The sequence below is a fragment of the Schistocerca nitens genome, chromosome 3, assembly GCF_023898315.1.
Source record: "Schistocerca nitens isolate TAMUIC-IGC-003100 chromosome 3, iqSchNite1.1, whole genome shotgun sequence".
In the NCBI taxonomy this organism is placed as follows: domain Eukaryota; kingdom Metazoa; phylum Arthropoda; class Insecta; order Orthoptera; family Acrididae; genus Schistocerca; species Schistocerca nitens.
Genome location: NC_064616.1, coordinates 183,344,098 through 183,486,370, shown reverse-complemented (window position 1 = coordinate 183,486,370; position 142,273 = coordinate 183,344,098). Strand labels below are relative to the sequence as shown.

General features: G+C 41.7%; 1 protein-coding gene and 1 pseudogene across 1 annotated transcript; both read left to right on the top strand.

Annotated features, from left to right (window-relative positions):
- Positions 1 to 52,116: 52,116 nt before the first annotated feature.
- LOC126249136 (uncharacterized) lies at positions 52,117 to 110,700 on the top strand. Its single transcript, XM_049950789.1, has 3 exons — positions 52,117 to 52,249; positions 88,412 to 88,524; positions 110,404 to 110,700. Exons 1-3 carry the CDS (start codon positions 52,117 to 52,119, stop codon positions 110,575 to 110,577), a joined length of 420 nt encoding a protein of 139 aa, XP_049806746.1. The 3' UTR covers positions 110,578 to 110,700.
- Positions 83,099 to 83,216, top strand: LOC126250282 (5S ribosomal RNA; annotated as a pseudogene).
- Positions 110,701 to 142,273: the final 31,573 nt, after the last annotated feature.

Here is a 142,273-nt window from a genome sequence, read left to right as displayed (position 1 = left end):
AGGGAGTGCCCATGCTCACAGCTGTGTCCAAAGTTCAAGCAACTCCCTTCACCAATTGAGCCCTCCTGCAATGCTGTGGCCATATTTTCTACTGAAGTCAGATCAATTGTTTTCCTCACTCTGCCACACTGTACTATAGAAGAATACCTGTCTTTTTGAATTTCATAATCATTTTCTCCAGACCCTTAGTAGCCTTTGGACCAACACCTTTTTTTCATATGCTTAAGTGTCCAGAGCTTCTGCAGAGCTACAGGTGTTAGTCACCATTCTTGTAAAAGAGCTTTACCAGCTTTGTGTTAAGATATTCATGCTGAGCATCTCAACACAAACTGAGGAACAGTACCCTGTGTCTTATTTTGCATACACTCCTGCTTTCAGTTCCATCTTGTGGTAAAATATGTGTTAATTTTTTTCATAATCTTTCCCCCTTCTTCAATAATATTGCATTTAAATTTCATGTCATTCTGAGGAGTAGTTCTTTTTTTACAGTGTTTTGAAAGTGGAACTTTAATTATGATCACCCTGTACTTTGACTGGTTCGTGACTAGGCCCAGTCCACCAATATAAAAAAGAAAGGCCACCACAACATTTAGCATTGTTGCATGGAATAAAATTTTATGAGGTGCCACACATGGTCACTGCCTGAAATATTAATTTGAATCAGCTGGGGCCAGGGCCTGGTGTGCTTAGGTGTACCTTTGCAGTATGACTTTGATGTAAATGCTTACATTACTTGACCTCAAAATGTTGACATTCCCATTTGGAATGTAAGAAAAAACAATGTGGGTACCTTATAAAGAAAGTTTATGACTGAGACTGACACCTGGTGTTAGCCCAGAATTGTGGTGGATGCAGCTGTATATCACTGATGAACAGAACTTTTTTTACGATTGGGCAATCTTTGATGTTAACTTTTCACTGCACTGTACCACTATGGCTCTGGGTCACATTTGAAATGACAAATTCTGCTAGAAACATTTGTTGTGTCCCTTGCAACATTTCAGGTGTTCATGAAATTCCTAGCATTTCAGCCAGCGAGAGGTCAGACTGTCTTAAGGTTAGCATCTGGACATCCTTATCCAGGGCCAAGCAAATCATTACATCAGATATTGAACTTTCTAAGTGTGATCTTCCACATTCACACTCAGAGATTCATTGGAAGAATCATAAGGAAATGCAGTCCAAAAACAAAGGAAGTAGGTTACTGTACTCTTGTTCACCCACTGCATGAATACTGCTGACCGGTGTGGGATCCGTACCAGATAGGGTTGATAGAGGAGATAGAGAAGATCCAACGGAGAGCAGCGTGATTCGTTACAGGATCATTTAGTAATTGCAAAAGCGTTACGAAGATGATAGATAAACTCCAGTAGAAGACTTTGCAAGAGAGACGCTCAGTAGCTCGGTCGGGCTTTTGTTGAAGTTTCAAGAACATACCTTCACCAAGGAGTTAAGCAGTACATTGCTCCCTGATATGCCTGCTGAACCCGCTGGGCAGAACAGGTCATTAGGATTGTGGAAAGGGCCAAGTAGATTGGAGGTTGTAATTTATTATAATTTTGTATTTTAATTTATTGGAATTTAATAACACTTTTACAATCAAAGCGGCTCATAGCCGGACCATTACCGAATGCAACTCTTTCACAAATGAAGGCCCCCAAGCAAGAATTGTAACAAGATAAAAATCCAACTAAGATAGCAATAAAATAATTTAAAAAAAGCAAAACATCACAGCAAAATAGATAGAACAAACATATGCAAGGTGCAATACCAAAGGTTGAAGGCCACAATTAAGTTTCAAAATTTTAAAATATATTACCATAGACTTTCAAAGGCAGAAGGCCACAATGTTTAAAATAAGAAATCTTAAAAATCAACAAGATAAAAATTCAATTAAAAGGCAAATAAAATAAATAAAGAACATATGACGGCTAAGTGGAAAGCCTCGAGGCAAAGCAGATAGAACAACATGTTAGGTGCAATACCAATGGCTGAAGGCCACAAATAAGTTTCAAAATTTTAAAATATATTACCATAATCTTTTAAAGGCAGAAGGCCCCAATGCTTAAGCTTGAAAGATAAATTTAAGAATTAATTTTGCAAAATTTTTAAGAAAACAGAAAAATAACCATAAGCCTTAAATTTCAAGTAGCTCAAAACAGATAATTAAACACCGGTGGTGCTCAGAAGCATCCAGGGAGGTCGGTCTGCCCTCATTCACTTAGGCGAGACAGGTGGTGAGCCCAACTACATTTAATCCATCAGAACCCAACCAGGGGACAGCCACGGACCAACCAACAAACAACTTGCTTGCCACCAATCAGTACATGAGAATTCAAACACAAAATAGTTACAAACGTGATAATACACAATGGAGTATGTATTAGCTGTCAGAATTACACACCATGTTGGACAGCAACAACAGGTGAGGAAAGAACGCTGCTGGAATTATGTTAGTGGCCAGGCCAGGTAACCGGAACATTAATGTCCACTAGGCAGAAAATTCCACTGGTGCACTCGAATTGTAGTCAACCAAAATAGTTAGTTGCACAGCATGGCGGGTAAATTTCAGCTGTAGATACACTTGGTGTTGCTCACAGGAAAAACTCCCCAACGGCAAACCATCAAAACGAACCACCACAACATGAATAGACGTGGCTGGGGTAGATGAAACCGCTACTTAACTTTGACGTCCTGGATTGGTGAACCACGAAGCTTGTAGCAATCGGACAGCTACATCTATGCTCTGACACTGGGCACGGGCTGCCAGTGGACACAGCTGAGTGCACGGCATGGAGATAACTTCCCTCATTTGCAACAACCGACCGACTGCCTGCTGGTCCATCACGACTGCTGCTCCATCGTGACTGCACTGCTGGTGCATCTCCCACTCACTTCCAGACACACGACGGTGGAAATGCTGGCTCAGACGCAACCATGCAGAGGAAACACGCCCACTGGCTAAATGACATCCCTGCACCAGGGAAGGGCCAACCCACGTTTTACAAGATGGTAATTGAAGGGGCCCAGAAGCACTCTGAGAACCGGTTACACATTGCTCAATGAGACAAACAACCTCTCAGAGGCAGTACGCTGACAACATTTAAGATAACTTTTCAAGGAAATAACGCCAACTACACACACAACCTGACAAACGCTTACACAAAGACTTGAACGATACCCAACAGTAACTAAGCACGCACGAAGACAAATCTGCAAGCCAAAACGCGTCCTCCAGTAGGGTGACCGACTGACGATCCACCAAGACCGTGGCCTGGCTCAAGCGATGCATGGCAGCAATGGTCAGGCGAGCCATGTTGATGCAAAGCTCACTGCTGCTCCAACCCGAGTACACTAGTGCCGCACTGCAACTCCCGGACTGGCAGGTCTGGATTGCGCTCCACACGCATTCCCACTAACTGGCAGACCACTCGCAACCCGAACTGCAACCAACTCACTTCCAACAGACAATGAGAGGGAAGTAATAGCAGTCAAGCAAAGATACTACAAGAGGGGATATATCAATAATACATGCTGCTAACATCAGTCATGGTCAGGCATAGCAGCAACTCAGTGATGGTAGTAATTTAAATTAACTTAGTGATGGCTCACTCCCTCCTACGTATATCTCGTGAAGAGACTATGAGGGTAAAATCAGAGAGATTAGAGCCCACACAGAGGCATACCAACAATCTTTCTTTCGACGAACAATACGAGACTGGAATAGAAGGGAGAACCGATAGAGGTACTCAAGGTACCCTCTGCCACACACCGTCAGGTGGCTTGCGGAGTATGGATGTAGATGTAGATGTAGATGAATTTACATGTTTGACTCAACCCCTGCAAATCTGTAATGTGAAGTGCGTAACTTATAGTGTTTAACTTATGGTATTGTTAGAATTCAAGCCTTGCAGCTACCATGTGTATTTTGTTGGAAAAGTGACTGGATAATAAAGAGAATATTCAAGATACAAATAAAACAGATGCGTTGAACATTGGGGATAGCCTTTGAACCAATAATGCAACTGTGGATTCGTAGACAACAGAAAGGCCCTTGGCAACCCGGACATGTGATATCACTAACCTTGAAGTGTTGCATGAGGCATTTTTGATATATGTCCTATTCCTCTTGAGCCTTGTTAAGTGGCTGAAATGTCAGCACGGCTGGCAATGCCTGTGACTGAAGTCACATTGAATTAGTGCCTGACCAGTTCCTGGTCCTAATTTAGTTGCTGCTACCATAGCTTAACAAATTTTGCGTCCATGGGGGTGCTTGGTGAGCCAAATTTTGACTTCCTCATAGAAATATTGTATATCTCACTTTAGGGCCAACAGTGTTTAGTGAACACAAATAAACTTTTATAATGACAAATTAAAATTGTCTCTTAATCACTGAAACCAAACAGTAATAGTTTTGGGAGGAACTTAATATAAGTCAAAATAGAACCCAATTTGAGACAGTTTCTGTAAAAGGCCAAGCAATACTACACATGTATTCAGAATGTCTGACATTAAACAATGTTCCATTAATCCTACCAGTGTTGGAAACCACACATTCATAATTCATATCACCATGCACACAGATTTGGATTGGTACAGGTAAAGAGTCACAGTGGTTGGAGTCCGTTGGTAAAGTAAGTTGGAATACAGCAACTGAGGAAGAAACTGCTGCCAAGTGACCTTATGTTTTCCCACTCCAGAAATTCATGTTACTGGCTGTTATCGGCAGTGCTGCTGCTGCAGACACCCTTGCTGGATGTGGGTGACTATGCATATCAGTGCATCTACATTTTCCATTTCTACATCTGGTGGGATTAGTGATGATTTGGTGTTTCCTCTTACAACAAAATCCCTAACAATATACTTGGATGTAAATAATGTATATGAAATTTCTCCTGAGGAAGGTTTATACTCACGGGTCCACACACTATGATGTACCATCTACTAATCAAATAAGAATGTTTATATTTTAAATAAATCAGTGATGAACTTTCAAACAAGTATTTGTCACTACAAGCAATTTTTAGTTGGCTGGAATATCCATCTCATGTTTGGAAATACTCCAAGTAGAAACCAAGGTAGATTCTGTTTGCAGCCTGAGTGAGCATAATTTATGAGATCAAAGTTTTCAAAAAATTAACACCACTTTATACCTTCTTGGTGTGAATTTCCTCCACTACACCAAAAGCAGTAACAAAACTCACAACTACAACTAAATTCTCTCCCTTACTGCCTCTGCAGCTTGGGTATATATGTCATTTTAAAAATCATGTAAACAAACAGTAATTATTGAAGTTGCCAGATACATGAATTACAGTTAAAAAAGTGAATTACAAAAGTTCCTGCTGTAGTAGTTTTGGGTGAAATAAATTGGCAGATTGATACGTAGTGGTTGTAATTGTCAATTTTTTAATTTACTGTGTAGAATAATCTTTCATATCTGATCCAATAATGCAAAATATAAAATATTGATTTCCTTCATAATTACAAATTGTCATTTGTGGACAACATTTCATGAATTCCAGACATATTACTTGATACCCTCATTAATCTGGTTTTTTTTTTTTTTTTTTTTTTTTTTTTTTTTTTTTTTTTAACAGATTTTGGCAAAATATGAAAGTATTATAACTCCTTTAAAATACATTTTGTAAGCTTGTAATTAAAAAGTCAATTACGTAAGTTTGTATTACTGTAGTGTTACATGGAATAAATTAACAAATTAAGACATAATATTGATTATCTTCCATTTCATGAGTTTCTGTAGAAAATAGTATTTTGTGTCAAATACAATAGTGCAAAAGATATGATGTTGAGTTTCTTCTTAATTACAATTCATATTTTGTAGTTTACATTTCCTTAAGCTCAAAATATACTGATCAGGAAAAACATTATGACCACTGTCCACTACAACTTTGGATGTCACCTGGTGGTGTTTTGGGCATACAACACAGTAACAAAAGTATGTAAGTGGAGCAGACATGGACAGGGGATCATCCTAGCAAAGACATAGGCTACAAATGGGGAAATCCATCGAGATAAGTGACTTTGACAAATGGCAGATTATTATTATGCACAGCCTGTGAATGAGTATCTCAAAAATGACAAAGCTGTTCACATTTTCACATGCTACTGTCATGAGCATCTATATAAAAAGGTAGAAGGACATAGAAACTACCACTAGGCAGTAAATGGTTGGATGTCCACGACTCTTCACAGAACATGGGGTTCAGAAGCTTGTCTCCTCTGTAAAGTGGGATAGATGGTGATCTGTGGCGTCTATGCCAAAAAGAGCACAATGCTGGTGCATGCACAAGGCGTTTTAGAGCACACTGTTGAGTGTACATTGTTGAACATGAAGTTCTGCAGCAGACCACCCCTACGTGTTCACACATTGACCCATCAACATCATCAACTACGATTGCAGTGGGCACAGCATCATTGGGATTTGACCATCGATCAATGGAAACATATCGGCTCTTCGGGTGAATCACATTTTTGCTACACCAGGTTGATGGTCATCTCCACAAATGCCATCATCATGGTGAATGGCAGCACACCACTGATGCAGGCCAGTGGGAGTAGTGTTATGCTATGGGAGATATTCTCCTGCGCTTGTAAGGGACCTATGGTAGAATCAAAGACACACTGACAGCTGCGAACCACCTGCATCCCTTCATGCTTGATGTATTTCCCGACAGTGATATCATCTTTCAGCAGTATAATTGTCCATGTCCCAGAGCCAGAACTGTGCTATGGTAGTTTGAGGAGCATTATAATGAACTCATGTTGATGTCTCTGTGACCAAATTCACCTGATGTAAATCCTATGGAACCCATCTGGGTTGCTATCGGGCACCATCACTGCGTACACAAATCAGCATCCTGTTATTTATGCAAATCACATGACATGTGCATAGACATATAATGCCACATATCTCCTCAAACCTACCAAGAAACTGTCGGATCCTTGATATGCAGAATCAGTGATGTATTTCACTCCAAAGACAGACAAAAACAGGCTATTAAGCAAGTGGTCATAATGTTTTGGCTCATCAGTCTTTTATGAAATGTATATGTTTTATCAAAATGTGAAAATGTACTGTTTGTATACAGTTCATTTTGAGAAATTACTTTGGAAATACTACTCTGTTACTTGATCAGCTACTCAAAGATTTACAGGTATCATTAACATTGCATCCCACCATATAGTTTGTGCAATACATGTATTTTAAAATATATAGAGATGTGAGATGTTTGATATTGGGTTGTATGCTAATATGTGGTGCTGTAATATTCAGTTGATCTATGCGGTTTGTTCCATTACAACACTCATGCTTTACTGAGTCCATTCAGTTGATTCATTTTGATAGTAAATATATTTATGATGCATTGTGTCTGCACTACAACTTCATATACATAGTGTTATGTGACATATCATATTCAGTTTGGTTTCTGGGGAAAAAAAGAAAAGATTGTCTCTTTGTGACCAAATACAGCTGAGTTTCCAGTACTCTCAGACATCAGGTTTTAATGCATTTTGTCAGAAAAAACTTTTCTATTGGATGTGGAATTAATGAAGCATTTCCATATTGCATGTCTTTATGTCATCACATTTTGCCCTCAATGTGATTTGATAAATAATGCCAGACTCACTGCTCAACATATCTACTATAGCCACGTTCTTCTTTAGTCTGTGTCACACACCCTAATTTTTAGCTTCTCCTTAATTTCTTTCCCCTTACTGCTGCTTCCATCAGTGAACTACTTCACCCTGGATGACATGGAACATATCATGAAATCTTCCTCTTCTTGTGATACAATACTATGTTCCAGGAAATGTAGTGACCATTTACAACAACAAAAAGTATACACAATTTGAAAATAAAAGATCCTTGAGGGATAGCTATATGATGAAGAGATTTAACATAAAGAATTTCATGGTGGAAGGTTGTGAAAATATGAAGGCAGTGGGTCTGGATAGAATTTTATCCAGAGAGGAGAAAGGTGTGATCCTCCTTTAATGGACCCAGTGTTCTGTAGAGTGTTGGCATACACTGTAGTAATTAAAGTCTGTGTAAAAATATAAAAAGTGAGACACCATCCTGATGTTGTGCAACTATTATTTTTTTAATCAAAAACCTGTTTTAAGCTTCTTAGGTCGTTACTAGATACACTGTCCAGTCACATTAATGTAACCACATTTCAAAAGCCTGAACAAGCACATTTTACAGCATGGACAGCTGCAAGAAGTGCAGGGAGGAAGTCAGTGAGGTTCTGGAAGGTACTGACAGGGATGTAGAGCCATGCTGACTCCAGTGTCATGGCCAGTTGCACTAGATTTCTCAGTTGAGGATCCATTGCATGAACAATTCAGTTGAGGTGGTTCCACAGATTCTCAGTTGGGTTTAAACCTGGGGAATATGGTGGGCAAGGAAGTCCAGTGAACTCATCCTGGTGCTCCTCAAACCACATGCATAAACTGTGAGCTGTGTGACACATTACATTGTACAGCTGGTAGATGCCATCATGCCAAGGAAAAATGAACTGCATGGAAGGGTGGACATGGTCGCCAGGGATAATGCATACTTGTGTTGATCTGTTGTGCATTTAGAATGATGAGATCACCCAGGGAATGCCACAAAAACATTCTGCAGAGCATAATGCTCTCTCCTCTGGCCTGGACTCTTCTGATGATTACTGCATGGTGTTTGCTTTCAGTCTGATGGAGCATAAAATGTGGTTCAGTTGAAAATGCCATCTGTTGCCACTCTGTAGATGTCCAGCTGCAATACTGTTGTGCAAATCCCAGCCTTCATCTCTGATGAACAGAAGTCAGTATGGTTACATTAACCAGGCACATGCTGTGAAGGCCTATATGCAGCAATGTTTGTTGAACAGACATTGAGGAGACATTGCTGGTAGCCGCTTGGTTTATCTGGATGGTCAGTTGCTCAACAGTTGCACAACTATTCACTTGTACACATTATCACAGCCGTTGTTCACCCATGTAATCTATGGGCTGTGGCACTACAGTTGCTTCAGCACCAGTTTTGGATAGTGCCATTTTGCCATCTGCAGTATATTTTAATCACAGCAGCACACAAAAATTTTTGAACTTAGCTGTTTCAGAAATGCTTCTACCCTTGTCCTGAAAGCCAACGACCATACCCTTTTGGACATGAGATAAATCACTCCATTCCACAATATATGAGTGGCTGCACTGTTTTCCATCCCTCCCCCGTCCCCTGACTCACTTTATGTATCCTCCACTGCTAGTCATGCCACCTGCCATCTGTGAGTGGTTAATGCACACTGACATCATGTGTAAATAAGTGTCACAACCCCATATAAAAATAGATGTGTTTTACAGAGATATTATTGATACACATCCAGAGTGTTTTACAAAGGAAATATTATAAGCTTACTGGATAAATAAATAGTCATCCACAGAGAAATCATTACAAGCATAATTTAATACCAAGTAATTTCACCTCTGGACTTGATAACATCATGGATTCAGTCCACAAGATTTTACAGGTATATCACATCCAAGTTAAGCCACTCATTGAGGATTTGATTGCAAAATTCTAGCAGATTGCAGAGATGCTGATCCACTGTTCCAACATGTCCCACAGATTTTCTATGGAGTTCAAGTCAGGTGATTTCTGCATGCCAATCGAGATGTAATAGCATGGGTGAGTGTTCAGAAAACCAGTCACATATTCTTCCAGTCTAATGAACTTTGCTTTTGCCATCTTTATGAACCTGTGTAAACAATGACCTCTTGCAGGGTGACCAATTCAGAACGTTCATTGCATGCAGTTCCCATCACAATTTTCTCTCACTAACAGGTTGATATGGACCTTCGTTCACTGCCTGCAACAATTCCTGTCAGGTTTGGATGCGATTTTGATTCCATGAAACACATCTTTGGACCCTTTCAGTCAGGCTACTTTTCTGACCACAATTCTAATGTTGCATTTTGTGGCCCGTTTCTTGCACCACTGCTTTAGACATGCTGAACAGTCTGCTGCAATACACCAAAAACTCCAGCAACTTCACACACCATTTGGCCAAGGGCATGGCCAAACACCATTTCCCCTTTTTGCCACTCTGTCACATCCTTACATTTACCAATGTTTCTGTTTGCTTGAAACATAAATGTTTCACTGAGCAATAATGCCTTATGATCACGGAGAGGCAGTGCACACACTTTGAGCATGTGACCTGATTGTTGTGCCCTCTGTAAGGGCTTAACAATTCATCTGTGCATGCACACTGGGATGACTAATTTTTTGTCCAATGAGCTTATATATCAAAAAAATAGCACAAGAGAGTGAGAGAGAGAGTGAGAGAGAGTGAGAGTGTGTGTGTGTGTGTGAGAGAGAGAGAGAGACAGAGAGAGAGAATGTTCTCCAGAACGAGATTTTCACTCTGCAGCGGAGTGTGCGCTGATATGAAACTTCCTGGCAGATTAAAACTGTGTGCCCGACCGAGACTCGAACTCGTGACCTTTGCCTTTTGCGGGCAAGTGCTCTACCAACTGAGCTACCGAAGCACGACTCACGCCCGGTACTCACAGCTTTACTTCTGCCAGTACCTCGTCTCCTACCTTCCAAACTTTACAGAAGCTCTCCTGTGAACCTTGCAGAACTAGCACTCCTGAAAGAAAGGATATTGCGGAGACATGACTTAGCCACAGCCTGGGGGATGTTTCCAGAATGAGAATTTCACTCTGCAGCGGAGTGTGCGCTGATATGAAACTTCCTGGCAGATTAAAACTGTGTGCCCGACCGAGACTCGAACTCGGGACCTTTGCCTTTCGCGGGCAAGTGCTCTACCAACTGAGCTACCGAAGCACGACTCACGCCCGGTACTCACAGCTTTACTTCTGCCAGTACCTCGTCTCCTACCTTCCAAACTTTACAGAAGCTCTCCTGCGACCCTTGCAGAACTAGCACTCCTGAAAGAAAGGATATTGCGGAGACATGGCTTAGCCACAGCCTGGGGGATGTTTTCAGAATGAGAATTTCACTCTGCAGCAGAGTGTGCGCTGATATGAAACTTCCTGGCAGATTAAAACTGTGTGCTCGACCGAGACTCGAACTCGGGACCTTTGCCTTTCGCGGGCAAGTGCTCTACCAACTTTTTTTTTTCTTCGTTTTTTTTTATTATTTTTTTTCTTCTCCTGCTTACATGGCAGGCGCTCTATCCATCTTTTTTTTAATACTCTACCCCTCTTTTTTCTTTTTTTTCATTTTTTAAAATTTTAAAACCCTTTAATAAAATGGAACTAAAAAAAACCAAGTGCCACCGCCACTTTTCATCCTATAACAAAAAAATCTGGTCCACTTCAGGCGTTGGCTCTTGACCAAACCTACCCCAGAATGCTGCCTATAGACCAGGGGAAATATGGAAAATCAAGGTTAGGGCTATCCTTACAAACAAAACAAAATCTTCCTTTTTCTGAATATTATTTTTATTGTTTTTATGTTATTTTATTTTATTTTATTTATTTATTATTTTTTTTGTTTAGTTTTGTTGTGTAATTGATCAGAGGCCTTCTGTGCCCCACTGGTAATATGTTGAGTCACGTCTTCTCGAAATTGATGTGTTCCGTTCAATTGTTCAGAAATGATCATTGGTTCAAACAGGAAACCTTCTTCTCTCTTGGCTTAACACATTCCAGCTGCGAGGCGGCTCGTGGAAAGCACTCCCAAGGAAGTTGGAGAAAAATTGTCTGTATTTTGGGTGACGGACAACGACATAATGACGGTCATTGAGGTATGTCCAAAAGTCGAGTACAGAGTTTACAGTTTGTCCAAATAAGTAGTGAATGGCATGTCCGCGAATCCAATTCACAGCATTGGTCTTTGTCCAAGGAAAATAGTCACGTTCCGTAAATAATAATGAAAGGGGAGTAATCCGATCCGGAATGTCCCGCGTTAGAAAAGCCACAATACGTCGAACCAAGTGCCAAACCTCCGCCGCTGGTCCGCAAACAAACCGATGTTCATCGTTGTCTGGCACTCCACACGTGGAACATAGAGGTGACTGGGCGAGGTGGATACGATGAAGGCGTAATTGGTTGATTTCCTTACCATTGACAGTTAGGTACCAGACAGATTGAACATTCGTGTCAAGGTAACAGGCGAACACCGCGCGCCATACATGACGCCAATCAACCTGGGGGAACTTTTGTTCAATCGGGTTAGGTGGACGACCTAATTGGAGGACATTGTATACTGCCTTTGTCTTGAGTAAAAGCTGTCTTGGTAAGGTGAGGCGTAGATAACTGAGTTCCAGAAAGAAGTATCGTATATAATGGAACTGGGCCGGAACATCCGAGATCATCACTGGGGCTGACAGTGAGACCGGCGAATATGCCGACAGGAGGAGACCAGTGAGGCTCGTTGGGCAACGTGTCCATACCGTCATCTGGGAGCTGACAAACAGGGCGCGAGCTCTATCCGGCACGTGAAACAGACCTATCCCACCTTGTTCACGCGGAAGAGTAAGGGTTGCATAGTTAACTTTGAACAACAGCCCAGAGCTGACGAAAGATGCCATCGCTGCCAACATGCGACGTGCCACAGTAAGCGGGAAAGGTATAACTTGTGCTACATGGGGAACTCAGGATGCGATATATATATTGACATATCGAGCTCGTTGGAGAATATCTAGGGATCGAAGGCGATGGTCCATAAGACCTGCTCTGATCATTAAAAGGAGGCGTCGGCAGTTGATGCTGGCTGAACACCGGAGATCAGATGAAAAATCGATTCCCAAACAACGAATGGTATCAACGGTTGTGAGAGGTGTAAAGCACCCCACGGGAAGTCCCATGCCAATGAACATAACTTGTGACTTACGTATGTTTAAAGAGCTACCCGACACCTCACCATAAGTCGCTACCCACGTCAAAACAGCTCGAACCTCGTCGGCGTTACGTAAACAGATGACTACATCGTCAGCATAGGCCGTGCAACAGAATCGGTAGCGATCTATGGACAACCCTACCAAACGTTGTCTTAGTCCACATAGCAAGGATTCCAAGGAATAGGCGTACAAAATTGCTGATAGAGGGCAACCTTGACGTACGGATTGACCTATTTTTATCGGTGGAGTGAGTCTGCCATTGTACATAATCCTTGATGAGGCACCCCGCAGAAGGCGCATCACTACCGTGATAACGGCGACTGGGAAACCCATATGGTGGAGAACAGTCGTAAGGAACGAATGGTCAACCCTATCGAAAGCTTGACTAAAGTCCAAAGACGCAAGTGCCCCAGAGAGGCGTTGTGCCTGGGTAACGGCGATCATATCCCTGTAGCGGCATAAAGCTGTTCGGATATTATTATCCCCTCCCAAAGATGCTTGGTCTGGCGACACAACATATCGGGCAACATTTTTAAGTCGTGCTGCCAAAAGGCGAGTGAAGATTTTCATATCACTGTTAAGGAGGGTGAGGGGCCGATAATCACTGATATTGTTGCCACCATGCGGTTTATGTACAGGAATAATAATTCCTTCCATGAAAGCGTCCGGCACAGGTACTTCCGGAGACATCAGTTCCCGACAGATGGAGGTGAAGGTGGACTCTAACAAATCACGGAAGGTGCGATAAAATTCGAGGGGAAGACCGTCGGGTCCTGGGGAGCGATTGATGGTTCCTGCCCGGATCGCATCACGGACTTCCTCATCAGTCACCTCTGACATCAAGTCAATCGCCGCATCTCCTGGGATACCACCGAAGTTGAGCTGTGTGACTTCCTCGATCAACTCTGGGGAATGTGGAATTGCGGCGTATAGCTGCTGGTAGTGGGCGTGAAGCACATTCCCTATTGCAGATTGGGTTACGTAGCGACGCCCTTCTTGATCTGTTAGGACGTGAATCAATTTTTGGCGTCGATTTTGGCGTTCTTGGATGATATGGTACATCGACGGATGTTCATGAGGCATGCGATCAGCAGTACGAGATCGTACTATCGCTCCTTCCAAATGCCTTCGCATGAGATTGGAGAGTTGGGCCTTAGCATGGTTCATCCTTGTATGGCGCTCCGGTGAGGCTGGCATCGTGGAGCATTCTCGTAGGATCCTGTAGTAAAAGTCCATAGTGCTCTTCCTCCAGGCGACAACATCTTTGCCATACCGGATTAAAGTTTTTCGAAGTGCAGGTTTTGCACACTGGATCCACCAGGATATGGTAGACGGATACGTGGGTCGGCGTCTATTACATGTGATCCAAGTGTCTTCTATTAGACGTCGACAGTCAGGTGAATTAAGAAGTGCCGTGTTCAGTTTCCATAAACCACGTCCGTGCCATACTGCCTGTCTTGTGAGAACAACATCACAGAAGTAAGCCTCATGATCTGAGAAAGCAACAGGCCAGATTTCAGCCTGTCGAGTGTGTTGAATTAGGGATCGCGAGATGTAGATGCGATCCAGTCGGCTAGAGGAGTGCGCAGTGTAGTACGTAAAGCCCAAAAGATCACCGTGAACATGTCTCCACGTGTCGACAAATTGTAGCCGCGTGACTACTGTTTCGAGAGCTGTGCATGGTGAGTGACATGGCAATTGATCCTGAGGTCGCTGGGTGCAGTTGAAGTCTCCACCCATGACCCAGTCATCGTGTGGTCCCATAAAAAGGGGTGTAACTTCATTCGCGAAGAAGGCATTGCGTTCACAACGGTAGCTGGAGCCCGACGGCGCATAAATGTTGACGATGCGTACACCAAAGAGAGTAAGGGCCATACCTCTGCCGTTGGGGAGGTATAGGACATCTTTGGCAGGAAGACCTTCGCGTAAGATGATGGCAACACCACTACCGGTGTCTGAAGCGGGAGAAAGATGCGCCGTGAAGCCATGTGGTGGTGAAAAATCGGCGACATGCACTTCCTGAAAAAGCGCAATATCTATGTCCGCATCATAGATCATATCGCGGAGCAGCGCTAACTTGTGGGGTGCACGAATTGTCGCGAGGTTAATCGTTGCGACACGATAATTCTGGTGTTGGAGTCCCACAGGCACAGGTCGTCGATCTTGCCGGTCCGCCGAAGAGGCTGCTATTGTGGAGAGTTTGCGGGCACGGGCGCAACCGATGGGGGCGCCCCATCATCAGCACCGTCCACCCCAGTCCCTTCGAACGTCGTCTGCCCAGGAGACTGATACTGCGGTAGGGCATCGGCTGTGCACATCATCCACGCGGAGAGGAGACGTAGTTTTCGTCTCATCGGATAGGCTCTCTTCAACGTCGACCTGTGGGGGCGACGGCGCCAGTAAGGAGGGGTGAAATTCTCATTCTGGAAACATCCCCCAGGCTGTGGCTAAGCCATGTCTCCGCAATATCCTTTCTTTCAGGAGTGCTAGTTCTGCAAGGTTCGCAGGAGAGCTTCTGTAAAGTTTGGAAGGTAGGAGACGAGGTACTGGCAGAAGAAAAGCTGTGAGTACCAGGCGTGAGTCGTGCTTTGGTAGCTCAGTTGGTAGAGCACTTGCCCGCGAAAGGCAAAGGTTCCGATTTCGAGTCTCGGTCGGGCACACAGTTTTAATCTGCCAGGAAGTTTCATATCAGCGCACACTCCGCTGCAGAGTGAAATTCTCATTCTGGAAACATCCCCCAGGCTGTGGCTAAGCCATGTCTCCGCAATATCCTTTCTTTCAGGAGTGCTAGTTCTGCAAGGTTCGCAGGAGAGCTTCTGTAAAGTTTGGAAGGTAGGAGACAAGGTACTGGCAGAAGTAAAGCTGTGAGTACCGGGCATGAGTCGTGCTTCGGTAGCTCAGCTGGTAGAGCACTTGCCCGCGAAAGGCAAAGGTCCCGAGTTCGAGTCTCGGTCGGGCACACAGTTTTAATCTGCCAGGAAGTTTCATATCAGCGCACACTACGCTGCAGAGTGAAATTCTCATTCTGGAAACATCCCCCAGGCTGTGGCTAAGCCATGTCTCCGCAATATCCTTTCTTTCAGGAGTGCTAGTTCTGCAAGGTTCACAGGAGAGCTTCTGTAAAGTTTGGAAGGTAGGAGACGAGGTACTGGCAGAAGTAAAGCTGTGAGTACTGGGCATGAGTCGTGCTTCGGTAGCTCAGTTGGTAGAGCACTTGCCCGCGAAAGGCAAAGGTCCCGAGTTCGAGTCTCGGTCGGGCACACAGTTTTAATCTGCCATTACGTTTCAGAGAATGTTCTGTCGGCATGTTCCACTTCATAACATTTATTGTGAATATTATTTATGGAACAAGTAATTAACTAACTCATATTAGTCACGAGCTACCACTAGTCAGGGACAGTTTGGTTTATAGGAGAAATAGCCCTAAAATATTACTACAATTGTCACAAATAAGTTGTAGAATGAACAAGGCAAGAAGCCTTCTCATTAGACATTTACCCATTTTACTTGTATTCCAGATGGCTTTTACTGTGACTTATTTTGACTTATTTGCATACACTAGCCGAACATGGCACTCTGTGTGTAGTCTTGTTAGTCTGATATCATAAATACTGAATTTCTAGCAGTATGCTTTCTATACATATTTCTATTTACATTAGTTTCACGCAGATGACTGCTTCTTCTGTTTCCATTAGATTCATCATCTTTCTTAGCGGTGTGGGTTTCTACAGCTCCCTTTTTCACTTTCATAGGCAACTACTTCTCCTTTTTATCCTTCTCACAATGCCTTTCAGTGGTTTGTCTCAGGTTCTTTTCTATCTAATTATGTTCTGTATCCAGCAAATACTTTTGGCTTCTCCAATTTTCTTCAATAATATTCAATTCCTATTAATAAGTAGGGAAAAATTTATTTTTTTAATTGATTCTTACACATGATTCATGGCTGCTATTAATTGATATTTAATTGAGAAGTCTTGACTTTTCTGTGTGAGTGCTTAAAAATGTACCATCCAACAGAGGAAACTGAACTCAATGCTTCTTTGAAAAGTAACGTGTTACACTTTTTGTAGCTCTCTGATGCTGGTTGGATTACATTTGTGGGCCATTCACAGGTATTTTTCTTTAAAAACCACTATTTTTATTCAAGAAGTCTTGTATGGTATAAAAGGGGCTGTTAAGAAGAATATCTTTAATCTACATTTGAAACCACTTCTACTATTTTATTTCCATGGACAGATTGTCAAAGAGTTATAGAGCTGTATCTTTCACCCCTTTCTATGCTAAAGTTAGATTCATTAAAGTATAATGCACATCAATTTTCCTTCTAGTGCTGTAATTCTTAATATCTCTGTTGCTCTCAAACTCACAAAAAATTGTTGATAACAAATTTCACAAGTGAATGACTGTACTGTAAGTCTGTGGTTAATAAACTCAGCTGGTTAAAGAGATGCATGGAAGATGTAATTGTGTGAACTCCATGCATAATTCCAGTTACTTTCATATGTGCAATGAACACTTTTGTGTAAGTGAGGATTTCCTATAACTCTGTAAATCATACCTGCATATGTGCTGCGGCAATACGCCACCAATGTGCGACACTCAAATACTTCGCCAATGGCATCTGTGTGGACTGGCCACCAAAGGCCACCCACAACCTGTGCACATGGCGTGGCACGCATCGCACCATCTACCAGAGCTGTCTACAGAAGAACAGCATGGCAAGATCTTGTCCTCAGATTGTGTTCTACTGCTTATTGCATGATACCATTTCTATATTTGTTGTTTACTTGAATGTGGATAAATAAACTGTTGTTCCTTGTGGCTGTACTATTGTTTGTGTCTAGCATTAGAACACATTTGGCAAAGAGTGTGTTGTTCATTTCTGTGTGCTCAGTCTATTTGGTTGTTCCATTGGTCTGACGTCCATGGAGGCAGTGCTCAAATCTCTCCTTGAGCAGCAGCAACAGCAGAAGGCTCTTATGGTTAATATCACAAATTTGTCAGCCACATTGACTATGCACACTTCTGTGCTGTTGGCATATCCACCACCATTTCCCCATTATGATAATGCAGCTGGAGACTTGAAGGCTCATGAGAAACAGCTTCAACAACACTTCCTCACTTCTAGTGTCACTGATGCAAACATGTGCAAGGGATTTGTTCTTTTCTTGGATTTCCCCTCAGATTTACCAGCTGCTGTGCAATATAGCCTTGATCCAGGAGCCAGCATTGTTTTCATTTTATGAAATATGTAAGTTGTTTCAGGTTATCACCATAAGTTTATGCATGTCATTTCAGCTCTTGGCAAGTTCTATCGTTGCCATAAACAGCCCTGCCAGGCTGGGCTCAAGCGGCTGCATTCCACAGCCTCAGGCGCAAATGGGTGGCTGAAGTCCACAGCCTCAGTCACAAATGTCAGTTTGTTATGGATGTCCATTGGGATCTCTATGCTGATTCTATGGTCTGTGACATAATCATTCAGTTGGCTCCAGAAAATGAGGTGCATCAATGTGTACTACAGTGCGAGAATCCGTCTTTGGCTGAAGCGTTAAATACTGTTCAGTCTTTCGAGGTATGCTGGCAATCAGACTAAGGCTTGTTGTGATGTTGCTGTGGTGGCTCCTGTTCCTCATCATCAGACATCAGTTAGTTCTTCGCGGGGGGGGGGGGGGGGGGGTGACAACATGACTTCTGTGCCATGCTGGACTGGACAGTGACATGCCAAACAACAATCACAGCAGCAGCAGTGCTCAGCGCTCCCATCTTGCCCATACTGTTTCATGCAGCACCATAGGACCATGTAACCTAAGTGCTGGGTGACTTTCAACAACTGTAGGAAAAAGGACATATAGAATCTCTGTGTCATTACCAGCCCCCTCATTCAGATATCAATGTGGATGTCAATTGTGCACCTCCAGAAACTACGAATAACAACAAACTGTTTACTGAAGTGCAAGACGTGGACAAAGAGCTCAGGCTATGAGTGCGCACAGGTGCAGCTGTGACTTGGCTGAACTCACAAACCTATGTGAACTGATGATCTCCAGCATTGTCTTTGATTACTTGACATTTGGTGAGTTACAACAAGCAGCATATTCCAATTTTGGGGCAATTTATGGCTCCCACTGCATATAAATTGTGGTTCGTGCGTAAACTCTTCCGATAGTGAATGATGCTGGTGCCAACAATTTGTTGGGTCTTGATGCTTTCAATGCTTTTGGTTTTTCCATTGCAGATGTGGTGCACCTCATTCCCAACAAGGTTCCTTAGCAGCTTTTAGGTTCTCTGTGTTCTGAGTTTTTGTCTCTCTCAAGTGAAATCAGAAATGGACAGGCTGACATCATTGGGGGTCATACATCCTATTACATCAAATGAGTGGTCTATCTCTTGTGATTGTTAAAAACCAAAGGGCCAGGTTTGCCTCTGTCACAACTTTAAAGCTTCCATTAATGCTCAGCCTATCATTGACACCTACCCTCTGATTTGTCAGGACAAGTTGTTGGCCAAACTTGTAGGGGCCAGTTTTTCTCTAAAACTGATTTATCTGAAGCCTGTTTACTGGTTCTGTGGATTGGAGTTTGTAGATTCTCGAGATGGTGTAAAGCCTTTACATCATTTTGTTGCTGCTGTCACAGCTCTGCTTCACTCTTCCAGTGTCAAAGAACTCCAGGCATTTTAGGGAAAATTGCCTACTGTCACAAATTCAATCCGGGTGTGGCCATGTTGGCCCATCCTCTCCGCAAATTGCACCACAAGAAAGTTCCTTTTCAGTGGAGGACTTCACTGCAAGCACATGTTCACGCTATTGAAATCTAAATTATATTCTGCTAATTGTTTGGCTATCTTCCATCCTGGTCACCACCTGGTCTTAGCTACAAACGCCTCTCAGTATAGCCACAGGGCCATTCTTACACATCACTATGAGGATGTTTCCAAATGTCCTATAACTTATACATCAAAAAAGCTCTACTTTGTTCAGCAGTGCTACTCTCAAGTTGAAAAGGAAGTGTTTGCTATCATCTATGCCTTCAAAAAAGCTCATATGTTTCTGTATATGTCTAAGTTCCACCTCGTTACTCACCATCAGCCCTGGGTTTCATTGTATAAGCCTTCTGCTTCATTGCTCAGCAAAGCAGCATATAGCCTACAGTGATGGGCTTTGTTTCTGTCTTGCTACAATTATGAAATACATTTTCGACCTGCAACACAGCATGCCAACACCAATGCACTGCCCTGACTTCCAATGGTGCTGGATATTACTTTTTGATTAGAATGAGCTCATTTGTTTTCACTTATATGTTAAGATGCAATCTACAGTTGGAAGAGTTTACTATTACGGGCTCCTGAATCACAGCTGCTTTTGCTGCTGATCTAATTTTGCACCTTGTTCAACTCGCTCAGTATGGTTGGTCAGATAGGCCTCCAGGCCACACTTCTGATCCTTTATGTAACTATTTTGCACTCTGTCACTGACTTTTGGTGTTTCATAGTGTTGTTCTCTTAGCTACAGACAGGCTGTCACCCAGGGTTCTGATCTCAGCCGCCCTACAGTGAGATGTGGTTTCAGCTTCTACATCTTGGACTTGGAGAGGTCTCTTGTACCAAGTCATTGGCCTGTCAGCATGTGTTCTGGCCTGGTATCAATGGTGACATTGTGCATCTTGCCACGACCTGCTCTCACAGTACTACACAACAGGTGGCACCACAGGCAGTGCTCTCTCTGTGGTCCACTCCACAGTGTTCATTGGAATACGTCCATGCTAATTTCACAGGTCAGTTCCTACATTCTTACTGGTTGTTGGTTGTCAATGCTTTCTTGAAATTTTTGTATCTTATCTGCTGTTGTTCCATGTCAGCCACAGGTACAGTTCAGGTACTCTACAATTTTTTTTCCATTTAAGGTTTGCCTTATATGCTTGTGGTGGATTATGGTGCACAATTCATGTCTTGGACCTCTATGATTTCTGTGCCTGTCATGGCATTCTCCACGAGACTCCCCTACCTATTTAATGGCAAGATGGAATGGCTCATCCATACATTGAAGGTTCAAATGAAGAAGTATGTCCCAGATTCTTCCACAGATGACACCTTGATGTGCCTCTTGAGTTCTTACAGATTTGCACCAGTGGAGGATTGGAGTATGGCTGAGAGACTCCATGGCTGGCTGCCACATTCCTTCCTGCATCTGCTCATTCTGCCCCACCAATATCTGTTGCCACAGCCTCATCATGTTTCACTCCAGGCTCCGCAGTCTGGGCTCAAGGGTTCAGTCTCCGACCAAAGTGGATTCTGGCCATGGTCTACAGCTGCCATAGCCACCCCCTCTGTGTAGTGTGCCCTAGCGAAAGGCTGGTGGCATGCCATCATGATTAACTGCAACATCAAGCCATGATGAGGTCCATTGGTCTGCTGCTGCTGCTTTTGCCTCCTCTTCAGCACCTGTCAGAACTTGTGGGATGTTCCTGCTGCAGTGGCTGACATCCTTGTGGATGTCACAACCTCCTGTGTATGTCACAAAACATGCTGCCAGCTCATCCCATGTTCTTCACTGCTACCAACACTTCCTCCAATGGCTGGGCTGAAGCTATCAGGTCCCTCACCACCGGCGTCCCCAGCAACCCCACCCAAGTGGCTAGCACCTTCACTGTTGTCACAGTTCCACCACATCAAGGGACCTTGATGTCAAGATGCTTTTATTTATTTATTTATTGTTCTGTGGGACCAAATTAAGGAGAAGTCCCCATGTCATGGAACGAGTCAATACATGAAATTATAACACGATAGTAGAAACAGATAAAATGAAATACAAGAAACGTATTCAGATGACAATTCATAAGTTTAAATAAAGAAAATCAACAATGTAACACTGGAATTTGCTTAGTTTTTCAGCTCTTCCAGGAGCTCCTCGACAGAATAGAAGGAGTGAGCCATGAGGAAACTCTTCAGTTTAGACTTAAAAGCGTTTGGGCTACTGCTAAAATTTTTGAGTACTTGTGGTAGCTTATTGAAAATGGATGCAGCAGAATAGGGCACTCCTTTCTGCACAAGAGTCAAGGAAGTGCATTCCACATGCAGATTTGATTTCTGCCTAGTATTAACTGAGTGAAAGCTGCTAACTCCTGGGAATAAGCTAATATTGCTAACAACAAACGACATTAAAGAAAATATACACTGTGAGGGCAATGTCAGAATTCCCAGGCTATTGAATAGGGGTCGACAAGAGGTTCTCGAACTTACACCAAATATAGCTCGAACAGCCTGTTTTTGAGCCAAAAATACCCTTTCTGAATCAGAAGAATTACCCCAAAAAATAATACCATATGACATAAGCATATGAAAATATGCAAAGTAGACTACTTTTCGTGTTGAACTGTCACTTATTTCAGATACTGTTCTAATGGTAATAAAGCAGCATTTAGTTTCTGAACAAGATCCTGAACATGGGCTTTCCACAACAGCTTACTGTCTATCTGAACACCTAGGAACTTGAACTGTTCTGTCTCGCTTATAATATGCCCATTCTGTCTGATCAAGGTATCAGTTCTTGTTGAATTGTGAGTTAGAAACTGTAAAAACTGAATCTTACTGTGATTTAACATTAAATTATTTTCCACAAGCCACGAACTTATTCCATGGACTTCATTATTTGATAATGTTTCAATATTACACACAAGATCCTTCACTACCAAGCTGGTGTCATCAGCAAACAGAAATATTTTTGAATCACCTGTAATACTAGAAGACATATCATTTATATAAATAAGAAACAGCAGTGGCCCCAGCACCGACCCTTGGGGAACGCCCCACTTAACAGTGCCCCATTGGGACTGAACATCACTACCACTCTCAGTATTGCAGAGAATTACCTTCTGCTTTCTGTTCTTAAAGTAAGAGGTGAACCAATTGTAAGCTACTCCCCTTACTCCATAATGGTCCAACTTCTGCAGTAATATTTTGTGGTCAACACAGTCAAAAGCCTTTGTTAAATCAAAGAAAACACCTAGCATTCGCAACCTTTTACTTAATCCGTCCAAAACCTCACAGAGAAAAGAGAATATAGCATTTTCAGTTGTTAAACCATTTCTAAACCCAAACTGTACATTTGACAGCAAATTATGTGAATTTAAATGCTCCAGTAACCTTGAATATACAACCTTCTCGATAACTTTAGCAAAAACCGATGGCATAGAAATAGGCCTATAATTGTCAACATTACCCCTGTCTCCCTTTTTACAAAGTGGCTTCACTACTGAGTACTTTAATCGGTCAGGAAACCGACCACTCCTAAAGGAAAAGTTACAGATATGGCTTTTCAGTGCAGTACTTTGAAACATCAATCGAATCAAATGGGATACCATTTTTCACATACATGGCTAACCCCCCCACACTGCAAAGTACTGGGCTAACATACATAGAACAATATTTCAGTATTCTGCTAGATACCCTGTCATATCCATGAGAGTTGTTGGTCTTTAGTGATTTAATTATTAACTCAATCTCCCTCTTGTCCGTATCATGGAGGAGCATTTCAGCTAACAGTCTCGGAACACTTTTTTCTATGAGCACTATATGATTCCCTGTTGGGACTAGGTTTCTATTTAGTTCACCTGCTACATTCAGAAAGTGATTATTAAATACTGTACATATATGTGACTTATCAGTAACACGGACATTCCCACTATGCTCTGATTCTATATCCTCGACCTGTCTCTGCAAACCAGCCACTTCCTTTACGACTGACCATATGGTTTTAATTTTATCCTGAGACTTAGCTATTCTATCTGCATACCACATACTTTTTGCCTTCCTAATAACTTTTTTAAGCACCTTATAATACTGTTTGTAATGGGCTGCTGCATTTAGATTTTGACTGTTTCTAACGTTTTGATATAATTGCCACTTCGTTCTACAGGATATTCTTAACCCTTTAGTCAGCCACCCAGGCTGCCTGTTAGTGCTAGTACCCTGTTTTGAACATTCTAATGGAAAGCAACTTTCAAAGAGCATGAGAAAAGTCTTGAGGAAAGCATATTTATCGTCTACTGTATCAGCACTATAAACATCTTGCCACTCTTGTTCCTTGATATGGTTTACAAAGGTCTCTACAGCAACTGGATCAGTTTTCCTAAAAAGTTGATAACTATATTTAACATGAGTTGCAGCACAAAAATCTTTTAGAGTCAAAACTTGTGCATCATGATCTGAAAGGCCATTCACTTTTTTGCTAACAGAATGCCCTTCTAGTAATGAGGAATGAACAAAAATGTTGTCTATGGTTGTTCTACTGTTCCCTTGCACTCTCGTTGGAAAGAATACGGTTTGCATAAGATTATATGAATTAAGGAGGTCTACCAGCATCCTTTTCCTTGCACAATCACTTATACAATTAATATTGAAGTCACCACATATAACTAACTTTTTGTATTTCCTATAAAGTGAACCAAGAACCTCCTCTAGCTTTAGCAAAAATGTTGGGGAAATCGGAGTCTTGGGATCTAGAAATAACAACAGTTAGAATTTTAACTCCACTAAATTTAACCACACCTGCACAACATTCGAACACCTTTTCAGTGCAGTACTTTGAAACATCAATTGAATCAAATGGGATACCGTTTTTCACATACATGACTACCCCCCACACTGCAAAGAGCTTCTAGAAAAGCTGCCAGCCAACCTGTATCCTGGTAAAGGAAGCCTCTGAATTATCTCCTTATTTAAGAAGTGTTCAGATATACCAATAATTTCAGAGTCAACATCTATAAGCAGTTCACTAACTATATCTCTAATACCTTGTATATTTTGATCAAATATACTAATTCCCTCGTTACTCGGATACCTAAGCTTTGTCGAAAGTGGTTTCTTTGTTAGAGAGACTTCCCTTAAGCAGGAATACCTATCAGCTGACTTCAGTCTAAAAAAAGGAGCAGCTCTAACACCCACAAGTACAGGAATATTCCCATAAGTGATCCCACCACCCCCGCCTATGCTGTCACCTATAAGCTTTGCCAACCTCCCCTTTTGATACCTGTTGAGGTGCAGGCTATGATTGCCTTTATTGCAGATCCTCCCTTATGATACTTTGTGGGGTCAGCCACCATATGTGCCTGCAGCTCCACCACCTGCATCCTTACTCACCAGTTCTGGCCTAGAATCTCCTTCCACAGTCACTGCCATTACCTGCAGTGCCCACCACAGAGGCCATAGATGTATCATCAGTTGCCTCAATGCCTGCATCAGTGAAGTGCCTTCTCTCTTCCCAATGTGTAAGAGATGCTATAAACATGTATATCATATCTGCAGCACCAGGCTGCCAGCATGCTACACTCAAATACTCTGTCAACGGCATCTTCATGCCGTGCTGTCTAACAAAGCTCTCCTCTATGTGAGGACCATGCAGCAGGTGCCTGTCTTCAGATTGTGCTCTGTTGGGTATTGTACCTTTTCTATGGTTGTTGTTTACTTTCCTGCTGCGGTGGCCGAGTGGTTGTAGGCGCTTCAGTCCAGAACCGCACGACTCCTACGGTCGCAGGTTCGATTCCTGCCTCGAGCATGGGTGTGTGTGATGTCCTTAGGTTAGTTAGGTTTAAGTAGTTCTAAGTTCTAGGGGACTGATGACGTCAGATGTTAAGTGCCATAGTGCTCAGAGCCATTTGAACCATTTGTTTACTTGGATAGGAATAAATAAACTTCTGTACTTTGTGACTACACTGTTTGTGTCTACCATTATCACAGGAGTTCCTCCAGAATATTGTCCCATAATGAAACTGGGGAATCATTTGTTAACTGAACTTTGGCCACACATATGAAATTTGTAAAAAAGCTGATATGAAAGGTACACAGCGTAAGGGTTAGAGGCTTGCATGCAGTGTCTGGTGCATACATACATGTGAAATACCACCATCTTGAAGTGCTGATGAACTACTTGTGCCAGTACAAGAGGACACTAGCTGCATTGTGCCTACACAGTGAGTCAGTGGCTACCTGCACATAGTAAAGCTGATCTAACAAGCATGGCTCAGACCTAAAGTAATTCTCTCTTTCTCAGGTCATGTGGTGTCTCTCTAAGCCCATAATTATCCAGGGTTAGACACAGTGATGACAGATTGGCATAGTGTTTACATTATTATAAACTCTTTTATGGGAATAAACTGGTGAATGTTACTTACTCAGTGCTTGTGTATTTTCGTTCTTCAGAGATGCATTGCTACATTTCCTTATAACTAGTATGAGAGGTCTTAAGCTGAGGACAGAGCCTCCTTACAGAACTAGAGTCAGGGTAAGGATAAGTTTTGGAAACTGTCCTGATGAGGTGCAACAGAGTGTGAACTTCTGAGTTTCTGACATCTTTCCATGGTGAAGCAGCAGCACGTTCATCATCCAACAACACAAGGACTTCCAACACTGGAATTCGGATCGATCTGCTCAGTTTTGCTATATTACGAAAGGCAGTAATGGATTTGTAACACTTTTTCCTGTGCTTGAGAGACAAATTGGTGCACATTAGTCAAAATGGCAGAATCCAGTCAGAGTAACATGGTCGCTCTCTAAACTGCTACAAAAGAATTGCAAAAAGTGACTAAACAGTTACAAACTGACAGAAATGAGCATAGTCTCCTAAATAAATAGTTAAATGATAACTCATGCAGTCTGACCCAATAAAGAATTTTTTATTATTGCCATTAGTACCAGTGTTAAATGGTAAACCTGAGGAAGGTGTGAAAGCATTCTTCAGAAACTCAAAGGAGCTAACTTGGGTTCATTGACTGATTCCGGTAAGTTGGCAGTTGCTAAATTAACACAGAGCCCACTTGTGTAAAATCAGAAAATTATAATAAGTTCAAAACCACAGTTGTCCAGAAATTTAAATACAAAAATCCAATCAGATTCTACAGAGAGAAACTTCATAATTTGCAGATGTGATGTGATTGCTCTACTGAGCAGTCTGCCAACAGGATTTGGAACATTACCACTCAAATATACGAGCTGGTAGAAGACAATACTGAGTATCATATTCAGCTCTTCAAAGCTAATCAGGGAGCTTGGAAACATTCATCCCTGTATTGAATGCGGAGGAAGTAGCAAAGCAGTCAGGTTGGCATGCTGTAAGACCTTTTAGGAACCATTAAGGCCATCAAATGTTATGTGAGGAGGAGAGTGTCATGTATTAAACACAGCTGTAGAATGTTACAGATGTAAGAAGCCCTGTCACAAGCACTAGGATTTTAATGAGAAATGAGTCTGCTGTAATTGTGGGTTATAGATTCATGTATCAAGAGATAGCCAAAATAAAATAAAAGTAATGTCAGTAACAGACAACCTAGCAGATTGGTAACTGAGGATGGGGATACATGTGCCACCACGCCATCCACCCCCTGCCCAGGACAGTGACTCCTGTTAGTTTCACCAAAACTGATCAAAAATTACTTTGTGATGGGTTCTTTATATTGTGGGAGAAAACTCAAGCTTCTTGTTGACATAGGAGCACAGACCTCACTAATATGGTGATTCATAGATAAAGTGGATAAGTTAAGGCTGCCTGTGTTAAAAATGTGAGGGTTAAATGGTGGGAACCTATGTAATCATGGAGAGGTTGATGTAGAATTATATTTAACCCAAGACAAGTTCACAGCAAGGGTGCAAATAGTTTCAAATAATGAAATGTGTGCTATGACAGTGTACGTGGATTTGATTTTTTGTTCGCTAACACGGCAGGGATATTTGTTGCAAACAGAAAGATCAGACTAGGCCATAGTAACTACAACATTATTCTTCAGATCACACTCAAGGGAACAGCAACATTGAATTCATGGGACTGGACAACCTGACTAATGCATTCAGTTCAAACCCGCTGAGTTGATGTACGAACTGATCAACCTCAGAAAATTCCCCAGTGAGTAGGAAAAACACTCTACACCCAATACATCCTGATGCAAAGAAGGTGCTCTGTTATTGACTGAGCAATCAATGGAATATGACTTGTTGGATAAGATTCATTTTTATTTCACGAGAAGTGTGGGTGTGGCTACAGTGGTGAGGCAGAATGTAACTAGAGTCCCAATAACAATAAAAAGCATGAGTAATGAGGTTTTATTGCCAGGAGGGACAAAGACAAACGTTTCTGAAATGTGGAGCATAAGTAAAAGTGATCTAACAGCAACTACAAATGAGGTTTCAAAAAAAATGGCTCTGAGCACTATGGTACTCAACTGCTGTGGTCATCAGTCCCCTAAAACTTAGAACTACTTAAACCTAACTAACCTAAGGACATCACACACATCCATGCCCAAGGCAGGATTCGAACCTGCGACCGTAGCAGTCGCACGGTTCTGGACTGCGTGCCTAGAACCGCGAGACCACCGCGGGCGGCAATTGAGGTTTCATATGTTGCAGTAATGAAGACAGATCTTTACAGCAGTACTGAAAAATTGCAACAAGTAGTCAAAGCTAATGGTGCACTAAAGAACAAGATTTGGCAGAAGACAGAACATTTGACAGTTTATGGCAGAAAGTTTTAGCACCTGTTTTGCTGCAGTATGTAGAATTTACCTGTCACTAATTTGGTTCAGTATTGTATATATATTGGAAATACAGCACTGATCATTCAGAAATCATATCAAATACTGTACAGAAATGGAGAATTGTTAGAAGAAATAGTCAAAGAGCAACTGGAAGTTGGAATTATAAAATGAAGAGATCCTGTAGCAGAGATTTACCCCTTACCAAACCCTGCATTACTTGGGCAGATGTCGAATTTCTTTAAGTTTGTGATCTAACAAATGGACCAAGATGAACAGTGCATCCAGATGAACAAGCAGAAACTTCATTTGTTACTGCAACAATTTGGTCTTAGAAATGTGATAGTTACCCTCCAGCACATGACGAATTCAGTTTTAGGAGGGCTCATCCAAACACAAGCTCTTGTATACCTTAAAAACGTAACAATTTTCAGCAAAGCTATGAAGCAGCATATAAAGAGACTTTAAGTATTTTTCGAGCATATAAGAAGTGCAAATCTGGCTTTATCAACAGACAAATGTCATTTTGAATAAAGTCAAGTGAACTCTCTTGGACATGTTACAACCAGTGAAGACATCCACCATAATCCAGTATTAATTGAGGCTGTCAAGAACTTTCCTGCATCATAGAATTTAAAGGCTGTGCAATCATTCCTAGGATTACTGAATTTTGTCAAAATAAATGAATTTCTGTACAAAATCACTAGTAAAGGAAACCACTTAACTATTCTGGAAAGAATGGGAGAACAAATCATGATGGAACAACATGATTCTTTATTATCTGGACACTGTGGGAAAAAAACCATCTAACATCAAAATAGCTTAAATGAACTGGTGGCAAAGTTATCAAGACTCTTTTGAGTTTCTTTCGCAATGTGACTCCTGAAAGTCATAATATTTTGTGAGAACTTTGGCACCATTACAAGAATTGCCATACACAATAAAACCATCCAAAAGAGTAGAATTGGATGTTTCTGGGCCATTACCTACGACAAAAGATGGGAATAAATACATTTTGGCCATGTTAGATAATGATTTCCAGATATTATCTCATGATACCTGTTGTGTACATAGTTCCGCATAGTCAGTGTGTACACAACTTTCCCACTAGAGCGCACCCCGCTAAGCACAACAGCGCAGGTGCAGCGCTCGTCCGTCTCTGCACTACGAGATGGCGCTGCCTTCGAGACGGACCAAATTCTGCTTCCACTGATCTGCGTATTAATATGTAACGCAGCCAATGAGATTGCTGCTAACGTAGAACCTTTTCTCCTTGCGGATCACACTCATGCAGTGATACATGAACGCGTGAGGTATTATAACGAGTGTACAGACCTCCGATTAGTCAGTCTGCATTTGTCTGTACCAGTCTGTAATCAAGTTTCAGTCTGCGCCTAATAAGATTATCATTTTCCTGTACATAGCCATGAAGAGAAATGTATAGAAACTTTGTCAAGTATCAGAGATATGTGAGAATAAGATTAACGTACCAAGACCAAAGGAACTTCTGATTGTCAATTGTAAACAGCATCCAGAATCAAGTTACGTAATGTCTATGCTTTTTATTATTTTAATAAATGTGTGTGAAAATTAATCAAGTTCTGTTTAAAGTTGGTCACCCTCAATCTGCTACTCTAAGCATGCAAGTGGCATTTCTATCATCTGACCTAACGGCAGAAGATAAACACACCACAATAAGACCACGAGACATATTGCTGACACTCGCCTACTTCGTTAGAGCGACAAGTCAAATAATCTGACGGTGTGTGTACCGCAGGTCTTACAGTAGGCACACCACAATACCATTATGAGGTCAGAGTGCAGAGGCCATGGCACAAGTTTTTGTAAAAGAGTGGAATGAAAGTTGGGATCACCATTAAGCATGATCAGTGATCAAGGAAAGAATTTCATGAGTAAGTTGCTTAAACAGACTTGTAAGAAGATGTAAATAACACAGCTAATAACTGCACCAGCGCACCAAAAGGAAATGGGCACAGTGAGTGAGTCTACAAAACAGTCATTAAGATGGTTAGCCACTACACGAGCAGCAAGCGTTATAACTGGGATGTTTCCCAGACACATGTTGTAAGTGTCTAGAGTGCAAAAATGTATGTGTCAACTGGCAAAAGTCTGTCTGAAATCATATACAAAAGAAGGATGCATTCAAACTGTAACAACAACAACGACGCTGTACTATTGTACATATAAGTATTTTTTTTCCATCTGATTTTTTGATAAACTAGTGTAATTGATGTTCTGATTTCATTTGTTTTGTTATTTTTTTTATTTTATTTTATTTTATTATTTTTTTTTTTTTCGTGCCATTGTGTTAAGAAAACTGTAAACACGTTTCAATGTGACGATTAATGTTTATGTCAAATGTCAAGTAATATTGTGATAGAATTGAAATGTAATGAATTTTGAAACTGTTGTAAGATGTTTAAAATTGTAAATGTGCGTCTGGTCCATACGTAGGCAATGTGTTACGATATGTAGAATGCAAAACCTCGGGTGAATACCCAGTCTGTCAGGGAGCGGTAAAAGGTGGATGGCAGGCAAGTGTGGGAAAATGCGCATGGGCACTGCACGACACAATGGGCTCAGCAGTAGCAGTTGGAGTTTGGTATTGGTTTGAGCAACACCTTCTGGAGCGAGGAGGCTCTCCTGGAAGACATAGTTTTACTGAGCCTCGGGTATGCTGTTCCAACTCCCTCACAGCATGGCAAAATTCCATAGGCACTAAATGGAAGAGTATTGCGACGCTAAGAAGAATTAAAGTGCCGATACGTCAAGAGCCATAGCTGTGGTTGTATGTGTGCTCTGTGCCTTGCCATCTCGCCGCTTGCCAACCGCCGCATCGATACAAGCAGAGAGGATGTTTCCTGAACACCTCTCTGGTCAGGAGAAGACAAACGTAGTAATTAGCGCCTTAGCAGGTGACGCTAAGCGCTGGGGAATTAACTTGAATACCGAACTAATGACGTTTGAAGAGTTTAAACAAAAGTTTACGGAAGAATACTGGTCGGAACAAAAACAGGATCATTTGTGGCGCGAGTTTATCAGGGCCAAACTTCATGATAACAGGGGCAGGAATTCTTTGAAAGATTTCTGCGAATATTGGTACCGAAAGTTGACACATTTAAGAGGGAGAAGATCCGATTCTGAAATCGTATGGGAGCTATATAAAAAGCTTCCAGAAGATTCGAAGAGATATGAAGGAAGCAATCATCGCAGCTTCCAAGCGTTTCTCGAAAGGGTCGAAGACGAAGACCACTGGCGCGAAAGTCGTGCCAATTATCAGAATTTTAGTAACAGGAATAACCGCAATAATGATGGGAGGAATGACGGCGATGGTTTTCGCGTCAACATGGTACAGAGAGGTAGAGGTAGAGGAAGAGGGAGTTATCCAGGTCACGGTAGAGGGTATACCGTGCAAAATAATAACGACGCGGGAAACTGATTTCCGCGAACGTTGTGGGCCAAACGGAAGTGGACAGAACATACCGGCCCCGATTTAAGAAACATTACCGGACTGACAGTGAAGTTATGAGACAGGTTAGGGACAGGTGTGGAACGACGCAGCGTGTTGTGGTGAAGCAAGCGTCAGGTGCGTGCGCAGATGAGTCATCTTAGCCGCGCAGAGCGATACATGTTAACAGGCGAGTGGAGCATCAGAGGGCAACGGCCCAGCCTAGTAGAACAGCTGTTCAGTGAGAAGCCACTAGCGAGGCAGCAGAATTAGGTACAAACATTGCCGTAAGAGCTGGTGAATACATTACGAGTGGTAATTCCATGGCGAAGGAAATAGTAGATGGAACAGTGGATACACACAGAGGTGCGGTTAGCAGTGTAGTAAATGGCGAGAATGAATTATCAGAAGTAACTGATTGGCGTGTGCAGATCGTCGATCTGTACAAGGGCCTCAAGCAATGTGAGTGGGAGGATTTTAAGAAGGAATATGAGGCAACGAGGTTAATTAGTGAAAAAGGAAATAGTAGGGACGTCGATAAGGTGACGTGGCCCGAATTTAAGGAGGGGAGAGTAAATAGCGCCGCGCAAAGTACGCGTGCTGTCGATAGGATGGTGGTTAAAGATAGGAAGTAATTGGAGGATGAAATCCTAAGCATTGACGAAAATGCAGAGGAAGTAACTTCTGTTAACGATCCGCCAACAGTACAAACTGTTACGTTCAAATGGCTCTGAACACTATGGGACTTAACATCTACGGTCATCAGTCCCCTAGAACTTAGAACTACTTAAACCTAACTAACCTAAGGACATCACACAACACCCAGTCATCACGAGGCAGGGTCCACGAGGATTACACTAAATACGAAGTAACAGTGGATGTGAGTAAAGCTGATAATGAGGTCGTTTTGCCTAAAGAGGATATTGAGTTAAAATGCCTGACGAAAATGCAGAGGAAGAACTTAGTGCCTGTCTCAGAAAAGCTTTTATGATAGAACCTGAAAGCGATCCAGAATGGTTGGATTTGGACGATAGTTCAGATGACGAGTATTTCGGTACTAGTGAAAATAATGGGAATATAGCTAATTGCGATATTGTACTTACTGATGACGAAGTTTCAAAACAAAACCCAGATGTTGAGACTGAACACAGAAAAAAGGAGTCACCAGACGACTCAGTGTTATTGTTACAAAGAGTTCAAGTATTTAATGACTTTGAGCTCTGGGAACCAAAGAAACCACCAGATATAGGTGATGTGCAGGTCAAAAGCATATCTTGGGACGATGTTATCGTTGACCCGGATTTGCTTAGGGAAGAACAACAATGAAAGGCATTTGACGGTTAAACAAACTGTAATACCAGTTGAAATTTATAATGTGAAATTGCAAGTACTTCTTGATACGGGATCTCAGATAAGTGCGATCTCCCAATTGTTCTTCGAACACATCTGTGATAAGCCTGGACTAGTAATTATGTCAGTGACTGGTGTAAAAATTGTTGGTGCTACTGGAAAGATTAGCAAGCCAGTAAAGAACCAGATATTGGTTGAATTTAGTATAAAAGGACGAAAGTTTGAACACGATTTTTTGGTTGTGCCAGATTTGAGTACTGAAATGATTCTGGGTATAGATTGGCTAGATAAAGAAAAAGTTATTATTGATTGTAGCCAGGAAGTGGTCAAAATTAATAATGCATCTACGACTTTGGAAATAAAATTTGAGGAAAATGGGAAGGTGTTCAATTCAGAAATGGGTTCTTTATTGTTGGAGATCGACCAAGTGAATGATGGTTTGACAAATATGTATGAAATGTACCATGTCAAGAGGTTAATAGATGAGAGTGACAGGAAAGGGAATGATTTTAAAGAAATTGTGGAAAATTTGAAGGAGATATCTCCTGACCAGAAAATAGAATTGCTTGATCTTTTAGAAAGTAACAGCACCGTATTTTCGGACAAACCTGGCCTAGTTAAGAACTTTGAATACCAGATTGAGATGTTAGAGCATAAACCTTTCTTTGTAAGACGATTTTCGGTACCCATATCAAAGAGGCAGGCCGTTCAAGTGGAAATAGATAAAATGATAGAATGGGGTGTAATCGAACGGAGTAGCAGCGAATATAATGGTCCCCTTATCTTCGTGAATAAAAAGGATGGGGGAGTAAGAGTAGTCATTGATGCCAGGACTTTGAACAAAACTGTAAAGAAGGAAATAGACAGACCTGAAAATCTGGACGAAATGCTCCAAAAGTTTTATAATGTGAAGTATTTAACCAGTGTGGACATGACCGCCAGATACTGGCAAATCCCATTGAGCAAAGAATCCCGTAAATATACCGCTTTTCTATTCGCCGGGAAATGCTATCAGTATAAAGTAGTGCCATTTCGGCTTAGCACTTCTGTGGCGGTATTTATTAGGGCACTGGACTTTGTATTAGGGAGAGAATTGAGTTCCCGGCTAACCATTTATGTAGATGACATACTGATTGCTACTGAGGAATGGCAAGAGCCTTGTGAATTATTGCAGAAAGTTTTTGTTGCTCTACAAGCAGGGAGCATGACACTAAAGCGGAAGAAATGTGAATTCGTGAAGTCGAAAATAAAGTTTTGGGGCATGTTATTACTACGACCAGGATTGGCAAGGACCCGGAAAAGTTAAGTGCAATAGCAGAGTGTCCAGCTCCTCGATATAGAAAACAGTTGAAAGCCTTTTTAGGTTTATGTGGGTTCTATAGAAAATTCGTCAAGGGGCAAGCTTTTAATAGTCCTCATTTGAATAATCTACTTAAGAAAAATAGTGCTTTTGTTTGGACTGAAGGGTGCATGAGAGATTTTGAAAATTTAAAAAGTGAACTCTTGAATGACAATATTTTGCATCACCCCATACTGACAGAACCTTTCCACATGAGTATTGACAGTAGTGCTTATGGGATTGGTATAGAAGTTTTCCAAGAACTCTGTGATGACAAAGAAATCGAACACAGGACTATCGCAAGTAGAACTCTAACAAAATACGAGAGAAACTATATTATATCGGAAAAGGAGGCTTTAGCCATTATATGGGGATTAAAGAAATTCAGGAATTATCTGTGGGGCCATAAGCTCATCATACATACTGACCACAAAGCTTTAACTTTTCTTAAAGATTGTCGTTTACTTAATGGCAGGCTAACTCGTTGGGCTTTGTACCTACAGCAGTTTGATTATGAGATTTGCTATGTTAAGGGTACTGAGAATTACGTGGCAGATGCTTTATCTCGATTGCCTAATGGTATGAGTGAAATGCCCGATGAAAATGGTGAAGAGGGTACTTTCCAGATAAGGTATATGAAAGAGGTTTCAGGAAAAAGGAAAACTGAGCAAATATGTAAAAATATGAGGTACCATCAAAATGAGGATCCGACATGGAAATCCGTGAAGATAAATTTTGACAGTGTGCAGTATCCTCAAATTAAGAAATACTACAAAATCTTTAAAGGCATTTTATATAGGAGGAAAGATTTAGTCACTGAGGAATGGAGAGTATGTTGGCCACACCAGTTTGATACTGATGTCATAGACTATTTTCATTTAGCATTGGGGCATAGTGGGCCAAAGAAATGTTTGGATAAACTGAATAATGTAATAGTGGTTGCTGGTAGTGTCAGTAAGAAGGTAAATGAACGAATTAAGTCATGTGATGTCTGTCAAAGGGCCAAAGTACCGAACAGAACTAGTAGAGGTCCAATGCAAAGTACATTACCTGAGGACACCCTAGAATTAGTATCAGTAGATTTGTATGGTCCCCTCCCAAAGACTTTGGGAAATTGTGCATATATTTTAGTAATTTTGGAAGTATTCTCAAAGTTTGTCAAATTATACCCCTTGAGAAAGGCAACAGCAAAAGCTGTATTTAATAGGATGGTCGAATACTTCAGAACCATCGGGAAACCCAAGTCAGTCCTATCTGATAATGGACCCCAGTTCATATCCAAAATTTGGAAAGAAGGGATGGAGCAAAATGGTGTGGAGGTTAAATATATCTCAGCCTACCACCCAGCTAGCAACCCGGTTGAGAGGTACATGCGAGAAATTGGGAGATTCTGTAGAATGTACTGCAGTCATAACCATAGAGCCTGGGGCAGGTTTATATCGGACTTCGAGAATGTCATGAACACCTTACATCATGAATCTACTAGGTTCCCACCGGAAGAAATTTTGTTAGGCAGCAGAAGTAAAAGTTTAATTGAGGAAAAACTGGAGTTTCCACCTTGTACAAGCTTGGGGTTGAGTCAAAAGAAAGAATTAGTCAGAAAAAGGGCAAAGCAAAAAGCTGAATCTCGATCTAAAAGACATGATAAAACCTGAAAGTTCCAAAATTTAAAATTGGGGATTATGTTCTTTTAAAAACCCACGAAAAATCTAGTGAACTGAACCATGAAATTTCCAAATTTAAATATATTTATAATGGACCGTATATAATACAGAACATTCCACACAATAATGCTTACTACCTGATCTACCCAAAATCCAAGAGACCTTTAGGTGTAAGAAACGTTGTGGACCTGAAACTGTATGTTCCTAGGAGTGAGTGACCTAAGTACAATCAGAAAGCAATCTGCAGTAAATATGCTGTATCTTATGCTGAAACTATTTTATTCTAAATGTAACAAATCTTTGTAAATGTATGTATACCAATGTCAGTGTGCTAATGTACTTATGTGAGTTTCAGATTACCAAATGTACTATAAATGTAAAGGTGTATGGAGAAAAGGGCTGAAAAGAAAGGGTAAATGCTGCAAGCCAAATAAAAGATGGGACTGCCAAAAATCAAAGAGGGCAGATAAATAGTCAAAGGAGAATTGTAAGTGTGGTACAGGTGATGTGATAAAATGATGTGAAATGGACTGCCCAAATCTGAATAATAGGCAGCAAATATATGTAGGGATTTTTCTAAATAATATTGTGTGTTTATTAGTAAATAAGGAAATGACTGCCATTCAATGCAAGCAGCAACAAATTGTTTTATAGTGTATATAGGTATTTGTATCTGCTTTGTAGTTAACTGTTTGTGTTCCAGATTTTGATTTTTATTTCTCTGAGAAATTTAATAATAATGATTAATTTGCTACTTAAATCATGTTGTGATAAGAGGTTGGACTGTGCCAAAGGCACTAAAGTAAATGATAGGTAAATGTTCTCTATATATTAAAAAGTATAGACCTATATGATGTGAGTGAAAGGAAGTATTGTGATATAAAATTTTATGATGGCACATTCACGCAAAGATTCAGAACCCCTGTATAAATATAAAGTTTAGTGTTCCCATCAAATTTGCACTTAGTGAAATTTACTGGAAACAGGGGCATGTGTAACAACAACAACGACGCTGTACTATTGTACATATAAGTAATTTTTTTTTCCATCTGATTTTTCGATAAACTAGTGTAATTGATGTTCTGATTTTTTTTTTTTTTTTTTTTTTTCCATGCCATTGTGTTAAGAAAACTGTAAACACGTTTCAATGTGAAGATTAATGTTTATGTCAAATGTCAAGTAATATTGTGATAGAATTGAAATGTAATGAATTTTGAAACTGTTGCAAGATGTTTAAAATTGTGAATGTGCGTCTGGTCCATACGTAGGCAATGTGTTACGATATGTAGAATGCAAAACCTCGGGTGAATACCCAGTCTGTCAGGGAGCAGTAAAAGGTGGATTGAAATGTAATGAATTTTGAAACTGTTGCAAGATGTTTAAAATTGTAAATGTGCGTCTGGTCCATACGTAGGCAATGTGTTACGATATGTAGAATGCAAAACCTCGGGTGAATACCCAGTCTGTCAGGGAGCGGTAAAAGGTGGATGGCAGGCAAGTGTGGGAAAATGCGCATGGGCACTGCACGACACAATGGGCTCAGCAGTAGCAGTTGGAGTTTGGTATTGGTTTGAGCAACACCTTCTGGAGCGAGGAGGCTCTCCTGGAAGACATAGTTTTACTGAGCCTCGGGTATGCTGTTCCAACTCCCTCACAGCATGGCAAAATTCCATAGGCACTAAATGGAAGAGTATTGCGACGCTAAGAAGAATTAAAGTGCCGATACGTCAAGAGCCATAGCTGTGGTTGTATGTGTGCTCTGTGCCTTGCCATCTCGCCGCTCGCCAACCGCCGCATCGATACAAGCATGTTGAAACTTTTAGTACTGTATTCGTATGGACCATAGAGTGAACTGTTCAATAATAACCTAAATTTTACCAGAACTTTCCCCTCATTTAATTATCCTCACAACTAACCTAGACAGGTTTCTTTCCAAATGTTGTGCAATCTGAGTGTCTGAAAAATTAAATTTTGTGTTAATAACAATTACGTGCAGACCTAGTTATGTTAGAATGATGTTTAAAGAACTGTTTTGTTAATGAACCAGTAAATGAATAATGAAGGTCTAACGAAGTTGAAAGATAACTTTAATATTGATATAGTAATGAAGTTTAATTATTTTGAGACAGATATAAAGGTATTTAAATGAACAGTAAATAATAAAAAAAAGAGTAGTAACTCATATACCGTCATTTCAGTAATCAATTTTTTTATACAGTTTCAGAATCCCTCCCCCCCCCCTCCCCCCTCCTATTATTCATTTGAATTCTGAAGTGTTCTAAATTGGTTTGACCAGCAAAAGTTAAAGTCAATATAAAAGCCAAAATTTATCAGTGTTTTATCTTTATTAAAATTGACATTTTGTGTGTGGCTCGAAAGTACTATTTCTAGGGTAACCTATGCCTGATTTTAATCAGATCAATAGACAGTACGAAGTTTTATAGTATACATTATAGTGGAGTGTTATGTATTCATGGTTTTTCCATATCAGTACAGAACGTGAAACTATCAGTTCAATAGATTTTCTGGTTCTAAAATTTTACTATATTATGCAGTGTTACTACGTGTTGTTTTGCACGAATATACACCAACTTGTACAAGGAAGAAACACAGTTAATGCCTAATTAGGCTGGCGACCGTTTTACTATCAAATTGGCAGCATCTTCAGTGTTACTTTTGGTCCATCTTGATGTGTAATTGCATTTCGAACTTACTTGACGGATCATTGTATTTACAGAGTGGGTGTAAGTCTGATTTGCCACCATTCAGGTACACTCGGTCGATATCGATACAAAAATCCTCTCTCATGAGGTGAACCCCGCTCACTTACCATAGTACAGGCTTCAACGAGTATTGTGTGCCCCACGCGCACGTTACAAACCTTGGACTTTGCCCAGTCAGTCACTGGAATGAGCAATGAATGTGTAAAGGAATTAGCTGATAAACTAAAGGAGGTATGGAGGGGAGTGATACAGTGGAATCATCAATATTGTCTTTATCATGCAAAACAACATGATCGCCATCCAGCTGCACCACAGTATCAGGTTGGAGATCTCGTCTACCTGAGCAAAATAGTGTTAAAGAAGAGTCGGGTCAAAAAGTTTAAGAAGTTTAGGAAGGAACCATATCCAGTCTTAGAGGTGTTGTGGGGAGTCACTTTAACCAACAACTACCTTTTCATTCAATTCTCATCCATGTCAATCATGTAAATTTATTTATGGGTAGCCTTCTTGTGGAAATGCTAGACCACAATCATGACTGACCAAGCTGAAGCCCAGCTGTTGCTAAATCCAAGGAGTGAGCATTTCAAGATCTCTGTCCAGACTTTGAGGCCAATGCATCATCTTACAGCAAACAAATCAGTCTCAAACACTCTTACAATCTGTGTAGACATGTGTAGTGTGAGCAAGTGTGAGTAGTGTGTTTATTTTCAGTCAGATGCTTATGTGAATGTGTTGCACAAATATAGAACTGCTGCTATTATATATAGTGTGCATGTATAACTAAAACTTATTCCACAGGTTATGACAAGAAGTGCATCTGTATTATGTTAATTGTCTTACTCTAGCATTTATAACTAATTAACCACATTCTGATTGTTGCTGCGATAGTGTCTTCATTAATACTGTAGTAAAAGTGTCATATGCCAGCAATATGTCTGAAGGATTTTCAACCCTTCAGATGGAGACACGAGTCACATGCAGGGAAATAGATACACAAGTATACCTCTGCAAACTGACTATTTATAGTGTCGCAGTTCCATTCATTGGCAGTTCTCCACCAACACTCTGGACCAACTCATGTGCTGGCTAATCCTGGCCCTTCAATCAGAGCCCAGTAGGAGCTACTGCAACAGGACTATGGACTTCTCCAAAATCACCCCTGAGAAAAATCTCCGGCCAGCTTCTGTTGAGTGCTCTCTACTTTCTTCCTGTGGGAAACTTCATTGGATTAGTCTCTCTATCTTGCTATCTTAATTCACTTTGTTGTTTCTAGGCACATGCCTGATAGAAGGTTGAAAGAGTTTTGTGTTAATTTGTATGAGGAGAAGTTTTTCTTTTGTCAGTGTCCTGTTGTTTTGTTAAGAAACTTTATCTTGTTGATATGGCATGTTGTTTCTTAGGCTTCTCAGTATGTGAGATATAGCAAATAGTAGCACAGAAAACAGTTATGTTGCTTGAAACACAATCAGACATGGTCATTTCAACACGTAATGTTAAACTTGTACTTAAGTACAATTTGAGTGAGATTCAACAACAATTCAGTTCTGTTAGGAAGCAAATTAATGTAATCTGTTCCATTAAGGATAATCATACTGTTTTGGAAATCGTAACTTCTTGGTGTAACAACTGGATCACAGTCAAATTGTAGACAGAGTCCACATTTGCCAATTATGGACAAGAAATTAACTGTATCTGAAACTTTTGCCACATGGGTTTGATTTTGGAGGGACTGTCCTTCATACTGTATTTGGTATTCTAACCTGGCAACATCTGGACAAAATATTAGCTCTTGGACAACAGACTAGTACGAATTCAATTAACCTCTCTTGAAATGATTGTACTGAGGTTAATGCAAGGAACCATTACTACCCCCAGAGTTTCTATTGAACAGATTGTAAAGCAGTTCATTATACATTTCAACATAATTCATGCTGAGATGAATGCAACCATCCATGAATTGTTTGAAAGATAGCATGCTGGTAGTAACCACATGGATTCAAATACCCTGTAGTTAAGAATTACTGGCAGTCTACTAAGAGCTAGAATTGAGCCTCTTAATTTAAGAACAGCCCAAGAAAGTAGTTCAGATAATTGTTTGAATGGTATGCTATTGTGTCTACACCATTTCTTACAGATCCTACTATTAATGGAATGTAAGCCAGATGCAAAATCTACTGTGATTTATCCTGTTGACTCTTATAATTTATATGCTGACTTCAAACTAACTGACACACACTCTCTAACTGAAGATAAATTAACAGTTATTGTATCTGTACCACTGCTATATTTTTAAATGGAGAAGATTTATGCTTACCCTATGTTGTGGTAAAAAGCTGGCATTTATGTCATTTATCGACTAAAGGATTATTTACAGATCAGTAAGGATTAAAGGTATTTAAAGTCTCTGAATGAGCATGATCTGCACATGTGTGAACATAGCAGTAAGTTAATTTGGCCAGAATTGGCAGTATTCTTAGATAGTAGAGTGTACAGCTGCGAGAAAGAATCATTTATGAATAATCCTCCAAGAGATGATTGTCCTAGAAATTTAATACATGTTCATAAGCCATTGAACTCTTGCTGTCACATTTACATGTAAAACTTCTGGTTTGGCTCAACTACCTTTCACAATTGAATTAAAATTGCAGGGAAATCATTTTAAATACTACCCACTGTGACTTATCATGTGATCTGTTTACTATGCCTTTTACATTGTCAATTTCTTTTCATGCCACTGGAAAATTTTCATTAACCAGAATGTTACTAGTTTATTAAAGTGCATCATTCATACTAAAATGTACAAACTATTCCCTGTCCAGTTCCCAAAGGATAGTGATTTAATCATTGATATCCAGAAAAATGTAATAATTACTAACAATGAGCTAAGTTTAATCCACACAGCAAAGAGAATTAAGCCTTTTTAATCTTCCATAATATAATTCATACTTAATTGTCAGTGTTGTATTCTTGTTACTGTTATTAATTTATCTTATGTCTACAGCACATGTCATTTATCAAGTTGTTAGTTCAAAAGTTCTCTCATCATTAACAATCATTACTTTGTTTGCAAATGAAATAAATGTTGCAATGCCCTCTGATGCCACAACTGGCAAGGCAGATTTGTGATGCCCAGTTGGTTGTCATGAGCAACCTTCAGTAACTGCCATCATGGTGTAATGGTGTGTGGAGCAGTATCATATCATGCCTATTCATCATTAGTGTTCCTAATGGGCTCTGTGACAGTCGCATGGTATGTAGAGGAGGCTCTGCAACCAGTGAATCTGCCATTCATGAATGTCCACACCCATACCCTATTTCAATAGGTCAGTACTTTTCCTAGTACTGCTGCCACCTCCTGAGCATGCCTTGTGCTGAGGATACTCTGTCATGCCCAGCTGCACTGCTCATTCCTACCCTGGTCAGGAATGTGTGGGCTGCCATAGTGTGTTTCATCAAGACCCCACCTCCACGCATCAATTTGCAGGAACTGCGCACTCAGGTACAAGTAACATGTGGATGGAGTATCACATGAGTACATCTGAGACCTGTGCAACCCCATGTTGTGATGTCTGGACACTTTTATTCACAACCATGGGGACCCAATGCAGTACTGACATGTATGTATTGTGGCCATGTAGCACAATAAGTGTAGGTCCTCAAAAGTTGAAAGTGTAATCATTTTGTATGTACACTACTGTCTACCCACCTCCCAACAATTATTTCAGTCCACCTTGTCCTCCTGGATGCAGCCCTTTTTATGGCACCAGTGTATGACCAAAAATGACATCACCTGTCCTCCATGCTAACATCCTACATACACTTGGAAATCCAAGCCCTTGAACACGTCTTCTCCCAACACTGATTTGAGGGAAACATTCTTTATTGTCATACTCACACTTTTTCATTGAAACTTTGTTTGTATTCCTAGTTAAAACAAACAGTAAGAGTATTTGCAGCCCAAGGTTGGAATCTACTGAACAGCTGCCACAACAGTAACAAGCACAGAACAGTAGACACACATATAAATTTCGAATTATGGGTTAAGCATAACTAGCCTACCGACTGTTACCAAAATATCACTCATTCTTAAAAAAACTGAAGATTGTGATTAAAAATCACCTTAAAAATGAGATCATTAGTTAGGGTTGCTATAACCCAAGGACAAAATTCGGTGATTATAAAGATGTGGTTGAAACATGGTCCGGTATGTTGTGCAAGTGACCATTGGTTTGCATTACAGTTAAATTTTCATAATTACTTTACAGTGGTAACTATGAAGATGTGGTTGAAACCTGTAATCAAACAATGTCCTTTCACCTATCTGCATGTCAGCCAAATCTTCATCATTACCATAATTCAAACAGTAATTCTGTCAGCAAAGAAGTTGTAATTAACAAGGAAAATTAATCCAAGCATTAATGGTGTCTATAAAGGATTGGTCAATGATGATAAAAATTAATTGCAATTGACATTAAATAGCTTTTTAATTAAAGCACTGAACACAAATTATTAACATGTACACAATCATGCTGCTACAATTTATGTATATCTTTCACTTTATGCTTTAAGCCAGTCATATTTCTCTGAGCCCTGGACAGAAGAAAGAAACTTGCTCCGATTCTGAATCAGTATATGAAAATCTGTGCAATTTTTTTTTTTTTTTTTCATGTTATATTGGATTTGGAGCATTGCATTGACTGATGTTAAAGCTAGCCTGTTTCTTTCTTCTGTGCATTGTGCATTCACTAGGGAAAACACTCTCTCCACATTCTGGCATTATGCCCTGGAATGGAGAAATAGTACTGCGCAATAGCAAGCAGTTCTGAATACTGCTCTTTAGAAACACAATCCTCAAAAAATTTAACCCTCTTCTTATGAGGCATCATCTCCAAATTCTGATTATCGTCCTGTGTAAGAAAACATTTCAGTTTCACTATCTGGTCAAATAGCAAACTCTCATACACTTTGCAAGTTGTGTTTTCTTGCATCCACTTCAGTGTGCATTCAACTTTTCTGAAAATAGCCGAGTGATTCTGAAGTGACATGGAATGTCAGCACAGGTTTCAGTGGCTATCGTCAAGTTTGCAGGAGTTATGAAACACTTGATCAGTGGCCAGTGGAAAAACCTGCATAAAAAAATGTTTTTACTTACTAGCCACTTTTTTCGTGGACATTTTCCTCTTCATCCAGGACACCTGTCTTTGAGCATAAAATTGCGGACTGTCTCCCAAATCCACGACGTATGGCAACCCTATCATTAGTGATAGAACATAAACACAGATATAATGAAGATGAGAAATGTAACAGCCACATACTTTTCAAGACAACCATCCAAGCATTCACTTCAGTTGGTTTTTGGACCCAACTCCTCCCGGATGCCAGTTTAGTGTTTGAACACTCTACAATATCGCTTGGTCTCTGTTATAATTTTTGACTGAGCAACAATGATGTCTCAGGCATTTCTTTTCTAAATCTGTCAATTTATCAATGATTTTAACTTTTTAATCTTGCAGATGATGGGATGGTTTTTAAAAAAGTCTCCGTACTTCATTTTTTGAAAATAATGTGTCACTGTTCTGGTTTTTATATATCCACCTCACGTTACACCAACATTTGTCAATGTCGTTTTTATTTTATTATATGCATATAATTTGACAAGGAAATTGTGGTCATTAGGAGGGAAGCATTGGACAACAGTGAGTAGTATTGGTAGGTTACATGGGAATGACGATCTTATTTAAGGGCTTCACCTGAGAAAGTCATAGGCCTGGTGGAGTAATCTACTGAGACAAACAAGGTCTATGTGTTACTAGCTGTTGTGGAATGGCGTGTTCTTCTGACATTTTTGGGAATGGGAAGTGTGTTATTTGGAGGGATGAACAAGGAAACTGCTGATGAGATTTGTTTGTGGACAAGGCCAGTGGTGTGGTTATGAGAGAGGAAGGGGTCAGAGAGGGCATTAGTATACAGTGGAACCTCACATAGGCAGAATAATTCATTCTAGGATCTTACTCATAGTGCAGAACATTCATTAAGCAAAACAATTTATCCCATAAAATTAATATAATATTCAGTAATGTGTTCCACACAGAAAGGGTACTAAAAGTTTTATCTTATTCATGCCATTTATTCAAAGAAAATTATACATACAGTATTATGTACTTCATTATTTACAATACGTAACTAATTCTTTTTTACTAGGGAGCTATCCATAGTCATTTGTTTCTACCGCCACTTCAGTACTTGGTGGCAATGTGATGCAGCTTTATCATCAAATAAATTTATAGTGTGTATAGCCACTGCTTTATTGGGGTGATGATTTTCAATGAATGATGCAACCGACTCCAATGCTTTGAACATTTCTCTCACTGCACATAAGATCTATGCTTTGCTGTTACAACCTCCTACCCCTCCTCTGAAGAACTCCTCTCTACAACTTCCTGCTGTAAAACACACTGCAACTCCATAAGCTCGTTGTTGATCATTTCTCGGCTGTGATTTTCCACAAGCTCATCAATATCATTGTTATGCTCTTGGCCAAAGACACAATGTTGTTGACTACATGCTCCACAGGTTCTGACTCAAATGCCTCAGAGTCACATTTGACAACACACTCTGGCCAAAGCTTCTTCCAAGCAGTAGTGAGAGTTCTCTTGGTAACCCCATCCCATGCCTTTTTGATCATCTTGACACAGGCAACGATGTTGAAGTGATATTTCGAAAAATCTCTGAGAGTGAGACTCATAGCTTCAGTCAACTGAAAGCAATGCTCGAAGAGTGCTTTACCGCAGAGCTTCTTAAAGTTAGAAATAATCTAGTGATGTTTGAAGATAGAAAATGGATCTTGATGAACTGAAATTCTTGAAGGAGGTGGTCTTGTAGGCCTGGAGAATGGGCAGAAGCATTGTCCATAACAAGCAAGATGTGGCGTGGCAGATTCATCTCAAGCAAATACTGTTTCACCGAAGGACCAAACACTTCATTGACCCAATCACCAAAAAGATCACATGTCACACAAGCCTTGTTGTTGGACTTCCACACTGCATTTAACCAACTCTTCTGGACTTTACACTTCTTGAAGGCTCATGAAGTTTCTGAATGGTAAACAAGCAGCAGTTTAATTTTCAAATCGCCACTTGCATTGGCAGAGAATAACAGTGTGAGACAGTCTTTCATTGGCTTGTGACTGGGTAATGCATTCTCCTCTGCTGTTATAAAGCTATGCTTTGACATCTTTTTCCAGAATAGATACATCTCGTCACAATTAAAAACCTGTTACGGCAGATAACCCTCAGAATCTACAAGCATCTTGAAGTTTCTGATGAAGTTCTTTGCTGCCTTTGTGTCAGAGCTGGCTGATTTTCTGTGCCTCACAATGCTGTGGATACCAGTTCTTTTCTTAAGCTCTCGAACCATCCATGGCTTCCCCTAAACATTTCTTCATCTGCTGCTGACCCTGGTGTCTTCTTAATGAGGTCAGCAAAAATCACTCTCACCTTCTCAAAAATGATGTTCTCATTAATAGTGTCACCTTACAATTGCTTTTCATTTACCCATATAAGGAGCAACCTTTTGACATCATAAAGAATATTAAACCATTGTTTAGATACTCTTGTCACTCCCTTTGAAGCATCTAGCTCCCTAATCTTGTCCTTGTTCATGAGGATAGTGCAAATAGTTGATGTAGACCGATTGTATGTGCATGCTACATCAGAAATGCTCACACCACATTCACATTTTTCAGTGATTTTACATTTCATTTCTAAGGACATTTTCTTTCTCTTATGGTTGTCTGCTTGCAGCTTTATCTTCAGAGACATTTCTTCAGAGGTCATTAAAATTTGCACACAAAAAAACACTTTGTGAACACAGGTTTAGAAAAATGTGTGATCACTAGCTGCACTAAGATGGTAGCAGAAAGAGCGGTAAACCCAGACTGCAGTACATACTAAAGATATTGTTCATATGCCACTGCTGACAATGAAAGCTATTCGTGTTGTTGAATGTTTCCCCTACTGCACACAAATGGCTGGTGACATCGCACTAAATTGTCATCACTTGTTATGTGAAACACCACTCATTAAGTGAGTAATTTTTTTACAGTTTGTTTTGCTCGTTATATGAATTGCACATTATGGGAGGTGCTCATTTATGCAAGGTTGCTGACATATTTAGCTGATTCAGAAATGCTTCTACCCTTGGCCTGAAAGCTAATGATCATGATCTTTTGGACATTAGATAAATCACTCTGTTTCTGCATTATGACAGTGATTTGCTTTGTATACCCTCCACTGCTCCAGTGCTAGTGTACTACCTGCAGTCTATGAGTGGTTGTTGCACTGACATTGAACATAGGAGGTGGTCACGTTAATGTGACTGGACAGGATAGATATTAGGGCATCACGGAACAGCTTAAATTTTTAAACTTGAACAAAGCTCCTTACCTTGATGAATTCTCAATTAGGTTCTATAGAGAATTTTTGGCTGAGTTAGCCCCTTTTTCAACTATTATATTCCATAGATCCATCAAACAAAAAACTGTACCCAATAGTTGAGAGTAAGTACAGGTCACACCCATCTAGAAGAAAGGTAGTATAAGTTTATATACAAAAATATCGTCCAATATCTTTGACATTCATTTGTTGTAGAATACTGGAATATATGCTGAGCCAAAACATAATAAGGTGTCTATAAAAGAGTAATCTCCTCCATACTCATCAGCACAGATTTTGATTACTTTGATCATGCAAAGCCAAATGTCCATCTTTCTGACATGATATCCTGGAAGCTATATATCAAGGTAATCACATAAATGCAGTATTCTGTACTTCTGAAAAGCATTTTATTCAGTACCACACCAGTGCTTTTTAATAAAATTACAACGATGTTGAGAATCAAAAATAATTTTTGGCTGCATAGAGGATTTTTTGTTAGGGAGACTGCAGCATATTATCATGGATGGTGAGTGATTGACAGGTATGGAATTAACTTTAGGTGTGTGTCAGGAAAGTGTGTTGAGACCCTTGCCATTCATGTTGTATATTAAGAAGCTGGCAGACAATTACAATAGAAACTTCAGACTTTTCAGAGATGATGCATCTGTCTATACGGTTTAATGTCTGAAAATGGTGTCTCAAATATTCTGTCAGACATTGATAGGATTTCTAAGTGATGAAAAGATCGACAACTTGCTTTAAATGTTCACAAATATAGAATGTCCTATTATTAGAGTAAAATGATGTGGCATTATTGGCCAGAAGACCTCCATCTGGGATTTCTCAGCCACCTTCTGCAAGTCTTTCTATTTGATGCCACTTTTGCTACTTCTATTTCTTTGTGATGAAGATGAGGTGAAATTTTTAGGACAACACAGACACTCAGTCTCCAAATGAAGAAAATCTATGACCTACCTGTGAATCAAAACTAAGATCCCATGATCTCTAGAGGCAGCAATGCCAACCAAAAGGCAAGATGCTGTAGACTATTACTGCAGTACCAATGAGTCACAATTGGAATCAGTCAATTCATACAAATACCTGGCTGTAATAGCTTGTGTGGTTTACAAAATGGAATGATCACACAGGCGTGATCAGAAGTAATGCAGGTGCAGACTTCGGTCCATTGGTAGGATACTGGAAAAGTGTCATCAGTCTCCAAAGTAGATTGCTTACAAAAATTCTTGGGTGGCCCATCATAGAATACTGCTCATGTTTGTGGAGTCCATACCACATAAGTCTAACAGGAGATACTGAATGTATACAACAAAGGGTAGCATGAATGGCCATCAGTTTCTATAGTCCACAGGAATTTAGGAATACGCTACAACCTCCTGCATCATTAAAAGAGCTGCACTCTGGAGGACCCAACACATCCACTGCAAGCTGGGTGGGTATGTTGCTCACCATAAGCTACGACAATGATTACTTTTGCCTGGGCACCCCACAGTTGATAAGCATGGATGGGGTCATGGAGTCATGCCCATAGAATGACATAAGAGGATCCCAAATGGCTCTGTTGGCCAATACATCAACAGGTAGAATCATTAGAACATCACCTACACATGCACTATGACCACGTGGTATGTTCAGTAACAGTTGGCCCACCTAGACGATTTTGAGAGAGGCCACATTTTGGGGCTGCCAGAGTCTGGGTGGCCCTATCATTGTATCACACATCACACTGGTTGTGCAGACACCACAAATGTCCACTGATGGCAGCAAGGGACATAGGAAGGCATGCAAGCATGACATGTAGAATCTGGATGTTCGATATGCATCACAAGGAAGGAGGACCGATGGAGTTTCCACGACTCACAAACATATCCAACAGTAATGACAGAGCTATTCAGTGGGCTTTCCTGCCATCTATGTTACACCCTGCAAGTGCTAGTACAATTAGCATGGTTGTATGATGCAGGGCTCCCAACACACTGACCATTACAACACTTGCCAGTCACACCCGCACATACAGACACTCACTCAAGCAAATGCAGCTCGCACAAGACTGCAGTCGTGCGTGTGGCTCCAGTTGCCAGAGACTACAGTCGTGTGTGCGAGCTGCGTTTGCATGACTGAGTGTGTGTGTGTGTGTTGTCTTTTTTTTTTTTTTTTTGTTTTTGAGGAAGGCATTGCTGGCCGGAAGCTTATTTGGGACAGTCTTTTTGTTGTGCCCATCTGCGACTCATCAACTCCGTTATATGGTGAGGAATAACTTTCCTTTTCATAATATTGTTGCATTCCATCTCGGATTTTCCATCGATTTCCACATTAGTTTATGTTTCTTTCCATACCAACGGTTCCTGTAATCCTACCATTTGCTACGACATTTATGCACTGTAACAAACCTGACGAACTGTAGTTTTGGTACAGCGCAATTCTGGCTGGTTGCAAATAACTGACTGGCAGATTAACATGACTTCTCTACCACGCCTTACGTCAGTGACTGACAGACACACGACCACCAGTACGAGCGCTATACCAGCTACAGCTGTCCAAAGCGACCAGTGTTTTTTCTTTTTTTGAAAAAAAAATGAATTTCGGACGTGCCCATTCACCTATTTCAACATTGAAATGTTAATTATGACGATAAAAATGTAAGGACAACGCAGCACCCAGTCCCTGAGCAGAGAAAGTTTCCGATCCAGCCAGGACTTGAACCCGAGTCCCTTTGGTAGACAAGACACCGCACTGATCGCGCAACTACCTAGGCGGACATAGTGTGATCTTTGAAGGGATGCCAGTATTTTTTCCAAGGCCGGTTCTTCATTAGTAATACACTACTGGCTATAAAAATTGCTACATCAAGAAGAAATGCAGATGATAAACGGGTATTCATTGGACAAATATACTAGAACTGACATGTGATTACATTTTCACGCAATTTGGGTGCATAGATCCTGAAAAATCAGTACCCAGAACAACCACCTCTGGCCGTAATAACGGCCTTGGTACGCCTGGGCATTGAGTCAAACAGAGCTTAGATGGCGTGTACAGGTACAGCTGCCCATGCAGCTTCAACACGATACCGCAGTTCATCAAGAGTAGTGACTGGCGTATTGTGACGAGCCAGTTGCTCGCCACCATTGACCAGACGTTTTCAGTTGGTGAGAGATCTGGAGAATGTGCTGGTCAGTGCAGCAGTCGAACATTTTCTGTATCCAGAAAGGCCCGTACAGGACCCGCAACATGCCCCGGTCGTGCATTATCCTGCTGAAATGTAGGGTTTCGCAGGGATTGAATGAAAGGTAGAGCCATGGGTCGTAACACATCTGAAATGTAATGTCCACTGTTCAAAGTGCCATCAATGCGAACAAGAGGTGACCGAGACGTGTAACCAATGGCACCCCATACCATCACGCCGGGTGATACGCCAGTATGGCGACGACGAATACACTCTTGCAATGTGCGTTCACCGCGATGTCGCCAAACACGGATGCGACCATCATGATGCTGTAAACAGAACCTGGATTCATCCGAAAAAATGACGTTTTGCCATTCGTGCACCCAGGTTCGTCGTTGAGTACACCATCGCAGGCTCTCCTGTCTGTGATGCAGTGTAAAGGGTAACCGCAGCCACGGTCTCCAAGCTGATAGTCCATGTTGATGCAAACGTCGTCGAACTGTTCGTGCAGATGGTTGTTGTCTTGCGAACATCCCCATCTGTTGACTCAGGGATCGAGACGTGGCTGCACGATCCGTTACAGCCATGCGGATAAGATACCTGTCATCTCGATTGCTAGTGATACGAGACCGTTGGGATCCAGCACGGCGTTCCGTATTACCCTCCTGAACCCACAGATTCCATATTCTGCTAACAGTCATTGGATCTCGACCAACGCGAGCAGCAATGTCGCGATATGATAAACCGCAATCGCGATAGGCTACAATCCGACCTTTATCGAAGTCGGAAACGTGATGGTACGCATTTCTCCTCCTTACACGAGGCTTCACAACAACGTTTCACCAGGCAACGCCGGTCAAGTGCTGTTTGTGTATGAGAAATCGGTTGGAAACTTTCCTCATGTCAGTACGTTGTAGGTGTCGTCAACCTTGTGTGAATGCTCTAAAAAGCTAATCATTTGCATATGACAGCATCTTCTTCCTGTCGGTTAAATTTCGCGTCTGTAGCACGTCATCTTCGTGGTGTAGCAATTTTAATAGCCAGTAGTCTAAATCGACTTCTCCGTTACGTTGTCCGTAGTCTTAATTGGCCAACAGAAATGACTTTAGCCGGCCGAAGTGGCCGTGCGGTTAAAGGCGCTGCAGTCTGGAACCGCAAGACCGCTACGGTCGCAGGTTCGAATCCTGCCTCGGGCATGGATGTTTGTGATGTCCTTAGGTTAGTTAGGTTTAACTAGTTCTAAGTTCTAGGGGACTAATGACCTCAGCAGTTGAGTCCCATAGTGCTCAGAGCCATTAAATGACTTTCTGGATACCTACCTCCCGACAGACTGTAGCGTATTTTATAACGAGTCGCATGTGAAGGAGGAGGCAGAATTGGCCGAGATAGCCGCCGCTTTTCGGCAATCGCGTGCAGGAAACCACTTCCTGCGGCCGACAGAAGGCCGGTCTCGAGTTTACGGTTACGCGCGGGAACTGGCCGTAGCAGCGCGGTCCGCGAAGAAGTGGGTTAGGCTGGGGGAAGCGGAGCGCGAGTGGTCACGCAGGCAGAAGGACGGCATGCGGCCCAGCGGCTGGCTGTGTCTGTGTGTGGGGATCGCCCTGGCGCTCTACGCCGACTCCGCGCCTGCTGCGTCCGACGACGGCGGGCCGGCAAGCGGACTCACCGCCGGTGGAACGGCACTCGCTCGAGGTTAGCCTCTCCTTTACTGGGTCTCTTCTTCCTCTTCGAAGTCTATCCCGCTGACGAAGGGCAATCGCCCACACCTGATTAGACAATTATTTCACTTTTCATTAAAGACGTATCACCAGCTGCTGTCATAAACTTTAGTAAGTCGCTATTAAATTTCGGTCTATACGTGGACCCTATTCTGGCACCTTGTAATTATAAACAAAACAGACCGCAATACCAATAGCAAATTGTAAAAATATTAAAAATTATACAAATTCCTGTAACGTACTTCATAATGACAATATGTCCCTATTGGTCAAAAAAATTGTTATAACTTCTAGATTAGATTAGATGTACTTTCATTCCAATTGATCCGTAGTGAGGAGGTCCTCCAGGTTGTAGAACATGACAGAAAAACAACAATACATGACAAATATTTACAACTCAAACAAATAAGCTAATGTACCATTCCACAGGTCCCAAGTGGAATGATCGTCATTTTTTAATAAACACTATATGAAAGGATCATTTTACAAATACTAATGCACTGAATTTAAAATAATTTTTTTTAAAATTTATTTATAATGTAATAAACGTGTAATACAACTACTATAATACTTATTTACAATGAACACATTACTGCTCTGAAATGGTGGAGAAGTTAGATTGTACTTTGGTTGTTAAGCTTTTTATGACTGCTGGCAAGTTATTGACAATGTGTGTTCCTGAATAATGCACATCTCTTTGCACAAGACTAAGTGACTTTAAATCCTTGTGAAGATTATTCTTATTTCTAGTATTGATCCCATGAATTTGAGCTGTTGGTTTGAAAAAGTGATAAGTTTTTAATAACAAATTTAATTAAAGAATAAATATATTGGGAAGCAGTAGTTAGTGTCCCTAGTTATCTAAACAGGCTTCTGCAGGATGTTCTCGAGTTCACACCATCTTGAGTTCACACCATTCTTGCTTTCTAATGCATTACACATAGCTGCCTTGACATGAAGTTAAACACGCAAGCATCAGTATTGTTATTACATATAACTCGTACGCATTTGCTATCGCCGGCTGAAGTGGCCGAGCGGTTCTAGGCGCTACAGTCTGGAACCGCGCGACTGCTGCGGTCGCAGGTTCGAATCCTGCCTCGGGCATGGATGTGTGTGATGTCCTTAGGTTAGTTAGGTTTAAGTAGTTCTAAATTCTAGGGGACTGATGACCACAGAATTTAAGTCCCATAGTGCTCAGAGCCATTTTTTGACGCATTTGCTATCTGGACAGATTTGTACTTTCGTTGGTAAAAGTGTCAAACGCGCTTCTTGTAAGATCTCTTCAAGTTATTCTTAATACGCTTACATAGCAGACATGTTTCCGCATAGATGAAAAACGTATTCTCCCTGACTGTAAGCTGCCGTTTTGCAGATAAACCGCATTAACTCATAGCGAGATTAATGACCATCAGAAGCACGAGAATAGCTGTGTCCATCACACACGTGGCCACCAATGACATATCGATATCTCACAGTAATGCTAAGCTTATTATCTGCTATATTCCTGTATGCTTTACTCAGTTCTGCTGGGGTCCTGTCAATTTTCAGTTACCCTAAGGCATTGAGGTTGTGGTGCGTTACCTATCTGTGAAGCACGTTAACTTTGCAGATCGTATTTTAACTGTTTTTGTGTATCGTGATACTGAGCCGGAGATGGGAACGGGCCCGGCATTCGGCTAACTATAAAATTTGGCATGACCGGTATATTTCACCATCGTCCGTTGATCCGTTTAAATTCTGTGATTGTGGTGAGGTTTGTTATTCATGCGATGTGTCGGTGCGTTTTTAGCGGTGTATGAACTGTGGCAGCGATGTTACAGGTTTGAACGATACTGTATATCAAAGACGTATATAACCTGTTGTTTACATCTACTCCCCTGTTATACAGGTCTTTGCCATGTACACATGGTGTTACAATAAGGTACGGCCAAACTTTCAGGAAACATTCCTCACACACAAAGAAATAAAATATCTTATGTGGACATGTGTCCGGAAACCCTTACTTTCCATGTTAGAGCTCATTTTATTACTTCTCTTCAAATCACATTAATCATGGAATGGAAACACACAGCAACAGAACGTACCAGCGTGACTTCAAACACTTTGTTACAGGAAATGTTCAAAATGTCCTCCGTTAGCGAGGATACATGCATCCACCCTCCGTCGCATGGAATCCCTGATGCGCTGATGCAGCCCTGGAGAATGGCGTATTGTATCACAGCCGTCCACAACACGAGCACGAAGAGTCTCTACATTTGGTACCGGGGTTGCGTAGACAAGAGCTTTCAAATGCCCCCATAAATGAAAGTCAAGAGGGTTGAGGTCAGGAGTGCGTGGAGGCCATGGAATTGGTTCGCCTCTACCAATCCATCGGTCACCGAATCTGTTGTTGAGAAGCGTACGAACACTTCGACTGAAATGTGCAGGAGCTCCATCGTGCATGAACCACATGTCGTGTCGTACTTGTAAAGGCACATGTTCTAGCAACACAGGTAGGGTATCCCGTATGAAATCATGATAACGTGCTCCATTGAGCGTAGGTGGAAGAACATGTGGCCCAATCAAGACATCATCAACAATGCCTGCCCAAACGTTCACAGAAAATCTGTGTTGATGACGTGATTGCACAATTGCGTGCGGATTCTCGTCAGCCCACACATGTTGATTGTGAAAATTTACAATTTGATCACATTGGAATGAAACCTCATCCGTTAAGAGAACATTTGCACTGAGATGAGGATTGACACATTGTTGGATAAACCATTCGCAGAAGTGTACCCGTGGAGGCCAATCAGCTGCTGATAGTGCCTGCACACGCTGTACATAGTACGGAAACAACTGGTGCTCCCGTAGCACTCTCCATACAGTGACGTGGTCAACGTTACCTTGTACAGCAGCTACTTCTCTGACGCTGACATTAGGGTTATCGTCAACTGCACGAAGAACTGCATCGTCCGTTGCAGGTGTCCTCGTCGTTCTAGGTCTTCCCCAGTCGCGAGTCATAGGCTGGAATGTTCCGTGCTCCCTAAGACGCCGATCAATTGCTTCGAACGTCTTCCTGTCGGGACACCTTCGTTCTGGAAATCTGTCTCGATACAAACGTACCGCGCCACGGCTATTGCCCCGTGCTAATCCATACATCAAATGGGCATCTTCCAACTCCGCATTTGAAAACGTTGTACTGACTGCAAAACCACGTTCGTGATGAACACTAACCTGTTGATGCTACGTACTGATGTGCTTGATGCTAGTACTGTAGAACAATGAGTCGCATGTCAACACAAGCACCGAAGTGAACATTACCTTCCTTCAATTGGGCCAACTGGCGGTAAATCGAGGAAGTAAAGTACATACTGACGAAACTAAAATGAGCTCTAACATGAAAATTAAGCGTTTCCGGACACTTGTCCACATAACATATTTTCTTTATTTGTGTGTGAGGAATGTTTCCTGAAAGTTTGGCCGTACCTTTTTGTAACACCCTGTATAAACTCTGGGAGAGCCTGGGGAATCTCTGGTCAGGAAATACATGACATTTCAAGAGTTGGTTCGTAATAAACATTACAGGTTTAATAAGCTTGAGAAATGCTTAAATGTTAATATGGATATACTTTAAGTCTTATCAACATTTAGACTTACGTTGAATCAGTAAACAGATCGAAGCCACCTGTGTGTCTTAGACAGTTTGTGACCGTAATAGCATTGAAACGAAGGACGATGTAGAAAAGGCCGAAATACTAAACGTCGTTTTCTAAAACTGTGTTATTACAAATGAAGACCGCACTATACTTCCTCCTTTAAATCGTCGTAATAAATGACCACGGAATAGAAAACCAGCTGAAGTCGCTCAACAGAGGAAAGGCCACTGGACCTGACGGGATACCAATATAATTCTACACAGAGTATGAGAAAGAATTTGCACCTGCAGTGTACTGCAGCTCTGTGGAGGTCCGAAACGTTCCTAATGATTGAAAAAAAGCACAGGCCAGCAAGGGTCATCGAACAGACGCGCAAAAGTACAGGCCTATATCTTTGACGCCGGTCTGTTGTAGAATCGTGAAACGTGTTTTATGCTCATGTATTATGACATCTCTGTCCGCCTGCTTAGTTGAGTGGTAACGTGTTTGCCTACCATGGAGCGGGTACGGGTTCGATTCCCGACCGGGTTGAAGATTTTCTCCACTAGTGGACTGGGTATCGTACCATCATTTCATCACACGTAAGTCGCCCAATGTTGCATTGCCTGAAATAAGACTTGCAACTCTGCTGTCGAGCTTCCCCAGATGAGGCCTCCTGACCATCAATGCCACACGATGATTTCATTTCATGACATTTATAGAGGCCAAAAATATCCTCTGTAGAAATCAACATGGGTTCCGCAAACAAAGATCCTGTGAAACCCAGTTTTCTGCGCTGCCACCTAATGAACAAAGCGTGAGCATACGGAAAATCAGACCAGCTATATGACTGGATTGATGAGTTTCTAGCAAACAGAACACAGTGTGTCATTTTCATCAGAGAGCAGTCTTCAGACTTAAAAATAACTTCGGGTATCTCCAAAGCAGTGTTACAGGACCATTATTCTTCACACTATATGTAAATGACCCAGTAGATAATGCTAGACGTTCTTTGAGGCTTTTCGTGGATGATGCTGTTGTATACTGAGAAGTCGCAACGCTAGAAAATTGTAGCTAAATGCAGGAAAACCTGCAGTGGATCGCGCTCGGTGCATGGAGTGGCAATTGACCCACAACATAAACAAATGTAACGTATTGCATTTACATAGACAGAAATACCGGTTATTGAATGATTACATGGTCACAGAACAGTAACTGGAAACAGAAAACAGAAAATTCATAGGAGTATCCGTACGGAGCGAGTTCAACAGGAACGACCACATAGAATTAATCGCTGGTAAGGCATACGCCAGACAGATTCGTTGGTAGAATCCTCAGAAAATGTAGTCCATCAACAAAGAGGTAGCTTACAAAACCCTCGTTCGATCATTACTTGAATATTCTTCAGCCCTCTGGGATCCATACCAGAGAGGACTGATAGAAGAAATAGAGAAGACCCAAAAATAGAGCAGCACATATCGTAACAGGTTCATTTAGTAAGCGCAGAAGTGTCACAGAATGCCCAGTGAACTCCGGTAGCATACGCTGCAAGAGAGGCGGTCTGTATCACGCTGTCGTTCATTGTTAATTCCGAGAGTGTTCGTAACTTGAAGAGTCAAACGATATATTGCTTCCTTCTACTTATATCCCTCGAAAAGACCATCAAGATAAAAATTAGAGAGATCCTAGCCCATTCAGAAGCTTTACAGCAATCGTTCTACCCGTGAACCGTTTGTGACTAGAACAGGACAAATGGGTAGAGTTAACGTTGCTGGCGCTCTATCAACGGACCCCGGGTTCGATTCCCGGACGGTCGGGGACTTTCTTTGCTCGGTTGCGTGTATTGTCATTATCAACGACGCTCATGCCGTCGAAGAGGCTTCAAATAAAAAAGAGTTGCACCAGGTAGCCGAACTATCCAGAAGGGAACTCCAGGCCAATAATGCGATACGCAAATTGGAAATTTGTGGTAAGATCCTATGGAATCAAACTGCTGAGGTCATCGGTCCCTAGGCTTACACACAATTTAATTTAACTTGAACAAACTTATGCTAAGGTCAACACACACACACACACACACACACACGCACACATGCCCGAGGGAGGACTCGAACCTCCGACCACGCACCATAAGGTGGCTTGCGGAGTGTAGAGGTAGAATCATAATCAATAGCGAAAACTGATACGAGTGAAAACATACGACAATAGAAGCGAGAACGTATCAGTGTACATGAGTCTGCAAAAGAGTTGTTACCGTGATTAACTGCGAAATTGTGGTTGCTACCCGCCACTGATTTTAGTATGTAATATCGCCCTCGTTAGTATAAAATTTTTTTAAATGTAGACTTTTCGATTAAATTCGCCGCAAATTGGGCTCGAATATCACCAAGGGTCCACCCTGACAAGAAATACAATGCCACTCCATCACGTAATACAACATACAGTTTATGGCACAAAGGAAGAGTTCGACGTCTCGTCCTCGCATTTGAATGTAATAGTGCACTAGTCACTATAGTGGATTACAAATTCTTTTAAACACACCCGGATCATCTCGTAAATATTGAAAAGACTATAAAATTCACTGCTCCGTTTCTTGTACCGTATCAGCGGGAGAGCTTTTCACTTAAGTTTCGCGGTGGTTTTAGACAGAAAAATTCCGAGGACTGGGGCCAGCTGATCTAGGGGACCCATGTACAGGCCCTGCTCGATCCATCTCGGACCATAATGGCTCGTCAGACGTCCTCTTACATCAGCAGCAAAACGTGGCGATGCCCTGCTACATTTCACAGCCATGGGCCATGGGCGACATTTGAGTCTAGTTACGTGGGGACTTAATAGAAAAATTTACATTTAAAATAAATTTATACTAACTAGAATAATATTTCATAATAAGGTCTGTGGCGACTCCCAACCACAGATTCGCAACGGCTCGTTTGCTGATCCTTGTTTACTATAACGTTCTTGCTTCTATTGTCAGCTTTCGCTATTATCATACATCCTGTATATTTAGCAGCAAGAATATTTTACGTGGTACTGAATTAATAGTGAAAGAACTAAGTAACAATTGTTGTTAACTCCGAATACGTACGCCGAATTTGAAAGATGAATATTACTATACTGCTTGCGTGTTTATAATCGATTTTCCAGCTGATTATGTGGAAGTTAAGAGAAGAATATGAATAAATTTTTTAATTATTCGGAATACAGAATCTCGGCTTCTCATAGCATTCATTGTTGAAATACGGTACATACAGTCACGCCGCACAGAAATTCAGGTTCACCAACGTGGATCACAGCAAAATTTTCGGCCAATCCAGATACGTTATTATAATTTAGAGGACAAAGAACTTAATGTAACAGCAAATTGTGGCAGTGCATGAGTACTTCAAACTATTCCAGTTCAATAGACAGTGCCCATTGTTTCGTTGAAATTAGGGTGTCAGGACTTCACTAGAGGATGCATGCACATCAGAAGCATTTTCCATAATAAAACATATACCTTACTTAAAAAGTAACACCTAATTCAATCAGTGGGTAGACAGCTGTAGAGTCTAGCGGTTTGTGTTTCGTTGTGTGTTAGTATGTTTAATACAATATGGCATTTAATGTTTCCTGCAGTTTGAGAATGAATTCTTTCTGAAATCCATTATTAACATAAATTAATTTTTAGTAATAAAGCTGCCATATACTATTCACGATGACGACCATACGTTTGTGATGGTGAATGGTTCGCATTTTAATCTAGAGTAACGTGACTCTGTTTATGGTAGCAAGTTGTAGGGAGAGAAGTTGAGTTGCATTAGAGGTTTCGTGCGTCGATAGAGCGCATATGAACGTTGCAGAATAAGAAGTAGAGGTTGTTCAGATCTGTTTTCTGAGTACTTTATTATGGGGAGTTCATGGTCCCCAGAGGCTCGTTACCAAATGATTTGGTATTGATATACTAGATACTTAATGCTTCTGGGACGAAGTCAGATAAATTGTACAGTAAGAATTAATTGCTCATCAAGTCACTAGTATTTTACGACTATAATATCGTGGATACAGCGCCAAATAATCAAAATTTACGAAACAAATTACACTCTGGTGGCAAAATTCAAGGGATACCTTCTACACTACTGGCCATTAAAATTGCTACATCAAGAAGAAATGCAGATGATAAACGGGTATTCATTGGACAAATATATTATACTAGAACTGACATGTGATTACATTTTCACGCAATTTGGGCGCACAGATCCTGAGAAGTCAGTACCCAGAACAACCAACTCTGGCCGTAATAACGGCCTTGATACGCCTGGGCATTGAGTCAAACAGAGCTTGGATGACGTGTACAGGTACAGTTGCCCATGCAGCTTCAACGCGATACCGCAGTTCATCAAGAGTAGTGACTGGCGTATTGTGACGAGCCAGTTGCTCGGCCACCATTGACCAGACGTTTTCAATTGGTGAGAGATCTGGAGAATGTGCTGGCCAGGGCAGCAGTCGAACATTTTCTGTATCCAGAAAGGCCCGTACAGGACCTGCAACATGCGGTCGTTCATTATCCTGCTGAAATGTAGAGTTTCGCAGGGATCGAATGAAGGGTAGAGCAACGGGTCGTAACACATCTGAAATGTAACATCCACTGTTCAAAGTGCCGTCAGTGCGAACAAGAGGTGACCGAGACGTGTAACCAATGGCACCCCATACCATCACGCCGGGTGATACGCCAGTATGGCGATGACGAATACACTCTTCCAATGTGCGTTCACCGCGATGTCGCCAAACACGGATGCGACCATCATGATGCTGTAAACAGAACCTGGATTCATCCGAAAAAATGACGTTTTGCCATTCGTGCACCCAGGTTCGTCGTTGAGTACACCATCGCAGGCGCTCCTGTCCGTCATGCAGCGTCAAGGGTAACCGTAGCCATGGTCTTCCAGCTGATAGTCCTTGCTGCTGCAAACGTCGTCGAACTGTTCTTGCAGATGGTTGTTGTCTTGCAAACGTCCCCATCTGTTGACTCAGGAATCCATACGTGGCTACACGATCTGTTACAGCCATGCGGATAAGATGCCTGTCATCTCGACTGCTAGTGATACGAGACCGTTGGGATCCTGCGCGGCGTTCCGTATTACCCTCCTGATCCCAAAGATTCCATATTCTGCTAACAGTCATTGGATCTCGACCAACGCGAGCACCAATGTCTCGATACGATAAACCGCAATCGCGATAGGCTACAATCCGACCTCTAGCAAAGTCGGAAACGTGATGGTACGCATTTCTCCTCCTTACACGAGGCACCACAGCAACGTTTCTCCAGGCAACGCCGGTCAAGTGCTGTTTGTGTTTCCTCATGTCAGCACGATGTAGGTGTCGCTAATGATTTGCATATCACAGCATCTCCTTCCTGCCGTTTAAATCTGGCGTCTGTAGCACGTCATCTTCGTGGTGTATCAATTTTTATGGTCAGTAGTGTAATATAGTGTCGGACCTCCTTTCGCCCGACGTAGTGCAGCAACTCAACTGGCCAAGGAGTCGACAAGTCATTGGAAGCCTCCTGCAGAACTATTGAGCCACGCTGCTTCTATAGTCGTCCATAATTGCGAAAGTGTTGCCGGTGTAGTAGTTTGTGCACAAAATGAATTCTCGATTATGTGCCATAAATGGTCGATGGAACTGACGTCGGGTGATCTGGTTGGTCAAATCATTCGCTTGAATTGTCTAGAATGTTCTTCAAACTTATGACGAACAATTATGGGCCAGTGATATGGCGTATTGTCAACCATACAAATACCATCGGTGTCTGAGGACCTGAAGTAGATGAATGGTTCCAGATGGTCTCTAAGTTGCCGAACATAACCATTTCCAGTCAGTGATCGTTTCAGATGCACCAGGGGACCGAGTCCATTCCATATGAACACAGCCTACACCACTATGGAGCCACCACCAGCTTGCACAATGCTTTGTTGCCTTGTTGATAACTTAGGTCCATGGCTTCGTGGAGTCTGTGCCACACTCGAACCACACCATCAGCTCTCAACAACTGAAATCGGTACTTATCTGACCAGGCCACTGTTTTCCAGTCGTCTAGGGTCCAACCGATATCGTAACGAGCTCAGGAGAGACGCTGCAGGCAATGTCGTGCTGTTAGCAAAGGAACTCGCGTCGTTCGTCTGCTGCCACAACCCATTAACGCTAAATTTCGCCGCTCTGTCCTGACGGATACGTTCGTCGTACGTTCCAAATAGATTTCTGTGCTTATTATACGCATTGTTGCTTGTCTGTTAGCACTGACAACTCAACGCCACTGCTCTCGGTCGTTAAGTGAAGACTGTGGGCCACTGTGCTGCCCGTATTAAGAGAAAATGCCTGAAATTTGGTATTCGCGGCACAATCTTAACACTGTGGATCTCGGAATATTGAGTTCCCTAACGATTTCCGAGACGGAATGTCCAATGCGTCTACCTCTAATTACGATTCCTCGTCCAAATTCTGCTAACAACCTCGGAAACCTTTTCACACCAGTCACCTGAGCACTAGTGACAGCTCTGCCAATGCACTGCCCTTTTATATGATGTGCACGCGATATTACCGCCATCTGTATAGCTGCATGTCGCTGTCCCATGACTTTTGTCACCTCAATGAATGTAAGAAATGTAACAGTTCTTGAGCAAAATATGTAGGCCTACGTCTTTGTTACAACACTCCTCATCATATTTTCTGATTCTTCACTCCAGTGTTTCTTTGAATCATCTAACAAAATGCCGTCCATCATAGTTTTGACAGACTACTATGATGCATCATGGAGCGTCGCAGGAAGCCTGGTGTCCTAACTACCAGGCCCATGACATCAACTAGACTCTCGTAAAATGAGATCTCGACATGGTCTAATGTAAATGTCCATACTGGCCATGGAACTGGACTGTGGACAATCCATTATGGTTCAAATGCTTAATAGGTGACTAACACAAAAGTATCTATACTAATAAAAAGAAAAAAATACGGCATGGACAACTAATAGCAGTTTTGCGGTGGTTTCTGCAGGTACACTATGTGATCATATTACGTACATTGTGCTGCCACCTCCTGCAAGGTACTCCATATCAGCGATCACAGTAGTCATTAGACATCGTGAGAGAGCAGAATGGGGCACTCTGCGGAATTCACGTACTTCGAACGTGGTCAGGTGATTGGGTGTCACTTCCGTCAAAAGTGTGCACGCGAGATTTCCACACCCCTAAACATCCCTAGGTCGACTGTGATAGTGAAGTGGAAACGTGAAGGGACACGTACAGCACAAAAGTGTACAGGCCGACCTCGTCTGTTGACTGACAGTGACCACAGACAACTGAAGAGGGTCTTAATGTGTAATAGGCACTTTTGCACAGACCATCACACCGGAACTCCAAACTGCATCAGGATCCACTGCAAGTACTATGACAGTTAGACGGGAAGAGAGAAAACTTGGATTTCATGGTCGAGCAGCAGCTCATAAGCCACACATCACGATGGTATAAATGCCAACCGACTCCTCGCTTGGTGTAAGAAGCATAAACATTGGACGACTGAACAATGGAAAAACGTCGTGTGGAGTGACGAATCACGCTACACAATGTGGCGATCCGATGGCAGGGTGTGGGTATGGCGAATGCCCCGTGAACGTCATTTACCAGCGTGTGTAGTGCCAACAGTAAAATCCGGAGGCGGTGGTGTTATGGTGTGGTCGTGTTTTTATTGGGGGAGGGGGCTTTCACCCCTTGTTGTTTTGCGTGGCACTATCACAGCACAGACCTACATTGATGATTTAAGTACCTTCTTGCTTCCCACTGTTGATGAACAATTCGGGAATGGCGATTGCATCTTTCAACACGATCGAGCACTTGTTCAAAATGCACGACCTGTGGCGGAGTGGTTACCCGACAATAACATCCCTGTAATGGACTGGCCTGCACAGAGTCCTGACCTGAATCCTATAGAACACCTTTGCGCTGTTTTGGAACGCCGACTTCGTGCCAGGCCCCACTGACCGACATTGATACCTCTCCTCAGTGCAGCACTCCATAAAGAGTGGGCTGCTATTCCCAAGAAACTTTCGAACACCTGATTGAATGTATGCCTGCGAGAGTGGAAGCTGTCATCAAGGCTGAGGGTGGACCAACACCATATTGAATTCCATCATTACCGATGAAGGGCTCCACGAACTTGTAAGTCATTTCCAGCCATGTGTCCGGATACTTTTGATCACATAGTGTAAATAGCAACTGACTTATAGCTATTTCAAGCAATAAATATCGTATTTTTTGTTCTCCTGTGTTTAATTATGTCACCTACTAATTTTTCATTATGACATTCGTATTTTACAATTGTAATACCACGATGTATTTCTCTTTTTTACTTTTAATACACCTAGTTGAGAAATTCTTCTTTGGTCTTTGGATCATCTCTGAAGACGCCAAGGATTGAGCAGAGTCTTGCATTAAGAAACTCAGGTTATGTACACAATGAAATAGCATCTTCAGATTGGGAAAATTACTATCGGTGTACCACAGGAATCAATACAGAATCCGCTATTGTTCTTGTTACATGTAAATGATCTTCCACGATATATCCAAGAAGCAGAAATTGTTCTCTTTGCTGATAATGCAAATATTATAATCGAGCCCAATGGAGCAACTTCATCACTTGAAAATGTAAATAATATGTTCTTCAAATTAACAACTGGTTCTCTGCAAATGGACTATCACTGAATTTAATTAAAACAAAATACATGCAGTTCAGTACTGCAGCGCCATTAGAAACAATGCATAAGGATAAATCAGTAAATGAAACAGAATGTTCTAAATTATTAGGTGTTTATATACACACATCGAAAAAAGTTTTGCATCACCTCGATTCCGAGAGTTCCGGAACCTGTACTGAAAATATGAATAGAGATCAACATAAAATCATTTCCGCTCTTTTTATTGCTCATGAAAACCACACACTGCATGTTGTACCACCATACTCCGAGACCTTCAGAGGTGGTGGTCCAGACTGCTGTACAACCAGTACCTCTAGTACCCAGTAGCACGTCTTCTTGCACTGGTGCATGCCTGCATTCGTCGTGGCATACTATCCACAAGTTCATCAAGGCACTGTTGTTCCAGATTGTCCCACTCGTCAACGGCGATTCGGCGTAGATCCCTCAGAGTGGTTGGAGGGTCACGTCGTCCATAAACAGCCCTTTTCAATCCATCCGAGACATGTTCGATGGGGCTCATGTCTGGAGAACATACTGGCCACTCTAGTCGAGCGATGACGTTATCCTGAAGGAAGTCATTCACAAGATGCGCACGATGGGGGCGCGAATTGTCGTCCATGAGGACGAATGCCCCGCCAATATGCTGCCGATATCGTTGCACTGTCAGTCGGAGGATGTCATTCACGTGTCGTACAACCGTTACGGCGCCTTCCATGACCACCAGCGGCGTACGTCGGCCCCACATAATGCCACCCCAAAACAGCAGGGAACTTCCACCCTGCTGCACTCGCTGGGCAGTGTGTGTAAGGCGTTCAACCTGACCGGGTTGCCTCCAAACACGTCTCCGACGATTGTCTGGTTGAAGGCGTATGCGACACTCATCGGTGAAGATAACAAGATGCCAATCCTGAGCGGTCCATTCGGCATGTTGTTGGGCCCATCTGTACGTCGCTGCATGGTGTGGTGGTTGCAAATATGGACCTCGCCATGGACGTCGGTAGAGAAGTTTCGCGTCACGCAGCCTATTGCACACAGTTTGAGTCGTAACACGACGTCCTGTAACCTCACGAAAAGCATTGTTCAACATGGTGGCGTTGCTGTCAGGGTTCCTCCTAGCCATAATCCGTAGATAGCGGTCATCCACTGCAGTAGTAGCCCTTGGGTGGCCTGAGCCTGTCCCTTTGTAGCTCCTCCATGTCCGAACAACATCGCTTTGGTTCATTCCGAGACGCCTGGACACTTCACTTGTTGAGAGCTCTTTCTGGCACGAAGTAACAATGGGGACGCGATCGAACCGCGGTATTGACCGTCTCGCCATGGTTGAACAACAGACAACAAGAGCTATGTACCTCCTCCCTGGTAGAATGACTGGAACTGATCGGCTGTCGGCTCCCCTCCGTGTAATAGGCGAAGTCTAGGAGACTGACGACCTCAGATGTTAAGTCCCATAGTGTTTAGAGCCATTTGAACCATTTGCTCATGGTTGTTTACATCTTTGGGCGGGTTTAGTGACATCTCTGAACAGTGAAAGGGACTGTGTCTGTAATACAATATCCACAGTCAACGTCTATCTTCAGGAGTTCTGGGAACTGGGGTGATGCAAAACTTTTTTTTATGTGTGTAGATAAGAACCTAAACTGTAGGTCATATGTTACAGATCTTAAACGTCTTAGCCCTGAAGTACTTGCGTTATGGACAATATATTTTGGAGATAAAATGAAAAAATTGACTTCTTTTCCCATTTTCATTCATTATGTTTTATGGCATCTTATTCTGGGATGAGTCGTAATTAGGGGAAAAGTGTATGTTGCACAGAAGCTTAAAATACAGATAATGTATGGTGCACACTCTATCGTCTGTTTAAACGGTTGGGCATAGTAACAACATGCTCACACTACGTTTACTGACTTATGAAGTTCGTTGTTCCCGGGTTCGATTCCCGGCGGGGTCAGTGATTTTCTCTGCCTCGTGATGGCTGAGTGTTGTGTGCTGTCCTTAGGTTAGTTAGGTTTAAGTAGTTCTAAGTTCTAGGGGACTGATGACCATAGATGTTAAGTCCCATAGTGCTCAGAGCCATTTGAACCATTTTTTTTGAAGTTCGTTGTCAACAATTAACCACAGTTTTAAAACAACCCTAACTCTCATAAATATATTACTAGAAGAAAAAATGATTTGCTCTATACATCACACAGCCATAGTACGGCACAGAAATAAGTGCGGTATTTAGCCATAAAAATCTTTGACCACCTACCCCGTGATGTAAGGAATTTTAATGGATGGTAAAGTTAACTTCAAATACAAATTGAAAACAAAAAAACAGCTTGACAACTCCTAGTCCACAGAAAAATTTCTGAGCCTGTAGTGGTATCGTTGTGTGTGTGTGTGTGTGTGTGTATGAAATGCGTTTAAAAGTTTATACATACAGGGTGACAGTTACTGAACTATATGAAATAAAATCGTCATAACTTCTGAACGATTTGCGTTAGTACGTTCAAACTGCATGGTTGGCCGCGGGTCATAATGAGCATTGTATGGCTGTGTTTAGCGACGAGGCCCACTTTCATTTGATTGGGTTTGTCAGCAAGCAAAATTTGCGCATTTGGGGGACTGAGATTCCGCATTTCGCGATGGAGAAGTCTCTTCACCCTCAACGTGTAACTGTGTGGTGTGCAATGTACAGTCACTGAATAACTGATGCGATATTCCTTGATGGCATGGTGACTACCGTATGGTACGTGAAGGTTTTGGAAGATGATTTCATCCCCATTATCCAAAGTGACCCTGATTTCGACAAGATGTGGCTTATGCAAGACGGAGCTCGACCTCATCGAAGCAGGAGAGTGTTTGATGTTTTGGAGGAGAACTTTGGGGCCCGCATTCTGACTCGGGGTACCCAGAGGCCACTGGCATGCTCCTCGGTTAGCCACCATATTCTCCGGATCTGCAACTCCTTTTTGTAGGGCTACATTAAAGACAAAGTGTGGAGCAATAACCCCAAAACCATTGCTAAGCTGAAAACAGCCATTCAGCAGGTCATCGGCAGCACCGATGTTCCGACACTTCAGGAGGCCTATTCGTCTGCGCCACATCATCGCGCATGATGGCAGGCATATCGAACATGTCATAACCTAAATCCAAATATCTATAGTGACATATACATGTTGAATAACGTGTGTGCACATGTAGTTTGTAATTAACATACGTTTTTCTTCGTGTACTTCAATAATTGTCACTATATATGCTGAAGAGCGAAAGAAACTGGTACACCTGACTAACATCGTGTAGGGAGCCCGCGAGCACGCAGAAGTGTCGCAACACGACGTGGCATGTGCTCGACTAATGTCTGAAGTAGTGCTGGAGGGACCTGACATCATGAATCCTACAGGGCTGTCCATGCATCCGTAAGAGTATGATGGGGTGGAGATCTCTTCTGAACAGCACGTTGCAAGGCATCCCACATATGCTCAATAATGTTCATGTCTGGGGAGCCTGGTGGCCAGCGGAAGTGTTTAGACTCATAAGAGTGTTCCTAGAGGCACTCTGTAGCAATTCCGGACGTGTGGGGTGTCGCACTGTCCCTCTGGAACTTCCCAAGTCTGTCGGAATGCACAATGTTCTTGCAGGATCTTTTTCCGGACGCAGTGATGTCGAAGATTTGATGCTTTACCGAATTCCTGATATTCACGGTACACTCGTGAAGTGGTCGCACGGGAAAATCCCCTCTTCATCGCTACCTCGGAGGTACTGTGTCCCATCACTCATGCACCGACTATAACACTACGTTCAAACTCACTTAAATCTTGAAAACCTGCCACTGTAAGAGCAGTAACCGATCTAACAACTGCGCCAGACACTTGTTGTCTTATATAAGCGTTGCCGACCGCAGCGTTGTATGCTGCCTGTTTACATATATCTGTACTTGAATACGCATGCCTATACCAGTCTCTTGGGCGCTCTAGTATATATACAGGGTGTTACAAAAAAGGTATGGCCAAACTTTCAGGAAACATTCCTCACACACAAAGAAAGAAAATATGTTATGTGGACATGTGTCCGGAAACCCTTACTTTCCATGTTAGAGCTCATTTTATTATTTCTCTTCAAATCACATTAATCATGGAATGGAAACACACAGCAACAGAACGTACCAGCGTGACTTCAAACACTTTGTTACAGGAAATGTTCAAAATGTCCTCCGTTAGCGAGGATACATGCATCCACCCTCCGTCGCATGGAATCCCTGATGCGCTGATGCAGCCCTGGAGAATGGCGTATTGTATCACAGCCGTCCACAATACGAGCACGAAGAGTCTCTACATTTGGTATCGGGGTTGCGTAGACAAGAGATTTCAATTGCCCCCATAAATGAAAGTCAAGAGGGTTGAGGTCAGGAGTGCGTGGAGGCCATGGAATTGGTTCGCCTCTACCAATCCATCGGTCACCGAATCTGTTGTTGAGAAGCGTACGAACACTTCGACTGAAATGTGCAGGAGCTCCATCATGCATGAACCACATGTCATGTCGTACTTGTAAAGGCACATGTTCTAGCAGCACAGGTAGAGTATCCCGTATGAAATCATGATAACGTGTTCCATTGAGCGTAGGTGGAAGAACATGGGGCCCAATCAAGACATCACCAACAATGCCTGCCCAAACGTTCACAGAAAATCTGTGTTGATGACGTGATTGCACAATTGCGTGCGGATTCTCGTCAGCCCACACATGTTGATTGTGAAAATTTACAATTTGATCACGTTGGAATGAAGCCTCATCCGTAAAGAGAACATTTGCACTGAAATGAGGATTGACACATTGTTGGATGAACCATTCGCAGAAGTGTACCCGTGGAGGCCAATCAGCTGCTGATAGTGCCTGCACACGCTGTACATGGTACGGAAACAACTGGTTCTCCCGTAGCACTCTCCATACAGTGACGTGGTCAACGTTGCCTTGTACAGCAGCTACTTCTCTGACGCTGACATTAGGGTTATCGTCAACTGCACGAAGAATTGCCTCGTCCATTGCAGGTGTCCTCGTCGTTCTAGGTCTTCCCCAGTCGCGATTCATAAGCTGGAATGTTCCGTGCTCCCTAAGACGCCGATCAATTGCTTCGAACGTCTTCCTGTCGGGACACCTTCGTTCTGGAAATCTGTCTCGATACAAACCAAATGGGCATCTTCCAACTCCGCATTTGTAAACATTGCACTGACTGCAAAACCACGTTCGTGATGAACACTAACCTGTTGATGCTACGTACTGATGTGCTTGATGCTAGTACTGTAGAGCAATGAGTCGCATGTCAACACACGCACCGAAATCAACATTACCTTCCTTCAATTGGGCCAATTGGCGGTGAATCGAGGAAGTACAGTACATACTGACGAAACTAAAATGAGCTCTAACATGGAAATTAAGCGTTTCCGGACACATGTTCACATAACATATTTTCTTCATTTCTGTGTGAGGAATGTTTCCTGAAAGTTTGGCCGTACCTTTTGGTGTGTGTGTGTGTGTGTGTGTGTGTAAGAGGCATGTTACGAGAATAAGTGTACTTGATCTTTATATTTTTTTTTGCAAAAGCGTATTTGAAAATAGAAAATATTTACAGGCTATTTTTTACTATTTTTCCACATAATCGCCATCCCATTCACCGCATGTTATCCTATTCTGCTTCAGAACATTTCTGCACCTGCTCGTTGGTTGAAAATATAAGTCCACTCGTGTGTGTCATCATAAGATGAAAATTTGAAGGCTCCAAGTCAGGGGAATACAGGGTGGTTCAAAACACCCCAATCAAATGAGACCGAGAGTGCCTTGGTGACGAAGGCTGTGTGAGGACGGGCATTGAGAGGCAGCAGGCTCACTGTTCTCGTCAGCATTCCCCTTCTTTTGTTCTGAATGCTCCTTTTGTGTATTTAGGTTCTCAGAATTACGTTGTGCACTGATGGTCTCTCCTGAGGCAGAAATTCGAACAAAATCGTTCATTTCGGTCCCAAAACACCGAGGCCATAATTTTTTTGGCCGAAATTCTAGTTCTGAATTTTTTCGCAGATGAGGAATTAGTGTGAAATCACTATGACGACTGTCTTTTAGTCTCATGCGTGTAATGAGTCATCCACGTTTCATCTCCAGTCACAATAGAGCTCAGAAAGTCCTCACCTTCCAGTTCAAGTCACTCAAGGAACTCGAGGACGCTACTGACGCATATTTCTAGTGCTGCTGTGTCAGCTTTTTTTGGGAACCATCCTGCACACTTTCTCCGGTATCCCAGAGTTTCTTTGCGAGTCTCATAAAGAGTTAGGCAGAATTGTGGGAACATCGCAGAAATTTCATTCACTGTCAATCGACGGTCGTCACGAACGGTTTACTCGATTTTTGCGCCAACTCATTAGTCAAAGTGGAAGGTCTCACAGTTCTCAGTTCGTCATGAACATCCTGTAAACTCCATACACCAATTAAACACACCCGTTCTGTTCGCACCACCTTCGCGAAAAAAATTACGGTAGGAGTTATTACTGCCTCGAGTAGAAAGCAGGTCACAGCACGTGGCTCGCACTTCTTACCGACATCTTTCACGCAACTGGACACTGCAACGTGAGTTTACGTACTTCCGTGTGCGGCGGGGCGGGTTTGCTCTCTCACTGTCTATTAAACAATTAGTCCACCTACATTAATAGGTTTCAGGTTGTCTGCCCCTTCACTATACGATGATATACTAGTTTAGCCAGCAAAAACAGCGTTGACGAAAATTCGACTAAATACCTACAAGGCAAAGGCCGCATAACTTCATTCCATGGGCAGTAGCAGGAAGTTAAACTATCGAGCGTTTCGGGAGTTTTGCATGAGTCCTTTTAGTTGGTCTATTGTCTTTACAACAGGGAAAATGGCTGTCATGTCCGTATTTAATATCCCGACATCAGTTATGCAGTTTTACTGATTGTCTCTGTTATAAGTTCACACCTGATAGCAACCAGAAGATATTTAGTCAGACACGATATTTTGAACGTCCTAAACAGACCCTAATCCACGATACCTTGCGAGTTAACACACCCAGTCGTTCACCAGGCTGCTTGTAAAGGAGTGCTCGCCATAACATTTCGTAATCTGCACGAAACACCTCACGCGGAGTTTATGTACGATATGAAATGTTCACAGGCGAATATCTCCTAAAATCAACCACTCACGTAGCTTAGACTTTCACAAAATAGTACTATAATCGCTTTTCATCAACACGAGGACAAATCAAAATGCGCGAATTTCTTCATTTTGGTACAAATTTGATTAGCGCGGTTTAACGTAGGTGGTTCAAAATGGTTCAAATGGCTCTGAGCACTATGGGACTCAATATCTTAGGTCATAAGTCCCCTAGAACTTAGAACTACTTAAACCTAACTAACCTAAGGACATCACACACACCCATGCCCGAGGCAGGATTCGAACCTGCGACCGTAGCAGTCCCGCGGTTCCGGACTGCAGCGCCAGAACCGCTAGACCACCGCGGCCGGCTAACGTAGGTGTTTCCCAGAAAACAGCACCCGAACGACTCTCTCGACTCATAGATCTGTGGCACAAAGCCCTACTCAAACGAGCAGGAAATGCTGAATTCCTTTTGGCTAGTATGTTAAGCAGCTAATCAGATCATCTCGAGCACTTCCTTACTCGCAGCATTTCTAATGTCAGCCAATCAGATTACTGCAAGTAATTTAGACTAGAAATTTCTTAATTCCGAAATTAAATAAATTTAATGAAAACAATATACAATTCATTTCCACAAAATAAATTACTAATAAATTTTATACTCAACACCCCTTGTGGCTGCCTTTTACAAAATCAAGCTTACTACGACACAGCCGGCCTCTGTGGCCGAGCGGTTCTAGGCGCTACAGTCGCCGGTTCGAATCCTGCCTCGGGCATGGATGTGTGTGATGTCCTTAGGTTAGTTAGGTTTAAGTAGTTCTAAGTCTAGGGGATTAATGACCTCATGTGTTAAGTCCCATAGTGCTTGGAGCCATTTATTTTAATTTTACTCCGACATACGTCACAAATTCCCCTACAGCACAACTTTCTCACGCATATTTTTACATAGTTTTAATAAATCATCACATACTTACTTTATGTATACCCTCCAATCACTCCCTCAGTCTCTCCAAAACACTCACACAACAAAATCACAATGAAAAAATATTTTCCAATGTATCTTTAATTACGTCAGAAATCTGTGGTAATGAAACTAAAAAAAATTCTAGAAAATTATATTACTAACTGTTATAGTTTCAGTTGATACTACAGATGAATACATTACAGTCCCTAACTCGTTTTCACAATGCCAGCACAGTTATTATATGTTTTAGGTAGAAATTTATACCTCTGAAAGTATTGAAGTTATTGATTCGAAATTTTATTATTGTCGTTGTGTTATCCATAGAATTTGGCATACTAAGTATGAAAGAGATCGGTTAATATTTAATAGTACTTCTTCAGATTCTTAGAGAGTATGTGTACCGTATTGCACGCAGCATTAATCAAGTACACAGCGCGCTCGGCCCACAAGTAGCCAGCGTCAGCTCTGTAGGTGTGGGAATCAACATCTGATCTCTTCCTAGCTCCACGGCTAGCTACGTTTTCAATGCAAGATGACGACTCGTAATAATTTGCTACGTAATGCGCGTTCCTGCGATGCTCGCTCTGGTCTCTCCCCCCCCCCCCTCCCCTTTCTCTACCACTCAGTTGCCAATCCTCAAAAAACAAAAACAAAAAACAAAAAACACAGCTCGTTATGGCCACAATACATTTACTTCTGAGTATGACTCGTGCCTCTCTTAAGAGTCGCCTGGCCCATTTTCTCTAGTGTTTCAGCAGCTATTTGCAATTTCGTTTTTGCATTGTGTAGCTGGAGTCAGCTCAAACAAATAGTGCTCATCACATCTTTCATGAGACACGCATTGTCGGCGGAAAGTTTCGCTTTGTTTCCTGTTACGAACAATTTTTTTCAAAAAGCGTAACTTTATGTGCCAGTTCGATAGAGCAATTCCAGAATAGTTTAGTGTGATAACTGCTTTATCTATTTGTGTTAACGGGGACACTAAAACGAGAGGAATAATAGTACTCAAGCAGCAGCAGTTGAGCGCCCCACAAACAAAACATCGCACTATGGGACTTAACATCTGAGGTCATCAGTCCCCTAGAACTTAGAACTACTTAAACCTACCTAACCTAAGGACATCACACACATCCATGCCCGAGGCAGGATTCGAACCTGCGACTGCAGCGGTCGCGCGGTTCCAGACTGTAGTGCCTAGAACCGCTCGGCCACTCTGGCCGACCTATTCAGTTATTAGTGACGTGTATTCTGCTTCTGCGACGCTGTACGACACCTAGAATCTGGTGAACATTTTGGTTCTAATTGTGAGAACTGTTGTTGAAACCCATCCGTCCATTCTTGTTTTCGCGGCTCCACAAATCAATCACCGTGAACATTGCGACGGTTCTTAGAGCAAAAACATGGCTCAATTCATTTCACGTGCACGTCAGATTAAAAGAAACTGAAGTTCGCTGTCTCTGGCAACTTCACTGACATGTAAACAGCCTTTAAATCCTAACAGGTATGGCATAAGCTCAAGAATCTGGAAGGAAGGAAGGGAGATTCGGTTTAACGTCCCGTCGACATTGAGGTCATTAGAGACGGGGCACAAGCTCGGATTGTGTCAAGGATGGGGAAGGAATCGGCCGTGCACTTCCAAAGGAACCATCCAGGCATTTGCCTGGAGCACTTTAGGGAAACCACGGAAAACCTAAATCTGGATGGCCGAACGTATTTCATGAATCTCGTTGAGATGTAGATACGAGGGACGGCTAGTTAGGAAAGCAACACTTTCTTTCCCAGCCGAGGTCGGTTGAAAAATGCGAGATTTGTCGTGGGACATCCTGAAATATTCCTGTCTCAGTCCCTATAGTTTCGTGAAGTTCTGAGAAATAACGGCACTACACGTAGCCTGCAAAATGGCGTCTGAAACGGAGGTGCGTTCCAAGCTGAGAGCTGTCATTCATTTCCTTTTTGCGTAAAACCAGAGCGTCGTCAATATGCAGAGGCGCTTACAGAACGTTTACGGTCACTAGGTAGTGTAGAAAAGCACGGTGAGTCGTTGGGCGAGACATCTGTTATCATCGCAACAAGGTCACGCAAACCCATCGGGAAATGAAGCGCGCATTAGAGAGAAGCTCACAAAACTTCATAGGACTGTTCTTACTCATCCAACCTACAGTCCGGAACTCGTACCTTCCGACTTCCATCTATTTGGCCCAATGAAGGATGCAGTCCGTGAGAAACAGTACGTGGATGATGTTAGGTTACTGATGCAGCAACAGATTGGTTCCGATGTCGACCAGTAGAGTGGTACCATGCAGCTACACGGGCCCTCCCAGTAATGTGGGGCACGGCTGCCGCATTGAACGGAGATTATGTTGAAAAGTAGGATTTTGCACCCAAAATAGTAGGGAATAATATTGTGTATGGGAATCCTGAATAAAACCAACATGCTTTCAGGAAAAAAATGTCTTGCATTACATATTGAACGCCCCTCGTACGTACTGCAAAGGAGCTCGTTGAAATACACGAAGAAATCTAGGGGGTCTTCTATTGGTTTCATCTACACTCCTGGAAATGGAAAAAAGAACACATTGACACCGGTGTGTCAGACCCACCATACTTGCTCCGGACACTGCGAGAGGGCTGTACAAGCAATGATCACACGCACGGCACAGCGGACGCACCAGGAACCGCGGTGTTGGCCGTCGAATGGCGCTAGCTGCGCAGCATTTGTGCACCGCCGCCGTCAGTGTCAGCCAGTTTGCCGTGGCATACGGAGCTCCATCGCAGTCTTTAACACTGGTAGCATGCCGCGACAGCGTGGACGTGACCCGTATGTGCAGTTGACGGACTTTGAGCGAGGGCGTATAGTGGGCATGCGGGAGGCCGGGTGGACGTACCGCCGAATTGCTCAACACGTGGGGCGTGAGGTCTCCACAGTACATCGATGTTGTCGCCAGTGGTCGGCGGAAGGTGCACGTGCCCGTCGACCTGGGACCGGACCGCAGCGACGCACGGATGCACGCCAAGACCGTAGGATCCTACGCAGTGCCGTAGGGGACCGCACCGCCACTTCCCAGCAAATTAGGGACACTGTTGCTCCTGGGGTATCGGCGAGGACCATTCGCAACCGTCTCCATGAAGCTGGGCTACGGTCCCGCACACCGTTAGGCCGTCTTCCGCTCACGCCCCAACATCGTGCAGCCCGCCTCCAGTGGTGTCGCGACAGGCGTGAATGGAGGGTCGAATGGAGACGTGTCGTCGTCAGCTATGAGAGTCGCTTCCGCCTAGGTGCCAATGATGGTCGTATGCGTGTTTGGCGCCGTGCAGGTGAGCGCCACAATCAGGACTGCATACGACCGAGGCACACAGGGCCAACACCCGGCATCATGGTGTGGGGAGCGATCTCCTACACTGGCCGTACACCACTGGTGATCGTCGAGGGGACACTGAATAGTGCACGGTACATCCAAACCGTCATCGAACCCATCGTTCTACCATTCCTAGACCGGCAAGGGAACTTGCTGTTCCAACAGGACAATGCACGTCCGCATGTATCCCGTGCCACCCAACGTGCTCTAGAAGGTGTAAGTCAACTACCCTGGCCAGCAAGATCTCCGGATCTGTCCCCCATTGAGCATGTTTGGGACTGGATGAAGCGTCGTCTCACGCGGTCTGCACGTCCAGCACGAACGCTGGTCCAACTGAGGCGCCAGGTGGAAATGGCATGGCAAGCCGTTCCACAGGACTACATCCAGCATCTCTACGATCGTCTCCATGGGAGAATAGCAGCCTGCATTGCTGCGAAAGGTGGATATACACTGTACTAGTGCCGACATTGTGCATGCTCTGTGGCCTGTGTCTATGTGCTTGTGGTTCTGTCAGTGTGATCATGTGATGTATCTGACCCCAGGAATGTGTCAATAAAGTTTCCCCTTCCTGGGACAATGAATTCACGGTGTTCTTATTTCAATTTCCAGGAGTGTATATACTCTAAAGACTACTTCACTATCTTGCAAAGCACTTTTCTCCAAGGAAATGTCTTTTATTATTTGTTTATTTTAGACGACTTGTACAGCATGTTGTACACTTTTCATCACCACCTGCGGATACAACTGCCAGTAGTGGCCGGGTGGAGAGAGCGAGAAGTGCAATACTTCGCTCTTTCAAAAACTTGCACGATCTTCGTCCCAGCAATAAGTTCTGGTAGAGGAGGCCGGCTAGCCGGCTATCGGTTATACCAGAATGTCCATGGACTGTTGCAGCGTGCTGATTCATTTATTATCTCGTATGTTTAACGTTGCTATCTGGCAGCATTTTAAACTATTCTGGTAACAAATTTAGCTTCCACTAAAGTTATTAATAAACTGAAGATGTTTTCTGTCAATAAATGTTACACCGTTGCAAGTCTGTTGGCAGAGTTTACCTGCGAACGGCAAATACTGCTGACCGGATATAAATCATGTGGACAACACATGGATAACGAGCATTCGTCAGCAATAAACTAAAAATAACTGACTCTGTAACATTCGTAGTTTACGAATAACAGAAGAGATGACGTGATATTTCTTTTCCCGTCTTCCATTTCTTGTTAGAAAATGGAGTCCATCTGCGCATACACTTGTATAGTGACCGAGATACGAATTGTCACCTCTGTAATATGCATTTTAGCTCAGCTCCTGAACGAATCACAGAATGCTGAATTGTGATGTTAACAGTACGCATGAGCGTGTCCGGCCACTGGTACGCTCCCAACTATGACCTGTATGTTTTGCAGATTTTTTTGAGAAGTTCCTTAAATGTTTGTTATGGTTTCCACAGAGGACCTTTGATGGGGCTGATATCTTGCAAGTGTGTTTTTTACTAAAAATGTACGGTCAAGTTGGTGACATTCCCTTATAAGCTATCAAAAATAACAAACAGAAATAATCACAACTGTTTATTATTTTTCACAACTTAGTTTTGTCCCTTTTATGTATTATGTGCCTTTGCTATACAAGTAGATGAGTAGATGATTCACTAGCATAGTCGTTTCCCATTGATCTAGTTGAAATTTAATGATAGATTCTGTACAGAACTTGGAGAAAAGTTAGTCAGAGGGCCTGTAATAATAATAATTGTTAGACGGTGCTAATCTTATGCGGTACCAACCAACAGACGAGTAGGGCGATTCTGGATGATTTACAAGAAGTTTAACGAGTTCATGTACATCGAAACCTATAGAATATTTCAACAGTTTAATGTTGTAGCATACTTGCCAAAAAAATTGTCGTGCTTTAAAAATCAATATTGAAAACTCCAGTGCCAGGCGGTCACGTACGGGCGACGTCAAACCAGTTTAGTGTTTATGGGGCGTGACGGAGAGATCTGTTCATGGCCAAGACAGTTCACCTACAAATGCCAGGCAGAGACTGAAATGCACAGCACAGTATTCCTACCGTTATATTCGGTCCACCAGCCACCAGTTAAAGCAAAACAGCGTCGACTTATCAGTTTATATTGCTGGGCTGCAGTGTACTAAGTGTTTGTACAAGACTTGAAATAATGTTTTCATAACATTTGTTCCAACAGACTAACTGCTGTTAAAATCACTGTCCGTCTACATTCATATCTGTTAACGTAAAAATTTATTCTTGATGATTTTTAAACATTATGAATTTTTTTAAATTTCGTTGGTTTAAGAAGCTTCGTTCAGTGATTAAACACCAAAAACTATTGAATTTCTGCTTCAGCCACTTGCTATTTTAAAATCCAACACGTGTTTCGATGGCTATCCCTTCATCATCAGGTGGATTTTGTTGTGTTTACAACATGTAATGCACTTGAGGAATGCACATGTGACGTCAATTTGGCAGAGAGCGATGTAACAAGAAAACTGCGTGTCGTCTTGCACTAGTAAGAAATTATTAGCATCAATACCTCAATTGAGAGGTGTTTATACGTTTATGTGTGTATGTGGAAACTGTCTTTATTTCATATCGGTATAAAAATATTTGTTCATGCTGACATTGCGCACTACAAGTGTTCATCATTATAAGTTTGAATACCACAATATTTTTTTCAGTTCTTACGGTGCAACCAAGTTTGCTGTCACAATAAAAATTGTGGATTTCGACTAGAGATATTCAAGAGGTTCTGAGACACATTTATATAATAAAATGCTTAGTTTGTTATGTTACTCTCGTCGCTTTGGTCGAGGCTGCACGTCCCCTCAAAACACAAGCTTCACGAATACGCACCGTTATTTTAAAGAGCGTCAGTGGTAGCCTAGTACAATAAAAGTCTACATTTCGCTTATCTAGCAGTTTCAGATAAACCTATCACACTGTCGAACTGTAGAGTGAGAAAGGATAGAAAAAGTGCCTAATATCAATAGCTGATCCTTACTGGCTGCGTTTACTCTAAACATTGCATTATGCTGCGTGTCTCCCAATCGTAAAGGATTTTTTTTTCCCGCCGCAGTTTATCGCGGCACTTCCTTCCTCTCTAAACTTAATTTCTTCTCATTACACGACAGCTGAAACGGGCATGTAGCTTGATACCGGTCCAGTATATAAGATGTCTATCCTAAGAGTCGTCAAGCGCATTTTCCCTGATGGCTCAGCAGGTATCTGCAATTTTGTTTTAGCACTGTGCAGTTGGAATCAGCCCAAAAAATTAGTGCTCATCACGTCCTTCATGCGACGCCCAGTTTCGAGGGAACTCGTCGGTTTGTTTCATGTCACAAATAAAATGACCTTTGTTATATCGGAGCCAAGGTAGCCCCTGAGGGCCGGCAACCCATATTACACCACAGAGGACGAGGTTGTCTATGCCCAAGGCGTACCAAAAGCACCATGGTAAACAGCGGCTATTTACATATAAGATAATGGAAAGAGACATTTCGAGCACTACTTCCTGCAGGGGGAGCTCGAGCCACGGCCTGCAGGAAGTATCACTACGCCAAAACGTGATTGGCTGGAGACAGCTATTCAGGGGCTAGAACCAGTCCCGAAGTTCAGTTCACGCCGGATGCCGACCTCGTGTACTGCGACCGTTGAAGATTACTTCTTCGTCTCTGAATTGGACTGTTACTAGTGTGTGTGTGTGTGTGTGTTACCACGAACCTTTGTGGAAAATTATAAGTGAACTTTTCTTTGCCTCAATTAAGAGACTTTTGTTGATATCGTTATTGTTACCTTCCGTTTGTATGTTCAGTCATCAACCTTGTGAACTTACATCAATAAAAGTTGCGTTTGTGATAAATTGCGAATTGTCAGTCACAACAAACTTCATAGCGGTATATTACCTACCCACGCGATAGAGAGGTCCCAGATTAGTCTAATGCGATATTAGTTTTATCTGGTTAACTAATAACAGGGATAGTAAAACTCGAAGGAAACTAATACTCCAGCAATGACAGGACCGGCCTTCCCTGCGCCGACTGCTACCGCCAAGCAAGCAGCGCTATTCTTCGTGTTTTACTGTCCCTGTTAATACATATAGATAAAACGAATATCGGACTAGACTAATTTGGAACCACTCTATCGAATTGGCACCTAAAATTCCACTTTAGAAATTTTTTTGTAATGGGAAACAAACCGACGTATTCCGTCGACGCTGTATGTTGCATGAAAGCCATGATGAGCTCGATCTGTTTGGGCTGGTTCCAGCTACACGTTGCAAAAACGAAATTGCAAATATCTACCGAAACACCAGCTAAAATGCACCTCACACACACACACACACACACACACACACACACACACACACACACACACACACTGAAGAACCAAAGAAACTGGTACAGCTGCCCAATATTGCGTAGGCCCCCATGGGCACGCAGAAGTCCGCAACACGACGTGGCATGGACTCGACTAATGTTTGAAGTAGTACTGAAGGGAATTGACACCATGAACCCTGGCAGGGCTGTTCATAAATCCGTCAGAGTACGAGGGGGGGGGGGTGGAGATCTCTTCTGAAAAGCACGTTGCAAGGCATCCCAGATATGCTCAATAACGTTCAGGTCTAGGGATTATGGTGGGCAGCAAAAGTGTTTAAACTCAGAAGAACGTTTCTGGAGCCACTCTGTAGCTATTGTTGACGTGTGGAGTTTCGCATTGTCGTGTAGGAATTGCCCAAGTCCGTCGGAATGCACAATGCACATGAATGAATGCAGGTGATCACACAGGATGCGTACGTACGTGTCACTTGTCAGAGTCGTATTTAGACGTATCAGGGGTCCCATATCACTCCTACTACACACGGCCCACACCATTACAGAGCCTCCATCAGCTGAACAGCTCCCGGCTGATATGCAGGGTCCATGGATTCATGAGATTGCCTCCATACCCTTAGACGTCCATCCGCTCGATACAATTTGAAACGAGACTCGTCGGACCAGGCAACACGCTTCCGGTCATCAACAGTCCAGCGTTGGTGCTGACGTAAAGCTTTGTGTTGAGTAGTCATCAAGGGTTCACGAGTGGGATTTCAGCTCCGAAAGCCCATAATGATGACGTTTCGTTTAATGGTTCGCACGCTGATACTTTTTGATGACCCAGCACTGAAATCTGCAGCAATCTGCGGGAGTGTTGCAGTTCTATCACGATTCTCTTCAGGCTTCGTTGGTCCCGTTCCTGCAGGATCTTTTTCCGGCCGCAGCGATGTCGGAGATTTTATGTTTTACCGTATTTCTGATATTTACGGTACACTCGTATATGGGCGTACGGGAAAATCCCTACTTCATCGCTACCTCGGAGATCCTGTGTCCCATCGCTCGTGCGCTGACTGTAACACCACGATCCAACTCACTTGAATCTTGATAATCTGCCACTATTCAAATGGCTCTGAGCACTATGGGACTCAACTGCTGTGGTCATCAGTCCCCTAGAACTTAGAACTACTTAAGCCTAAATAACCTAAGGACATCACACACATCCATGCCCGAGTCAGGATTCGGACCTGCGACCGTAGCAGCAGCGCGGCTCCGGACTGGAGCGCCTAGAACCGCACGGCCACCGCGGCCGGCAATCTGCCACTGTAGCAGTAGTAACCGATCTAACAACTGCGCCAGACGCTTGTTGTCTTATACAGGCGTTGCTGACCGCAGCGCCGTATTCTGCCTGTTAACATATGTCTGTATTTGAAAACGCATGCCTATACCACTTTTTTTAAGCACGTAAGTATATATCGCAACACCAAAATGGAGTTGTGAGACATAAACTAAAGCTGGTAGGTGTGTTTCTACTTCTGAAAGATGATGTCTATTACTATTTCGCGCCAGTCGCATAAGAGTGGCGCTAGTAGTATCACTATTAGGATGCAAATCGGTTTTGCTTGAAATACACGCTGTAACGGTCGTGAGTGTTAGTTATCTTTGAGATTGGACGTGATGAGTTGATGAGGGTCAAGAACGTCTTTAAGGTGACAAAGGCGCTATTATCAACACCTCACTGAGTTTGAGCGAGCTCATGTAATAGGGCAACGGGAAGATGGATGTTCCTTTTGCGATATTGCAGAAAGATTTGACAGGAATGTAGTCACTGTACATGATTGCTGCCAGCGATGGTCACGAGAATGTATGGTCGTGAGAAGATCGGACTGCAGACGGCCACGTGTTCGGAGTATGGCTTTGGCACATTGTACTGCATCTGCAGCAGCAATCTGAGCAGCAGGTTGGCACCACAGTGACACATCGAACTGTTACACAACGATTACTTCAAGGACGACTCCGAACCAGACTCTCAGTAGCTTGCAATCTATTGACCGCAAACCACCGCCATTGCGACTTCAGTGGGGTCAAGCGGAAACTCATTGGAGGGCAGGGTGGAGATCTGTTGTGCTTTCTGATGAAAGCTGGTTCTATCTCGGTGCCAGCAACGGCCATATGTTGGTTAGAAGGAGGCTAGTTGAGGACCTGCAACCAACCTGTCTGGTGGTAGAGACAATGGACCCACACCTGGCGTTATGGACTGGTTTGCGACTTCGTATGACAGTAGGAGCACTCTCGTGGTTATCCCACGCATCCCGAATGCGGATCTGTACGCCAGTCTGGTGATTCGACCTGTTGTGCTGCCATTCATGAACAGCATTCCAGGGGTTGGTTTCCAACAGGATAACTCTCGCCTACCTGACATGCTCTACAGAGTGTCGACCTGTTGCCTTGGCTTGCTCGATCACAGGGTCTGTCTCCAGTCGATCACATATGGTGCATCATCGGACGACAACTCCAGCGTTATCCACAACCAGCATTAACCGTCCCTGTATTCACCGACCAAGTGCAACAGGCAATGACCTCCGTCCCACAAATGGACATCCGGCTCCTGTGCAGCACAATGCATGCACGTTTGCATGCTTACATTCATTTTGGCAGTTACACCGGTTATTAATATACCAGCATTTCACGTTTCCGCCAACGGCCTTGCCGCAGTGGTAACACCGGTTCCCGTCAGATCACAGAAGTTAAGCGCTGTCGGGCTGGGCTAGCACTTGGATGGGTGACCATCCGGTCTGGCGAGCGCTGTTGGCGAGCGGGATGCACTCAGCCCTTGTGAGGCAAACTGAGGAGCTACTTGACTGAGAAGTAGCGGCTCCGGTCTCGGAAACTGACATAGGGCCGGGAGTGCGGTGTACTGACCACATGCCTCTCCATATCCGCATCCAGTGACGTCTATGGGCTGAGGATGACACAGAGGCCGGTCAGTACCGTTGGGCCTTCATGGCCTGTTCGGGAGGAGTTTTTTATTTTTTTATTTCACGTTTGCAACGGCTTATCTCGCATTTACATTAACCTGTGATATTGCAATGTTGATCACTTACATTTGTTACTTAGACAAATGTATTCCGGAAATCCCATTACTCTAAATTTAATAATTTGTTTGGGTTTTTCTTTATATGCATTATGTTTTTATATGTGTTTATATGTATTATGTATTCACTAACTTCACGAATGCTGTAGGACACCGTGAATGCAAAATATTAAATAATAGTTTCAGTACATCAATCTTTGCTACTACAATACTTGATACATTTGCTTTACCATCCAAACTTTCCCTAGCTGATATCGAGCTATGGAGTCTCACTATTCCAGTAACGGTACTAACTAATACATCCTGATGGAAATCTCATCCCAGTCCCTTCTAATTTTCCGTTTAAAAGGCAACGAGTATGAAAAACACTGTTCGAATCGTTTGATTCATCTTACCTCGTAGGAAGTAGTTCGTCTTGGCGTTTTCTGTAGCCCACATCTGCCGTCTTTCCTTGCTGCATCCTAAGATTCCGTCATCACCTCATTCCCGTACCCTCTGTATGGGTTTATCATGTGACTCACAATTCACTACACATTGATTGCTCCAAAATTGTTACGGTCAATTGCCTAGAACTGGTGGCATTATCCCCAACGTCTTGGCACAAAAGAGCTGGGGTATGCTTTTGGTTAACTACATCATCACTTCTGCGAGATATTGTTTTTCTTCGTCGTGGTTGAAATATTTCCCAGCACTTGAGTACAATCTTGTACTCCCAGCTAAGTCAAGGTATCTGTGCGTGTTTCTTTGGATTTTTTGGAAGCCATAAGGCCGACCAAAAGTTGCTCCAAGGTTCTGTATAATTATCGTAAAATACAAGGTGAGTCAGGAGGAAAGGTACATACTTTGAGGGTTGATATTATTGGTGATCCTGAACAAAAATCTTCAAATGAACATACATCATTTTCTTAGCCGTGTCCGACATACGGCTGTTTGAAAATCACAGGCATGAGTCGCATGTCTTTCTTCACCAGCACTCACATGCGAATACATCCACAGCGTCATTGGATGTTGTCTGTACTGACCATTTCAAGGTGCAGTTCACATGTACATGGTGGGGCGACGAGTCCTGCAAGTGTGCACCTTGTTTGCCTCCAATCTCAGTACCAAAGTGGTTGCACCAGTGTACTGCAGTGCTGTTACGTGTACAGGCAAAACAGTTGACTATGGGCTTTTTGACCATCTTTTGCGAGGAAGTGTACACAATTAAACAAAATATGAGATCATAATCTTCCGTTTACTATCACCTGCATTTATCCTGTTCCCTGTTGTTTTTATTAGCTTCCTCGGAAACCGTTAAGAGCAGGACATACGTTGATATGACTTCTCGTTCACAATCACTAATACTATCACCCCTCAAAGCATGTAACTTTCCTCCTGAGTGTCCGCCTGCTCAGCTAAGTGGCAACGTGTTTGCATCCCATGCAGTGGGCCTGGGTTCGTTTCCCGGCCGGGTTGGTGATTTTCTCCGCTCGTGGAGCGGAGGTTGTGTGATCCTTATCACCGGTACGCAAGTCGCCCAATGTGGCGTCGACTGCAATAAGACTTGCAACTCGGCGGATGAACTTCCCCGGATGGAGCCTCCCGGCCATCAGTGCCTCCCTATCATTTGATTTTTCCTCCTGACTCTCCCTGTATACGAAATAGATAAAACATTTTAATGTAATACTACTACTAATAGTAATTGGTTTACTTGACTTAATAGTACATTCCTTTACCGAAACGACAAAGAAATTACAATTTAAAAAAATATACCTTTGAAATGTATACGTCCGAAAATTTGAGAAGTACATCCGTGATTCAGCTAATTTAAACACCATAATAGCAACATACTCTTACAACTATGATAACTTTATAATTTACACGATATAAAATCGAAGTGTGCGTTCACATATGTAATAATTTCTCAAAGCACTGCCATTATATATACTGGTCTGCAGACTATGACTAACGCACATCGTTTTCGAGAACACTCGGGAAGTGCGCATTTTATTTGTTTATTTATTTACTTTAGTTTAGGCAGCATCATTTCCTTTCTAACTTCCGTCAGTCAACATTCTGCGTTTTGCTGGATGTACCTGTGGATTCACGAACTACGTCGGATATGTTGTTGACATCCTGTGACTGGGTGCCTTTATCTGGCTGGAATCATTGGGCAGGCCGCAAGTCCATCCACACGAGCAGGCTCCCTACAAGCAACTGAAAAATACGTTTATTAAACATAATTTATAATGTCGAGAACTCTTTGTCATTTCCGAGACTCCGATATAGTTCCCAAGCTTCTTTGTTCTCCGAAAGTAATCTGTGAAATTTCGAAATTCTTGTTCCTGGTCTTACAACAGCTATGGTCATCAGTCCCCTAGAACTTAGAACTACTTAAACCTAACTAACCTAAGGACATCACACAACACCCAGCCATCACGAGGCAGAGAAAATCCCTGACCCCGCCGGGAATCGAACCCGGGAACCCGGGTGTGGGAAGCGAGAACGCTACCGCACGACCACGAGATGCGGGCCCACCCATCTGAGTCGAGTATTGTCTCATGTGCAAGTGTGAGAATATTTTTCAACAGTTTTCGAATCTTGTAACTGGGGCGTGAAGTGGGTATCAGTCCGTTATTCACGTAGTTGGATGTGAGAAACCGCCTAAAAGCTACATGCAGGCTGACCGCCACCCAGGCCCTCGCCATTAATACGCCGGGCGGTTTCGATCCGAGGCCGGCTCACCTCTCAGTGTCCTAGTAGCGGATGCTTCATCGGTCTCGGCTATACTGGTGGTTCTGTAATTTTCGAATTGATTTACTTATAAATATAAATGTTACCATTGAAAGTAAAATTCTGAATTCCTGTTTCATCTGTCTGGCTATCTAAAGAGCAAGTGTCACTGTACCGCTGACAGCATAGGTAGACAGGATGTCAAACTCAGTGGTTTGAGACAAGGAACCAATGGTCGGAATATTTCAAGCAACGCAAAGTCTTGAATCGGCAATGAGTGTGAGTCAAGTATTTATAAAGGGGATATATTTTAAAGCATATATCTTCCGCAGCATCCGCTTTATAGACGCTGCCCTAAAAACAATACACAGTCATCAATAAATTGTTCACGTTGGCTATTTAGTTAGTTAGTTCTTTATTCATCCATAGATCATTTACAAAATTTCAGACATGTCGTTTTAATTAAAAAGGAAACAATTTTGAAGAAATTAAATAATTCATGCATACAGTAGTATTATCTGAAGTTCTGCTGCTAATTTTGATGTATTGAGTACAATATTTTCGTCATATTTTCAAAACAGTTTGCAAGTGATCTAAAACAAATTAATTTTACCCTGTATTACATCACCGGTCACTGCCCATACTACACACAATTAAACACTTCACTATACTGCTCTCTCTCTCTTTGTCTGTCTCACTCACTCACACACACACACACACACAGAGAGAGAGAGAGAGAGAGAGAGAGAGACGGCGGTTTGAGGCGCCATGTCACGGATTGCGCGGCCCCTCCCGCCGGAAGTTCGAATCCTCCTTCGGGCATGGGTGCGTGTGTGTGTCTGTCTGAAATATCGGAGTGAGCACCACACCGCAATTAATGAGATGTTGAATTCAATAAAATGGGGAGGAGTTAGACGTATCTATCACAGATCCTGGGAATAGGATCTTATAGTGTGGTTCATTAAACTAAGGCAGTTCGGTGTAGAATGACAGTTTTTTGTTTTTAAATAATATCAGTTTCGTATCATTGCCTACTCTCTGTTACCTAAATAATCCTTGACTTTGTAATATGCATGATTTAATAAGCATACTTTAATTGACTTTTTAAATATTTGGATTTCAGTTGTCTCTTTAATATCTTTGGGAAATTTATTGTACAATTTTATTCCCTTGTAGAAAATCCTGTTTTGTCTTTTTTGGTTGGTTGGCTTACCACAGTCTACAGTTCATGAGGGGCAGTCGAAAATGGAGCATTACTCGTTACAGGATCTTGCACAAACGCATTTTATGCATGGTGCAGTAGGATTTAGTGTTCGGAAAGCCAGCGGAATGTATAGAGAAAAGTTTCACTACAGGTGCTATCCGAATTGGGAAAAAATTATGACCGTTCAAGGAACTGAGCCTTTCAAGATACACTGAGCTGGCTAACTTTCTCGACAAAGACTGTTCGCACAGCACCGCTTGAGGAGATGGAGTTGGATCGTTTGGAACAAAATTCTTCATTATAAACACACGTGAACTTGCAATAGTGTGCGGACTGGGGAGCAACTGTTATTCCCTTATCATAAAAAACGTCTCGAAGCTATGGGGCCAAATAATTTTGACCCCAGAGTTCAGTTCTGCTACTGGGTTGTTCAGCGCCGCACTGCAGTACCTAACTTCTTACATTTTGTATTGTTCACTTTGAACAGCTGATATGAGATTAAGTTGTCGTAATAAGATTTAAATTGTTTGCACTACTAAAAATATTTTCATTTGCACCGATTAGTTTTTTCTCTCAATGTGTTCAGTTTTGAATCTCTACTATGTGTACAGTTTTGCCCATAAAGTCTTAGGGCATCTTATATTTCACCATTTATCCTTCAGTAATTTCAGAATGCACCGTTGTCACTCACGACACACTGCACTTAGTGGAGCTATATGATACGGGCGTTTGGGATACATTAATCTTCCGTTACTTCGTATCATGTTCTCATTAATTTTCTTTCTCAAAACGTTTTCAGATATACGCAACTTTCCTCTTGGTCCCTTAATATATGTAACCCAGAGTGTGAAGTGTTGACGTGCGTAACTATTTTCAAAACACTATGTATCAACAGCGCAACAAAGTTAGTTTATTTTGGATTTGGAAAAAAAACGTTTGTGAATGTTGAATTTGGCTTGCTTTTTGACTTTCTCACCATCGCACTAATACTTTTTCCAGACATGAACGATGCCAGAAAAAAGAAACAGGAAATCGGAGACATGTGGCCGATGCTGCTCATACCATTCATCATACAGGCCGTGGTGCTGCCATTTTTCCTCACTTCACTGAAGGTATGCCACACTTATATACTGGGAATTTGAAACAGCTCCTTTAGTGTGTACTGTACTTCACAGAATGGTAGTTTCATCGAGTTAAATATGGAGTTTCAGATAGAACTGAGACAACACCAGTGTTTTTGAAACTGTTGTTTATGAGGAATCGATGTTTTTACTAAGCTGATAAGTATTTCCATTGTAAAACGCTATTGTACGTCTACTATTGAACCTACTTGTGTTGATCAAGTTACATTACACGTTTTTCAGTACTAATGATCTGCTGTGTTACACAGTACCAACTAAAAGGCAAAGCTTCTGAGTGAACTAATTTGTCACTTAATAAAGTAAAAACGAAGCACAGACAGCGAGCATTGGTACAAGAATGTATTTATTGTACACGTAACAAGAACCACATATGTCTTTCCTGTAGTACAGTGAAGAGCCAAAGAAACTGTTACACGTATTTAATATCGTGTAGGTCCCCCGAGAGAACACAGAAGTGCCGCAACACGACGTGGCATGGACTCGACTAATGTCTGAAGTGGTGGGAATTGACGCCATGAATCCTGCATGGCTGTCCGTAAGAGTACGAGGGGGTGGAGATGTCTTCTGAACAGCATGTTGCAAGGCATCCCAGATATGCTAAATAATGTTTACGTCTGGGGAGTTTGGTGGCCAGCGGAACTGTTTAAACTCAGAAGAGTGTTCCTGGAACCACTCTGTAGCAATTCTGGACGTGCTGGAATTGCCCAAGTCCGCCGTAATGTACAATGGACATGAATGGATGCAGTGATCGGACAGGTTTCTTACGTATGTTTCACCTGTCAGAGTCGTATCTAGACGTGTCAGGGGTCCCATATCACTCCAAATGCACACGCCCCACATCATTACAGAGCTTCCACCAGCTTGAACATTACCCTGCTGACATGCAGGGTTCATGGATTCATGAGGATGCTTCCATACCCGTACACGTCAATCAGCTCGATACAATTTGAAACCAGACTCGTCCGACCAGGCGACATGTTTCCAGTCATAAAAAGTCCAATTTCGGTGTTGACGGGCCCAGGTGAGGCGTGAAGGTTCAAATGGCTCTGAGCACTATGGGACTTAACATCTATGGTCAACAGTCCCCTAGAACTTAGAGCTACTTAAACCTAACTAACCTAAGGACATCACACACATCCATGCCCGAGGCAGGATTCGAACCTGCGACCGTAGCAGTCGCGCGGCTCCGGACTGAGCGCCTAGAACCGCTAGACCACCGCGGCCGGCGGAGGCGTAAAGCTTTGTGTCGTGCAGTCATCAAGGGTACGCGAGTGGGACTTCGGCTCCGAAAGCCCATATCGATGACGTTTCGTTGAATGGTTCGCACGCTAACACTTGTTGATGGCTCAGCATTGAAATCTGCAGCAATATGCGGAAGGGTTGCAGTTCTGTCATGTTGAATGATTCTCTTCAGTCGTAGTTGGACCCGTTCTTGCTGGATCCTTTTGCGGCCACGGCGGTATCGGAGATTTGATGTTTTACCGGATTCCTGATATTCGCGGTACACTCGTGAAATGGTTGTGCGCGGAAGTCCCCACTTCATTGCTATCTCGGAGATCCTGTGCTCCATCGCAGGCGCGCCGACTATAACACCACGTTACTAATATAAATCTTGATAAACTGCCATTGTAGCAGCAATAACCGATCTAACAACTGCGCCAGACACTTGTTGTCCTATGTAGGTGTTGCCGACCGCAGCGTCGTATTCTGGCTCTTTACATATCTCCGTATTTGAATACGCACGCCAATACTAGTTTCTTTGGCGCTTCAGTGTAATTTGATTCGATAATGAAACTGTCGAAGTTTATTATATTGTAAAACAATTATTTGTTTACATAACAGATATGATTTGTTTTCCATTCAAAAGAGGTATTCGTTTACGTGAGAGAGATGATTTGTTTTACATTCGTGTATTTTAAAAGTATTAAATGTAATCTTCATTCACTGTCTTCGTACAGTTAAGATGGATCCACATTTCACAAACAACGCACCCAATCCTTATTTCTCTTCCATCATCTCAAAACTTTCCTTCGCAGAGCAGTAATTCTCTATCATTATTATCACGGCTGAGTGCACATCGTTCCATTGCTCCCACCGAGGAAAAGTCCTTGGAAATGTCGGGAATCAGAGCCGTATCTTCCACATAGTCAGACACACCGATCACTGAGCTACGGAGGCAGGCCAATTACAATAGAGATTTTCTTAAATATATGATATGGCTTATAAGAAATAATCTGCTGTCATGTTGTGTTGAATATACTGGATTTTATGTCATGTTATATGGACTACGAAGTATTTCATACTGCCCAACACGCCATCTTGTGCTTCACAACATGTCAATAGAATCAACTGTATCCATAGCCAAAAATCGAGGAAAGCATAACGATCTACTAGTCATTTACTTTATAAATTGCATATTTTTAATCGTTATGGTACATTTTCAGTAATTATTTTATATTTTTTAAAACCTATTTGCAAAAGTTTTGCGCGGGAGCGAAAAGTGTTTTCCGCGCTATAGCTCACACGATGTCTGGAGACGATCTAGACCTGCAACAGAGCAACACGGAAACATTTTGAAATAGTTCATGTATCTCTCGTTTGAGAGATCACTCGACAGATGAAAAAAAAAAATGTCGTGTCACTGGGGCCTCCCGTCGGGTAGACCGTTCGCCGGGTGCAAGTCTTTCGATTTGACGCCACTTCGGCGACTTGCTCGTCGATGGGGATGAAATGATGATGATTAGGACAACACAACACCCAGTCCCTGAGCGGAGAAAATCTCCGACCCAGCCGGGAATCGAACCCGGGCCCTTAGGACCACTCTTTTTTTTTCATTTTTGTTCGTTGTTCATCGTTGTGTTTGGTCGTTGCGGACGTCACATGACATCCGTTCAAGTTCGTTGTTGATCGCTTCACTCAGTTTTTTTATTGCAGAGGCCAACCAGCTCTCTGACCGAACACGCTGAGCTACCGTGCCGGCATACCACTCAGCTACCGGGGGCGGACAGATGAAAAATCATGGTATTCCGTATTGCCCGACTATTCCATGATACCCGAAGTTCACCTACATGTGGCACAAATTTCAAGATTCTCGGATGCTGCCGATGTCTTTTTTTCCTGTCTGTAATAAAGCGAAAGAAACTCTAACGAGTTATTGCTGTAGTTAGCGCTCTCTGTGAAAAACGTAAACTTTCCCACTCTAGCTTTCTTATGTGGAGGAGACGGAGCCAGGCATACCGAGTTCCTTTAGTGACGCTGGAAGATGAACCCCGCAGTGACGAGGAGTCCAGGTCCGTTGCCCGCGGCCTCGGTATGTAATAAAAACAGGTTCTGAAGCTGGCACCTGTTCCGAAAGTCGGCGCGGACTGCTCCAAGGAAACGGGACGGCGGCGAGTCCGACGAGATGTTTGAGCGGGTCAGTGGATGGCTGACCTGCTCTGGCCATCCGGAAGCAGGTCAAGGAGTGCCTTGTCTCGCAGCAGACAGCATCACTCCTCGTTCTTATTAACGACGGAGAATGTATCGCGGACCATTCGAGCATACCTCTACGATGTCACACGTCACGTAGGCACCGCTAATATTTCATAGACGGTTCAAGGTCTCGAAACAAGGTTTCCGAGAAGTGTTAGTGCGCAAAGGACAATTATTTTCCTGTCAGGTCAACAGTAGTATCTTTTCGTATATACCGAGATACTCAATCAACTGCGGGCCTTTTACATAAAAACATGTACAGCGTCTCATTTTGACATTCGACCATCCCTTCGAAGCAGAAGTTTTTGTAATACATCTCACATACTTACGAATAAAACAATGACAATTTTTACGATACTACCGCGTTTATTCTCGAAGAATCACTCATAAATAGTAGTTATAAAAGAAAGAAAGATGTGGAACAAACGTAACAAAGAGCGTATGTGTCTAAACACTTTGAGTAATCACCCATCTTTGTTGTTGCTGTGGTCTTCAGTCCTGAGACTGGTTTGATGCAGCTCTCCATGCTACTCTATCCTGTGCAAGCTTCTTCATCTCCCAGTACCTACTGCAACCTACATCCTTCTGAATCTGCTTAGTGTATTCGTCTCTTGGTCTCCCTCTACGATTTTTACCCTCCACACTGCCCTCCAGTACCAAACTGGTGATCCCTTGATGCCTCAGAACATGTCCTACCAACCGATCCCTTCTTCTAGTCAAGTTGTGCCACAAACTTCTCTTCTCCCCAATCCTATTCAACACTTCCTCATTAGTTATGTGATCTACCCATCTAATCTTCAGCATCCTTCAGCAGCACCACATTTCGAAAGATTCTACTCTCTTCTTGTCCAAACTATTTATTGTCCATGTTTCACTTCCATACATGGCTACACTCCATACAAATACTTTCAGAAACGACTTCCTGAACACTTAAATCTATACTCGATGTTAACAAGTTTCTCTTCTTCTGAAACGCTTTCCTTACCAATGCCAGTCTACATTTTATATCCTCTCTACTTCGACCATCATCAGTTATTTTGCCCCCCAAATAGCAAAACTCCTTTACCACTTTAAGTGTCTCATTTCCTAATCTAATACCCTCAACATCACCCGACTTAATTCGACTACATTCCATTATCCTCGTTTTGCTTTTGTTGATGTTCATCTCATATCCTCCTTTCAAGACACTATCCATTCCGTTCAACTGCTCTTCCAAGTCACTTGCTGTCTCTGACAGAATTACAATGTCATCGGCGAACCTCAAAGTTTTTATTTCTTCTCCATGGATTTTAATACCTACTCCGAATTTTCCTTTTGTTTCCTTCACTGCTTGCTCAATATACAGATTGAATAACATCAGGGAGAGGCTACAACCCTGTCTCACTCCCTTCCCAACCACTGCTTCCCTTTCATGTCCGTCGACTCTTATAACTGCAATTTGGTTTCTGTACAAATTGTAAATAGCTTTTCGCTCTGTGGTGTCACCGCCAGACACCACACTTGCTAGGTGGTAGCTTAAATCGGCCGCGGTCCATTACTACATGTCGGACCCGCGTGTCGCCACTGGCAGTGATCGCAGACCGAGCGCCACCACACGGCAGGTCTCGAGAGACTGACTAGCACTCGCCCCAGTTGTACGGACGACATTGCTAGCGACTACACGTACGAAGCCTTTCTCTCATTTGCCGAGAGACAGTTAGAATAGCCTTCAGCTAAGTTAATGGCTACGACCTAGCAAGGCGCCATTTGTACCATTGCATGTATCTCAAGATAGTCTCACTTGTATCATCAAGAATGCAGTATACCAAAGGACGATATAAAAGTTAAGTGTTCTAGTAGCTACGTTCTTTTCTTTATCACATTCATTACGAATCCTGTTCCAGACTTCGCGCCAGTCGGCGTGTGTGTACGTGTGCCCTTTCGGCTACCCGTCACTGTGGACTGGCTGCCTTGTCAGTCCACTACACGCTCCCTGTATTTTACCCCTGCCACCTTCAGAATTTGAAAGAGAGTATTCCAGTCAACATTGTCAAAAGCTTTCTCTAAGTCTACAAATGCTAGAAACGTAGGTTTGCCTTTCCTTAATTTTTCTTCTAAGATAAGTCGTAGGGGCAGTATTGCCTCACGTGTTCCGATATTTATACGGAATCCAAACTGATCTTCCCCGAGGTCGGCTTCTACTAGTTTTTCCATTCGTCTGTAAAGAATTCGCGTTAGTATTTTGCAGCCGTGACTTATTAATCTGATAGTTCGGTATGTCTCATACATCTTGCTCACCAGATGGTAGAGTTTTGTCAGGACTGGCTCTCCCAAGGTTGTCAGTAGTTCTAATGGAATTTTCTCTACTCCGGGGGCCTTGTTTCGACTCAGGTCTTTCAGTGCTCTGTCAAACTCTTCACGCAATATCATATCTCCCATTTCATCATCATCTACATCCTCTTCCATTTCCATAATATTGTCCTCAAGTACATCGCCTTTGTATAGGCCCTATATACTCCTTCCACCTTTCTGCTTTCCCTTCTTTGCTTAGAACTGGGTTTCCATCAAAGCTCTTGGTATTCATGCAAGTGGTTCTCCTTTCTCCAAAGGTCTCTGTAATTTTACTGTAGGCAGTATCTATCTTACCCCTAGTGCGATAAGCCTCTACATCCTTACATTTGTCCTCTAGCCATGCCTGCTTAGCCATTTTGCACTTCCTGTCAATATCATTTTTGAGACGTTTGTATTCCTTTTTGCCTGCTTCATTTACTGCATTTTTATATTTTCTCCTTTCATCAATTAAATTCAATATTTCTTCTGTTACCCCAGGATTTCTACTAGCCCTTGTCTTTTTCCTACTTGGTCCTCTGCTGCCTTCACTACTTCATCCCTCAAAGCTACCCGTTCTTCTTTACTGTATTTCTTTCCCCCATTCTTGTCAATTGTTCCCTTATGCTCTCCCTGAAACTCTCTACAACCTCTAGTTCTTTCAGTTTATCCAGGTCGTATCTCCTTAAATTCCCACCTTTTTGCAGTTTCTTCAGTTTTAATCTACAGTTCATAACCAATAGATCGTGGTCAGAGTCCACATCTGCCCCTGGAAATGTCTTACAATTTAAAACCTGGTTTCTAAATCTCTGTCTTACCATTATATAATCTATCTGAAACCTGTCGCCGGCCGCGGTGGTCTAGCGGTTCTGGCGCTGCAGTCCGGAACCGCGGGACTGCTACGGTCGCAGGTTCGAATCCTGCCTCGGGCATGGGTGTGTGTGATGTCCTTAGGTTAGTTAGGTTTAAGTAGTTCTAAGTTCTAGGGGACTTATGACCTAAGATGTTGAGTCCCATAGTGCTCAGAGCCATTTGAACCATTTTGAAACCTGTCAGTATCTCCAGGTTTCTTCCATGTATACAGTCTTCTTTTATGATTCTTGAAGCAAGTGTTAGCTATGATTAAGTTGTGCTCTGCGCAAAATTCTACCAGGTGGCTTCCTCTTTCGTTTCTTACCCCCAATCCATATTCACCTACTACGTTTCCTTCTCTCCCTTTTCCTACTGACGAATTCCAGTCACCCATGGCTATTAAATTTTCGTCTCCCTTCACTATCTCAATAATTTCTTTTATTTCATCATACATTTCTTCAATTTCTTCGTCATCTGCAGAGCTAGTTGGCATATAAACTTGTACTACTGTGGTAGGCGTGGGCTTCGTATCTATCGTGGCCACAATAATGCGTTCACTATGCTGTTTGTAGTAGCTTACCCGCATTCCTATTTTCCTATTCATTATTAAACCTACTCCTGCATTACCCCTATTTGATTTTGTGTTTATAACCCTGTAGTCACCTGACCAGAAGTCTTGCTGCTCCTGCCACCGAACGTCACTAATTCCCACTATATCTAACTTTAACCTATCCATTTCTCTTTTTAAATTTTATAACCTACCTGCCCGATTAAGGGATCTGATATTCCACGCTCCGATCCGTAGAACGCCAGTTTTCTTCCTTCTGATAACGACATCCTCTTGAGTAGTCCCCGCCTGGAGATCCGAATGGGGAACTATTTTACCTCCGGAATATTTTACCCAAGAGGACGCCATCATCATTTAACCATACAGTAAAGCTGCATGCCCTCGGGAAAAATTACGGCTGTAGTTTCCCCTTGCTTTCAGCCGTTCGCAGTCCCAGCACAGCAAGGCCGTTTTCGTTACTGTTGCAAGGCCAGATCAGTCAATCATCCAGACTGTTGCCCCTGCAACCACTGAAAAAGCTGCTCCCCCTCTTCAGGAACCACACGTTTGTCTGGCCTCTCAACACATACCCCTCCGTTGTGGTTGCACCTACGGTACGGCTATCTGTATCGCTGAGGCACTCAAGTCTCCCCACCAACGGCAAGGTCCATGGTTCAAGGGGGGGGGGGCTCACCCATCTTACTATGTACAAATAAAAACGCTACCATAGACCTATAGCATCGAATCCTAGTAAATTGCTTGGTGTCCTTGTCTTAATGCTTGTTTCAGACGTTACTGTACGTTTCTAGTAATATTTTCCATATTTTCTGATAATATAGCGAGCCATTGTCCTTTCAGTCACCTTCATTGAAGAAAGCGGACTTTGTCTTATGCTTCTGCCCCGAGCTTGCCATAAAATCGTAATAGTATCGAAACTCGAATCATGTGAAGGTGTTTTAGTGACTTTAGGTCCGTAATGAAGTAATCACAGGCGCACTGTGTGCATCTTATGTGCTGAGTCTCTATCGCCGTTGGAATTTAATGCAATATGGCATACAGTTTTTCATCTCTCTTGTATGAACTCTCTTTGAAAGAATCACATGACTGTCTGGTTTGAAAACGCAGATAGCCAAGCGCAAACAGTATACAGAGTGGTCCATTGATCGTGACCGGGCCAAATATCTCACGAAATAAGCGTTAAGCGAAAAAACTACAAAGAACAAAACTTGTCTAGCTTGACGGGGGAAACCAGATGGCGCTATGGTTCACCCGCTAGATATCAACTACGCTTTCTTAAGTAGGAACCCCCATTTTTATTACATATTCGTGTAGTACGTAAAGAAATATGAATGTTTTAGTTGGACCACTTTTATTGTTTTGTGATAGATGGCGCTGTAATAATCACAAACATGTGGCTCACAATTTTAGACGAACAGTTGGTAACATGAAGATTTTTTAAATTAAAATAAAGAACGTAGGTACGTTTGAACATTTTAGTTTGGTTGTTCCAATGTGATACATGTAATTTTGTGAACTTATCATTTCTGAGAACGCATGCTGTTACAGCGTGATTACCTGTAAATACCACATTAATGCAATAAATGCTCAAAATGATGTCCGTCAACCTCTATGCATTTGGCAATACGTGTAACTACATTCCTCTCAACAACGAGTACTTAGCCTTCCGTAACGTTAGCACATGCATTGACAATGCGCTGACGCATGTTGTCAGGCGTTGTCGGTGGATCACGATAGCAAATTTCCTTCAACTTTCCCCACAGAAAGAAATCCGGGAACGTCAGTTCCGGTGAACGTGCAGATCATCGTATGGTGCTTCGACGACCAATCCACCTGTCATGAAATATGCTATTCAATACCGCTTCAACCGCACTCGAGCTATCTGCCGGAAATCCATCATGTTGGAAGTACATCACCATTCTGTCATGCAGTGAAACATCTTGTAGTAACATCGGTAGAACATTACGTAGGAAATCAGCATACATTGCACAATTTAGATCGCCATCGATAAAATGGGGGCCAATTATCCTTCCTCCCATAATGCCGCACCATACATTAACCCGCCAAGGTCGCTGATGATCCACTTGTCGCAGCCGTCGTGGATTTTCCATTGCCCAATAGTGCATATTATGCCGGTTTACGCTACTGCTGTTGGTGAATGACGCTTCGTCGCTAAATAGAAAGCGTGCAAAAAAATCTGTCATCGTCTCGTAATTTCTCTTGTGCCCAGTGGCAGAACTGTATACGACGTTCAAAGTCGTCGCCATGCAATTCCTGGTGCATAGAAATATGGTACGGGTGCAAGAGATGTTGATGTAGCCTTCTCATCACCGACGTTTTTGAGATTCCCGATTCTCGCGCAATTTGTCTGCTACTGTTGTTCGGATTAGCCGCGACAGCAGCTAAAACACCTGCTTGGGCATCATCATTTGTTGCAGGTCGTGGTTGACGTTTCACATGTGGCTGAACGCTTCCTGTTTCCTTAAATAACGCAACTATCCGGCGAACGGTCCGGACACTTGGATGATGTCGTCCAGGATACCGAGCAGCATACATAGCACACGCCCGTTGGGCATTTTGATCACAACAGCCATACATCAACACGATATCGACCTTTTCCGCAATTGGTAAACGGTCCGTTTAGAGACGGGTAATGTATCACGAAGCAAATACCGTCCGCACTGGCGGAATGTCACGTGATACCACGTACTTATACGTTTGCGACTATTACAGTGCACCTATCACAAAGCGAAAAAAGTGGTCCAACCATAACATTCGTATTTCTTTACGTACTACACGAATATGTAATAAACATGAGGGTTCCTATTTAAAAAAAAAAACGCAGTTGATATCCGTTCGACCCATGGCAGCGCCACCTAGCGGGCCAACCATAGCGTCATTTGGTTTCCCCCTTCAAACTAGACGAGTTTCGGACTTTGTAGTTTTTTCGTTTGATGCTTATTTCGTGAGATATTTGCCCCGGTCACTATCGATGGACCACCCTGTAGTAAAAAAAATGGTTCAAATGGCTCTGAGCACTATGGGACTCAACTGCTGAGGTCATTAGTCCCCTAGAACTTAGAACTAGTTAAACCTAACTAACCTAAGGACATCACAAACATCCATGCCCGAGGCAGGAATCGAACCTGCGACCGTAGCGGTCTTGCGGTTCCAGACTGCAGCGCCTTTAACCGCACGGCCACTTCGGTCGGCCCCTGTAGTAGGTTTGTATACACAGTACCTCAATACTGCCGGCGACAACTACGTATTTACCAGCGCAGTGCCACGAGCACATTACAAACGGGCCCTGTGGCAACCTATCGAAATGGATTGACATGTACTCATACATTATTTTTATTTTTCATACTATTTAAACAGGTCTAAATATTCCGTTTTACATCGTACAAAAACATACTAACAATTAATTTAGTTTCAATACAATGTATTAATGTTGCACAAAAAATACACACATCAAAAATAGTTTTGCATCACCTCGGTTCCGAGAGTTCCGAAACCTGTACGGTTCCGAGAGTTCCGGAACCTGTACAGAAAACTGGAATAGAAATCAACATAAACATCATTTCCGCCCTTTTTATTGCTCATGAAAACCGCACATTGCATGTTGTACCGCCATATAGCGACACCTTCAGAGGTGGTGGTCTAGATTTCTTGAAACACCGGTACTTCTAATACCCAGTAGCACGTCCTCTTGCATTGATGCCTGCCTGTATTCGTCATGGCATACTATCCACAAGTTCATCACGGCACTGCTGGTCCAGATTGTCCCACTCCTCAACGGCGATATGGCGTAGAGCCCTCAGAGTGGTTGGTGGCTTACGTCGTCCATAAACAGCTGTTTTCAATCTATCCCAGGCATGTTCGATAGGGTTCATGTCTGGAGAACACGCTCGCCACTCTAGTCGAGCGACGTCATTATCCTGAAGGAAGTCATTCACAAGATGTGCACGATGCGGCACGAATTGTCGTCCATTAAGACGAATGCCTCGGCCAATATGATGCCGAAACGGATGCACTATCGGTCCGAGGATGGCATTCACGTATCGTACAGCCGTGGACAATGCGTGCCACGTGTGGTCGCGCATTATCCTGTTGAAATATGGCTGTGGCCGAGCCCTGAAGGTAAGGAAGGACAACTGGCTCCAGCACCTCGGATATGTAGCGCCGGCTATTTAAAGTACCGGCAATGCGTACTAGAGGCGTGCGAGAGTAATATCCAATACCGCCCCATACCATAATACCAGGTGCAAGACCAGTGTAGCGGTGCATAATGCAGCTGTCCAGCATCCTCTCTCCACGGTGTCTCCACACTCGAATCCGACCATCGTGGTGCTGCAGACAGAAGCGTGCCTCGTCAGTAAAGACAACGTCATTCCATTCTGCCGCCCACATCCGTCTGTCATCGCACCATTGGCGACGGAGACGTCTGTGGTTCTGCGTCAATGGTAGACGAAGCAATGGACGTCTTGCGGACAAACCACTCTGCTGTAAACGGCGTCGAATGGTACGCGCAGACACTGGATGATGCGTTACAGACGCAATGTGCTGTGCTATGGTTCGGGATGTCACTGAGCGATCCGTCACTGCCATGCGCACAATTTGCCTATCAGCACGTGCAGTGATGCACCGAGGTGAATGCGATCGACCACGTCGGTCCGTCGTACCCTCCTGCATCCAACGGTGACATATCCGCATTACAGTTGTTTGGTTTCGTCCAACACGACTAGCGATTTCTCTGTATGATAATCCACAATCTCGGTAAGCCACTATCCTTCCTCTGTCGAACTCGGATACTTGATCAAAAGATGTTCGCTGTTGTCTACGAGGCATAACTGATCGTCTTGTGAAACAACCACAAGGTAAACACACGTGCCAAATGTACACTCGTCGAAATCGCCAAGCCTTAAATGGCGCTATGAGGTGGCGCCACAGGCGCGCGTGATGTGCGTCTGCGCTGAAATTCTAATCAGTTGCATATCTCATCGCTGCAAACCCATGGTGTAAATTTCACTTGATTCGGATGCTTCCTTCAGGGTGTTGCATTTACGGTGGCCAGCAGTGTATTTAATATGCATCAAATATAAAATTATAGCGACCTCTATTTTTCATTGCACAATTTTTCCGAATTTCGCGCAGTGTCTTACTTTACGTAAATATCACAATAACTGTGACCATTAACGGAATGATGGGCAAATCGTCATTCCTGACATACAGGGAGATCCATTTGATAGTGACCGGACCAAATACCTCACAAAATAAGCATCAAACGAAAAAACTACAAAGAAAGAAACTCGTCTAGCTTGAAGAGGAAACCAGATGGCGCTATGGTTGGCCCGCGAGATGGCGCTGCCATAGGTCAAACGGATATCAACTGCATTTTTTAAATAGGAACCCCCATTTTTATTACATATTCGTGTAGTACGTAAAGAAATATGAATGTTTTAGTTGAACCACTTTTTTCGCTTTGTGATAGATGGGACTGTAATAGTCACAAACATATGGCTCACAATTTTAGACGAACAGTTGGTAACAGGTAGGTTTTTTAAATTAAAATACAGAACGTAGGTACGTTTGAACGTTTTATTTCGGTTGTTCCAAAGAGATACATGTACCATTGTGAACTTATCATTTCTGAGAACTTATGCTGTTACAGCATGATTACCTGTAAATACCACATTAATGCAATAAATGCTCAAAATGATGTCCGTCAACCTCAATGCATTTGGCAATACGTGTAACAACATTCCTCTCAACAGCGAGTAGTTCGCCTTCCGTAATGTTCACACATTCTAATGATTACGAATTTTCAATGATTTTAGTCCAAAAATGTCTATTTATTAAATTTCAAACATCGCTAACTTATAATTCATTAATAATAGCGTTAAAACAAATAAACACCAATGCCCACAAATCGCTTCATTGAAATTTTGATTTCTATCAATATTGTGATATAAACTATTTTTTCCCAAATAGTTTACTACTTGTTTTGGTATATTTCATCCTTATAAATCAGAAACTAATTTTACATCTTCATTTCTATAACAACAAATCCAATGAGTTCCAAAATGATCAAAAGTATCTAAATTTACTATTCCACATTATAATTTTTTTGGTTCATTAGGAAATTTATTAGTCATAAAATCACCATGAAAATGTTTAATTTTTCATTGTTTAAATAATTCTTCTATGTAAAAATTTGATAAGGGATTATTAAAATTTGTGATTATTCCTTTGAATTTTTTTTACTCCCTTCCTTTTATACCATTTCCAAACTGTGTCTTTTTTTGTTTTTCTGATTCTTTATCGCCTTTTCCTATATAAAACTGCATTTGTGATTACTGCAGCTTCACCAGCAAGTGAACCAATTATTGCTACATAAGGTAATGCAGCTAAAAATAATGGTAAAAATCCAGCTTCATGTTTTGTTTCTTTTTTCTTTGTTAAATATTCAACCAAAAAATCATTTTCACTACAGGAACAGTTAATGATGCAAGAAAATTTCTACCAGTTTTATTCTCTTTTTTTTTAGACATTAGTTAAAAATGGTTAATAATATTTTATTGTTCATTATTGAGTTTAAGTTTTTGATTTTGGTCTTAGTTTGGCACTAGGTAACAAAGTATAATCAATTTAAAAGTTATTCATTTATGTAGACTGAAAATTAATAAAGAATGTTTATAAATGCCATCCATTTTTGTCAGCATTAATCTCATTCCTAAATTTCGTTTTCTGCTAACTGCTGTGTCAACAGTTTTTTTAATGAGGAATCATATGCATACAATCTTTCTTTTGCAAATAATTGTAATTTTTCATCTGCTTCATGTCTTTTTTCTAATTCTTTATTACTTTTATAAAAAATAATATGTGCTTCACATTTTTTAATTTATCAATTTACACTTTTATCATTTCTAGATAATCTTTCTCGTAATTTTGTTCCTAGACCACAACAACTGCAACCCGATAAATGTATTTAAATAGTAATTTGTTAATTAATGTATTAACTAAACATTTTCCATATTTTTGACTTTTCCATAATATGTGTGGTAAATTATTCTTAAATATAATTAAATAAGGAATTTCTTTTGGATCATTTAATAAATTGACTAAATTTGTTTGTTAATATCTGAGTTATTCCAATTTTGTCATTACGATAATTTTTGTTTCCTACTAATACTTCAACATGTGGAACTGTTAATCTATCAATTAAATCTCCAAGATGATTCATCCAAGTATATTTATTTGGTTTTTCTGAATATGTTTTACTTAACCTTCACAATCTTTTTCAAATGATCACCAAGTTTTCTGGAAAACCAGGAAAATATGTTCAACAATTGTTTTTATCAAGTTTATATATTAATTTCCTGTACTTGATTTTATATTATTTTTATTACTTTCATTATATACAACATCTGAATCGAATAATATTCTTGCATTATTTTGAAAATCAACATATTAAAATTCTGTTCCAACATCAAATATAGTTATTTGTTTTGTAGTTAAAAGTTTCATTAACTCATCTGTTCCTTCAAATTCTTTTTCACCAATTATTAAATTTGTCTCCATTGAATTCTACTGGTAGTTTTCCACATATTTAAATTGTCCAGCAGGTCTAAAACCAAAAACATTATCTTCACTATGATTAACATACTCCAACATTCTTTCGCCTATATTTTTATTTTCAACATATTAGTTTTCCAATTTTCTTTCTTTTTCATAATTCTATAACAGACTATTTATTTCTGATTCACATATTATTTAATTGTTTGAATATCATTGAATTCTTCGTAATGATGTTGGTTATAAGGAACCATTTGTTTTTTAATTTCTCTGTTTTCTCCAATTGCTTTTAAAATTTTTAATCCTAATCCTTCAATTCCATGGTTAACTTTTATTATTGTAACTGAAACTGGTTCATCTTTTTTTCAAATTTTTCATATTCTGTCCTTGTTTTTTTTTCATTTTTAAACTTTTATTTTAATTGTTTTATTTTTTATTTTGTTTGGCTTTTCAACAATTTCTAGATCGTATTTTGTAAGAATTTATTTAGAATAACTAACGCAATAATGGTTTCTTTATTTTACATTTAAGATTTACATTAAATTTATGTATCATTTAAGTGTAACTGTTGGCTACACTTCATGCCATTATATTTTTTTATGTTCAGCATTTAAGAAATTCTTAATTTATACCTTCATTAGTTTGCCTTGTCATTTATATTGTTATGAAACCAAAATCATCTTTTCCAATATTTACTACAATTTAACAAACTTTAAATCACCGCCAACAAATGCATGATAAATATAAATGGAATTTGTTTCAACTTGTTCGAAAATATTTTAAAAATAAAAATTATCTCTAACTAATTTTTTGGAAATATGTTAGCCTTAAATAACAACAATCTATTCCTTTAGGTCTTCCCCTAGTGAAATATTCTCTAACAAAATCTTGAATTTCAAGAATGAAATTATCAAAAACTACAACTGAATTATCTTGACATTCATCCAATAGAAAAATTTCATCGTTATTTACAAGAAATTAACATTTATTTCGTTAACTTGGTCCTCAATTTTTTTTATTTCTTGATATTTTGATTGATCAAAACTTTTTGAATAAACATACAAATGTTTAATTTTTCCCATTAAACCGTCCAGCATTTAAAATATACTCATCAATTATTAATGTGGTTTTTCTACATCCATTTGGTCCTGTAACAGCACATTGAATAGAATTTGGTAAAAGTTTAGCATGTTTATTTTTTAATTTCCTTTCTGGATGTCACATTTTTTGTTCCCAGACTGTCATTTATTTACATACGTTTTGCTAATATTAATGAGTAGATTATTTCTATTGAGTGATAATCATTCCGTTATGAAGATTATATTAACTGTTCCAATAAGAGAAACTCATTAAAATGTTGCACTAGTTGGTTTTTATTCAACTTTTTTAACTCCAAATATTACTTCAAGAAATAATAAACTTTACAAAAGTGGAAAAACGATAGAATTTCGGGTTGGTGAATATCGTTTGAAACGTTTATAGAAATTTATTCATTTGAAAAATACTAATGTTCATATTAAAGCAGATAATAGTTTAAATAGAATTGTTATCGAAAACAATAAAAAATTAATTATAGACAAAGAACTTTTTGTAGGTGAAGTTTTAGGATTTAATAATCAAATTATTAATGCAAAGAGATCTAAGGATGTTGTTAGAATTATTCTCTTTGAATTAATTATTGTAAATTTTAATTTGGGTGATGGAATGTTTGTTAAGCATAACGATAATTTTCATAAAGAAACTAATATAATTGCTTCATTTAAGCAGTCTGAATTTGGTGGCCCAATAATTTATGAACCAAATCACCCTATAAAAATTACGATTTTCAATACTATTTAGAATTTAGGAATAACTAGAACTGATGCAAATGATAATTTAATTGACTTTAATGGTTCTTATGTAACAGTTGTTTTATTAATGAATTAATAAATTTTTCCCCATAATAATTTATGAACCACATCGAAAGTTTTACTCATTTTCCATTAATGAGAAAACAAAAAGTAATTTAAATATTCTAGCAAGGAAACTGAAACTAATATTAATATTGGTGGTGGTTGGATTCATCCAAATTTTACACCACTTTATATGACTTTTGATATTTTCAGAGATGGATCTGATTTTTTTTGCATGTGATGGTAAATCAAATGTTAAACTAATTGATAATTATATTTTAAAAACATTTGATTTTATTACAATTAAAAAAGAAAGTATATTTTATTATAATCTAGCAGCCATTTATTTCTTCTTCAACTGTTATTCAAGTAACTTCTCCCCTTTTGAGTGAATGAAATATGGAAGGACATATTCTTAACAATGGATATATTGAAACTAAACCAAACGAAGTTGTTTATCGTTTAGAATTATTTGGTCAATTTTTTGAAGATTATGTAGAAATTATGCCTGAAGGTGATTTAACTGTAATTATTACTTGGAGTTCGAAAAAAGATCGTGATGATTCATTTCCTGGACTACAGAAACGATGACTCTACACTTTGAAAGGAAGGTAAAATTGTAAAAATTATGGAAATTCATGTTCCTGAACCAGAACACTCACTTGAATTAGATCAATAGAGCCTTAAAAATCCAAAAATTCCAGTTTCTTTCTTTGAACTTCAAACAATTCAATTTTATGAATTACAGGGAAAAAGAAATTTTGAAATTGGTATTGCTAATCATTATAAATCTATAGAATTTTTATGCCTTGCTTCATTTTCCTTTTTTGTCCAAGCTAATCGAAAAACTAATTAATTTCTTGATTCTTCTTTATTCGATCATGTTAAATTAAAAATATCTAAGTTAAAAATGGTAGAAACGAAGTTTTTCCTGGAAAACTATGGGGTGTCAAACCACCAAATAATTTCTTAAAGGCTCATGATTCTCATAGAGAATTTACAAGAATAACTCAATTAAATAGTGATGTAAATTTAAGTCCATTCAGGTTCATTCAAAATCCCTCTTATGCAATTGATATATCTAGAAGAATGAAAGTTTTAACTATTCAATAAAAACTATAATGAAATTGTGTGCATTCTGAAATGAAAACATTGTAAATTTTACACTTGCCTATGTTATTATTTATGGTGGAAGAATTTAACTTGTGACAACTCCCACAAATTGCGAGCACAGACGTCAATAGGGTGTGGAGCTGGACCTGAACTTCTTTGTCAAGCATTGTTTAGTAATTGCCTTTCGGCCATTTTTGATACTCTTAGCAGTTATATGTTATACTTCTATCTTCACGTTTGCACAACACTTTTAATATTCTTGCATTGTGTGCTGTTGTGGTCTCCTGTCTGAAGACTGGTCATTTGGCCTATTCTCTGTAAGGCTTTTAAACTGTGCATAACTGTCATGAATCTGCAACCACAGGTACGCTACTAATGAAGCAGGGTAACAAAAGTGAGCAGGAGTGCCATGACTGCATGTGTTAAACTGTCCCTATTGTCAAATATGTACATCATCAAACCAGTGTACCATAATTTGGGCCCTGGACCACACACTCCTATACTGCGTGAAGACATCACTCATGAGGTGGTGTGAACATCAAGATGGGCTGACCATTGTGACCAGGTTCGAATCATGCCTCGGACATGGATGTGTGTGACGTCCTTAGATTAGTTAGATTTAAGTACTTCTAAGTCTAGGGGACTGATGACCTCAGATGTTAAGTCCCATAGTGCTCAGAGCCATTTGAACCATCAAGATGGGAGAATAATTTAGGACAAGTGGACTACTTCCGCCATCTTGTATTGTGACATCATAGGGGTGAGGAGAGGAGTAGGGGAAAAATATGGCAACACTGCCTGGCATCATCAGATGAGGAAAATTTTGCAATAATGCAGACTGTGCCAGCTTTCCTAATTCCCTACTACTAACTTGTTTGTAAGTTTTGTGTTCAATTGTTCAACACATTCCAGTGATGACGTGGCACTTGATACATTCAAGTACCTTACTGGGAGGTCGAAAATAAATTGTCTGTCTGCTCAAACGTAATCTAAGATCATGACTGGATTACTGTGATTTCCGAAGGAGTCTCCCAACTCGTGGGTCATAGAATGAGGATTTGAGAGTCACATTTGTGGCAGTTATAGAACACAAGAAGGTGTTCCATATGTCTGAGCAGGTGTCGCAACATTGAGCTGGTACAGCAAGATGTGGGTGGAAGCACTTCGTCGAACGTAGAAAGGATGATGGAGTGCATGTGGTTCAAGTATTTGTAGGGAGTGGTTAAGCTTGGGAGGAATGGATGTCTGTGAAGCATTTGAATAGGTGAGGATGGTACAAATGAGTCTTTCATGTGTGGATAATGGTCTTGAGGTTTACTCGCCATTCTTAGTTGGTTAGTAAATCTAGTTACTTTATTCCAATAGGAGCTTTCTTTCTTGTGATTAGTCAGCGAGGATTCCAAATTAGTTTATCTGCAGTGTTAGGTCTAGGTATTTTCGTGTGATGCCTGCTTGTGGTCTGTTAAGTAGCGGTGACAAAGGTGGCAGGCTTGGGTGGACTTTTGTATAACTATTGCCTGTGTTTTTGCAGGGTTGGTGGAGAGGTAGCACTGCTTGCACCAAGTAGAGAAGCTGTTCACATGGGTTCATTCGGGGCGAATGGAGAGTTGTAAGTTCCATAAGGCGACATCATTAGCATATTTGTACAGCTCCATTAGGTAGAATGGTTTTGAGACGTCAGCTATGCATAAGAGGATAAAGGACTTGTGATGGGATGGGTCCATGAGATATGCCTATTCATTGTTATGAAATAATAGTTGTGATATTCTTTGTGACTACATAGGGTGGATGGTTAGTTAGAAAGCCTGCAGTTAGGTGGATATAATTAACTGGAATTGCATTCCAATGGAGTTTAAATACGTGGCCAATATACTGGTATGTAGTATTTTTAAAGAACTAATCTGTTATTTACATCCCACTGGTAGTGGATGGGCTGGCCACGAATATAATACATAAAAACACATAAGTAGGAATGATAATTAAACGCTGACGCTTGAACAGATGCTGGTGATGTGTGTCATCGTCAATCCAATGAGAATGATTGTATTGCGGGCAACCAGTAACATTTTATAGAAAAGCATATCGATTTAGATTGTATTGGAGAGGCAGGAATATAAAAACAAGGACGTGGGATCTATATTGGCAAGAGACAAGAAATGGGCCTTAGGTAACAGGAGGCCAGTTGATAAGGTTTGTCAATCTCAGGATTGATTTCATAGTTTGGGAAGGAAATGCAGCTAAAATTTCCGTGGGAAAGACACTGAGTATGTTGAGCTGTGAGCTTGGTGACAGAGGCACGACAGCACTCCACAATTCTGAGAGATGCAGGATACAATAGTAGTAGTAGTAGTAGTAGTAGTAGTAGTATTACTCATCCACAGATCCCTGTGGATCACTTTAACAAGGATACTGGGTCTCTCAATTTAATGTGAACAAAAATAATTTATATATATAGACATTTACATATATACAGATTTAATTTGATAAGGATGGGACTAGCAGTTAGTTGTGGCCTTACAGTACAAACATCTTCGCATTTGCATGAAGTAATTTAGGGAAAGCATGGAAAACCTAAACCAAAATGGCTGGATGAAGACTGGAACCTCTATCCTTTCAATACAAGACTTGTTAGCTTAAAGTGGAGCTACATCATTCTGTTTACCCCTAATGTGGAATATTGTTTTGCAAATAATTTATTTAATAATGCAGAAGACTAGTGCCACACAGTTCATTCATTTCTAGCCACCAATCACTGCACATACTATACATATATTATTTCATAATGTAACTCTACCATATTATGTCTGGACCACAGCTATGATTATTATTACTATCATAATTATATTTACTTATGTTAAATTTTATACCATACTCCTACTCTGTGCTGTCTAAGCAATCTTTTATGGTACAGAATGTATTGCAAAATGGGTACTGTTTAACTACCTCTTTAAATAGGTTCCTTTTAGTAATCTCTTTTCTATATGCTTGGGTAATATATTGTAGTTTTATTGCTTGGAAGAAAATACCAGATTCAGTTTTATGTTTATTTGTTCTTAGTGAAAGTAAACTGAGTTCAGATCTTATACCATGTGACTGACTGAGCAGTATGTGCATTTTATAATGTTATTTTTATGTGCATAACTGATTGATATTCACACTGTATAGTTAAAACCCTAATGTTTTGAACAGATATTTACAATGGACTAGACTACAATTTTTCGTTATTATTCTTATAGTCCTCTTGTGTACTTTTAAAATAATGTTCATATTTTATGCATTTATTTCCCAGAAAAGAATTCCATAGCTAAAACTGAATGTACATATGAATATGATTTAATTACAAAACACTGGCTGTTACACACTGATGATAGGATTCTAAGGGCACAAACATTTTTAAAAATTGCACGTTGGCCCCTTGTAAACTTCCTTGAGGGTTGCTCGATTTGATTTCTCTGTAAGAGTTCTCTCGTTTTGTGAGTAACTGTAATATTGCGTTATCAGCAAAGAAAATTTTTTCCCATTTGGAATGTTAGGATTCGGGGGGGGGGGGGGGTGGCGAGGGAGGGAGGGCGACGCTCAAATGATTTTGTGTATACCCGTTGGTTATGAGAAAAGTATCTTTTGAAATTTTGTATCTCATATTGATATTTTATTTCCATCGAACTTCACTCATTTATGTTGTTTCGAGTCTACTGTGGAAGTTTCGGTGGAAAGCCATTACACATCCTCCATGCCACCCACATATCTCCCCAAGCAAATTCCATATTTTTGTTGCCCTGAGAAAAGACATTCTTGGCCATCGATTTGCTGTGGACGAAGAGGTGCACACTTGGGTGTAATCACAGTTCTCTAGGCAACCAAAAACATTTTCCCATGCAGGCACTGGCCGTCTTGTCTCACAGTGAAATAAATATGTTAAGTTATGGTGATTTATTTTGAAATAATAAACAGTTTACTTACATTTTTTCATGTCTCGTTTTCATTTGACTGACCCTTACACCATATAGCGAACTACTCTTTCATACAGACATGTGACTTGGCGTGCCTCATGAGAGATCGTCTTTCTGTTCACAGATGATGGCTGTAAAGTCGCTGTTTGTTGGGAAGGTTGCACTTTTGTTGCTGCTCTTCAACGTGTTGCGGAATGCGGCGCTGCAGTCGCAAGACAATGTGTACAAGGATAATCTTGCCGAAGCACACTATGGCTACAATGGAGGCCCTGAAATTGGAGCATGGTTCAACAGATGAACGCTTTCTGTTTGCTTCTGCATACCTGAGCCATTGTACTTCGTGTATTTTATAGCTGCACAGATGTAGCGTCTTTCATACATGTGATCATTATTTAAATCTGTGGCAAAGAGACCTCCTTCAGTTCACCATCTTACATATTTTTTTCAGTATTGGCAATTCAAAATTTCATCCTCTATTTGCTTTTCCTGTCATTAATACTGCATACCTGATTGAAGTGTTCTCACTTAAATCATTGTTCCTATTGTCAGAGATTCATACTATCGTAAAGGGTCAAATGAAAAAGGTGATATATTAAGACATATTTCCTTTATTTCACCTGTTAGTTTCCAGTGTTTTAAATCAAATGTTCACGTAACCACTATAATGTCAGTTGCATTTTGCAGCATATCGTCTCACTCCACTATGATTTTATTTAGGTATAAACATTTTCAGCTATATTTCTGGTTTTCATCAGAATCATCTGTTTGTTATGTCATTATCATAAACAATTTCCATTTTATTTATTTCTGTATCATGTAAGTTAACTGAGTATTGTGTTAAAGCCTGTTCTATTTGTGTACGTACATATAGTGCAAGTGAGGTATTTACATACTTAAATTTGAAAATATTTATTCATAAATATTTGCCTCATTACAAGAATTATTAGGTATTTATAGCAAAAAATTATATTTATTTTGTATATTTATTTCTAGTTTTGTTTAGCCTACGAGATTAGGGCCTTGATGTCCCCTCTGACATACGTTGTGCCGTATCGTAAAATATTTACTATCTCTTCGTGTTCCGGCAGTATTTTTTTACTTTAAAATTGTCATCTGCTCTCAATATACGTTCAATTGTAGCAAAATAAACGCAAAAAAATTAAGTATCTCTTGGTGTCTTCAATATCAATTTCTTTGTTGGCAGCTTACACAAATAAAAGAAGCCACAATACGACCAGAAATAGCAGCAATTAATTATTACCGCTAAAATATTTTAAAGTTAAAGAAACTATATAACTGGATGTATAGCGTACTTGTACATTATGCTTTTGTGTGCCGTAGACGAGCTTTAAACCTTAAATAGTATCTTGCATGACATCCTGTCGCAGCCTTAATCTCCTCTCACTTGCGAAGCATCAAACGTACAGTATTAGGTATACCTATAAATTGTGTTATGGTGATCTGCACCCAGGCTGGAATTTGCTTTTTGTCATAAAGAGCCTTACTTTTTCCTGATTTCAGTATCCAATTTAGAGCAAACAGCAACTGTTGGCTTTGTAACTGCCGATTCAGAGGCCTTTATAACTGGCATACTACACGTACATGGATTTTTCAGGCTATGTATTTGGACTCACCTTGTTACAAAAATTTCAAAATGGTCTCATTTTAGGTCAAAGCTTCTCGGCTCTTGTTACACAGGAAAAAATTAGTACACCCTGTCAGAGGTTTCCAACTGACTCCCAATTTATTATTGCAACAGTGTATATGTACGACATGAAAATTACATTTACAGATCAATAGATCTACCGCGCCTTGTAACACACTAACCATGAAGTACAATAATGCATTCTAGTGACCGTTATACATACTTCAGGGAACTGTAACTAAACAATTCTGGTATGCAAAAACTGGATTAGAGAGTTAACATTCCACAAATAGGCTCCTGTGACGTGGGCACATGGAATACTAAGGAACGACATCGATCAATCAAAATGGTTCAAATGGCTCTGAGCAGTATGGGACTTAACATCTGAGGTCATCAGTCCCCTAGAACTTAGAACTACTTAAACCTAACTAACCTAAGGACATCACACACATCCATGCCCGAGGCAGGATTCGAACCTGCGACCGTGACGGGCGCGCGGTTCCAGACTGAAGCGCCTAGAACCGCTCGGCCACAACAGCCGGCCATTGATCGATCAATCGCTGTTCTGCACTTCTCCAGATGACCACCATCGGCAACTATAGTGGCAACGTGGGGGGAGGTTCCATTTTGCCAATGTTTTGGAGAGGCACAGTGGCGTTACTCCTAGAGTCATGGTGTAGGGAGCCATTGGGTGTAACTTCAGGTTAGGGCTAGCAGTGACTGAGTACTGTAATGACGCAGTGCTATGTCACAGACATCCTGCATCCTCATCCATTACCTCCCACGTGGCAGTATCGTGATGCCGTTAAGCAACAAGACAATGAAACTTTCCTGGCAGATTAAAACTGCGTGCCCGACCGAGACTCGAACTCGGGACCTTTGCCTTTCGCGGGCAAGTGCTCTACCAACTGAGCTACCGAAGCACGACTCACGCCCGGTACTCACAGCTTTACTTCTGCCAGTACCTCGTCTCCTACCTTCCAAACTTTACAGAAGCTCTCCTGCGAAACTTGCAGAACTAGCACTCCTGAAAGAAAGGATATTGCGGAGACATGGCTTAGCCACAGCCTGGGGGATGTTTCCAGAATGAGATTTTCAGTCTGCAGCGGAGTGTGCGCTGATATGAAACTTTCCTGGCAGATTAAAACTGTGTGCCCGACCGAGACTCGAACTCGGGACCTTTGCCTTTCGCGGGCAAGTGCTCTACCAACTGAGCTACCGAAGCACGACTCACGCCCGGTACTCACAGCTTTACTTCTGCCAGTACCTCGTCTCCTACCTGCCAAACTTTACAGAAGCTCTCCTGCGAAACTTGCAGAACTAGCACTCCTGAAAGAAAGGATATTGCGGAGACATGGCTTAGCCACAGCCTGGGGGATGTTTCCAGAATGAGATTTTCAGTCTGCAGCGGAGTGTGCGCTGATATGAAACTTTCCTGGCAGATTAAAACTGTGTGCCCGACCGAGACTCGAACTCGGGACCTCTGCCTTTCGCGGGCAAGTGCTCTACCAACTGAGCTACCGAAGCACGACTCACGCCCGGTACTCACAGCTTTACTTCTGCCAGTACCTCGTCTCCTACCTTCCAAACTTTACAGAAGCTCTCCTGCGAAACTTGCAGAACTAGCACTCCTGAAAGAAAGGATATTGCGGAGACATGGCTTAGCCACAGCCTGGGGGATGTTTCCAGAATGAGATTTTCAGTCTGCAGCGGAGTGTGCGCTGATATGAAACTTTCCTGGCAGATTAAAGCTGTGAGTACCGGGCGTGAGTCGTGATTCGGTAGCTCAGTTGGTAGAGCACTTGCCCGCGAAAGGCAAAGGTCCCGAGTTCGAGTCTCGGTCGGGCACACAGTTTTAATCTGCCAGGAAAGTTTCATATCAGCGCACACTCCGCTGCAGAGTGAAAATCTCATTCTGGGAACAAGACAATGATTGTACACATATTGCACATGTGTGAAAATCAGCTCAAACTTCATATCTTTCCGACTGCCAATATTTGAGATATTTAGGAAAAGTTACAACAGTAGTGGGTGAGCTTGCCTCAGGAGAGGATGCAATGGCTTATGACACCCTTTCCAACCGAATCAGTGCATGCATCCAGGCCAGAAGGGGGTTGAGGGAGGGGGAGGGCAACATCATATTGGTAATTGGGCTCATCGTGCAAAGTTCTATGTAAATTTGACTCGATTTTGTACTCACATACCCTCTCAACCTGTGAAGTTTCATTTCATTTCCTACTTCACTATTTCAAAAGTATTCACCCTAACTGTCAGTACATCTATCATACTGTGAAACAAGACAATCAATGCCCTTGTGGAAAAATGTTTGTAGCTGCCTGCAGAACCATGACTGAACCCAGACATGCACCTCTTCGTCCAAACCAAAGTGACAACCACGAATGTCTTTCTTCAGGTATCCAAAAACGTGGAAATCGCATGGGCAGAGATCGGGACGATATGGAGTGTGTGTAAGGGCCCACTCACGTGTCGCCAAGGTTGTTTCGAGTATACTGAAGATGTTTCGCTGGCAAGCCCTTACACGTCCTCTGTAGAGTCCTGATCTCTACCTACGCGATTTCGATTTACCCCTCTTATATGTGTGTTTGTACGTTTCGCATCTCCTAAACAATTCGGCCGATTTAACCAAAGTTGGTACACATATCACTTGCTACCTAAGAGAGGAGCACTTTGGGGGTAAGAACCATCAACTTCCCATTGAGGTGGGAATGAAAAGGGGATGCCACTGAAGCACAACCCATCAACATCTGGAGCAATTTCAACCAAATATGTTAGGTATATGACTTCTTACTTGTATAAAAATACTGTGAGAGTAAGATTCCACACGACTGCTAGGGGTGAGGGTTTAGATGAGAAGAGGTGACGTAAAATCGTTCTAAAACAACCTCTCGGTGTATATTTCCTGTGTTTCGTTGACTTAGAATGCTATGAAAAGCATGAAATTCAATTTGTCTCTTATTTGTGCTATTCTGTGTGTCAACCAGATCGCTAGAATGAGCACTGCGATTAGCCAATAATTATGTCAATGTATTTCGGAGGCTAAGATCAAACCATGCTGTTAAATACCTCAGATAAATTCAGCTTCTTCTCTAGAGTCGCATAGTTCAAAAGAGCAGAGAATCAGACATATATGTGTGCAATATATGGCACATACTCATGTGTTCAACATTTCCTCCTACACCCCTGTATCGATTTCAATCAAACTAGGCACACATATTACTTACTATCTGGAAATAAATACTCTGGGTATACAAGCCACCAACTTCCCATAGAGATGATAATGGGGGCGATAGAAGGGTGGTGGAAAGAGAAGCGAGGGGGAGGAGCCGGTGGACAGGGAGAGATGCGATGGACAGAGAGAGGTGGACGAGGAGATGGGCAGGGAGAGGATGGGAGGATATGGTAAGAAAGAGGGGAACAGGAAATGGACAGAGAGAGGGGGAGAAGCAGATTGACAGAGGGAAGGCGAGCAGGAAATGGACAGACAAAGGGAGAGGAGGTGGACAGAGACAGAGTGATGGATAGAGAGAGGCGGGGAGGGGGGGGGGGGGAGGAGGAAATGGACAGAGAAAGGAGGGAGGAAGAGGCGGAGTAACAGAAGAACGGAATAAATAAATACCCGGGCAACGTTGAGTTTCTCAGCTGTCTAGCGCATTTTCTGTGGTATTTCAGGAGGTATTCACAATTTAATTTTAGCATAGTGTAGCTGGAATCAGCCCTATTAAATAATGCTTACCACGTCTTCCATGCGACGCTCAGCGTTGACGGAACTCGTGGGTTTGTTTCCCGTTACAAACAAAATGATTTTTAATGCGGAATTTTACTTGCCCGTTCGGCAGAGCGCTCCCAAATTACTCTAGTCAGATATTTGTTTTATCCGTATATCTCAACAGGGACAGTACAACCCGATGTCAGCACTCCGACAGCGAAACCATTGACCTGGCCCGCGCTGACTGCTACCGCCAAGAATGCAGCGCTACAGAGTCACTATTAGATAGCTGTTCATTCCCCCAGTTTTACTGTCCCTATTAATGCATATCGATAAAATAAATATCTGACTAGAGTAATCGGGAAGCGCTCTAACGAACGGGCACGCCGAATACAAATTTGAAAACAATTTTGTTTGTAACAGGAAACAAATCGACGCTTCTGCTGTGTGACGAGCAGTGACTGCTTAGGCTGACTCCAGCTATACAATGCAAAAAGGAAACTGCAAATACCCGCCGAAACACGAGAGAAACTACGCCTGGTGACTCTTAGGACAGACATCCGGTGTATATTGACCTAAGATGCCCAATAGATACTACTTTTTTAATTTATCTGTTGCAGTAATAGCACTGGACCCACGCCTATCATCAAGTGGCACCTCATGCACTGCTTTTGTAGCACATACCATAGACGTTTACCAATAATGGTCACATAATTGTCAACTTATATGGCAGTTTTAACTAACAAATTAGGATATTACATATTTTCAATGGCGATGCTCCTGACATCTAAATTAGCTAATTATATGACAAGATTGTTTGCATGGTCATCCTCCGCAGCAAGCATTGAAATACAGGGAGTTCCAAAAAGAATGACCCGATTTTAACTTGTAATAATAGTGAGACAAATGTCACTAGGTAAGAGACACAACATTAGATGTAATCGACGTGGTCTAAAGTTTCAGAAAAAATCCGCTAGATGTCGCTACGAGCGCTGACCTGGAGCGTGCAGCCAGTCTCGCGCAATATCGCGTCCGCGCAACAGAAGGCGTATTGTGTTATTGAATTTAGTCGTACTCAATCAATGATCGCAGTTCAGCGGGCGTTTCATATTCGATTTCTTCCTGTGGGGATATATTAAACAATGTGTTTACGTTCCTCCCTAACCTCGTCACACCGATGAACTAAAAACCAGAACATCAGCTGTTGTAGCTTCAGTGACAGAAGACACATTACGCTCAGTTTGGGATGAATTCGGCTATCATCTAGATGTCATTCGTGCCGCCAATGGAGGACATATTGAACATTTATGATGGATTTTTATGAACTTCCGTCTTTTCTGAGTAATTTAGTATGCAATTTGTTGGTGTTAAGTCCTTCTTCCTAATAAATAAGTCTGTTTAAAGTCGGGTCATTCTTTTTGGGACACCCTGTACTTGTTTTGTAAATAAAACCACCTTTTCCTGCTGCCACGTAATTTATTTATCCCAGACGCGTTTCGCCCATTTCTCGTTGTAAGGCATCATCAGTGGGATCTATAACGATACAGTTTTGTTAGTTTTAGATTATTAAACAGTTCACATTTCGATTTCTTATGTAAAAAAGTAATTACTTGTGATTTGCTGATCTTCGTTTCCTCACACCTTGTCTAGAGGTCGCACTGCCACTTTATTACTGACATATAAGCACAACTTTGCGCTCTGAACTTCTTCACACTGTTCACCATGTTTCTTTTTCTTTTTGTGGTGTACTACTGTTCTTTTGCCACTCGATATAACTATTTCCTCGTTCGCTGCTTTTCACAACGTAAATATTGCAACTCCATTACGTGATTCCCATTATTTGGCATGTTTACCTACTTGTTGCCAACCTAACGAAGTATATGTTTAAGACTAACTTCTGTTTATGATGTTTATGCCTTGTGTGTGTATGAGAGAGAGATAGAGTGGGGGAGGTTGTCGGTTTGAATTGTTTAGTGTTGTAGTAGCTGTTAGCGAGTGGTTGAAAGCTTTCGTGACAGCTGATTTGACTTTTCATTTCAATATTCTTTGGAGGGGTTCGTGGATAAGTGAGTGTAAACATGTTGAGTGGTATTATTATTATATTAGATAGTATTATTATATTAATCCCCTTTGGGAGCGTTTTCTATTATTTTATCTAGTAGTGTAAATAATGAATTGCTTGGCACATGTACTTGATCATTCAGCAGGGTTTTCCTTTCTGCTTTGGTTTTCTGTATGTGGTAATTTTCAGGCAAGGTTTGGAAGTGTTTTTATTGTTGATTTGAATTATTTTCATATCATCTTCTCTAGTGGTTCGTTTGTGGTCATGTTGTCTTAGGTGTTTACAAATGTTGAGTGGTTTCTCCAGGTTCCCATGTGTTCGTTGTACCTTACATCAAATGTTCTACCTGTTTGTCCTATGTATCTGCCTTCACAAGTGTTATACTGTAGGTGATATATACCTGCTTTCTGGTGTATGTCTCTGTTTTTTGTCACTTTTGAGGTGTATTTTTGTATAGAATTGTCTGTTGTGTATGCCATGTTTATTCCCTGTCGTTTGAAAATTTGGTGATTTCATTGGTGAGTTTGTGTTTGTATGTTATTGTGTACCATCGTGTGTTTTCTTTCAACATTTTCTGATTATCCTGTGTAGTTGTTATGGGACTGCGTGTTTGTGTTTGGTTCTGGTGTGTTGTCTGTGGTTTGATGCTTTCTACTTTTATTTTACTTTTAATTTTGTTGTTTAGCTTTGTGACTATGTTATTATTGTAACCATTGTTTTGTGCTATCTGCATTATTATGTACAGTTCTTTTTGGTAGCTTTCTTTGGTGAGTGGCAATGTGTTGAGTCTATGGAGCACGTGTCAAAGTGCAGCTTGGCTTTGTGAGTGTGGATAGTTCACGGACTGGGGAATGATAATGTCCATTGCTGTGGGTTTACAGTAAATTTCAAACATATGCTTATTGTTATTTAAAACATATGTTTCAAACATATGCTTATTGTTGTTTTTTTCGATTATTGTATCCAGAAAGTTAATTTGGTTATTCTGTTGTCTTTCAGTTGTGAAAATGATCTGTTCAGTGTGGTTTACAAAAGTATTTGCTAGGGCTCCTGAAACTGGGGACCCCATTAGTAATCCACCTTCTTGTAAATAAAATTAATTATTGAATTGGAAGTAATTTTGCTCTGTTATGAGCTTTATTAATGTGCGTATATCCTTAATTGGTTCATCTGGGAGTTGACTATAAGTTTTCAGGTTCTTATCTATGATTTCTATTGTTTCTGGTACTGTTATATTGGAATACATGCTTTCTATATCAAATAAGAGGAGTGTTGCTGTGTCTGGGATTTTTATATTTTTTATTTGTTGTATTAGCTTTGTAGTGTTTTTAATGGTTCTCTCTTCTTGACTTTGAAATTTTCAGACAGTAATTTTAACATGTATTCTGCAAGCTTATAAGTGAGGGAATTTCAAAAATACAGTATTGCCCACACATGAAGATTCAGTTTGTGGATTTTTTGTTGGCTTTGGAGGATAGGTGCAGTCCGATTTATCTGTGTCAACTTTCTTTTCTCTGTGTTATCCAGTATGACGTCAATATTTTTCAGAGTGTTTTTTACTTTTGTGTGGAATCTGTTTCTTGGGTCTGATTTTAATTTTGTAATGTTATTTTGTGAGATGAATCCTTGTGTTTTTTCAATGTATTGTTCTTTGTCTATCAGTACTACTGTGTTCCCCTTGTCTGTTTTTTAAATGACAATATTTTCATTTTTAAGTTTCCTGAGTGTTGTAGATTCTGTGTTTTTGTTGTTTTTGTGTTGTTGTGTTTATATATTGCTTATTATATTCTGGATTTTTTTTTTTACTGGTTCTCTAGTTTGTCCAATGTTGACACTGCTGTTTTCATTCCTATCTTCCCTTGCTAAAACACTTTTTCCTCCTGTAATTAGATTTTCTTAAGTAACATTCATCTATTTCTGAATTTACATTGTATTTTAATCCTTTCTCCAACAGCTGTCTCTTTTTACTGTTTAACTGTGTGTCAGTAAGGTTCACTAACCTTGGGTAGAATTTGAGTGTGTCTTTTTCTTGGCTGTGTGTAAAGGTATCATGTTTTGACTGCAGTTTTTTGAGTTAGTTGATCTTTCTTCTATGAACCGTTTCCATTCTTTGTACAGCAGTTTTTGTGTGGTTATCGACCTTGTTGACCAGATGGGAAAAAACTGTCATATTATTAATTGTGTGTGCGAGTTGTAAATGTGTCTTATACAACTCATAATTTAGCTCTTGTCTTTTAGATTATAGTAATTTGATTTCGTATTTTAGCCACATTTTCTGAGCAGCATGCATTGCTTTTATGGCGCTGGGTGAACTGTTTTTAATCTTTACATTGATATATTTAGGTACAAGATCGTTACATTTACATATATTGTTGAATTTTATGTGTTGTGTAGTTTTGTGGATGTTCAGACAAAGACTTCTTAATTTGCGGTATAGACCACATGGAAACGCGTGGCATGGCGTGAATAACAAGTTTGTTTGCGTAGCTCATTCACACACAAGATATAAACATCACGACAGTTCGCAGTGCGATGAGCACCAGGAAGTCGTTCCTAACAACTTTTGACACTGCTGACACCCTTGGACGTTTCAGCCCTTCTCTAAGGTCACTGTGGGGCTGCATCCCCATTGAACGTGATCGCATCCCTTTGGAGTGCAGGGCAACTGCAATGTTTGCTCTCGTGTATAGGTTGGAACCACAACGGACCGTTCAAAACCGTTCGACGAAAACTGAACGTGATCCAAAGCATCGAAGGGTTCTTACGATTTTTCAATCCTCCTGCAACATGATCAGACCTGAGTGCAACATTAACATGTGCGTGAATAAAACGGCAAAGGGCCCCTCCCCCAGTTCAGCGAAACCCTTGGTGCCAGCCACGCAACTTTGTTGAGCACATTAAAAATGTAGCTGTCAGAAACTTCGATACCATTTCAGCCTGGCTACTGCTCTAGCGCCTTAAGGTAGGCAAAACTGACCAAAGAGATGTCGAAGGGGTTGTTGCCTTAACCCTCGGGTGCTGGAGAGGCCGCAAGGGGGATTTGGTAGAGAAATTTCTCAAGGTATATTTCTAACGTTCTCAACAAATGTGCGTGGGTGGCACCAATGATGTTGCCGAACTGGAGGCTCTTAGAAGGGCCGCTTGCCATTGTATTCAGGCACATGTTAACGTTGTACTTCTGTCTGATCACGCCACAGTAGGGTGGAAAACGGGAGGGTTGGAAAAGCGTAACTACCATTTGATGCTTCAGATCACGACCAAATTTCGTAGAATGGTTTTGAATGGTCTGTAGTGGTTCCAACCTGTACGCGAGAGCAAACATTGAGGTTGCCCTGCACTCCAAAGGGGTGCGATCACGTTCAGTGGGTATGCAACCCCACATTGTCCTTAGAGAAGGGCTGAAACATCCGAGTGTGTCAGTAGTGCCAAAGGTTCTCAGGAACATCTCCCTGTTGCTCATCGCACTGTGAACTGTCGTTTTCGATCGCGAAATGAGTGGGATCAGTGCCCCAAGAGAAGGATGGTTTCATTGACGCCCTTTATGCCACCCCTGAGGCCTTTTCGTGCTGATTCTGGGCGGTGGTTTGTCTGAAATGTTTTCATCGGCCACTCATAAGTAATCCATGTGATTTCATTGCTGGGTGTCACGGTTTTGACCTCCATTATAGAGACGACTAAATAAGGTATGAAATACGGGCAAGAGAGTGTTGACGACCTTCTCATCGTGTGACACGTTCACGTGGCGCTGGGAAGATCTGTGGTGAAATCTGGTACCAATGTGACATTATTAACGCACCTTACAGCTCACATGAACTTTTGAGCTGCGTCCCTTTTTTCGGATGTACCGACACCTTGCTGTTTGAAGCATCGCCGAGCCCGTGAGTAACGTTGCTGGGCGTCACGCATTTCAGAAGAAGGTTGTAGGCACCTTGGAGTCCAATTTCAAATTTATGCATCGCAATGGGAGACAGTTATCGGGTTTCGAAAAAATGATCCTTTAATTCTCTTGCGCAGTGTTTATTAATTAGTCTCAAGCCAAATAATGGAAATCCAGGATGGAATAAAACATTATTGTGAAAAGATAGATTGCTACTCACCACATAAAGGAGGAAATGAGTCGCAGACAGACACTATGAAACGACTACTAAACTAAGTTTTCGGACATTAAGCCTTCCTCGGAAATAGAAAGCACACACACATTCACACAAACAGAACTCACACCACACAGGTGGCCACTGTCTCTGGTTGCTGTGGCCTGATCTGAGCCAGCTCGAATCCTGCTTGTGGAACATTTTCACTGCCAGTCTTTGGCTGGCAACGGGGGTTTGGGAGGAGAAGGGGGACGGTGGTAGCATAAAGTTCCTGATCACCAGTATTTGTGTCAATGTCATGGACTAAATTCCAAATCTCTTCACAGTGTCTCTTGAAGTGAGAGCATGTGACACTGTTGATGGTGATGCGTACGTCAGAGGGTTCTGGAGGGAAATTTAGAAAGTGCAAGATGGTGGTGGTGGGAACTTTAAAAATCAAATATGGCGGAAGTAGCCCAGATGTGCTTTGGGCCTCTTGTCCTCCCGCTCCTCCCTTTCTCTCTCAGTGTGGTATTAATTGCGTAAAAATGGTAGCAGGTTCAAGGGATGCAGTATTTCCGAAAAACAAATCACGTAAATTTCACTTGAATTGGCGCCATTTTTACAGATGTGTGCTTCTGTGTTACGTAAAATGGCGTTATGTTCAATAATTCCATGTCAAGAAAATACATAAGCTTAGCTTTAATTACTGTCATGTTCAAAGATATTTGCCTCTCAGTTGCATAAATTGTCGCCATCACTCTCTCCCTCTCCTTCTCTCTTTCTCTCTCTCTCTCTCTCTCTCGCATACGTACACGCACACACACACACACACACACACACACATACACACACACACGAGAAACACGTTACGGCCGTCAGTGCAGATGTCATCTCTGCTAATGTTAGGGGAGACTAGGGTAATTTTTACAACTTTTTACAATTTTATTTTTGTATTTTTCATTTTTATCTTTTTTGAGGTAAATAGGATATCGTTATATTTCCTATACCTTTACCTACGAACTAGCACAATTATTTTTCAAAGAAGTGAATACAGTTTCTGACAGCAAATGGCAAAGTCTGATCGTGTTAAGTTCGAAAAAGTGCCACATATGCAGGGCACGTTTCCCAGCCTACTGAAAATTAACATGAGCAAATTTTCAAATTTATTTAAAATGATAAAACACAGGTCATAAATCTTGCTTTTAGCGGAATATGTATTTTTTATTGTTAACTTCGAAGGCATAACAATAGTAGGATAGAGGAAGTAGTTGGGTATAGAAAATAAATGCCATTTAATGATTATACAATAACTATCACTTAAGGACTTTACAATGACAGTTTTTTTAACAGAAGTCGTCATTGTCTGAATCACAATGAAGGCGAACAAAACATGTAACACCCCTTTTGGTACAGTCTTCATGCACACATTTTGTGCAGCGCACCCACTTTTCTCTTACCTCTTTGCCGTATATTTCAAAGCAATAAATGCATAAACAGTCTTCATCTTGTCCATCACTTGAAGGTAAGCGTTTTATATCTTCTTTTAGGATTTGATGTTCTAATACATTTTACTTTTGAATATGAATGTCCAAAAAGCTTCCTGGCCCGGATTAGCTTTCATTTTTTCTCACCCCTTTTATGTGATTCCTTTTTCTAGATAAATCGTTCCCCATTTTCAGCTGATTTTTAACAGGAGTATCAGTCAGTACAGCTGACTTCCATTTTTTCTTTCCATGATAAGTCTGATTCCTAGGTGCCACCTTCACAAAAGTCCAAACTACTTCTGGTGTAGGCCAAGTCTGTTTGGCTGTAGAAGGAACTCCTTCTCGATAAGCAACATCGAAAATGTGAGTGGAACTCGACAGACCAGCTTCTTCGAAAGTTCTAGCTTGTGTTGGTGTAGAAGGATCTAACGTTTCCAATATGTTTGAATTGAGACTATGAACAGTCAGTATTTCTGGCAAGTTTGAAGTCTGTTCAGGATTGTTGATGCTTTCAAGATTTGATACGGCAGCAGCTGGCCAGTCAGCAAAGTAGAATGGCATAAAATCCGAGTCTGTAAATATTTCAGGAATTAGTAGGAAAATCCGTGAAACTTTAAAACCCTCCATAAAACTGACTGGTGCTAACGCCACTAGAGCAGCTCTATCCAAAATAGACGGAATATCGTAAACTGTCGTAGGTCTTTTATTTATACGCACCCAGACGTCTGAAGCAATATTAAATAAATTTTTCAGGGGCCCATAGACACTGCGATCTAAGAGATACAGGTTATGACTGCAATGAGGAGGGAATGGCAAAGTAACACCGTTAGCCTTGAAGTAGCCCAGTGCTTCTGCTGAGAGATGGGAATCATGATTGTGCAGAGGAAGCAGACTCGGTCGTTTTTCTGAGCAACATGCACAGCTCACAAAGTGCTTGGCGAATTTAACAATTGTTTTTTCTATCACCCAACCTGATGGGTTAGCATCACCATCACATCCAGTGAAGCCATCACGTACAAAATGTTGGTGAAATTTTACCCTCGAGAAAATCAGAAATGCTAGGATGACGTTTCCTGCAGCATTTACAGCAAATGCTGCCGTCACCACAGTTCCTCTTTCTGCTGAGTTTAACTTATCTGCTACTGTTGTATCTGGCTTTTGGACTGTGGTTATCCCCGTTTCGTCCACATTCCATATGCCGTTAGGCCCAAAGTTTAATCGCTTTATCACAGTTCTGAGATTATTAAAAACGTATCAACGTTTGTCCTAATAAAGCTAGTTACCCGAGAGGCCGGCCGGTGTGGCCGTGCGGTTCTAGGCGCTTCAGTCTGGAACCGCGTGACCGCTACGGTCGCAGGTTCGAATCCTGCCTCGGGCATGGATGTGTGTGATGTCCTTAGGTTAGTTAGGTTTAAGTAGTTCTAAGTTCTAGGGGACTGATGACCACAGATGTTAAGTCCGATAGTGCTCAGAGCTATTTGAGCCAGTTACCCGAGAAATACTAGTGGCCTGTGGAGTTCTGATTGAAATTTTAGTGTTTCCTGTTAAAAACGAAGTGAACTTGTCAGGCCCTGCGATTTCATTTACTCTCCAATTTTTCGGCACTTTTCTTTTAGATTCAAGAGCATACGTGTAGGCAAATCGCCTAACTCCTGTGGGAGTATGCCCAAAATAGAAATTATAAGCATTCATGGGATGCGGAACCAGCATTTGTTCTTGCTCATTTTAACAGGGAAATTGTAACTTACGAATATATATAGTAGCCTATATGTCTCAGTCGTCGTCGCTACGTTAGCTTACTTGCGATGGTTTTGCGTATCCTATTGGCAGCACGTTTGAAGGAGGTCTTGCAACCAGTGGTACTTCTGACAGTGGCAGGCCTACTTCTGACAGTGTTGCTTCTACTTGCTGCAAGTCTGGAATAGGCGACTCTGGTGCGACAAACAGAACAGGCGTTTCTGGTAGTTCATCCAGCAGAGGCGTGTCCAGTTGAGACTCAGCAGGTGGGAGGGAATCAGATCTGACGCTGGCACTGGTTGTTGGGGATTGTTTAAGGGTACAGGATACTTTTCTGGCTCAATATTATGTAAAAATGAACACCTATTTCTTTCAGGCACTGTTTATAAAGTATATGTTTTACAGATTTTTTGTTGATATCAGGTAATGCACCACAATTTCTAAACAAATTAGAATTATTTTGAATATTTTTTAACATGCTTAAGTTTATAAAAAAATTACAACGAAATTGATGCAATTTTTTTCCAAAATGCTTCCTCAAATTAAGGTACCATTTAATCCAATGTTATACATTTGTAGGAGACCAAATTTTTACCAGATATGCATGACATGATAGCTGAGATACTAAACCTACTTAATTCCACCTATTATGTACATTATAAGGAAAAAAAATCACACCCTACATTTTAATTTTTATATTTTTTTCCTTATAAAAATATTATTTTTTCTATAATTTTGTTGATTCTGCAATAAAGCTTAGGACTACTACATAAGTATTGATTATTTCAAGTTACAGAAAAAAATTAGAGCAATACTTTATAAATTTAGGAAATATTTGTACCTGAATTCTGAAAAATACAACTTGTGGGAAATTGTGAATGAAGATATGAGTCCAATTAAACTGTGCCTCAGAACATTTCTGAAGCGTAGTCTTCATCTTGTAAAATTTCTTCATCTTCAAGCTGGCTCTTGGCATTCCTTTTAGCACTTCTTGCTTCTTTGGTAAGTTGAAGAGCGTATCTTTCAGCTTCATACACCCGCTGTCTGTCACACCCAGGCAATTGATCTTCCATATTAGAGTCACATTTTATGCCTAAATTTCTCAGGACTTCCAACCTTTCTATCACTCTATCATTGAAACATACCACTGCATCCAGTACACCAACTTACAATGTATTTAGTCCTACAAAAACATTCTTGGGTAATCTTTCCCACATGCAATGGTTGAAACTTTCATTTGTATTCTGGGTGCCCCCATGAAGACATTTACTAAGCAAAACAGGGTCATCCACGTCTCTAAAAATTGGTTTTATTTCATTCATAACAGGCTCAGGATGAGAATGCTTATGATGGTATATTTGACCACTTTCTTTAGCTTTTTGGTAACCACACCAAGAATCTGCTCCTTTAGGGCAAAGTCCGTGAAGAGGGTGGTCATCTGTGGACAAGTTATGAAAGTAGGTGGCCATACAGCTTTTCTCATTGCTGTAACATCATTCAGAGGTGCAGTTCGTCTAATGGCCATAATAAATGTGAAGAAGGTCTGTCAATATGCCTCTGCCAGACAGAGATTTTCCATGAGATAGCAACTTTCCTTTCATTTCTCTTAGTAGCTTCCTCAATTTAGCACCCATCCTCTTTGGCACATGTCAAGTTTTGTTACAAATGTATCACCATAAACATGGAACTCATTAATTTTATTGAAAGCTTCAGAGTCCCTATAGCCTAGGTACTTCGTATATCTAAAATTATAAATGGGCACCGACTTTTGAAATATTTTTAGAGCTCCACCACACTCCATACCTCCATTGTAACCATCATAATTCTTAGAACACTCGGGACTGCTACGGTCGCAGGTTCGAATCCTGCCTCGGGCATGGATGTGTGTGATGTCCTTAGGTTAGTTAGGTTTAACTAGTTCTAAGTTCTAGGGGACTGATGACCTCAGATGTTAAGTCCCATAGTGCTCAGAGCCATTTGAACAATTTCTTAGAACACTGATGTTCAATATGTCCTTCAGTGTTACCATGGCAGGTGTGGCAGTACTTAGATAAGCACTCAACATCAATAACGTTTTCATTCTCCAGAGAAGTAGCACTTACAACAGCATTCAAGGAACTATGTCCTCGACATTTCTTCTACTGCACGTATCATAGATGCTTTAGACACAACCGTCAAGGCAATTAGAAGTATTTTTTTTATGTACAGTCGTGGAAAAAACGAGCGAGACCCCTTGCCTTTTCGTTATGCTGATCTGCACAGCTTTAAAGTCTGCTACACAGCGTAACAGGCAAGGCGACGAAGTGATACCAACATACTATGCACAGACGTGAAATTGAAAAACCATCCGAACTTTATCAGACGGTTTTCAATCATGTATAAGACTATATTAATGCTGATTAGTGTGTTAAACACAACACGTAAATATAAGATATAAATGAAAGAAGAAACGATAATTAGTATAAACTGTACTAATAAAAATGAATTTCAGCTCATCGAGATAGCATAAGTGTTTTAGTAAGACAAAGTACTCCAGATCGTTACGAATTAGTAAAATATTATGCGCATTCCGCCACGATACGGGCTGTGTCAACGTTCAGACCAGTCATACTGGATTACTGTTGCTGACCTACCATGAAAGTGTGCAAATTTAGCAATTCGTGAAAATTCATAACGAAATTCAGTTAAAAATCATCCAGTGCCACACATAAGTCAATTCAGTTATTGACAGAAGCGGAAAAAGCGGGCAGTAACAAGTGTGAAATTATACAAGAGTTTCATATTGACATCCACTGGGCGCCGGTACAGAATGAAGGTAGCAATAAAATGTATTGGGGGCGCGAGAATTTCTTAAAATTGCTTTACTGACAGTCTGTCTATCTGCCTCCAATGAGATTAGAACCTAAAACAAACCAGACCTCCCTTGCAATAGAAATACCTTTCACTAAGCTAGCAGACAACCCAGGCAAACAGCCCATTATTGTTACCCCAGACACGAATAAGCCGGCAATTTCGCAATGAAAATGGCAAAATGATTTGCAGTTTCTGTCGCATAGAGCTTTCTGGACTCAAAAACATGAATTTTCTACCTTTATGTCACCGCTTATATGACAATCATTCTGGATGTTTATCGAAATAACAAAATACTGTTATTAGCGAGTAAATTTAGTAGGATAATTCTGCACCACCCCAGGAAGTAAACGGCTGCATAGCTGCCAAACGTTTTTAGACTCATCACAGCCAGAAAACGTTCATTAGCCGAAGTGTTTCTTAAGCTAGCTAGCAATGTGAATGCTCGCACTCCTAAAACGCGGTCACATTACTACTGGGATCTGAATTACCACGTGTATAGGCAAATGGATTGTATTTGCATTCCTGTAAACGTGATTTGGATCGAAAGCGTAGCTACGATTAAGATGCTGATGTATCGACTGCAACTAGAACATTTCGAATAAAGAGTAGGGGTAATGACTGATGCGGCCCTCATCTTCAGTAATTGTCATAGCCATTTTCGTTGTTCGGATTTCATCACCTAAATCGGTAAAAATGGAACCCTACCATTCTCACTTTCTTGACCGTCTATCTGTCTACCCAACCCTTAAAATTCGTTTACCTCGAGCACGGGTGACATAATAATCGGAAATGTATCGCACTTCCTGCGGTATACGGTCCTTTGGCGGTGTAAAAAAGTGAGATTCTACACTCCTGGAAACTGAAATAAGAACACCGTGAATTCATTGTCGCAGGAAGGGGAAACTTTATTGACACATTCCTGGGGTCAGATACATCACATGATCACACTGACAGAACCACAGGCACATAGACACAGGCAACAGAGCATGCACAATGTCGGCACTAGTACAGTGTATATCCACCTTTCGCAGCAATGCAGGCTGCTATTCTCCCATGGAGACGATCGTAGAGACGCTGGATGTAGTCCTGTGGAACGGCTTGTCATGCCATTTCCACCTGGCGCCTCAGTTGGACCAGCGTTCGTGCTGGACGTGCAGACCGCGTGAGACGACGCTTCATCCAGTCCCAAACATGCTCAATGGGGGACAGATCCGGAGATCTTGCTGGCCAGGGTAGTTGACTTACACCTTCTAGAGCACGTTGGGTGGCACGGGATACATGCGGACGTGCATTGTCCTGTTGGAACAGCAAGTTCCCTTGCCGGTCTAGGAATGGTAGAACGATGGGTTCGATGACGGTTTGGATGTACCGTGCACTATTCAGTGTCCCCTCGAAGATCACCAGTGGTGTACGGCCAGTGTAGGAGATCGCTCCCCACACCATGATGCCAGGTGTTGGCCCTGTGTGCCTCGGTCGTATGCAGTCCTGATTGTGGCGCTCACCTGCACGGCGCCAAACACGCATACGACCATCATTGGCATCAAGGCAGAAGCGACTCTCATCGCTGAAGACGACACGTCTCCATTCGTCCCTCCATTCACGCCTGTCGCGACACCACTGGAGGCGGGCTGCACGATGTTGGGGCGTGAGCGGAAGACGGCCTAACGGTGTGCGGGACCGTAGCCCAGCTTCATGGAGACGGTTGCGAATGGTCCTCGCCGATACCCCAGGAGCAACAGTGTCCCTAATTTGCTGGGAAGTGGCGGTGCGGTCCCCTACGGCACTGCGTAGGATCCTACGGTCTTGGCGTGCATCCGTGCGTCGCTGCGGTCCGGTCCCAGGTCGACGGGCACGTGCACCTTCCGCCGACCACTGGCGACAACATCGATGTACTGTGGAGACCTCACGCCCCACGTGTTGAGCAATTCGGCGGTACGTCCACCCGGCCTCCCGCATGCCCACTATACGCCCTCGCTCAAAGTCCGTCAACTGCACATACGGTTCACGTCCACGCTGTCGCGGCATGCTACCAGTGTTAAAGACTGCGATGGAGCTCCGTATGCCACGGCAAACTGGCTGACACTGACGGCGGCGGTGCACAAATGCTGCGCAGCTAGCGCCATTCGACGGCCAACACCGCGGTTCCTGGTGTGTCCGCTGTGCCGTGTGTGTGATCATTGCTTGTACAGCCCTCTCGCAGTGTCCGGAGCAAGTATGGTGGGTCTGACACACCGGTGTCAATGTGTTCTTTTTTCCATTTCCAGGAGTGTATGTCAACGCAATCTAAAGACACAGCCGTTTATGTAAAGAAAATTTACACGACAGTTTGAATAATGGCTCTAAGAACTATGCGACCAAACTGCTTAGGTCATCAGTCCCCTAGACCTAGAACTACTTAAACCTACCTAACCTAAGGACACCATGCACATCCATGCCCGAGGCAGGATTCCAAGCTGCGACTGAAGCAGCCGCGCGGTTCGTGACTGAAGCGCGTAGAACCGCTTGGCCACCGCACCCGGCGAAACCCTTTTCACCTAATGTATAATGATAATACATACTGTCTAGTGATGATTAACTGTATTCACCAGTAACTCAGATCGTTTGATCACGGAACTTTTACGGAGCTACATTCAAATTTTGTTCGAAGTCGTCTGCAATATCCACTTATAAACACCCAAGGAACGTCGGATGCCATATCCAATTCTGAAAACGCTGGCAGATACTGCAGTACCATAACAAGTACTTAAGAATTTATTGTTGTTGGTCCATGCATGGCACTTTATTTCAGTGTCAATTTAACGCACCTAGGTGTTTGTCTAAGGCTGAAAATAATGAACATAAAATAAATAAACAACAAACAACTTTGATGTTCAAATCAAATGTAACTCACATGTCGCAATTACAACATAATTTCGTTGTTACATCTACATGACTATATCTACAGGATTTATTTGCAATCCAGCCTTACGTGCGTGGCAGATGTTTCATCGAACCACCTTCGGACTATTTCTCTACCGTTCCACTCTTTAACAGCGTATGGGAAAAAGGACAGCTTAAATCTTTTCTTACTGCCCTGAATTACATGATTAATATGGTCATTTCTTCCTGTGTAAGTTCCCGAGGAAATAATGTTTTGGCATTCAGAACAGATGTTAATGATTGAAATTTCATGAAAAGATCTCGCGGCAACTAAAAACGCTTTTGTTTTCATGAATGTCACCCCAACTCGCTTATCAAATCTGGGACTCTTTCTCCCCTATTTCGTGACATTACCAATCGTGCTACCGTTCCTTAGACGTTTTTGGCGTGCGCCGCTGTCAAAGATCCCATACCTTGCAGCAATACTATAGCAGTGGACGGACAAACGTAGTGTAGGCAGTGTTTTCAGTAGACCTGTTGCGTATACTTGGTGTGCGGCCAATAAAACGCAATGTTTCGTTTGCCTTCCCCACAAAAGTATGCTTGCGATCGTTCCAGTTTAAGTTTTATTGGGTACTGAGATGAATTGGCAGTATTTGGACTTGTGTTTTGTCATGTAACCGAAAGTTAATTATTGGTATTGGACCCAGCTTTCGTGTTTAATGTATTCCACATTCAACAGAGTACACTCGTCGTACACCACACGTAACTGTTTCTAAGTAGTAAATTGTTACGACGTTACTAAGTTGCGGTGGTCATATAAACCTGCCGTTTTGAAAGAAAGGAAATATTTTAGCGAAGTATGGCACTAAGAAGCGGACTATGCAAATAAACAAACAGTTCCGATTCAGGTCGTTGCAGTAGGTTTACTACACATTCACGTAAATTAGGAGCCAAGTCCATTAATAGATCGTTATCAGGAAAACCAGCCCTCATGATGCAAACTGCCACCACAAGAACGAAAGTTTCCGAACATGTCGATGAGTAGTCGAGGAAAGTAGACGCATTCTGTCTTCTGAATCGCAACGCACGCCACTTACGAGGGGACCCGCCAAGTGTAATACCCCGATCTTGCTGAAAAAATGGTTCAAATGGGCTCTGAGCACTATGGGACCTAACATCTGAGGTCATCAGCCCCCTAGAACTCAGAACCACTTAAACCTAACTAATCTAAGGACATCACACCCATCCACGCCCAAGGCAGGATTCGAACCTGCGACCGTAGCAGTCGCGCGGTTCCGGACTGAAACACCTAGAACCGCTCGGCCACCGCGGCCGGCGATCTTGCTGAAACTCTGCTCAGTGAAATAGGGGACAAAATAAGCGAACACGTGTCTCGGCTTATCTGCATACACCCGACCGCTTCTGAGAAAACGACGGTCAAAGCTTCCAATGCGCTGTTGCTATAGTGTAGATACCTTTCAGCGTGTAAAGATTCAATTGAAGCGGTGGCACAGCGGCTACCGTCGCGACTTAAGAACTTTGCGCTGCGAGTTCGAAACCCGGTTGTTCCTTTTTTTCCCTCACTCTCGGAATTATCTACGAATGTTTATTCCAATTTATGTTTAAACAGTGTTGTCGTAATTCGTCAATTAATTTACTGTGTAATGAAAGAAGTTAAAAAAACAAACGAATGAGAAAATGATGTGAAATATTTGCGAATGTCCTTGCAACCTTACAGGTTGTAAGAAGGCTCAAAAATAGTTCACATTATTTTCACATTCATTTTTTTTAATTCATTAATTGCACAGAACGGTATCTGACGAATAACAACATTATTTCACATAAATCGGAAAAAACATTCGTAGATAATTCTGATAGAGAGGGAGGAAAAAATAACAAACTCGGGAATCAAAGTTAAGAAGGAACGACGGTAGCCACTGAGCCACCGCTTCAATTGCATTCCCGGGCGCAAAATGTATCTACACTATAGCGACAGCGCGTTGTTAACTTTGACCGTCGTTTTCTCGAAAACGGTCGAGTGTCTGCAGATAAGCCGAAACACATGTTCGCTTATTTTGTCCTCTCCTTCACTGAACAAAGTTTTCGGACAATCAGCACATGGCACCTGGCGAGTTCCCCTCGTTAGTTGAGTCGCTTCTTACTCCCGGCGAGAACTATGTATGCCTCAGAGTAAACTGCGCCACTTGCAAACACGGCGAGCGAGGACAAACACGTTTTCCTTCTTATAAGGCAACCTTCTATAGCTAAAATTCACGGAGTGTTCTTCAGGTTGCCTCAGATATTTCAGAAATGTTTCTTACGTTAGGCCTGCCGTATATGCAAAACGTAAGCATTTCGTTTCATGTAATATTTATCAGGATAAGACATGACAAGAGCCGACCAGTCCCTTCTGAGAAAAATTACAGATTCGAAGTTGCTCTACTATGTAATGACACGGGTACGGGCTTGCGATCTCTCGTTTATGACATCGAGATCAGTGTTACACATACTTGGCCATTGCGTTGTGGCTGTAGTCGTGGAGGAGGCAGTCTGTTTCCTACTAGCGCTGCTTTCGCAGCTGATATTAACCGCGACGAATCATTCAGTCAACGCTAAATGGCCCATCTGGCTGAGGCATACAAGGGCGCTACAGTAGCACTCCATGCAGAGGGATTTTAAAATGGCTATATAGCAAGAACTATGGGTTTTCACAAATCGATGGTAGCCAGGTGGATTAGACGAAAGAAAGAGGGTGGTAACCTGAATGGAAGGCCTCATGGCCGTCGCCGCAAACAACAACAGCTCAGGATCGGCAGATACGACGTTTCAGTGAGAACCACCTATTTGTCAACGCACGACCAATTCAGCAGACTTTGGGTCTCAATGTCACTCGTCGTTTAATGGAAGGTGGACTGAGAGCAAGAAGCGCTGCTGTGAAAGAGACATTGACTGTTTCCCACAGAGAAGCCCGCCTTGCTTTTGCTGCTGAAAATGTCGACAAACCTCTCCAGTTTTGGAGGCGAGTGATTTTCACGGACGAAAAAGTTTTCTCTACGGCATCAACCGGAAAAGTACTTGTTTACCCGCCAAAAGGTGCTAGGTATAATCCAAAATATATTTACATTTGCCGAAGGAGTGGCAGGGAGTCGGTAACGGAATGGGCGTGGATATTGGCCGAAGGGTGTGGGCTCCCATAGAAACATTACTGTGATGGAATGGCCACCTAAAGGAGCTAACACGAATCCCATTGAGAATATTTGGGCAGAAATGGTCGGAGTAATACGGGAAAAGGGACAGTCACCGTCGACTCGCCGACAGCTTTCTGATGTGATTCATGACGCTTGGAATGAGTTACTTGAATCCTAGTTATGTGGCTAGACTTGTGGGCTCAATGCCCAACAGACTTTGAGCCGTTGTGGAAGCCGAAGGAGGCTATACGCGATACTAAGCAGCATCAGCAGAGGTGTTTTTCTTTCAACCCTTAACCAATCAGCTGCAGCAGATGTTTCAAGTTTTTTTTTTTTTACAGAATGATATTTTATATAATTTTAAGGAAACTCAGTAAGTGGAATCTGGACAAACAAATTAATTCACAACAAGATATATAATATTTAATTTGCTAAGAGAAGAAATACTCGCGTTATATATTCATTCAGTCTCTAAAAAATACATGACACACGTCTACATAAAGATGGGTAAAAAGCAATTCAGCACAAATGAAAAATATTGAGGAGAAGCTCCCCCATGAAGGCGTAATTGGAGAGCGAATGTTGGGCTAGAAGGGGAGGTAAGGAGGCCCAAAAAAGAATAGAAAAATCAAATAGCCAATAGACTTCGAGTCGTTGTCGCAGCAGAGGGTGGTTGGTATATGCGATTCGGAGCAACAGTAGAAGAATAGTTTTATTTACTGATTTTTGAGGATTTATTTTGTGACGGCTAAACAGTGCTTCTTCATGGGACCCACCATTTGTCCACATGTGGCTAAAATCAGAGGTATAAAACATTTTGAGAGGTGCCGAAGTTCTCTAGAACAGTAACGTGTTTTAGACAAGAAGATGATTTTTAGTTCATTTTATTTTAACCATTCACAGAATGCTTTGAGATTCTAATTTATGATTTCATTTTATTATTATGTATCATTTCTTCAGTGAAAGTGAACGGTAGTAAGTTTCAAGATATAAAGAATAACTGGAAGTTTTTAATTTGTGGAATAGCGTATTTAACAGTTAATATTTTCAACAAATCTGTAGTTATAGGACGTATTAAGAAGCAAGTCAAAAATGGCATTGTGGAAAGATCAGGATAGTCTCTAAAGGGTGACGACGGTCAAATAGCAAATACAAAACTATGGATAACAACTATTGTTGATGGTGAGGAGCCATAATCGATATGCCACTAATGGTTCAAATGGCTCTGAGCACTATGGGACTCAACTGCTGAGGTCATTAGTCCCCTAGAACTTAGAACTAGTTAAACCTAACTAACCTAAGGACATCACAAACATCCATGCCCGAGGCACGATTCGAACCTGCGACCGTGGCGGTCTTGCGGTTCCAGACTGCAGCGCCTTTAACCGCACGGCCACTTCGGCCGGCGATATGCCACTATTCTGTAATTGTATTTCTGAAGTTTATCGTCGATCCTAGGACTGAAACCGATACTCTGTTTTCCGTAAAGAATATAACCCTTAAAACTTACATAACAGCGCAGAATATTAATACACAGTTATAGATCGGGAACCTAATCCCACTGCCTTTAATTTTATTCTCACGGATGACATTGAGACAGTAAATAACAAGAGGAATAACAAAACTCTCAGAATCAATATAGAGAATTCAAGTGTCCAGTGGATTCAAAAATCTGCTATAATAGCGAATAATTGCTTTCACTGACTCCTTCATGCCTACGTTTTCTCAGTCAGACAATGTTTGAAACAAATTGGTTGCCGAAGAGCAAGTTACATAAATTACGATGACAACAAACATTTTTCAAGTAGACTGATCACTGTAGTCATCCAACGCTTTTATTGTGTGTTACATGTGCAGTATGTAAACTGGCAACGCCACCAACACACAATAAGCTATGAAACAACTGTGTCAAAACAGAGCATCCTCGTTGTCCATGTGATGGATAAGACGACTAATTCGCAACATAAATGTCTATGTAAGCAGCAATTTCTGTTGGAACGTGCTTTCTCGACCAAATAACACACATTTCCTACGTGTTCAGTGCGAATCATGTAGCAAATGTAATTTAAAGGACATAAAAATATCGAGTGGGTTTACTAACATAATTATGACCCACTGAAGAACGTAAATCGATGGTCACATAGTTGTCAAACGTATTCTACGGCGTTGCCATTGTCCATTAGACTAACAGCAGGAAGAAAACGTTCGCTCAGCTGATACGCTTCGAAGACGCCTCAGTATCGTCTGCCACCCCTTCGTGGGAAACGAAATACCTAAAGTATAAGCCAGTGTGTTGTATTCGCATATGTGTGACTATGACTTGGCGCTAAAGTGTGGTTATGAATAGTACGTATGCCCAGATTGCGAATCTAACATCATAAATAAAGACAAGGGGAAATGAATTAGGTGTCTATCCTCTTCTGTAACATCAAATATATTTTAGTTATTCTACCTTAAATGAACTGCGCAGAAAATCATTCACCAGAAGTGAATAACTTTTTAGCAACACCAGATGATATTAACAACTTGCCGGCGCGGGTTAGCCGTCTGTTTAACGGCGTCATCTCGCGAACCGCGTGGCTGCTTGCGCCGTCAGTTCAAATCCTTCCCCGGGCATGGATACGTGTTAGGTTAGTTAGGTTTACGTAGTTCTAGGTCTAGGGGACTGATGACCTAAGCAGTTTGGTCGCATAGTTCTGAGAGCCATGTTTCGACCTTTCGCGTAAATTTTCTTTGCATAAAAACGGTTCAAATGGCTCCGAGCACTATGGGACTTAACATCTATGATCATCAGTCCCCTAGAACTTAGAACTACTTAAACCTAACTAACCTAAGGACATCACACACATCCATGCCCGAAGCATGATTCGAACCTGCGACCGTAGCGGTCACGCGGTTCCAGACTGAAGCGTCCAGAACCGCACGGCCACACCGGCCGGCTTTCTTTGCATAAACGGCCGTATCTTTAGATTGCGTTGACATAGAATCTCACTTTTTTACACCGCCAAGGGACCGTATACCGCAGGAAGTGCGATACATTTCCGCTTATATGTCTACCAGTACTCGAGGTAAACGGATTTTAAGAGTTGGGTAGACACATAGACGGTCAAGAAAGTGAGACTAGTAGGGTTCCATTTTTACCGATTTATGTGACGAAATCCTACCAACGAAAATAGCTACGACAATTACTGAAGATGAGGGCCCATAAATCATTAGCCCTACTCTTTATTCGAAATATTCTTGTTGCAGTCGATACATCAGCGTATAAACTGTAGCTACGCTTTCGATCCAAATCATGTTTACAGGAATGCAAATAAATTGTTAAGGCTTTCGTGGCCACTTGTTGACAAACTGCCCATTGGCTTCTGTCTCGGGTTCTTCGGCCGACGTTCATCTAATGATTTTTCTGACGTTTCGCCAGCACGAGTGGCTAGCATTGTCAAAGCTTCACCCTCCATTGCCGGTGTGAACTGTAGCCGAACTCGGGGCCGCAGACTATAGATCGGCGAAGGAGAAAAAATGGTTCAAACGGCTCTGAGCACTATGGGACTCAACTGCTGTGGTCATAAGTCCCCTAGAACTTAGAACTACTAAAACCTAACTAACCTAAGGACAGCACACAACACCCAGCCATCACGAGGCAGAGAAAATCCCTGACCCCGCCGGGAATCGAACCCGGGCGTGGGAAGCGAGAACGCTACCGCACGACCACGAGATGCGGGCGGCGAAGGAGAACAGAGACCCCCTTGCAATGTCAAGAATGTACCGTATACCATGCACATGTGAAAAAGTTTATGTCGGAATGACTGGACGATCAATTAACACCAGGATCAAAGAGCATAAGCGACATTGCAGGTAGAGGCAGGTGGAGAAATCGGACGTGGCAGAGCACGCATTGAATGAGACCGACCACGTAATAAAATTCGCCGGCACGGAAAAGTTCTGGCTGTAGAGAAGCACTATCACACGCGCTTGTTCAGAGAAGCTGTAGAAATCCAAAAACACGCGAACAGTTTCAACAAGAAAGAGGAAAGCCTTAAGGTAAACAATTCCTGGCTTCCCGTACTGCAGCGAACGACCGTCGCAGGTAGTAAGAGGAGAACCGCACCGGAAATGACCGCGGAGAAGCCCTCGGACGTTGGCGCGCCAGGTACATATAGTCTGCGGCCGCGAGCTCGGCTCCAGTTCACCACCGCCAATGGAGGGTGAAGCTTTGACAATGCCAGCCAGTCGTGCTGGAGAAACGTCAGAAAAATCATTAGATGAACGTCGGCCGAAGAACCCGAGACAGAAGCCAATAGGCAGTTTGTCAATGCAAATAAAATCCATTTGCCTATACACGTGGTAGTTCAGATCCCAGTAGTAATGTGACCGCGTTTTAGAAGTGTGAGCATTCACATTGCTAGCTAGCTTAAGAAACACTTCGGCTAATGAACGTTTTCTGGCTGTGGCAAGTCTAAAAACGTTTGGCAGCTATGTAGTCGTTTATTTCCTGGGGTGGTGCAGAATTATCCTACTAAATTTACTCGCTGATAACAGTATTTTGTTACTTCGATAAACATCCAGAATGATTGTCATGTAAGCGGTGACATAAAGGTAGAAAATTCATGTTTTTGAGTCAAGAAAGCTCTATACGACAGAAACTGCAGACCATTTTGCCATTTTCATTGCGAAATTGCCGGCTAATTCATGTCTGGGGTAATAATAGTGGGCTGTTTGCCTGGGTTGTCTGCTAGCTTAGTGAAAGGTATTTCTATTGCAAGGGAGGTCTGGTTTGTTTTCGGTTCTTATCTCATTGGTGGCAGGTAGACAGACTGTCAGTAAAGCAATTTTAAGAAATTCTCGCGCCCCCAATACATTTTATTGCTACCTCCATTCTGTATCGGCGCCCAGTGGATGTCAATATGAAACTCTTGTATAATTTCACACTAATTACTGCCCACTTTTTCCGCTTCTGTCAATAACTGCATTGACTTATGTGTGGCACTGGATGATTTTTAACTGAATTTCGTTATGAATTTTCACGCATTGCTAAATTTGCACACTTTCATGGTAGGTCAGCAACAGTAATCCAGTATGACTGGTCTGAACGTTGACACAGCCCGTATCGCGGCCGAATGCACGTAATATTTTGCTAATTCGTAACGATCTGGGGTACTTTGTCTCACTAAAACACTTATGCTATCTCGATGAGCTGAAATTCATTTTTATTAGTACAGTTTATACTAATTATCGTTTCTTCTTTCATTTATATCTTATATTTACGTGTTGTGTTTAACACACTAACCAGCATTAATATAGTCTTATACATGATTGAAAACAATCTGATAGCCGGCCGGAGTGGTCGAGCGGTTCTAGGCGCTACAGTCTAGAACCGCGCCACCGCTGCGGTTGCATGTTCGAATCCTGCCTCGGGCGTGGATGTGTATGATGTCTTTGGTTAGTCAGGTTTAAGTAGTTCTAAGTTCTAGGGGACTGATGACCTCAGCAGTTAAGTCCCATAGTGCTCAGAGTCATTTGAACCAAAACAGGTTGATAAAGTTCGGATGACTTTTCAATTTCATGGCTGTGCATAGTATGTTGGTAGCACTGCTTCGCCTTGCCTGTTATACTGTGTAGCAGACTTCACAGCTGTGCGGATCAGCATAACGAATAGGCGAGGGGTCTCGCTCGTTTTGTCCACGACTGTACGTGCTGAACCTACGGGGAGGAGGAGGAGGAAGGTCCATCAAACCACAAAACGTTTGAGTAGCATTTTTTTCCTTTTCCTATTGCACCCATTGCATACCCTAACTTCAAATTCACATCATATGAATTATGCACAATGTTCAAAATCATTTTCGAGGTAGATTTATTGCAGGATCTACACAGAACAACTAATTTTGACGCTAAACCCTTCCTGCTACTTTATTTGTGGAGTGGTAACCACGGCATTTCCTTTTATTGAATTTCTTGATGCGTGGCACAGTTTGTATTTATTGCACACTAACGGATATGTACTTCCACAAATATATGTAGCACTTGGGCAACAAACTTTCAATAACACGTGAACAAATTGCTTCAGGGAGACAAAAGTAAATACTAGCAAAGATAATCATTTACAGACACTAGAAAACTGCACTGTTGCTAACATATACAATGTATCATACGTATAACCGCTGGAAACAGAAAGTTCACAGTTCATTTCGAAATTATACTGGTTTCTGTAATAGAAATAAGGGGCGCGTGGCGGCATACATGACCGTAACTTTAAAATTTTCTATATATAGGTCATTTTTCATTGGAAATCCTATAACGTATATATCAATGTAATCAGAATTTAATAAAGTCGTAAAGAAATTTCGATTTTCCACCATTTATAAGTACCTTTATCCTCAAGGAACGAAATTTCGACCAGTAATGTTCAGAGTCCTACCGGGACTACTGAAGTCTACGGATGCTTTTCTGACATTACACTCACCCTGACTGCTACTATAGCGGCATTCATTATTTCGGGAGCGTAGGAGCTTCTGTCGTTTTTTTTTATAACTGCAGACCATTTTAAATCAGTAACAAAACATTTTAGACTTAGCTGTTTCACATATGGTTATTTGATCAATATTATTGCACAATAAATGCATTTTTGATACAATAATACAAGCTCGTTTTCCAACGAGACACGTTCTGGAATACGTGCCAAGTATGCTCCTGGAAAATCTGCCCTGTCGCCACATTTGTAACGTTGACTCTACCTTATTTATTTTTAAAACAAACGCATATTTACCTGAAGAAAGAAACGCCTTGTTAATACGTGCAATGTCCAAACAGTAGGTTTAATAGTAGTACGTTTGTTTCAAGTATCAATAAAGACCTGAAAGTTTACTCACCGTTGAAAAAATTAAGAAGCCAGCTCTGCTGACTTCGTCACAGCAGCTACTAAACTAAAATTTTCGTAGATGATATGCGCTTTGTTGTTACTCCAGTAAGTTCGCCCGCTGGTGTCAGCTAGCGGCCCATTACAAAACTAAAGCGAGTTAGAAAACTTGCCCCTACTGAAAATGTGCCCTGGTCTCCCTTACGTCAAAATCCATCTCTCTCTCTCTGTAGTATCATATGTCACTCAAGGAATGGGAAGGAAAGAGAGGTCAAACAAAATGTACTCTAGACACTATCTGAGCAGTTACCATGGATATTAATTTCTTGATCAGAAACATATCGGAACAAACTAAATAATATAAATTTCCGATTTATCGAAAAGTATACATCAAACTAAAATCAGACGAACTCAAGAAAATAACGACATATTTTCCTGGTGATTACGAGTTCAATTTAGTCAATCAGAAAGGAATATTTCCATATGAGGTTGTGAATCCGCATAAGTTACGAAGGAGGTAGTAAAGCCAAGATGCAATTTACATTTTGCGCGCACGAGCGCCCCCCCCCCTCCCCCCGCACGCACACACACCCGTTTACATTTGGTTTTTTAATATATTTACAATAAATCATCATCATTTTTCAGGTGGTAGTGAAAACTCCTTTCTGATTAAAAAAAATGGTTCAAATAGATCTGAGCACCATCGGACTTAACTGCTGAGGTCATCAGTCCCCTAGAACTTAGAACTACTTAAACCTAACTAACCTAAGGACATCACACACATCCATGCCCGAGGCAGGATTCGAACCTGCGACCGTAGCGGTCGCGCGGTTCCATACTGTAGCGCCTAGAACCCCGGCCGGCTTTCTGATTAATTCGGACATCAGGAAAAGATGTCTTCATTATCCTGAGTTAAACTGGTCTCAAGTATGATGCACACTTTTCGGATGAGCACGTCAAGAAATTAAGCACATCAATAAATTGGAAGTTTACGTTGCAGTGCCTCTCTTGGTGCAATACTGCAGTATCTTTCGTAAATGATACATATTTTTCCATATTAGATGACAGAACAGAAACGCAGCCTGGATTAATGTAACTCCTTCATCACCATCTGTCGTCTTTTGTTCGCATATGTAAGAAATGACCATTGTAATTGCTCAGACTATGGAATACGATGAGGACTGTGTTGTGAGGCCTGTAGTTCATGTCACAAATGGCATGTGCTACCCCTCCGTGTGCACCGGTGAGATGGCAACAGTATCTGTGTTTAATATCGCTTTCCTCAAACGACTCCCAACAAATATGGCAGACTTCTACAAAGTGAAACGCTAATTCTTCTTCGACACTTATTTCCATCTCTTTATTTTACAATAGGTCATTCACACACTCGAAGATTGCATACGGTTTTCCAGTGAACCATTTCATATAATCACTGCCCCGGTACACTTTAAACTCGGAAGATCTCTCACCACAGCAAAAGTGTGTGTGGTAGGCTGTGCTGAGTGGTATA

Coding starts and splice junctions, on each gene's coding strand:
- LOC126249136 (XM_049950789.1), top strand. CDS start 52,117: ATGCGGCCCAGCGGCTGGCTGTGTCTGTGTGTGGGGATCGCCCTGGCG. Junction 52,250..88,411: donor TGGAACGGCACTCGCTCGAG/GTTAGCCTCTCC, acceptor TACTTTTTCCAG/ACATGAACGATGCCAGAAAA. Junction 88,525..110,403: donor TTTTCCTCACTTCACTGAAG/GTATGCCACACT, acceptor TTCTGTTCACAG/ATGATGGCTGTAAAGTCGCT.